Source organism: Oncorhynchus tshawytscha, linkage group LG17 (assembly GCF_018296145.1).
Source record: "Oncorhynchus tshawytscha isolate Ot180627B linkage group LG17, Otsh_v2.0, whole genome shotgun sequence".
NCBI lineage: Eukaryota > Metazoa > Chordata > Actinopteri > Salmoniformes > Salmonidae > Oncorhynchus > Oncorhynchus tshawytscha.
In genome coordinates this window covers 18,246,979-18,391,157 of record NC_056445.1, presented here as the reverse complement: position 1 = coordinate 18,391,157, position 144,179 = coordinate 18,246,979, and the positions used below count along the sequence as shown (strand labels likewise).

At 42.7% G+C, this 144,179-nt stretch overlaps 4 protein-coding genes across 8 annotated transcripts; 2 read left to right on the top strand and 2 right to left on the bottom strand.

Moving 5' to 3' along the window:
• Positions 1-24,761: 24,761 nt before the first annotated feature.
• On the bottom strand, positions 24,762-29,788 carry LOC112216982 (ubl carboxyl-terminal hydrolase 18). Its single transcript, XM_024377167.2, has 12 exons — positions 29,713-29,788; positions 28,097-29,452; positions 27,791-27,930; positions 27,239-27,335; positions 26,977-27,107; positions 26,795-26,874; positions 26,536-26,670; positions 26,272-26,367; positions 26,013-26,177; positions 25,705-25,833; positions 25,554-25,597; positions 24,762-25,433 (listed from the first exon to the last, which is right to left on the bottom strand). The coding sequence occupies exons 3-12, from the start codon at positions 27,855-27,857 to the stop codon at positions 25,361-25,363; spliced, it is 1,017 nt and encodes a 338-aa protein (XP_024232935.1). The 5' UTR covers positions 27,858-27,930; positions 28,097-29,452; positions 29,713-29,788; the 3' UTR covers positions 24,762-25,360.
• A 1,088-nt stretch (positions 29,789-30,876) lies between these two features.
• On the bottom strand, positions 30,877-46,583 carry LOC112216981 (protein mono-ADP-ribosyltransferase PARP12). Of its 3 annotated transcripts, none has more exons than XM_042300331.1 (13): positions 46,092-46,583; positions 38,207-38,342; positions 37,704-37,953; positions 36,604-36,759; positions 36,276-36,326; positions 36,053-36,179; positions 35,701-35,866; positions 35,461-35,581; positions 35,146-35,242; positions 33,145-33,229; positions 32,843-32,973; positions 32,228-32,379; positions 30,877-32,085 (listed from the first exon to the last, which is right to left on the bottom strand). In XM_042300331.1, the coding sequence occupies exons 1-13, from the start codon at positions 46,364-46,366 to the stop codon at positions 31,610-31,612; spliced, it is 2,223 nt and encodes a 740-aa protein (XP_042156265.1). In that variant the 5' UTR covers positions 46,367-46,583; the 3' UTR covers positions 30,877-31,609. The 3 variants fall into 3 exon arrangements, with proteins under 3 accessions (XP_042156265.1, XP_024232932.1, XP_024232933.1); XM_024377164.2 differs by having other exon boundaries at positions 37,620-37,953; positions 46,092-46,580; XM_024377165.2 differs by lacking the exon at positions 36,604-36,759 and having other exon boundaries at positions 37,620-37,953; positions 46,092-46,581.
• Positions 46,584-47,864: 1,281 nt separating this feature from the next.
• LOC112216980 (transcription factor ETV6) lies at positions 47,865-65,382 on the top strand. Of its 3 annotated transcripts, none has more exons than XM_042300333.1 (8): positions 47,865-48,214; positions 49,784-49,916; positions 60,707-60,871; positions 61,938-62,072; positions 63,596-64,183; positions 64,332-64,474; positions 64,585-64,685; positions 64,841-65,382. In XM_042300333.1, exons 1-8 carry the CDS (start codon positions 48,182-48,184, stop codon positions 64,941-64,943), a joined length of 1,401 nt encoding a protein of 466 aa, XP_042156267.1. In that variant the 5' UTR covers positions 47,865-48,181; the 3' UTR covers positions 64,944-65,382. The 3 variants fall into 3 exon arrangements, with proteins under 3 accessions (XP_042156267.1, XP_042156268.1, XP_042156269.1); XM_042300334.1 differs by lacking the exon at positions 47,865-48,214 and adding an exon at positions 48,221-48,373; XM_042300335.1 differs by lacking the exon at positions 47,865-48,214 and adding an exon at positions 48,390-48,733.
• Positions 65,383-66,325: 943 nt separating this feature from the next.
• Positions 66,326-122,651, top strand: LOC112216979 (chemokine-like protein TAFA-2). The gene is made up of 6 exons (XM_024377159.2): positions 66,326-66,868; positions 107,390-107,493; positions 111,847-111,999; positions 116,571-116,695; positions 118,845-118,901; positions 121,416-122,651. Exons 2-5 carry the CDS (start codon positions 107,391-107,393, stop codon positions 118,872-118,874), a joined length of 411 nt encoding a protein of 136 aa, XP_024232927.1. The 5' UTR covers positions 66,326-66,868; position 107,390; the 3' UTR covers positions 118,875-118,901; positions 121,416-122,651.
• Positions 122,652-144,179: the final 21,528 nt, after the last annotated feature.

The window sequence follows — 144,179 nt, the reverse complement described above, 5'->3', positions numbered from 1 at the left end:
AAATAAATTCCACCATGAAGTGTCACTTAACTGCCAAACCTGATTATAGAGTGCCCACATAGCCAGGGCCCAGAGTTTTTCCCGACAGTCTGACCCTCAGGGAAAACTCAGGGCACCACGATGGGACATGAAGAGGCACAAAGTCTATTTTGGTTTATTTGCAGCAGAGAGGAGCATTCCAGGCTGGCATGCCTGTGTGTGAACAGTCAGTGGTGAGAACCTCTCTCAGAGCTGTAGACTGGTTCTGGAAGCCAATGAGGGTAAGAACCTCTCCCAGAGCTGTAGAGTGGTTCTGGAAGCCAATGAGGGTAAGAACCTCTCTCAGAGCTGTAGAGTGGCACTTGGAGCCAATGAGGGTAAGAACCTCTCTCAGAGCTGTAGAGTGGCACTTGGAGCCAATGAGGGTAAGAACCTCTCTCAGAGCTGTAGAGTGGAACTTGGAGCCAATGAGAGTAAGAACCTCTCTCAGAGCTGTAGAGTGGAACTTGGAGCCAATGAGGGTAAGAACCTCTCTCAGAGCTGTAGAGTGGAACTTGGAGCCAATGAGGGTAAGAACCTCTCTCAGAGCTGTAGAGTGGCACTTGGAGCCAATGAGGGTAAGAACCTCTCTCAGAGCTGTAGAGTGGAACTTGGAGCCAATGAGGGTAAGAACCTCTCTCAGAGCTGTAGAGTGGAACTTGGAGCCAGCCAATCTCTCTCAAAGCTGTAGAGTGGTTCTGGAAGTAAAGAACCTCTCTCAGAGCTGTAGAGTGGTTCTGGAAGCCAATGAGGGTAAGAACCTCTCTCAAAGCTGTAGAGTGGTTCTGGAAGCCAATGAGGGTAAGAACCTCTCTCAGAGCTGTAGAGTGGTTCTGGAAGCCAATGAGGGTAAGAACCTCTCTCAGAGCTGTAGAGTGGAACTTGGAGCCAATGCGGGTAAGAATCTCTCTCAAAGCTGTAGAGTGGTTCTGGAAGCCAATGAGGGTAAGAACCTCTCTCAGAGCTGTAGAGTGGTTCTGGAAGCCAATGAGGGTAAGAACCTCTCCCAGAGCTGTAGAGTGGTTCTGGAAGCCAATGAGGGTAAGAACCTCTCTCAGAGCTGTAGAGTGGAACTTGGAGCCAATGCGGGTAAGAATCTCTCTCAGAGCTGTAGAGTGGTTCTGGAAGCCAATGAGGGTAAGAACCTCTCTCAGAGCTGTAGAGTGGTTCTGGAAGCCAATGAGGGTAAGAACCTCTCCCAGAGCTGTAGAGTGGTTCTGGAAGCCAATGAGGGTAAGAACCTCTCTCAGAGCTGTAGAGTGGTTCTGGAAGCCAATGAGGGTAAGAACCTCTCTCAGTGCTGTAGAGTGGTTCTGGAAGCCAATGAGGGTAAGAACCTCTCTCAGTGCTGTAGAGTGGTACTGGAAGCCAATGAGGGTAAGAACCTCTCTCAGAGCTGTAGAGTAGTACTGGGAGCCAATGTGGTGAGATAATTACATTACAGATATTGGGTAATGGACATGACGAGCACAGCTTCAAGGTTTGTGTGTGGTAATGGGGTTAACACACTCAATAGAGTTATGTATGTGTAGGGTGACTCCCATCACTCCTAAGGTTCTTCTCCAGAGCAAAGTAGACCTAGGAAGAAGCCAGTGAATGCGGAAAAGCTGACCTGGCACAGAATAAAAACCATAGAGAGCAAAAGGCATGTGGGTTGGCCTGACTGCAGCCTAAGTCATTCCTTTCAATTTGAGTCCTGTTGAAGACTGAGGGAAGATAATAAAATATTTACATAGAAAACATAGACAGACACACAGACGTAGTCTATGCAGACATGCATAAACAGTTCAATTTAGTCTCAGACGAGCTAGAGAGAAATGAATGGAAAGAACTATACATTCAGAACAGGAAAAGGAGGGGTGTTTCCCACATTGTGCATTGAGAGATTCTCAGTGAAACTGAAAGCTCTTATACAAAACCCAATGGCAACATTTAAGAAGACAACGTTGAGACAGTAAGCACTTCCGTGTTTGTCTTTGGTCTTGAACACAGACCTGAGTCAGTGGCTCTATCCAACCTTCTCTCAGCCCCTCCTATATACAACTATCCCTCTATTTCTCTCTCCCTCTAGCTCTCTCTCTGACGTCCATCAGCTTGTGTCTCTATCTTGTAAACAGCATCGCTTCGAGAACATTAGCCTACTCTGTCCCTTCCATACACTCAGGAGTGAGTTGGGGGGCAGGTAGCCTAGTGGTTAGAGCATTGGGCCAGTAACCGAAAGGGTGCTAGATCAAATCCCCGAGCTGACAAGGTACAAATCTGTTATTCTGCCCCTGAACAAGGCAGTTAACCCACTGTTCCTAGGCAGTCATTGTAAATAAGAATGTGTTCTTAACTGACTTGCCTAGTAAAATATAAAAAAGAGAGAGGGTGCAAAATGAGGAAGAGGGGAGCTTGAATTAAGTCACGAGCAGCTAGTAAAATAGGTTGGATTTTTACTGGGTGAGATCACATCCTCTCTTCTGAACGGAGAACAAAACTCATCCTCTGACGCCTGGAGGAGCGCACTCTGCCCAGCCTGAGACGGGGTCTTTGTATGTCAACCTGTTCATACAGTGTGTAGGCTATGAGCGAGTGAAGTAACTTCTGTGAATGCCCTACTTGGTAGAGGGATTCTGCATTATGTAACTAACCAGCCTGAGGCTGAGCCCCCCTCCCATGCTGCTCAGTCTGTCAGCTCTACAGTCAGTTCACATGAGGTTGGTGGCACCCAAATTGGGGAGGACGGGCTTGTGATAATGGCTGGAGCGGAATTAGTGTAACGGTGTCAACTAAATCAAACACAGTTTCCATGTGTTTGATGCCATTCCATTCGCTCCATTCTAGCCATTATTATGAGCTGTTCTCCCCTCATCAGCCTCCACTGAGTCAGTTCCCTTCCTCGCCCTCCGGTTGCCTCTCCTCTCCTCACATCACAGACATCTCAAGGCAGTAAAGAAGGGAAGCGGTCTGAGTGGGAGCCAATAGGCAGTGGGCTGCCTGTCACAAGTGGACCGGGTCTCTGCGGTCAAAGATCAGGGGAAGGGAGAACACAAACAAAAAAGATTCCGGTGAGGGAGCTCCTGTTAGCAGCAGCGTCGGCTGGTGCTTTCTGAATGGGGAGGATGCTGTATTTGGTTGTGCTGGGCTGAGGGGGTGTGTCCTTGCGACCACCAGCATCCTCTTTAAAGGCTGATTCATCAGGGACAGGATGTCCAACAGGAAGACAGGCCCAGGGGGCAGATAGACCAACAGAGTAGCTGGTGCGATACAGTATCCTCATCCCAAACAAAAGTTCTGTACAAACTGATGATTGCTGTTGTTCTGTAGCCTGTTGAAAACATGGTGTGTTAATCAGTGGCGAGCAGTTTCCAGTAAAACATTTTCAGAGAAGTTTATTTTAAAGTGCTGGCCCCACTTGTCTACAAATAACATTGCTTTCTTTGTCTCTGTGACTTCCCTCCATCTTTGCAACATTTCCTCCCCAGCACACTTACATTTCCCTCCAGAGAGAAAGGAGGAAATGGGGCCATAGCTCGCATGGCTGAAGAAAGTGCTTTGAAAACTGCTATAGCAAGGTGATTCGACTCCCTATAAATCACTAGCATGGGAGGGTAGACTCCTGGGTCTGCTCTGGGGGCCCTGTTCCTTTCCTGTGTGTGATGCATGCTAACCATGGGCCTTATATTCCTATACCAGGCACAAAGAGACCTCTGTGAGAGAATAGCCATCTCAGCTCACATCTTAATTCACCTTATTGGTCTCATTGCTTGATTAGATTGAGGGAGGAAGCAGGATGAGAGAGCTCCCCTGTCGCCAGACTCAGCCATTCAACAGGGCGATGGAAGTCACCGTGCAGCCCAAAGTGGGACTTGGATTCCATCCAGCCACACCAGGTTTGAAATAATTACAATATTTCAAATAGTTTATCTGTGCTTGATTGAGCTTGCCTGGCTTACTGGACCAATAGAAAAATCCCCAAAAGTGCAAACCCCGCTCACCTGGCACTCCAGCAAAGCTAGAGCAAACGCCCAACAAATTTGAAAAACGTCATATAGTATTTGAACCCAGGTCTGGAGCAAGCACAGAGTGTTATCCTCAAACACAGCAGTATCCTGGGGACACTGCTGGGCTTCAAGCAATTCAAGGGGAAAAAGCCATCCATGCCTGTGAGGTACAGTAAGTCTTTCTGACTGATTTCCCAACATATTTCTCTCAAAGTGAAAAGCCATTCTAGGAACCTTGGCTGGGTCAAGTACAATCTTGCAGCACAGGCTTGGTTAGCGCACTCAGGGACCATAGGGTGGGGGCGGTATGGCCTATCGCCCAGAGATGGCTGTGGCCACTACGGTCCCAAACCGCTCACCACAAACCAGTCCAGCAGCAGAGACCGGCAATTAACAAAGCAAACAAACAAACACTCTCACGTTACGATGGTAATTTAAAAAAAATCCCAACAAGATTGCATAATCTTACATTCCAAATAGCCTAGAGAAGATCTGAGATAAGCACCAGGCATACCAGCCTTATCACCTTATCTGCAGGAAATGCCATAATATGAATTAGAGTGGTGAGGTCGGTGTGACCGGCAGTGACCATTCCCCCTGCTACCCCCCATCCCCTGGGACACGGCCTGGATTTGATCCTGTGATTTCTCTCCTGGCGTGGAGGACCAGGGAGGCAGAGGAGGCTGACCTGACCAGGGTGGTCTGCCTGGGATTAGAGCGTGGTGCCATCAGGCTGGTATGTCAGTGCTCTGTACCCACCAGGGCATTCCTTTGGACCAAGCCAAAGAATTTCACTTACTGCACACTGCACACTGAAATCATCTCAAAACTCAATTGGAGAAATATGAGACTTAAACATGAATGGATTGGAGCAAGTGTTGATTGCTCAATAACGTGGTGTTGTGATAAGTCATGTATTTTTTCTTCTTCTCTGTTCCTCCTCCTCCAAATTACACTGCAAATATGTTTAATTGTTCTCCCATAATTCCCTGCCCGTCCGTTCAGAAGTATGGTCACTGTTTTCCCATGTCTTTTTTCCCATGACACATTACTTTGGGCACAGCCCTTTTTTTAGCTGGGAGCCTAAATTCAGTTCGACAGGCTGGATCTTTATTTAGCAAGAGGGCAATAAGCACTTTCTTTCTCCACAGTGAAAACCAGTTGAAATACAAACCTGGATAAGAAACTAATAGGACCTGATACTGGTGTTGTCACATACAAAGTTAGAGACAACCAAGAAATGGGAGGTGTATCAGAGCAGGCTGATGATGATGGCATTATGAAGGGACCAATAAGAGAGCAGGGTTATGATGTCATAATAAAGGGATCAATCAGATAGGTTATGAAAACAGCCCAATAAAGGTACCAATCATAAAGCAGGGTTATGATGATGTCATTATGAGCAAACAATCAGAGAGCAGGGTTCTGTAAGGGATAATCAACGAGAGGCTATGAATTTTATAGAACATAATTAACTCCATGGATAGTGTGTTCCACGTCGTGCTAGCGGAGTGGAACTGACCCTCCACGGAGTTGCATTGTTTCGAGTTGATTATCTCTTTTATACCATCGCTATAATTTAACACATTTGCCTCTAGAAATGTGTCCATTTGCAGGTAGAAATGTGTTAAACATCCACTGAAGTAGAAAGCAAGTTTATTAAATAGCTACAGTAGTTTTCTTGGTAACCAAACAAACAGACTTGCTAGTCTCGCTAACCAAACCATCAGTGCTAGCTTGCTATTATGAAAATCGAATTCAACAATGTCAATAATATTTTCAATTTGACTTTTACTTTCAAAAGCAGAACAAACATAAAACATAAGAATTAACTATAGGCATTGAATTCTACCGTGCTAATACCCGAGTTCTAAGGAAATAATGCAAGCTCTCGAATACCCTTCCAGTGTAACGGCTTTCTTCTATGGACGAAGGAGAGGACCAAAGCGCAGCGTGGTTAGTGTTCATCATGTTTAATATAGACGATAAACGTGAACACTACAAAGTACAAAACAACAAATGTGTGGGGAGAAAAAAAACCCCGAAACAGTTCTTTCTGGTGCAGACACACAAAGACAGAAGACAACCACCCACAAAACCCAACACAAAACAGGCTACCTAAATATGGTTCCCAATCAGAGTCAATGACTAACACCTGCCTCTGATTGAGAACTATATCAGGCCAAACATAGAAACGGGAAAACTAGACACACAACATAGAATGCCCACTCAGCTCACATCCTGACCAACACTAAAACAAAGAAAACACAAAATAACTATGGTTAGAACGTGACATCCAGCCCATCAGAAAAGTGTATTCAACAACGCCACAGTATAAGACAATGTGTATAATGTAAAATTGACCCCTTATTATTACATCATCATAACTCTGCTTTCTGATTAGTGCATCATAATGACATTGTCATAACCCTGCTCTCTAATTTGTCCTTACATAATATCATGTTCTTGTGATGGACTAATCAGAGAGCAGAGTTATGATGATGTCATAATGAGGAACCAATCAGAGAGCAGGGGTATGACATCATTATGAAGGGGCCAATCAGAAAGAAATGTTATGACGATATCATAATGTCCTAATAAAGGCTGGGGCCAATCAGAGAGCAGGGTTTTGACTATGCCATTATGATGGGACCACTCAAGAGAGTAGCAGGTATATTATACACACAACATGTCACACACACAAGCCTTATTTCAACATTTTGAGAAACAAGTGATATACAATCAAACTACAAAATTCCCTCAAGGACGGTTCAGATCGCTCTATTGGGCATTTTAATACCAGATACCCCTCTGAAGAGACATATCCCTCCCTCGTCCCTGAGGTCAAACGAGAGGAAGTCATCGATTCTTCCCACCAAAACTCTGGGAAGAAGAATAGAGGCCCAGAGTCTTTTTCCCCTTAAACGTTATTTTTCCAATGTCAAGCCCCACACCAGCCGGTCCACTTGTGTGACGGGAGAAAGCGAGGTTCACAGTGCTGCCGAGGCTTTGCTGCGATGCTCCAGGCTCACCCTGGGCCACCATTTCCCAGGACCAAGGCCACATCCCTGGGGATCACTCGTCCAGTTTTGGCCCCCATCGCTTCGGATCCTCCGTGGTCTTCCGGACTGGGAAAACGGCCCATCAGGCCATCACACTGACCTACATAGCGCACTGTTGGATGGTGCCCATCTATCAAATCCATCAGACATACAGTACATTCAGATCGTTGTAGCCTTTTAATTTCTAGGAATGACGATTGTGACATATCCAATGTTTAAAAAACAAACTTTCTTCTGCTGGAAGCTGAATTTTTCCATTATTCTATGTCAGACTAAAGCCATGTAAACAAATCAGAATCAAAAATCTTGCTTTATCCACCAGCCGTCATCAATTTACACAAAGTGATGCACATACTGTAATTCTATCATCTGGGGAATATCTTGATAAGAAAAAAGCAAGGTTGGGTTACAGAATAATACCCTATTGGAACTTTCATTGATGCCAAATACAGAGAAGGTGTCCTGGCTGTTTTTGGAATTGGACGACCTTGGATGTCTGTGTTTCCGAGCCTTATGTAAGCATCCATAACAGGAAGTAGTGAGGCATGTGTTATGGTTGGAGCGATGGCTGTGCTGGAGCTCAGGCCCTTGGTCAGGATTCCCACTGTCAATGAGGAAATTAAGGCAAAGGGAGGCTCTCTTTATGGTTAGCCCTGGTATACATAAATACTCCCAAGGAGGAGGAGGACTTTCAATGAGGAAAAATAACGGAGGACTTATTCTATCTTGCACAACGCACAAAACTGAGCAACTGGATAAAACATTGAGCAATGAAACTGACCACAATGCAACAGGACATTTTCATTTCAAACTAATCAAATTGAAGTCTTGGTAAAGAGACCAAAGATTTTCAGGAATCTCTCCAATGCACAGTGTGGGAGGAGTGATTATCCAAACTGAGATGTTTGTAGACATGACAGAGCATTGAAGGTGTGGCTCTTTTCTCCATGTCCTTTGCTGTAATGGTAGTCATTCATTATGAGACCACTACTCCTGGGTGTGTAAACTGAGTGTGTGTTTGTAGGCCCAGGGTATACCCACTGGGATAAAAACTGGTTGAATTAACGTTGTTTCCACATCATAAAAAAACAACAACTGAAATGTGATGACATTGAATCAACATGGAAAACTGATTGGTCTTGAAAAACTAACATTTTTGTTGATTTCACGTTAAATTCACATTAGTTGACAACTCAATCAAAACTAGACGTTGAAATGATGTCTGTGCCCAGTGAGTACACACTAATGTGAATATGGGATCCTGTGGAGATTCCCAGTTCCTCAAAACAAACAGGCTATTAGTCTACACTGTGACCTGCTTGCAATCTGTTAAAAAGGAAAGAACAACAGAGGTATCACTACCTAGCTGTGTCTGCTTCCTCAAGACAGTGGTACATACAAGGGGAACATGATACAGCCACTTTCCACTGTGTGCCAGCTAACAACAAGAACCAACATGACATTTGGCAAATGCATTTCAATATACAGTACCAGTCAAAAGTTTGGACACACCTACTCATTCAAGGGTTTTTCTTTATTTTTACTATTTTCTACATTGTAGAACCATAGAGAAGACATCACAACCATGAAATAACACATATGGAATCATGTAGTAACACAAAAAGTGTTAAACAAATCAAAATATATTTGAGATGTGAGATTCTTTGCACACACAGCTTTGCATACTCTTGGCATTTTCTCAACCAGCTTCACTTGGAATGCCTTTCCAACAGTCTTGAAGGAGTTCCCACATATGCTGAGCACTTGTTGGCTGATTTTCCTTCATCCCAAACCATTTCAATTGGGTTGAGGACGGATGATTTTGTAGGCCAGGTTATCTAATGCAGCACTCCATCACACTCTGTCTCGGTCTAATAGCCCTTACACAGCCTGGAGGTGTGTTGGGTCATTGTCTTGTTGAAAAACAAATAATAGTCCCACTAAGCGCAAACCAGATGGGAGGGAGTATCTCTGTAGAATGCTGTGGTAGCCATGCTGGTTAAGTGTGCCTTGAATTCTAAATAAATCCCAGAGTGTCACCAGCAAACCAACTCCACACCATCACACCTTCTCCACACTACCCACACATGCAGATATCATCCGTTCACCTACTCTGTGTCTCACAAAGACACAGCAGTTGGAACCAAAAATCTCAAATTTGGACTCATCAGACCAAAGGACAGATATCCATGGTCTAATGTCCATTGCTCGTGTTTCTTGGTCAAAGCAAGTCTCTTCTTATTATTGGTGTCCTTTAGTAGGGGTTTCTTTGCAGCAATTAGACCACGAAGGCCTGATTCACACACTCCTCTGATCAGTTGATGTTGAGATGTGTCTGTTACTTGAAATCTGTGAAGCATTTATTTGGGCTCCAATTTCTGAGGCTGGTAACACTAACGAACTGATCCTCTGCAGCAGAGGTAACTCTGGGTCTTCCTTTCCTCTGGCGGTCCTCATAAGAGCCAGTTTCATCATAGCGCTTGATGGTTTTTGTGACTGCACTTGAAAAAACTTTCTTGAAATGTTCCGCATTGACTGACCTTCATGTCTTAAAGTAATGATGGACTGTCGTTTCTCTATGCTTATTTGAGCTGTTCTTGCCATAATATGGACTTGGTCTTTTACCAAATAGGGCTATCTTCTGTATACCACTCATACCTTGTCACAACACAGCTGATTGGCTGAAACGGATTAAGAAGGAAAGAAATTCCACAAATTAACTTTTAACAAGGCACACTTGTTAATTGAAATGTATTCCAGGTGACTACCTCACAAAGCTGGTTGAGAGAATGTCAACAGTGTGTAAAGCTGTCACAAAGTCAAAGGGTGGCTACTTTGAAGAATCTCAAATATAAAATATATGTTGATTTGTTTAGCACTTTTTTGGTTACTACATGATTCCATATGTGTTATTTCATAGTTTAAATGTCTTCACTGTTATTCTACAATGTAGAAAATATTTTTTTTTAAAGAAAGAAAATAAGTAGACATTGGCTGACACTACACATCAGGAACAATTCAAATCAAGAGGTCGGACAGAAAGAAAACATGCCATTCGGTCAGAGCCGCAACATGTGTTTCTTCACATCTAACTGATAAGGTTCTACCAAGTGTGGCGTACAGTATGAAGCATGAGGGATCTACTGGGGCAAAGAGGAGTGATAACGCATTCCCATATGCTACAATAATTTCCTACCTCAGGCACTGTTGCTGCCTCGACAGCTAGCTCACCAGTTGGGAGAGGGTGTGCTGGAAAATATGCCAATGACATGGTGACATTCTTTGTTGATTTCACATTGAATTCCTATTCGTTGACAACCCAACCAAATGTAAATCAAAAGTAGATGTTGAAATGACATCTCTGCCCAGTAGGTACACACTAAGGTGCCTATGAAGGTCCTATGGATTTTCCCAGTTCCCACAAACACAGAGTTGGGGGGCTGCTGCAGCTTTAGGTAGGAAGTTGCATTGAACAACATGACCCATTCTTCCATGCAGCACTACAGTGCATTTAAGAGGTCAAGTCAACATGACACAAGCAAAGGAAGTCAGGTGACAATGCACCTACCGGTAAGCAGACAGACATACAGGCAGCCATATAAGTGGACAAACAGGCTATGACAGTGTACACTGTGTCCTGCTTTCAATCTGACTGTTAAAATGGGAAGAAGAACAACAGAGCTATCACTACCCAGCTGTGTCTGCTTCCTCAAGAGAGTGATACATACAAGGGGAACATGATACAGCCACTTTCCACTGTGTGCTAGCTAACACCAAGAACCAACATGACATTTGGCAAATGCATTTCAATATACATGACCTTAGAATAGACATTGGCTGACATTACATGTCAGGAACAATTCACATCAAATGGGGGGACAGATAGAAAACATGTCATTCGGTCAGAGCTGCAACGTGTTTCTTCACATCTAACTGATAAGGTTCTACCAAGTGTGGCGTACAGTATGAAGCATGAGGGATCTACTGGGGGAATGAGGAGTGATAACGCATTCCCATATGCTACAATAATTTCCTCCCTCAGGCACTGTTGCTGCCTCGACAGCTAGCTCACCAGTTGGGAGAGGGTGTGCTGGAAAATATGCCTCGGCAGTGAGTTACTGTAGAAGAAAAGGAAAGGTGCTTCAGCCGTATTGGAAACATCTTTTCTCACAGTCAAGCCAATAGGCAGTGTCATGAGATAGGCTTTGACTGGAGCTAGCTGGGTCACCCTTCACAAGCTGCACTTCCTGTCCTAAGATGACTTGTCACAGGAAGTCAGGAGGCTAGGTCATCACTGTAACGGTGTACACCAGCCAAACTAAAACTAGCAAGCATTTCCCAACACAGTCCACAGAGAATAAATTATAACGAGGAATAGCTTATATTCTCGCTACATATTCGTCGCCAGACCCACTGGCTTCAGATCATCTACAAGTCCATGCTAGGTAAAGCTCCGCCTTATCTCAGTTCACTGGTCACGATGGCAACACCCACCCGTAGCACGCGCTCCAGCAGGTGTATCTCACTGATCATCCCTAAAGCCAACACCTCATTTGGCTGCCTTTCGTTCCAGTTCTCTGCTGCCTGTGACTGGAACGAATTGCAAAAATCGCTGAAGTTGGAGACTTTTATCTCCCTCACCAACTTCAAACATCTGCTATCTGAGCAGCTAACCGATCGCTGCAGCTGTACATAGTCTATCGGTAAATAGCCCACCCAATTTACCTACCTCATCCCCATACTGTTCATATTTATTTACTTTTCTGCTCTTTTGCACACCAGTATCTCTACCTGTACATGACCATCTGATAATTTATCACTCCAGTGTTAATCTGCAAAATTGTAATTATTCGCCTACCTCCTCATGCCTTTTGCACACATTGTATTTAGACTCTCTTTTTTTTTCTTTTTTTCTACTGTGTTATTGACTTGTTAATTGTTTACTCCATGTGTAACTCTGTGTTGTCTGTTCACACTGCTATGCTTTATCTTGGCCAGGTGGCAGTTGTAAATGAGAACTTGTTCTCAACTAGCCTACCTGGTTAAATAAAGGTGAAATAAAAATAATACAAAAATAAAAAATTTAAAAATACATTTGTATCTTACATTAAGTGTGATTCAAAGATTTCTTCACTTTAATGGAAATTAATTAAATAGGTGGGGACTGCAAAGACAAAGAAATTACACCACTATCTTGCCTAAGATACCCACTTATATGATGCATTAACAAATTCAAGGCCTGGCTATTGCAACAACCACTCTACAGTACACATCTCATTTTATTGTCAGTGAGTCATCTGCCCAAAGCTGGTAAGTCTGCATGGGCACTTCCTCTGACAGTTCTGCATGCTCTGCTCTTTACCCACAGACACACAGAGTTGCACTTTGTTCTTCACAGGAACTGTGATGATCTCTTCTCACCACCTGCGAGGCAAGCTGAGCCTCTCGCCCTGCCCTCCATTCACCACCCAGACTGTCTCGCATAAGTATATGGGGCACCAGCGCTCTCAAACGTGGCTGAGAAGGTGGGAGACGGGCACGTGCCAACACGCTCATCTCTGCCCTCACTTGTTTGTCATAGTCTAGGGGTTTTCCCAGATGTGCCAACTGCAGCGAACATGTTCTCACAACATCTACAGATAACAACAAAGATGAGGAGGAAGCTTATGCAACATTTCTACAAACAACAATATCACAGAATCAACATGCCTCGCCTCTGGTGTTTCCTTCAACAACCACATAGCAGGAAACATGGTGAAAGCTCTCTGTACAAACAAATAGGATCCTTTGCAAGACAGAGGTGGATGGCTGGCCAAAGAGAGGGCAAAAGCATCCTTTTTTCACATATTCACTGTAGCCAATTCGCCTCAGCTCACATTGCCACAAAAAATGGCTGCATGTTATTGTCCCACTGATGTAATTTGCGTCCCCAGGACACACATCTAAACCGTGAACAAATGCCTAATCTTATTTCCAGATGTGTAATCGTCCTACCATCACCAAACATGCACTAAGGGTTTCAGAATAAGAGGTAAATGCCTCGTGGACCTTTGTATTATAAAGACCAAAGATACAAAAACATGCTCCCTGCACGACGTTAAGATGTTTGCAGCCGCTTTGAAACGGCGATACAGAGGGTTGATTTTACCATTCTAGGCCTATTGACCAGAGAGATCTACAGAGGTACAGAGCTCCAATGCAACTTTAATGGAAAGCTGTGTGGGTAACTGTGCACTCATTGATGTACGCCTAGCTCTGATTCCACAAAAGCATCCAAGAACACATGAAAATCCTTTCTGCCATGTCATAACATCCAGAATAGGCACAGCTCTATCCCCGTCGACGTCGACGACAGCGCCACATTGTGAATCAGATCAAACGTCTGGGCTAGCCTGGAGCGCATTATATCAGATTCAATTTAGGGTTGAGGCCCCTTCATTCATTTCTGACATTTACAGTTGGAGCAGCCCCCTCTCGGAGGCCTCTTGTATCTGGCTCTCTCTGTGGCCCCAGTCAAGTCAGCCACTCTGGAAAAACCCAGCAGTGCATCTGACTTGCATTGCCTGGCTCCGCCGTGTGTGTTCCGTTTGGCCCGCATCGCTGGTGGAGTAGAGCGCGCCAATTACCAGCAACTGCTCTCTCCGAGACGAACATGATGTCATCCCCCGGTCCGCCATAACAGACTGCAGATGAGCGGGGGTTTGGACTAGAGAGGGTTGGGTCTCAAGCCGAATGAATGTGCCTCACACAGGCACAGAAAAGGAGCTGAAGGCTTAAAACAAGGAGGATTTGACTGTACAAACTGCATAAATACAGACTTCTAATACATAATTAATATTTCCTCAATATTAAAAGGTGCTTACATCACTTTGCGGTGCAAAATCAAAGGTTGTGTAAGAATTGAATTACAAACACGCCGAAAGTAGATATTAGTGCACCAGCTGTCTCAGATAACAACCCAGGCTACAGATGGGTGTGCATGACTGATGTCATAGCTGTGAGAAAGCACAAAATGCCTCCAAGGCAGGACCTCTATAGAGGGCTTCAGCTATAATGAACCACACCCCTGAAGACACAACACTGTGTAAAGGAGAGAAAACAACTGCCTGATGGGGTGTGCTCCCCTGGCCTCTTCTAGGGCTCTGGAGGACATACTTTTTTGTGTGTGGGAAGCCACAGATAGCCAACTGTATCCTCAGATATCAAAGGAAGGATGAACAATACAGCATAGTGAGGCACACACACACGCGCACACCACTTCATTGATGACTGGTTTTGGTATCATCCCAGGGGGCTTTGCGCTTTTTAGGAAATGTTATAAAGCCACATCAGAGGCTGTCTCCTCTCCCAGAATGGACCTGTGGGTTACAGCAGGCCTCCTTTCATTTCCCCATGTAATTCATCCAGAACTCTCCAACCACACACTCCACACACACTCCCCACCAGGAGTATAAGCTCTTTCTATAACCCGTTTCTAAGAAAGAAATATTTGTTTTGCACTATTTAGGAGTGTAATGGAAATAGTAAAAACAATACTGCTGGTGCAGTGACTTCCAATGACTGTTGTGTAGTCTTATATGACAGGGAAACTCCGGTACTTGTTTCATTAGTCCATTCTTGACATAGTCCCAACATGTTGTGTTTGTCAGCAATCACATTTTCAAGATATGTAACTTTCAAAATACAAAGATCACCGCGTATGATGGATTTTGCATCATATGATGCAAAACACAGCTTCGTATGATGCAAAACACAGCTTCATATGATGCAAAACACAGCTTCATATGATGCATAATGCATCCTACGCCGAGGATTTCTGTATTTTGAAAGTTACATATCTTGAAAATGTGATTGCTGGCAAACACAACATGTTGTGACTATGTCAAGAATGGACTAATGAAACTAATATCAAAATATAGTTTTTGGGTGGAGTTTTCATTTAAATATAGCAGTGGCCTGAAGCTCTCAGAAACTGCAAGACAAGAATGCACATCATGATATCTGTGTCTAAGAAGAACCAACCAACACATACATAAAACAAGATGAACAGATGGCAGGTTAAGACAAGAGAAAGTTCTAAACAAGATTACATTTGAAAATGACTGGGGTGTTTATCAACAGATGACATTCAGGATGTTTATCAATGTTGTTTGATGTTTCTCAGCCTCAGAAGTAGGAGGCTTTTCATGGTAGATACAGAACTTTCACAGAGGGAATGTTTTTTGGGGGGCCGAAGCATTCAAAGGTACGTGACAGCGGCCATTTGACAACATTTGGCCACTGTCCAGCTCATTTCACATCCCCTTAAGTTAAAAATTAATTTTCGAGACCATCTGGGCTCCTCTTCTGCTAAGAGCAGAGCGGAGCACTTAATCTTCACAGACCACCGCTCAGATACAACTCAGAGGAGGGTCATAGTAGTTGGAGTAAGGTGAGGTCAGAACCTTAACAAACCTTACTCAACCTTGAACTCTCCTTGTCTCACTCCTCAAAAAGTGTGATCGTGTTGTAGAACTAGCCTGGCTACCATAGAACGATGTAAGGATTCAGACAATGTAACTTAACTTTTTCAACAGAAGACTGATCATTCGTATGCTACGCTATGTTCAAATGCCTCCTGATCTTTAGGAGGAGGACACCATTGAGAAGACCCATAGGACAGTCTGGTCTGGGGTTAAGAGGAATCAGAAGTCCCCTCGGCCAATCTCTGTCAATCATGTCTCATGATAGATTGATGGTTTGTTGAATGTCTCCAAACACGTCTACAAAGGAAGATCTAAAACAACAGTCTAGGCCTAAATGTTAAAAAAAGAACTCTGCTCTGTCCTCTTGACTAAGATCACACCCTATTATATAGCTGCCTTTCTCTCTCTCTCTCTCTCTCTCTCTCTCTATGGACCTCCAGCCTATCAGTCTGCAAGGCTGTGTGTGTCACTGTCATAGTAACTGGTGAGCTATGCCAAGGTTCACATTCCACTGCCATACACCTCCTGTCCTGCCCACACTTTCCCACAGAACTTTAAACCCTGTGAATGAGAGTCTGCCTTTGTTTTCATGCATTTTTCCTCCAGATCCCAGCAACTTCTCCAAGGTAGGAATCCAGCCGGAATGCCAACATCAGCTACCTGCATTAGAGGGCCTTTGTCCGGAAATAGGAGCGGCTGAAGAAGAGAACAGGTCAAAAAGGTTTGACAGTTGATACCTCGGCTCGAAGGAGCCAAGTCCACAATCCTTAGCAAATGAACAGTACATACAGTCTGGATGAATGTTTAAACATGGTGAAGGGGCACAAGCAGAGAGGCAAAAAAGTATGTTTGCACAGGACAGTTTCAGTTTGTGTCACGGGTCACAAGAGCCTCCCCCCACACACCCCCCTGCACAAATCATTAACTTTTCTGCTGATGAGAGAACTGATTGCACGCATAGCACACTCAACACGATCGCTATCTAAGGTTAGCGTCCCAAATGGCACCCTATTCTCAATATAATGCACTACTTTTGACCAGATCCCTTTGGGAATAGAGAATAGGGTGTTTCGGGACACACCCCAAATGTGTCAGGAGCAGATACAACACTGTGCTTTGGACTTATCACTTCAGCCCAGAGCTTGGAATGATGAGGCAGCCGTTTAGCCTGAGGTTCTAAGTCTATATGTTCCTGCATGCTTGCAGTACAGTACAGTGAGAGAGACCTGAAGATGCTAGATGAAATAACCATAGTCTGAGCTTCCAGCACTGCTAAGAGAAGGGTTACAATCGCTGCATAAATTCATTAAAAGTCGTTATGTCATAGCCTAAAGTGGACTGCTCTCTGCAGAAGAGTCATTTGTGATGTAATTCTTAAACCGATGCACCTATTTCCTGACATGATATGGCAGCATACTGCTCTTCTGATATGAATGTTGTTAAATTGGATAGGCTTCATAAGCCATGAGTAACTGCTTGGACAAGAAACTTGAGAGGAATCTAAACATTTGCAATCATTTGCAATACCAGCCAAAATAAAAAATCACTGTAAGCGTGGGAACCATTGGATGCCGCTGTACATGTTGGAGCAAGAGAATACAGAGGTTTTTGCGATGGCATGCACAGGCAGGGCCAGCTATAAGGGCCCTGTGTGAAGACAACAGAGAGGACCGTTTCTCCCCTGCAACCTGAGAAGGCCTATCTCACGGAGTGAGACAGATCACTGATCTGGCCTGGAATCCCGGTCTGACAACTAACGAAGATAAGGTGCTAACAGAGGGGTAGTAATAGAGGTAGAATGAATAGAGACTGGGACATCATATCATGTTAGCTGTTAGCCAACGCTCTGAAGAAGATAAGATTGTCTGAGTTCATTTCCTGGGTGACAACAACAAAAAGCGAACCAAATCCGAACCACACCTCTCCCTCAGTCTTTGAATCTTTAGTTATGGTGGTCAGACATATGATACAACATCCTCTTAGAAAACACAGCAGATGTACAGCTTTAGTTTTACCACCCTCATGCCAACTAGACTCATTGGGAGCAAAGCTGACCGAGGGGAGAGGTAAACTTCATGAGGTCCAGACTCCCTCTGGAGAGGATATATTTTATGAACTCAGAAGGGGAAAGCTGAAGCACGGCAGCCTATATATGACCAGAGAAAAGATTCTATTGTTTCCAGACAGTTTAATTTATGAGTGAATCTTAGACAAGGGTTACTGGTAGGAACCTAGGACTATTAGGAATACCATTTAGACAGAGTATCGTAGGAACACATGCCTGCATTCACAGTCAGTCAGTGCTGACATCAATATGAGTCAAGGGTCATGACCCTAGAAGCAACGGTGAAGTGTCACAGGCCACCAATCAAAGTACATCACAGGGATACCTCCACAATGAACTGACAGATGGATGTCTCACTGCTCAACAGATGGAAGACCATCTCACAAGAATTAGGCGTTGGTCTACATTTACCACTAGACGGTACAGCTATCATTTTTGATAAACCTATTGTGGCAGGTCAGAATCATGCACCTTTCATTTTCAAGAGACAACAAGTGGATAGTGTTTCAGTGCTACATTCCATTATATTTTTCTACATTGATACGAATGGAAATATCAAAGTGATCCAAAAGACATTCGCATTCAGCTCTTGTTTGTTATTATTTACATCCTCCCTTCACCATGGACACCAGGGTCTGCACACTCAACACGGAGAGTGAAGCAGATTCATTTCCTCTTTGAAAACCCATTACATAACCACGACAGCCGGTAGATAAGCTAGAGGTTTCATGATGACAGGTTGACTAAGATTAAAATAGAAGAGTAGGCTTAGTCATGACAGGGTGGAAATCAGAGATTAAAGTAGTTGTCATTGGACATATGGAGGAACGTAGGCTTTTCTTCATGGTGAAGTAGGTGAAAATTCAGCACTAAATCAAACTATTCTAACTAACGCCATTGGCAATGTCCTGGAACTAGATACGAGATGGTGACTGCAAAGGCAACACAAAGGGGGGTTTGTCTCTCAATCCTATGAAAGTCATTGTCCTCTGAATAATTAGAAAATATTGCTTTAGACTACTAAGCCCTGAGAGTCAACGGGCATTTCTGTGAATGGAATCCTCTGAGCAGCAGCATATACTGTGCAGTAAACACTGCTAAAGAGGAAGGAAGGAAGACTGGACGGATGACACCAGTGATGTAACACCCCTCTTTCACAGCTACTAAGTGGATGAAAGCAGTGAGAAATGCCCAAAGGAAGCCATGTTGAATTCTGAAACTGCCATCTTTGGCAAGACAGACGGAATACTGGGTTGGGTAGGGATATGTCACAAAGATTCACTCACATTCTCAAGCAAACCACTGACCTGAGCTCCTGAAATGCACCATAAACCATCCACACTCTCCTAGTAACTGGTACACACACATAAATAAAGAACCCAAAGCATTAGGAAACCTTGCCCAAAGACAACACTAGCACTTGAGAGTTTCCAGACAGCAAAGCCTGTAGAATATCATCACCTACATCAGTTTTTTGGGGAACTCAGTCCGACTTTCAACTTACTCTTGAAAGTTGTAAGAGTAGAAAGAATGCACAAGGTACAATTTCTAAATTGGGTAGTACATCATCAGTTTTCCTCTTGTCATGTCAGTCATTTCATACCTTAGAGAGCTATTTATAACTTGTCAGAAATGTCCAGATCAAGTAGCCCATGTCAGCTAAAGTTTTTTTAGCTAGGTTTTTTAGCCCATAGACTTTGTAGTAATGTTCGAGTCACTCAAATATCACACCAATTTGTATTTTATTTGATTTATTTCACCTTTATTTAACCAGGTAGAACAAGTTCTCATTTACAACTGCCACCTGGCCAAGATAAAGCATAGCAGTGTGAACAGACAACACAGAGTTACACATGGAGTAAACAATTAACAAGTCAATAACACAGTAGAAAAAAAAGAAGAAAAAAAGAGTCTATATACAATGTGTGCAAAAGGCATGAGGAGGTAGGTGAATAATTACAATTTAGCAGATTAACACTGGAGAGATAAATGATCAGATGGTCATGTACAGGTAGAGATACTGGTGTGCAAAAGAGCAGAAAAGTAAATAAATATAAACAGTATGGGGATGAGGTAGGTAAATTGGGTGGGCTATTTACCGATAGACTATGTACAGCTGCAGCGATCGGTTAGCTGCTCAGATAGCAGATGTTTGAAGTTGGTGAGGGAGATAAAAGTCTCCAACTTCAGCGATTTTTGCAATTCGTTCCAGTCACAGGCAGCAGAGAACTGGAACGAAAGGCGGCCAAATGAGGTGTTGGCTTTAGGGATGATCAGTGAGATACACCTGCTGGAGCGCGTGCTACGGGTGGGTGTTGCCATCGTGACCAGTGAACTGAGATAAGGTGGAGCTTTACCTAGCATGGACTTGTAGATGACCTGGAGCCAGTGGGTCTGGCAATGAATATGTAGCGAGGGCCAGCCGACTAGAGCATACAGGTTGCAGTGGTGGGTGGTATAAGGTGCTTTAGTAACAAAACGGATGGCACTGTGATAAACTGCATCCAGTTTGCTGAGTAGAGTATTGGGAGCTATTTTGTAGATGACATCGCCGAAGTCGAGGATCGGTAGGATAGTCAGTTTTACTAGGGTAAGTTTGGCGGCATGAGTGAAGGAGGCTTTGTTGCGGAATAGAAAGCCGACTCTAGATTTGATTTTAGATTGGAGATGTTTGATATGAGTCTGGAAGGAGAGTTTACAGTCTAGCCAGACACCTAGGTATTTATAGTTGTCCACATATTCTAGGTCGGAACCATCCAGGGTGGTGATTCTAGTCGGGCGTGCGGGTGCAGGCAGCGAATGGTTGAAAAGCATGCATTTGGTTTTACTAGCGTTTAAGAGCAGTTGGAGGCCACGGAAGGAGTGTTGTATGGCGTTGAAGCTCGTTTGGAGGTTAGATAGCACAGTGTCCAAGGAAGGGCCGGAAGTATACAGAATCGTGTCGTCTACGTAGAGGTGGATCAGGGAATCTCCCGCAGCAAGAGCAACATCAATGATATATACAGAGAAAAGAGTCGGCCTGAGAATTGAACCCTGTGGCACCCCCATAGAGACTGCCAGAGGACCGGACAACATGCCCTCCGATTTGACACACTGAACTCTGTCTGCAAAGTAGTTGGTGAACCAGGCAAGGCAGTCATTAGAAAAACCGAGGCTACTGAGTCTGCCGATAAGAATATGGTGATTGACGGAGTCGAAAGCCTTGTCCAGGTCAATGAAGACGGCTGCACAGTACTGTCTTTTATCGATGGCGGTTATGATATCGTTTAGTACCTTGAGCGTGGCTGAGGTGCACCCGTGACTGGCTCGGAAACCAGATTGCACAGCGGAGAAGGTACGGTGGGATTCGAGATGGTCAGTGACCTGTTTGTTGACTTGGCTTTCGAAGACTTTAGATAGGCAGGGCAGGATGTATATAGGTCTGTAACAGTTTGGGTCCAGGGTGTCTCCCCCTTTGAAGAGGGGGATGACTGCGGCAGCTTTCCAATCCTTGGGGATCTCAGACGATATGAAAGAGAGATTGAACAGGCTGGTAATAGGGGTTGTGACAATGGCAGCGGATAGTTTCAGAAATAGAGGGTCCAGATTGTCAAGCCCAGCTGATTTGTACGAGTCCAGGTTTTGCAGCTCTTTCATAACATCTGCTATCTGGATTTGGGTAAAGGAGAACCTGGAGAGGCTTGAGCGAGTAGCTGCGGGGGGGGGGGGTGGAGCTGTTGGTCGAGGTTGGAGTAGCCAGGAGGAAGGCATGGCCAGCCGTTGAGAAATGCTTGTTGAAGTTTTCGATAATCATGGATTTATCGGTGGTGACCGTGTTACCTAGCCTCAGTGCAGTGGGCAGCTGGGAGGAGGTGCTCAATACACATTAGACATGGCAAAATATGTAGAATTGCAAGAAAATGTGCTTTTATAACTGCTAAATGTTCTCTGAACCCCATGACAAAATGTGTAGAATTGCAGGAAATAAGCATTAAACCTGCAAAATGTTCTCTCTGCCAACAAGAGGGCTATGAACAGTTGTGTCATGAACAGTGCTTGTGCCCATAGAAAGAGGGATCTGAGTGAAAAAGTTTGGGAACCTCTGACCTAGATGACACTGTGGTCAGGCAATGAGTTCAGCTGGGCCACATGCTAGATTAGTCTCTTCCCTCACTCTTGGCGTGTCAAGAACGGTCACTGTTATGGGCAGAGATAAGTCACCTTGCCAAGATCTAGAAGAGTAGATCCTGTAAACACAATACAGTAACCAATACCCCCCCAGACCGACTGAAAACCTTCCAAATACAAGAACGGTTCATAAGGTGCCTCCCATGTGTCCACTGTCCAGGTGGGGAATGACAGTACAAAGGACAGACTAGGAGGCTCAACAATGGTGGTGCAGACATGTAGCGTGTGCCATACGTATGAATAGGAGCTAATGTGTCGCCTATGTTAAGGTAAGTTAAGCGTACACTGGAGCCACATGATGTGGTATGGAGGGGTGTGTCACGGCAGGTGTTCTCCCTGAGTGAAAATTGTGGCACACGCCAGCCATCCTGTGACTATTAGGGGACGTTCACGCAATAACACCTGGTTAGTGTTGGCCTCATTGTAACTGGGCATCAATAATTAAATTACCACTATAATAGAAGAGAAAGAGAGATAAAAAGAGAGTAAGAGGTCTATCATCTAACTCCAAGTTCAGAATTATTTTGGGCACATTGTTCTATGTCATTGTCTTACTGCTGTAAGTACTGAAATTCAAAACTGTTATTTCAACTATCAAAGTCAAATCTATTATTTTTCTGTTGGTATTGTTGGAAAGTAAGTAAGAATTTCAGCTGTTGTTTACGAAGCATGTGACAAATTACTTTTTATTGGATTTTATTCAAAAACAGAGTAGCATTTATAGGGGGCAGCCCAAAAATATACACTGCTCAAAAAAATAAAGGGAACACTAAAATAACACATCCTAGATCTGAATGAATGAAATATTCTTATTAAATACTTTTTTCTTTACATAGTTGAATGTGCTGACAACAAAATCACACAAACATTATCAATGGAAATCAAATTGATCAACCCATGGAGGTCTGGATTTGGAGTCACACTCAAAATAAAGTGGAAAACCACACTACAGGCTGATCCAACTTTGATGAAATGTCCTTAAAACAAGTCAAAATGAGGCTCAGTAGTGTGTGTGGCCTCCACGTGCCTGTATGACCTCCCTACAATGCCTAGGCATGCTCCTGATGAGGTGGCGGATGGTCTCCTGAGGGATCTCCTCCCAGACCTGGACTAAAGCATCTGCCAACTCCTGGACAGCCTGTGGTGCAACGTGGCGTTAGTGGATGGAGCGAGACATGATGTCCCAGATGTGCTCAATTGGATTCAGGTCTGGGGAAAGGGCGGGCTAGTCCATAGCATCAATGCCTTCCTCTTGCAGGAACTGCGGACACACTCCAGCCACATGAGGTCTAGCATTGTCTTGCATTAGGAGGAACCCAGGGCCAACCGCACCAGCATATGGTCTCACAAGGGGTCTGAGGATCTCATCTCGGTACCTAATGGCAGTCAGGCTACCTCTGGCGAGCACATGGAGGGCTGTGCGGCCCCACAAAGAAATGCCACCCCACACCATGACTGACCCACCGCCAAACCGGTCATGCTGGAGGATGTTGCAGGCAGCAGAACGTTCTCCACGGCGTCTCCAGACTCTGTCACGTCTGTCACGTGCTCTGTGTGAACCTGATTTCATCTGTGAAGAGCACAGGGCGCCAGTGGCGAATTTGCCAATCTTGGTATTCTCTGGCAAATATCAAACGTCCTGCACGGTGTTGGGCTGTAAGCACAACCCCCACCTGTGGACGTCGGGCCCTCATACCACCCTCATGGAGTCTGTTTCTGACCGTTTGAGCAGACACATGCACATTTGTGGCCTGCTGGAGGTCATTTTGCAGGGCTCTGGCAGTGCTCCTCCTTGCACAAAGGCAGAGGTAGCGGTCCTGCTGCTGGGTTGTTGCCCTCCTACGGCCTCCTCCACGTCTCCTGATGTACTGGCCTGTCTCCTGGTAGCGCCTCCATGCTCTGGACACTACGCTGACAGACACAGCAAACCTTCTTGCCACAGCTCGCATTGATGTGCCATCCTGGATGAGCTGCACTACCTGAGCCACTTGTGTGGGTTGTAGACTCCGTCTCATGCTACCACTAGAGTGAAAGCACCGCCAGCATTCAAAAGTGACCAAAACATCAGCCAGGAAGCATAGGAACTGAGAAGTGGTCTGTGGTCACCACCTGCAGAACCACTCCTTTATTGGGGGTGTCTTGCTAATTGCCTATAATTTCCACCTGTTGTCTATTCCGTTTGCACAACAGCATGTGAAATGTATTGTCAATCAGTGTTGCTTCCTAAGTGGACAGTTTTATTTCACAGAAGTGTGATTGACTTGGAGTTACATTGTGTTGTTTAAGTGTTCCCTTTATTTTTTTGAGCAGTGTATATCTACCAATCAAGAGTGAGGTTTAAGACTTAGTTACAAAACTGTCACATTTCTGTAGTGTTGAGTAGACTCAAGCGTCAACTCTAGAAATGCAACATCTAAAAGGAACAGGGACACGCCAGCAAAATAACTGCACATCACCACTGTACACACTGAACGCATTACTCTGCTACTGTCCGTTGACTGTGGGTGGGAGATGCCCACGTAGGCTACTTAACCTGCACTGTGCAGATGTCTTCCATTCTGTCAGCGCGAGGCAGGCAGCGAGCACACGGGCACCATTTCAACTGGTCCTCAGTCTTGGCTAGGGTAGTGGGAACAGTTTTTATTAACTATGTGTGAGATTCCCCAGACAGACAGCCTATACCAGTTGTACATGCACTGTAAAGTATATACTGTAAAGTATGTTGAGAAGGAATAGGTGGATTGGAGATATTTTATCTGTGCCTCTCTCCTTTTCTGAGAGAAAGATGATATGCAAATGAGAATAAATAGAAGAAAATAGAAGATAAGAAAATAACAATAGAGAAGATTATACAAGAACATAACATTTCAATGCATGTCATTCCAAACCACATTTAAGTACGAGTATTGAGAGAGCCTGTGGCACATAAGGTGAGTGTTTTAGGTCTTGCAGGGCTCATATCAGTAACTGGAAAAAGACGCAATGCATTTTCAGGTGCTAGCTGGGAAAATGACCGTTTATTTCTCTGTTGACAGCATTATATCGGTAGTGAAATCAAAACAGAACAGAGTACCGGTAACTACTGTATAAACCAATTGTTCTGAAACAAGGTGAGTCACATGTTTCCATGTCAGGCAAATATTATCACCAATGAGTCAATGGCCTTTTTCAGGTTTCCCCCCAGAATACCTCAACTCAGCACTCTCTTCAAACCACCCGTCTTATAGTGGTTTCAGAACGGTTTCAGAAGGTGTAGTCTCTGGAGTTTACAAGATGACTGTACTAATGACAGGGTGAAGGGTCTTTGCCGCCACCTATTGGCTAAGCTCAGTAATGCCCTATGAATGTCCAACATATCCAATATAAACAAGACCTCTAAACATATACACACCACACCAAATATACTTAAACAAATCCATGTAATTGCACATAAACAATGACCCATTACCCATCATTTTAAAGTGAAAATCATCCAGATAAATGACATCCCCAATGCTAAATGAAGACAACAACCCCTCCAATAGGTAGTTGTGCACCTTGTGTTTGGTCCTTGATTCCTACGGTCTCCAGTCTCCACTCTTTATCCCTTTAGCTCCGTCAGCCTGAGGACCACTCCTGTTGCTTTCCCTCTGGGGTCCGTCTGTAGAGCAGCATATATGCTGTGCCTTCTCTGTTAACAAAGGATAAGACACCTGTCAACTGATGCCATTTCCCCCCCCAGAATTGATCATGTATATTACTGAGAGATGTTGTCATTCTAAAGAGAAGTCATGTTGTGTTAAAACCTTACCTTTGACTTCCTCCATAGGTGTTCTGTACTTCCTTCCAGCTAACCTGTGTTTGTGTAAATGTTAAGTTACTTTTAATGATACCAAAAAACCTATAGGTGTAATACAAACTTGCTGAGTGGTGTAAACATTCTTCCGCTCATTTTCTCTTACCTGCCGTACAGAACTATCATTAGCGTGGTACCAGCTCTGGTCCTTGTGACGAAGGTATGCTGTGTAGTGTCCAAACATGGCATCGCCGGAGTGCACTATGACTGCACACAAACTGTACTGGCTGTCACTCTGAAAGAACGAACAAATACAATTTGATGTCCGTCAGTACAGCTGTACTATTTCCCTCCAATGATGTTGTGATAAAATGTAATTGTGTTTATATAGAGGCCCATGTGTAATTGTTTTATGTGCATAATGTTGTATATTAGCATACCTCAAACAAAAATTGTAAACATCTGCCTATCTACCTGTGCATAACGTTCTGACAGTGCCTCTACTGTCAAGATCTCAGAAATGTTCAGGGTTTCTGGGAAGGTGACTTTGCAGTGTAGTTTCCTGGTGTAACCATGGGAATTACGGAATCTCTTCAGGTGAAGACACAAGACAGGGGGCAGGGAGATGAGTTTGAAGCCCTACATAAGAAAGAACAAAATGGAGTAATTAAGTTAACAGGCAAATCACAAGAGTCTCTACAATGGAACATCCCTTCAGTTAGAAAGAACTGACCTGTTTGGATGGCTTCTTCTCTCCACACCTTTCACAGTAGCACTTATCTCCATCCCTTAGCTCCTGAAGCTCGAAGAAGAACCGTATGCAGTCCTCCTGGAAGACCACAGAATAGGAAAGACACAGAGACTAAATTTTCATTTTAAACAAACCACATCCTCCCTTTGACAGCTATCAAATAGAGCAATGTAACATTCCGTGCTAAGTACTGAATAGAATCCCAATATAAGAGAAAAGTCGAGCCAAGTTTGAGGGAACCCTCACCAGGGAGACATGGCTCTCCCTTATGTGCATGGGGAGGCTGAGTAGAAAGCTGGTCCCAGTTTCGATGTATGTACATTCTAGACACTGAAGGTATGTCTCCACGGTAACCTTGTACAGAGACTGAATCTCCTGAGCCTGGGGATGGAGAACACAGACAGAGAAGCTTCCTATCGTATCATCTCCAACATGCTTTTTGTTGGGTGTCCCTGTTGTTATTTTTTAGTTGATCTAATATTATGTCAATTTAAGTAGTACATACCAAGGCCTTGTCACTCATCTGTTGTTGGATAAGGTTTAAAATGGAAAGGAATACCTCATCTGCATCCTGCTGAACATTGTCTGAGAAACACATTCTTGTCAATGTTAAAGTTAGACAGTAAAATGATATTCTTTGTAATTCATAATTTTTAAATTTTTTATGTAATGACAGACTACTCATACTGCGGATGTAATTTCTGTCCAGGCAGTGCAGGAAGTCTTTATGAGGAGCAGGCTGGGATTGGTCACTCTGCATGGCTAGCAGCACCTTCCTCAGATACAAAGGGACACTCTCCTTGTCAACTGGGTTCCACCTAAGAACATAACATTCCAAGCACTCAATGCTTTCCCACAAGCAGCCTGATAACTACCAGTAAGCTAACTAATGTCTTTGTTACGTGTTGATTCTTAATAGCAAAGTATTGTAACCTGCCACCTGGCTTACCCTTCTAGCAGATCTACCAGTTCCCAGGTGGCAGAGAAGGACTGCAGCAGAGCATTCACACAGCATGACAGGCCATAGTTCAGCAGACCTCTTAGGCCTATGGGCATCAATATGATCAGAACATAGCTGCATGCCTCAATTCTATCCAGACAGTTAAGTAATAATAATGTATTATGTCTCACAGGAGGTTGGTAATCGATGGTAATTGATGGAGCAGAGTCAGTGGAATGGTATCAAATACATAAAATATATGGTAAATATATGGTTTCCATGTGTTTGATGCCATTCTATTCACTCAGCAGCCTCCTGTGCTTATGTCCATATTGATCAATGCAAAGTGTGTGGTGTAAATTGCAGTGATGCTACGGCTGATTATGGTCAGATTTTTTTCCTGATCAGGAAGAGGGAAAACTCAAGGCCCTATGGCGGCTCAGTAGCGTTCAGTTATAGGGAAAAGTGTAAAGCAGGTCCCGTGATCAGGGAAAAATAACCAGCCCATTGGCTTGTTTCAGTATCTACTTTCCACCATATGCATTCAGTCAAAGCCCGTACCTTGTGACCTACTCTCGATAGGTAGACTCCAACTACGGTAGAACATTGAGCAACTTCTTCGTGACATCAGGGCTATCGTTTTATCGTATCTATTGCTGGACTACTGTTGTTGAGTTAAGAAGTCCAAGGGGTCCACCTCCCTGTGAGTGAAATACAAATGAATAACTGGATAGTCATCATACATTTTTACATAGCTGAGTTTACTTAACTTTGAGAAACTAGGCTAACATTAAGGGTGCAATTTTTGTGAATCCAAAACACTGCATATAACATAATGTATTTATTTTAAGCAAAGATGTCACTTACTTTATCGATCTCATTGACTATCCACAGCCTTGGGAAAAAATCATATGGAAAAGACGCGACTTGAGGCGACTACCGCAGCATCACTTTCACTTTCTATTTCTGGCAAACTTTAGGTAAAAACGAAACTAACGAAACCGAGTCCATTATATCGCCATCTGCCGGACTTTGGGCTAAGTGCCATTAATTTATACCGATTTCTATTTTATCATATTGTTGGGCTTTGTGGAGGTCGCCACATACAGTATTTTAAAACAGCATTGACTGTCATTTGCCTGTAAAATTCCATGTCAGGACTATAAAGTAGTTGGCAGCAACAGTTAACAAAAATTGGACTTCTGTTATGTAAAAGGTTGTCCACGTAGTTCTAGACAGCTGTGTAGGCAACTATTTTAAATCAGCATGGAGGCAACATTTTGCAGCAAGAGAAGATATGGGACTTATTATGGGACAAGATATATAACTTTTGGGCCCTCCTTCAGAGCAGTACAGTATGAAACCCACATAGTTGGTTGGATGGCACCCCCTAGTGACAAACCTGATCAAGCTGTAAGCTTGAAGCTCCCAGGGGTTGAGGTCTTCATGGCAGGGGTGTCATTTAATCTAAACCTAGGGTATTAAGCTCATTTACTGCATTTCTACACAATTCAAAAACTCTCAAATGCATTTAGGAGAACAGCAAAAACAACCTAAATGCACTCCAGCCATTATCACATTGGCTGCTGTAGCTTCATTCACCTCAGTCGATAGGGGACTTAACATTCTACAAACATGTCATACTGCAATTAGCTACTACGCACTAGCTCAGCACAGGGGTCAAAAGTTTAGTTACACGTCAAGTCAAACAGTTACCTAGCCATCTTATAGAACTGCGTCAATGTTCTCTCTGTCCATAGTCCTAAAGCCAGCTAGCTGGGCAAACAGCCTTCTCGCCCTGCTCTGAGCCCTCTGCATGTTCCTAAAGCCAGCCCTCTAATCCTGCTAAACTGCATTTTCCTTTTAATTGGGATTGAAATGATTTTAGTTGCCAATTTTAAATTGTTGGTGTTGCGCTAGGTAGGGAATGGTGACTGCCATATTGCCCAATTGACGCCCTACTTCACAGGTCCAAAACATTGGTCCCAGATCAGAACGAGGACAATTAGACCCGGATTCGAATGGACACGGTCAGATTTTTGGACCCGGTCACTTGTTTTTTAAATTATTATTATTTTTTACCAATGATGTATATAAACCCTAGATTGCTATTTATTCATATTGCCCAATGAGAGGTTTTGAAGCCACCGTCCGCCATATTGGTACTCCTCAGATGGAGCAGTCCTCATAGATGGGTTGGTTGTTTAGCAACAAAACTGACAACTATGGGGCAAAACAGAGGGGGTTATCTTAGATTGTTGTCAACATGTTAACTCTATTATGTCTCCAAATGTTTATTGAAAACTTAAATACATTTGCACAATAAGCTTGTTGTCTCTCAAATACATCATGACAGTTGTTGATAAGCTAGCTAGTGACTTTTTTTTTTGCCATATTAGCATTGACATGAAATCAGTCAAAACACCTCAAAACAAGACATGGTATCAAGAACAAGATAAAACTAGCTGAAACGAGCCACTTACAATTCCCCATAAAGCAGCTTCTTGTCATTGTTACCAGCTATCTGACCGCTCAGAATCCTAACAAAGTACGGCTTCCGGCCACATCAATGTGCACGCATTATTTATGTGACGTTGTCAACCCACCCATCATTACAATTACAATCACTTGGTTTAATTTCATTCTTGGTGCATAACTTTACACTTACATTCCGGTGTGTTCATAAGAATGAATAAAGTGCTACTTCAATCAGCAAAATTATACTTCTCAAAATATTTACAAAATTGTGATTAATGCAAAGAAAACGGATGGATTATATTCATAAAATGAAGGAAACCCCTAATCGTACAAACATTGAACTGATGCACATCAGCAGATACTGTAAAAGTACTGTACTGTACTATAAATGTTTAAAGCTTATAATGTACACAACTACTTCATGTTGTGAGGTTCACAATTTGCCATTATATAAAGTGTGCAAAGCTATCTTCAAGGCAAATGGTGGCTACTTTGAAGAATCTCAAATAGAAAATATATTTTGATTTGTTTAACACTTTTTGGGTTACTACATGATTCAATGTGTGTTATTTCATAGTTTTGATCTCTTCTATTATTCTACAATCTAGAAAATAGTAAAAATAAAGAAAATCCCAAATTGACAAAACTATAGTTTGATAGAAATGTGTGGAGTGGTTGAAAAACGAGTTTTAATGACTCCAACCTAAGTGTATGTAAACTTCCGACTTCAACTGTACATACACTCTAATGCCTTACTGCCACTGCGGCTGGGACTTTCATATCTCTTACAGATCTCACAGGGGAATACCCCCACTAGGGACCTATCCTACATGTCACTCATGGATCTCACAGAGAGAACTAGCTCCACTCGGGACCTATCCTTATGGAACCTACCCTACACCATATATTTACGACCGGTTGTTAGACAATGGGCCTACTGAATAAACTCAGGTTTTCTGGGTCCGTATCCTATAATTGTTCAGCCTACGATTCTCATCTCCCCAAGATGTAAGAATTGGTGGTAACAGGTGTAGGAATTGTGCCTACCTTGTTTCTGGTGCCAGCTCGTTTCACTGATTCGGACTCACTAGTTCGACTGTAAATCGTGGTGAACCCTGCTCGCAGCGCCAACTGTTGGATTCTAAATAAACGGAGTAGAAACTCATAGATGACTAGTAAAGCTCAAATCAAGTTTATTCACCCAAAGGGTCAAACAACTGAATGACAAAGACATATTTACACAAGCACTGGTATTTAAACCTTCCTGCTATACCTTCCCGTCCTTACACATCTGGACAGCCAATAGATCTCTGTTGCTAGACAGGACTTTAGTGATTTCTGTTCTTTCTCACTTCATCTGACCTGACCTCAGCCCAAATTCCTCACTCCTCCCCAACTCATGGCTGTCTTGTTGACTGTGGCCTTTCTCCTTTCCATAGGATATCTGATGTCTAACCATAACATGTTCTGACAGAATGTAAACATTCTGCATTTCCCTCCCTCCCTCCCTCCCTCCCTCAGTAACATGAATAATGCAAAGAAAACAGATGGATTATATTAATAAAATGAATGAAACCTATAATTGCACAACCATTGAACTGATGCACATCAGCAGATACTGTAAAACCACTGTACTGTAAAGGTATAAAGCTTATAATGTACACAACGACATTTGTTGTGAGGTTCGCAATTTGCCATTATATAATGTCAGTAGCACTACAAAAATGCTTGCATTGTAGAAAACAGAACATCTAGTAATCATAGTAAGGTGCATCCCAATATTATCTGTACTTTGTCAAACATTTAACAGAGTGCTAAATCCATTTCTCTAATTCACAAAAGCATATGTTTTTGCCTCGGTTTAATATCAAAAGGTTCACAATTCACCCCTCGCAGTCAGCCTCAACTAATGACACAGGAGCTGTCAGGTTTAGGTGCAGGGGTTGGTGATGGTGTGTATGTTGGTGCAGGTCTAGGCGCTGGTCTGGGCACTGGGGCAGCCGCTGGTCTGTATGCTGGTGCTGGTCTAGGCGCTGTGGCAGCCGCTGGTCTGTATGCTGGTGCTGGTGCAGGTACAGGAGCTGGACGGTAGTATTGCTGGTATACTTGTGACCATGCATCGTCCTCACCATAATGGATGAGGTACTCTGGGTACACCTGGTGCTTCTCAAACACCACAAAGATGGAGGGGTTGCTGACGTCATCCACACAGCTGTCATAGAAGATGGTGTCCCCTCCGTCCTTCGAGGGGGGCCGGAGGAAGCTCGAGTGCCCTTTGATGTAATCTCCCACCAACACACGACAGACAAACATGGACCTCGTATTTAATTGGCCAGTGTAGCTGTTGGAGTATTTGGCATCCCTGGCAAAGTAACTCCCTGAAATTGGATGTTAGGGGGATGAAGGGTTAAGCAGTAATCATTCATCACAGGAAAATATATTATATCAACGATATATCATGTTGATTTATGTCAATAATTAGAATGACATGTAATAGCACAAGCACATGAGACAGCTCACCTTTCCCATAGGTTGTTCCATTTAGTCCACAGATCCGCCAGTCAAAGTTGTTAAGGCAGATGGCATCGAGGTATTTGGAGTCTGTGCCATGGAAAAGCTGTTTCTCCGTCACATTCCTCCCTCTGTTGTTCTTCTTCATGAGATCCCTTTGCCTTGCAATCAGAATAATAGAAATAAATCCCTTTGCCTTGCAATCAGAATAATAGAAATACATCTCTTTACCTTGCAATCAGTGTATGTCCTCTAGAAGCACTGTAGACAGTGTGCAGAATGTATTGAAAATAAATGATTTGTATTTCCTTTTGAGATTATATTTGTGACAGAAAGTTAGTCGAGAGAGAGAAATATTGTATAATGTGCAATTATTGTGGGTGCAGTCAGGAAGTGAGCATCAGGCTGTATCACATCCGGCTGTGATTGGGAGTCCCATAGGGCGACACACAATTGGCCCAGCGTCATCCGGGTTTGGCTAGGGTAGGCCGTCATTGTAAATAATAATTTGTTCTTAACTGGCTTACCTAGTTAAATAAAGGTTTAAAAAAAATCAAACATCTATTCTAGACCAATCAATAGGTGATTGTCAATTGAAAGTGTATGTAGTCTTAGGGAACGTACCACTGAAAGACTTCCCAAAGGGCTTTGTTCTGAATCCTCTCGATTTGGTGGATGCTGAAGCCTCTCATGGTGTTCTGAAAAAGTCCTTGAATCTCCTTAAACTCCACTGACGAGCACGGAAGGTCAATTCTCTGATAGGGACATGATGGGAGACAGAGAAACTGTCATAATACACCATTAGCCTACCATGTAGGGACATATTGGAGCAGTTATTTTGCCCAGGAACAAAACAAACAGTCATCTCCATTGGTCTAAAACAGCAGGTTCCTTGCATCTGGCATGTACTGTATATAATATAATACCTTGTGTCCTGTTTCAGGGGTTTGTGCCTTGTCCCAGTGTCCTGGTAAAGCTCTGAAATTTGAGTGATTGATCGGAGCCCTTTTTCTGAAATGTAGAAGAACAAAAAAATATTCCTGAAGGTAAAAATGCAAAGAGATATTTGGTTGTCCAGTTCAACCACAAAATGTAAAACAAAAGTAAAAAAGGCAAATGGTTGCAGATAAATAGTAACCTGGCTAAATAAAAGACTGCTCTTAGAATTTTTAGACTGCCATTGTTTTGGGGGAAGTTTGTCTATTTCACCAAATATCAATATATTTATGTATTCTGTTGTTTTGAAGTTCTATAGCATTTTAATCAAGATAATCTATTCTTTCTGATGATGTACATACGTTTGGGTAGAGTATTATGCTGTGATCAATTGCTGGAAGTTAAAACTTCAGAGCTCGTCCCATTGTTTCCTATAGGGGAAATAGGGGTATGTCTGTCTATTTCGCCAGATATCTACAAAATGTATATATTTAGATTATTTTCAAGTCTGACAACATAAAACACTACAATATCCTCTTTGTAATAATGTAAGTCTGGGCAGCGAGCTCTGCTGTCATCAAACGCTAGTCTTTCAAATGTCAGGAATTACACATTACTGTTGAGGCTACTGCTCCATTGTTTCGCTATGGGGAAATTCTACAAGGACATGTCTGTCTATTTCGACCAAATATCTCACAATGTGTATATTTTGATTTTTTTTCATGTTGGACACCATTTTTAATCAGGGGAATCTCCTCTTTTTAATGATGCAAGTCTGGGCAGCGAGCTCTGTTGTCATCGATCGCTAGACCAGAAAAAGTCAGAAGTAGCAATTTTTCTATACTTGCTCATTGCGCAGATGTAAGCACACTTGACACCACTGAGTTGTTATTTATAAAATAATATTTATAAAATAAAAAGGGATACTTCTTTTGGTGCCATTTAGGGGAAATTGAATTCTAAGTATCACTTCTATCAAGGATCATGGTAAGACCCAGATGCAGACTGTGTTGAAGTAACAATGTTTATTACAGCAGCAGGGGCAAAGGTACAGAATGGTAGGCAGGGTCAGGTCAGGCAGAGGTTGGTAATCCAGAAATGGGGCAAAGGTTGATCAAAAACCAGGAGGATGGGAAAAGAGAGACTGGGGAAAAGCAGGAGCTGACACAAAAACGCTGGTTGGCTTGACAAACAAGATGAACTGGCAACGAACACAGACAAACACAGAACACAGGTATAAATACACAGGGGATGATGGGGAAGATGAGCGACACCTGGAGGGGCATGGAGACAATCACAAGGACATGTGAAACAGATCACAACTTCAGTCAGAAGAGGCTCAGCGAAGGTTTGTTTCAATTCATTTGCTATGTCCTCGCGCTGGTGTCCCAGCTCAGCCAATGTTCCTTTGGCTGTTCTTCAGCCTTGGGTGAATATTTACTTATTCTATTGTCCAGCCTACCAGCGGAGCTAGCTGGTAAATCAAGCTCTTGCCGAATCCAGTCCGATAAAACATCTTCTACCCCAAGAAAAGCCTTCAATGCAGTTTTTTGCTGTTCTTTCAATTAAGCTATTGCCTCCAGTTCTTTAATAACTGCTGTGCTATAGCAGCATCAACACCAACCTCCAGGCACTTCTCGTTGTCATCATCAACTAAACCACCCCCACAGATTATCAGAGGACGCTGATTGGTCCGGCTGTACGGTGGAGGGAGAGGGATGTGCTCAAATGGTTTGAATCTGGTCGTTGCCAGACTGTATCCGTGTTGCGAAACAGAATGTAAGTTTGCGTCATCAGGATGGTTCGTACAAGGCTATAGTGCTACGGCAAAATCAAAACGTGCACCCGGTCAGCTACTCCTCTTCTATAGACATCTTTCAAGGCAAGAGAACACATGAGGAGCCTAGTGGTGAAGTGAGTGAACAATCCCCAGGAGAGTCATTTCAAGAGCAAATTGATCCATGCAAAAAACATTCACAGCTTTATCTTACCTGGTTTTGATAGTTTGTGCATCAGCTGAAGAGACAAACACAGGCCGTCTTCTCACAACCTTTTTGGTGGTGTACTGCTTGTTTGTTTGAATCATGTCTGAAAAGGAGCAGAGCTGTTGTAACAACAGACAGTTCACTTCACATGCAGATGTCATTGTTTTACCATAGTGACTCCATCGAGAAATCTCTCAATTTGTCACATACAGCAGTAGCTGTAAGAATCACTGCATATCTGTTCGTAATATACTATGTTTGGTGTATATAGTTTTAAGGCTGCAGTTGGTTTATCTTCGATATCACGTCATCTGTGCTCACCAGGGAAACTGAATTCATAGGTCTGTGACCCCGCAGTGAACTCTATCACAGCCTTGTTGTCTTCCTGGAACCTCTTCTCCAGGTCTTCACTGGTGATGGTGGCTGCACTGTGTCCACTGATCTGTAGGGCAAGACAGAAAACATGGAGGTTATGCATTATTTGCATCATTTTTATTTAAAGAGGGACTGAACTCTGTCCTATTCAACAATCACTATTCAACAGTGCTCGTCGTCACTCACTGTTGATGCGTACTGGATCCAGTTTCCAAACTCGTCCTCCCAGAACCAGGCCCACTCCGTGGTGAGGATGAAGGTAGGCTGTAGCACAGAGGAGACGGTGGAGAGACGCCGGGCTTTGTTCAGGCCGCAGGTCATCGTATCGAAACACACGGGCTGGACTCCCCGACTAGACAAGAAAGAATAAAAGACAGCGAACAATCAGCAGTCACAATAGGAGAAGCTGTATATCACACTAACTAGAAGTGTATACGGCATTAACATCTCATCGTATTAGGAACGAGCAACATTTGCCCACCATTGACCTACGTGTTACTGCCCATTCAAGTGAATTCTTCTTAAAGGTAGAGCCCACCTGTATGTCTTTGCTGGGTCGCAATAGTCCTTCTCAATCACCTCGTTGTTTTGTAGAGCTGTCCAGTTTAGTCCCTCCCTCACCTCCCATTGGTAGGGCATGGTAGAGTGGGCTTTAAAGCACTTATCTGAAATATGAGTAAAGTTAGGTGTTGAAGTCTTATGTTTATTAAGCTCTAAGCATTGATTATTCATAAAATGATGCTTTGAAAATGCTGTCTTACCACCGTGTATGCAACTGCCCTTGATGAAGTACATGCATATTTCAGCTTTATCTGAAAAAGAGAACTGGACATTTAATTTACCATGCCAATAGAATCAACATCTATACATTTTGATAGCTTGTGACTGGGAACTTGTTCTTAATGTTCATCACTCATCGGATCTTAATACCGAGTTAATAATCATACAAATACACTGTAACTGAGCACATAAAATAGTTTCTGCCAAATGTTATTTTAAACAAGAAAGCCACAATTAACCTATATGTTGATTCTTGACATCAATGATGTGACTGCATGACCACCATGCTACGTGCAGTATTGCCGTTACCTTGACTATGTCTGTTGGACCTCTGGCTTGTGTTAAGGGCAGTGGCAGCAGCAGCAGGAGTAGCAGTATCATGCTCAACCTCTTGGAGGTGGAGCGCCCTGAGTCTGGCGAGCATAGGAGCGGGAAATAGGGGTGCTGGAGTTTCTGCAGCAACCTCTGATAAATGTAAATATATTTTCCAAAAATATATAATTAGCCTACTCCTGTCTGTACAGACATTAATAAAAGCATTTTGGGAGCCGCAATTTGGGCAGCAAGCGCACCAAATATCCAACTGCTTGTTGCGTTGTGGCCATAGACCTATAATCCATGGAAGGGTCTTGGAACCTCTAACCCTGGCAATTTGACTGGTAAACTCATGAGTACACTCAAGATGCCTGCCAGTCCTGACTTCAATGGACACAACCATTCTGTGTATTCTAATTATATTGTTGCGGTTGTCAGTGAAGAGCAAGCTATAGGCCTTTCGTTAATGTCTAAATACAATCGCGGGAAAAACTTAGTTTGAAATGCAAATGCCTCTTGCTGAACAGAGAAGACTAATCTGTCTGCAGAAGCTACCAAATGTTTTCTCAACACCTGCCAATATTAAGCAAAGAACCAGTTATTTTGATTAGCTCAAGCAAATCGGCCATCACCGGTGAGTAGCCTACGTATATTCATGCATTATCATGAATGGATCTTTATCATTGGGTAAGCCAGTGTCACTGGATATTTTATTTAGTAGCCTATACTGTAGCCCAGGTTCTCTTAAACCATGAGTCGGGACCCAAGTAGGCCCCTGGTCATGTGAGAGGTGGGTTGCAGTTATGAGAATGCATCTATAATCACACACTATTTCTTCTAACTCCTGAAGATATTAGGAAGTAGCATTAGGTTCCACTAAATGCTATGTTCTCATTAATTAAACAAACTCACTTTACCATCTTTACACTTTAGTAAAACTATATTAAGGTATAACACAATATTGTTTAATAACTTATGAGTTAACATGCTAATAACAGTGTCGGCCTTACCGTGAGTGCTCAGTGGGCCTCTGTTAGACTTGTTACTTGTGTTAGCGGTTGCATTAGCTTTAGCTCTTTGATGTTGCCCCTTGCCTTGCATGACACGGTCTTGCTTTTGCAACCACTCGATGTTCATGTACACCGACTTCAGGGAGGCAATGAGCTCGTTGGGCACCCCTTTGTCCTGCAGGATTTTTAATGGGTGGGGTTCGTAGAAATCATGGCACCTGGGACAGTTGCAGCTACCCCTGAGATACATCTCACAGATGTGGAGCCTCTTGCATGTCTCGCCATCCAGGCATTTGCCATACTCTCCAACGCCGTTGTTGTAGTTGTGGCACACCTAGCAGAAGGAACTGTTTGTACGAGAAAACAATACACACAAACACACATGCATGCACACACACCCATACATATGCATGTATGAGTACACACACACACACACACAATATTCTGGGATATTCCATGTATATTTCTGCACACCACAGCACAAGATTGGCAGAACATGAACTTAATTTAGATCATGATCACTAAACACAACGCCTTAACCAGACAGAGCATACTTTCGCAAAGGAGCCTACTGCAGTGTTACATACTGGTGGTAAGAGGAAGCCATCATTCTGAAGCAGCAGGGTGCACAGCTCAGATCTGTTCAGTTCCTCCAGTCCGTGTTCTTTCAGGATTCTGCTGTTCTCCCCCGAGGTCATGTCATGGTTGAAGTGACATCCTCCTCTGTAGTCAAAAGTAAACATTTTCTTGATACAACCTTCCATCTCACTAGGCACAAACTGGTTGAATCAACATGATTTGTCAATGTATTGTATTGTGAAATCTATGTGGAAAATACACTCAGTGTACAAAATATTAGGAACACCTTCCAAATATTGAGTTGCACCCCCTTTTGCCCTCAGTACAGCCTCAATTCGTCAGGGCATGGACTCAACAAGGTGTCGACAGCATTCCACAGGGATGCTGGCCCATGTTGACTCCAATGCCTCCCACAGTTATGTCAAGTTGGCTGGATGTCCATTGGGGGATGGACCATTCTTCTTTTTTTCTCATGATATCCAATTGTGATCCAATTACGATTTTGTCTCATCGCTGCAACTCCCCAACGGGCTCGGGAGAGGCGAAAGTCGAGTCATGCGTCCTAAGTTAAGGCTATCTTACAAACTAATGTAACAGTATTTATTTAAGTGATAATGCCCGAGACGCCAGTGTTTGGAGGATATATTGGCATGGGATATGTTGGCAAACCGTGCCAACATATCCTCCAAACACTGACTTCAATGACATTATCACTTTGATACAACGGGTTACCAACATATTCAAATAATGATTGACATATTTTCACGTTATTTAGATACATTTATTCATACAATTTCATCCTTCCACAAGATATAGTTCTGACACAAATCTTGCTACACAAGCTGGTTGCCAGAGACATGACCCAGTTGTTCGGGCTTTTTGTCCTGTATCAATGGACGCAACCCAGTCGTTCATTCTAAACGTTACATTGCCATACTGGCTGGTAACGTTCTTATCCCTTGCTAGCTAGCCAACTACGGCTAACTTACAGTCACGTCAAACAGTGCAGCCAGAATAACAACAAAGTAGCTGCATTTGCATTAGCTTTTTTCTAAATTACATTTATTTGGATACATCCATAACAATGAGCGATTTCCCCTGGTGTAGAAAAGGTGTTCACTCGTCAGGACACTGTTGTTCAGAGGAGCTAGCCAACAACACAGCTAACACAATCACTTAAAACTGAAGCTGAAAAGTCTGCAAACTAGCTGCACTCCGTTTAGTTGTATGTTTTTTCAATTGACATGTATGTGTATATATCCATAAAAATGATGCCAGCTGATTCATGATTTCGACTGGCTGAGAAACGCTGCCTGCCTGTCTGTATCGTCACCACATATTAATTACTATTGGACAGTTGGAGATTTTTTTAAATATTGAAACAATGTTGCAAATGTCGGGGAGACAGACAGCAAGGTTTATACAAATCTCTGCTGTTGAAAACTAAATGTCAGTCTCAAAGAAATGTGAGAAAATGTCTAGATGCTTTTCATAAATTACCTGGCTGGGCTGATGAGACAGCAGATTGCGCAGTCAAATGGAACAGAGTAAATAGGCATTTTAACTTAATAGATTTATCCGGTGGTAACTTGTGGAATAGACACCGGCTGGATTGCGGTTTTAACCAATTAGCATTCAGGATTAGACCCACCCGTTGTATAATCAACTATAAATGTCTTATGTATAAATGTTTATGTAATTACTGAAAGTGTGCGTGCTCAAAATAGCATGCAAAGGTTGCAGGTCTGTCAAGGTGATAACATAGATGATTAATTAGATGCATAAATGCAACATATCTGATATTGTATTCCCAACTGAAATTTGATGTGGTTTTAAATGGTTGAGAGCGCAGTGATAACACATTTAGATGATGTCCCGCTGGTATGAAGAGATTCGGGAGACAGGCGCAGGAATGCGTAATAGTTTTTTTTATCACACCCAAAATTTCGGCATGCCGTGTAAAGGCACGGGGACAAAGACCAAACAAACACATACACAAAACACAGGGTTGAAACCCAAACAAAAGAGCGAGGAGTACCTTGAATAAATACACATGCGCACAATGATTAACACACAGGACGAGACCCGTAATCATCTGCGCAATCCACAATGGCATGAAAGCCCAAAACACACAGCACAGGTACTCACACGCACCAACGGACATTGGAACAATAATCGACAGCTCCATGATAAACAAAGGGCACATATATACAAATACAATCTGTGGGAATAGGAGCCAGGTGTGCGCAATGAAAGTTCCAGAGGGATCCGTGACAGATGACAACTAAGAGCTTGATTCAACCTGTATCACCGAAGTTCAGCGCGATAGTGCGATTGAAATTTAAGAGCCCTAAACCAAAATCAGACATTGCTTTTCCATTGGAATTTGGTTGTGCTTTTAGATGGTTGAGAGCATAGTGATCTAGAGGTGAAAGAAACGCACACCTATTTAGGCGAGGTGCTGGCTAGCAGAATGGAACACTTGAAAATAAAGGGGAGTTGCACACTCTAGGAGCTCAGATGCAAAAATGTAATGTCCAACGTTTCGACAGACAAGCTGTCTTCATCAGGGTATAATGACAAACACTGCGGGGTGACTCGTTTATATAGTGTCAAAAGACACACACAGGTGTCTGTAATCATGGCCGGGTGAGGCCTGATATCATTGGTTAATTTCCATATTAAAATAGCATACAAAAAACATAAATGGATAGTGTACGATCATAGATACAATTTGGCTACATAAGCCTACAAACATTTACAACAGCAAAATCACAATAATCACAAGAATGGCTTCAGATCAAAGTCTACGTTGAGATGGAAGGGAGCAAGTGTCTTTAAATTAAAGATCCATGCAGCCTCTCGTTTTAACAAATTATTGAGGTCACCCCTCTCCTAGGGAGGATGACATGTTTGATGCCAATATAACGCAGAAACAAAATCGAGTGGTTTGCTTCCAAAAAGTGGGCCGCAACTGGGTAAGTCGAGTTTTTGTACCTAATGGTGCTACGATGCCCCGCGAGAATACGACCAAGGGAAGGTCCGAAACACATTACCAATACTATCATTGGATCTTAGAATGTGCCAATGTTTGTGAACGATTCCCTTAATTTGTTCAGAGCACTTTGAATAGCGAGTAGTTAGAACGCAAGAATGCTTCTTTTGTGAGACTGACCTTGAAAAAGGTCATGTCTCATTTTGTTTCAAATTTTCTCAATGGCAGTATTAATCTGACCATTTCTATCAAAATCTTATTGTATTTTGCAAATTATTTTGATGAGACAGAATTGGCTATAGGGCAAACCATTTTTTAAAGTGAAGTTGGTGACAACTATCAGCCCTCAACAAATTGTTACGATCAGTAGGTTTCCTGTCAAGACCCGTGTATAGAACATGATCTTCACACAAGATCAGAAGATCAAGATTTGACATGTATCAGATTGCATAGTAAATCTCAAATGCTCAGAACAGGAGTTGGAACGCCTGGGGCTGTTTTGCATCACCCCTCCACAGAACAAAAATATCATCAATATACCGTTTCCAAATAATGATGTTAGGCAAGAAAACATTTTTGAGAGGATTGAAAATAGACTATTACTCCATGTAACCCACATACAAATTAGCATAGTTAGGAGCCATCGGGGATCCCATAGCAGTACCCTTCGTCTGAATAAAGAAATAATTTAGAAATATGAAGTAGTTGTGTGTGAGTACTATTTCAGCCTATGCTATAATGCATGCACTGGAAGGTAGTTCATTAGGCTCAAGTTGCAGAAGATAATGTTCCATAGCTTCAATACTGCCCTCGTGTGGAATGTCTGTGTATAACGACTCAACATCAAAAGCAACTAACAAAGTATTCTCAGGGAGAGGATCAAGATGATAGAGATCATACTGCTGGTGTCCTTTACAAAGGAGGGGAGCTGTTCTGCGAGTGGTCTAATAAAAAAACGTAAACAAAAGTAGATAGAGGGGCTTTTACTGCATCAATGCCCGCTACAATAGGACGCCCTGGAGGTTTTGTAACATTCTTGTGTAATTTCAGCAAAGTATAGAAAGTGGCAATTTTAGGGTGTTGAATAGCCAAAAAGTAGTGTACTTTTTTGGTTATCTGACCAGAACTTAAATACCCATCTAGGACAGTAAAGATCGTGTTCTGAAATTGGGCGGTGGGAGTTTCTTGTAAAAGGTGTTGTCTATGACACTCATTTACACAAGCTGTCCTATCCATAAGTACAACCGACCCACCCTTATCAGCAGGGTGGGTAAAGACTGACGTATCGGATTGTAAATCAAGCAAAGCTTGTTTTTCATCCTTAGGTAAATTATGGAAAGATATGTACTCATGTTTGTTCTTAAGGAAATGAACAACAAGTCTGCAATATGTCTCAATGGAGTGATTGCGATTGGCTGGAGGTATAAAATAACTCTTACTTCTAAAAGGTGTCGGAGTATGTACAGGTGAGCAACCTACTATTTCAGTAGAAATACCACGATTAGGGGAGCTTAAGTATTCCCTGAAACGGATGCTTCTAAAAAACTTCAACATGTCTACCTTAACATCAAAATCGTTGCACTGAGTTGTAGGCACAAAAGGCTTGATAAATTAAAGACACTCAGTCCCGTAGGTTCTGGGACCGTGTGAGCGGTCCCCTCTGCAATCTGGTAGTCGTTTCTTCTTACCACGTCGGGTGCGGCATCTCATCGGTGCGCGGGCCTACGGCCACCTCCGCCCTTCTGTCGGCCCAGGCTCTCGTTGGATAAAAAAGTGCCACTGGAAGCAGATGAGACGGTGGTTGAAGAGCGTTGGGCAGACGGGGGTGGACAAAAGGAAGCGGCATCTCTCCTGCGTCTGTCATGGAGAGGCGGAGGAGGACCTCCCTTGTCAGAGTTTCTCCAGAAGTAGCCTTTGTCCTTGGCCTTGTCTTTTTTGTCTTGGTTGAATTTCTTGATTTTAAGTTCCTTAATTTCTGTAGACAACTTGTCCTGGAGCGCTTGGTCAGTTTATCAGTTCAATGAATATGCCATCATCATTGACAGCTCCTTGCAGAGCTGTGCATTTCTCTTCAATCATGTTATCCATTTCCGATAAAATAAAATTTCAACAGGTCACCAACAATTTCGGCTCTACATTATATTGGCATTGAACATGTCACCCTCCTTAGGAGAGGGGGTGACCTCGATCATTTATTGTTGAAACGAGAGGCTGCCTGGATCTTTAATTTAAAGACGTTGGACATTACATTTTTTTGCATCTGAGCTCCTAGAGTGTGCGGCTCTCATTGAGAGCATTGTGATAACACATTGGGAATTCAACAAACTTTTGGCTGTCTTTCTGAGTGGGTGAATAAATATTGAAATCTCACTGATCAACATCTCAAACAAATATTACAAAAATATCCACGTTGAAATTACGTGGTGTGCCCAGTGGGATGCGGCTATAAGCCTATACTTAATCCATTAGAAACAGCAAAAATAGGGATCCTGGGTAAAAAATGGTTGAATCAACGTTGTTGACATGTCATTAAAAAACATATGTGTAATGTCATGATGCTGAATCAACATGGAAACTGATTGGATTTGCAAAATGTCATCAACGTAAGGGAATTTCGTATTTTTCTCACCCAACTTATAACCTAAATCGAATATGATGGATTTGTATTTGATTTCACGTTGAATTCATGTTAGTTGACAACTCAACCAAATGTAAATCAAAACTAGACTTTGAACAGACGTTTGTTCTCATTGGGTATTTGATCAGTGCATGATAGTATGCCCAGGCCTGTTTCTTACTATTTATTGCAACTACGTTTAGCTTAGCGCACAATGGAAAAACTTTTGAATGCAATGCGTAATTTCATGCGTAATTTCATGCGTAATTATGGAATATTTTGGATAGGGCCTACTGGAAAAGTTAAAAGTAGTCCCCCTCAGATTTGTCCCTCCTATGATTTGCCCTGTTTAAAAAATAGTTTTATTATTTTTTGGTTTCATTTTTTGTTGGTGTTTCTCTGTAATACTCCTTGCCACCTAGCCAACTTCAGAAAATTGCTTTCTCCCAACCTTTATAGCTGGTCACCAAGAAGCCATTTTAGCTAGCTTGTCTAACTATCTTAGCTGGCATGCCTGCTGGCAATGTTGGTAGACTTTAGAAAAGCAAGCAATTACTAAATGTACTGAATAAGACTCACATTCACAATTTTAGCAGATACAGAAAAACATATTTATATTCTTTAAAAAAAGAACCAGGCACAGATCTGGGGAAGTGTATCAAAACATTTCTGCAGCATTGAAGATCTCCAAGAACACAGTAGCCTCCATTGTTCGTAAATGGAAGAAGTTTGGAACCACCAAGACTCTTCCTAGAGCTGGCCGTCCAGCCAAACTGAACAACCGTGGGAGAATTTAAGCACTGTATGCTTAAAAATACAGAAAAATAAAAATTTCTGACATAGAATTAAGCATAGTGATTATGGTTCAAGATTGCAGGAAAAGGCAGTTTGGGGGCCTAGTCCCCCTCAGACCACCCCAGAGATATCCTCACATACTTGTACTTGGATTTTTTTGGGGCACGGATTGTACTTGAAAACCTTAAACCTTAATAAAGTCAATATTTTATTTTGTGAATAAAGTGGCAATATTTTGAGAATAAAGTTGCAGTTGTATTTCAAGATTAAAGTAGGGGATTTGGTTAATAAATGCATACCTCCCTGGCTCCCTGTTGCTGTGTGCTCCGCCTTTGAAATGCCTGAGTTAGATGACTGGTGAAACTATACTTTAGAATTGGCTTTAGTAACAAGGACATCCTTGCTCTTTTGGCACATAATAACCAAACTATTATAAGTATTAGGACCTGGAAGAGGTTGTGACTGCCACAGATTGGGTCTTTTCAGAACGAGGAACCACACGGACTTGGATGAGGTATTTAAGTCAGTGTGGTTACATAAATAGGTAGAGACGAGCAGGTTAAAACAAACAAATGGCCATAATAATCAAATACATTGTTCAAACAGGCGTCACTGCGCACTCACGCTTATCAATCTAATGTTCTGTGTCCTAAGAACAGCCCTTAGCCGTGGTATATTGGCCATATACCACACCACTTTGGGCCTTATTGCTTAGTTATAGCAGTCAAAATAAGTGAAATCGACATCCATTGATGGAAAATGTTTAACAAGGGTGAATGATCTTTTCTCTTGCGACATATTCTTAAACTCAGAAAGATCATTATTTTGATGGAAAACCTAATTTTACCTCAGCCTATGTCGTTACAAATTATGGCAATATTCCTTCCTAACTGCTAGATAACGGTTTATTGGATAAATGCGGCAACTCCTCTCTTGCTGTGGAACAAATGGAGGAATAGTTCTCAGGCTTTGTGCGTAGGTTTTGAGAGGTCATTGTTTAAAAAAATATTATCTTCACCTGGCAACCCTGGTGGTTCTCAATATACACCAATAACGCCATAAACCAGGGTTCCACAACTGGCAACAACGGTTGTTTTATATTTGCTCCCCAAGTTTTCTGAGCCAAAAAAACAAACAAATATTTGTTTTATTTTTTATTTGGACATAAAATACTAAAAACACCAGGAGATCAGCTGCAAGTGATTTTAATTTGGGAAATATGTTCCACGTATTCAAAAGCATAGTATAGAGAGACTTGATCGTAAACAAATGTAAGCAAGATTTGAAATTATTACGTTTCAGTGAAATATTATATCTGTTTGGGATTCTTGCGGTCAATTTGCAGTCAAATTATTTGTAATTATGATCCCTGCCATGAAGCAAAGGGAAAGGCTATGTGCCAAAAGTTCCCCAGAGCAGGCCTTGTAATTAAAATAGCGTCACGGTAACAACAGTATCAAAATTGGGAAGCGTTGAAGTTCCATACCTTCTCCGTCTGAATGGACAATCCCCAAGCATGAATCGTTTACAAAAATGTAAATTTCGGCATCCCTGGCAATCTTTGGATTTGCACAATCGAACTCCAGTCTTGGCTACCACCCTTTGCTCTCCGTTAAAAACAACAAAACAAAATTTCGCTCTATTCGTAATTACATCCCGCACCGAGACTTGCAAGTCACTGTAAAAATTTGCATGTAATTCATCGACGTTCATTGATCCACGATTAGCACAAATAAGTTTAGTTATTGTCGATTCCGTCATGTCTTCAACTCGTTAAACACCGTTATATTCTTTCCATATGGTTCGGGACTCTGACGAGGAAATGATGTGTTGAGAAGGAAGCTGGTGAGTGAATCGAAAACGAAACTTAGTATAACCTTACTGATCATTCCTTCTTCTGCAATGCAATAAAGCGTTCATATTGCACAAAATAATTAGCAAGATCTTGACACTAGCCAATGTGTTATAGTATTTATATAAATAGGCCTGGAATCTTTATCATTGGATTGTAACTATGGAGGTCTACTATCGCCTGTCTACTGTAAAAATACCAACTATGCCCAGTAGATGTCAGATGCATCCCATCCAAACTCTAGGCCTAGGGAAAATTCATGTCAGTCAAATCACTTTAAGTGATCAGAATTTAACATGTAACTATCAATATATTTCCATGAATTTGTTGCAATTTCCATCCTTACATTTGTGCATAATTGTTTATAGTGAGTGCCAGTTGAGGTTGCTGAGGGAAGGATGACTCATAATAATATCTGGAATGGAGTCAATGGAATGGTACCAAACACGTGGTTTCCATGGTCAACATTCCAGACATTATTATGAGCCGTCCTCCCCTCAGCAGCCTCCACTGGTGATTGTGCTGCCGTTACCATATGCCAGGGAGTTACACTCACGGCTGTACAGCAAGATTGAAACTCTCTCATATTACATTGGTGGCAGAGGTGGGATAGCCTCTGCTGTCTCTGGCCTATGTTGTAAGTGTACCATTGGGCTTCATGCAAAAGTACACATCGGGAGAGTAGGGCTAATTTGCTGATAATAGGCTTATATCCTACATCAGGAGTACTCAGCTCTTACCCTACGAGGTCCGGATACGATGTCCGGAGCCTGCTGGTTTTCTGTTCTACATATTAATTAAGTCCCAGGTCTAAAGCGCCCCCTCAAACAAATGCCATGGAACTGGCTTCGAGGTCCTGAGTTGAGTTTGAGGGGCCTACATGCATAGTATAATTGACAAATGCTATAGAGGGAAAATAATGTTATGAGAGTTTTATTAAAATATGCACCTTTTGGAGGACCCACGGGGACCTCTTGAAACCCCAGGGGCCCTAGACAACCAGCTGAGGGGAGTTCCTTACTAATTAGTGGCCTTAGTGCATCGCTCAAGTACAAGGGTGGAGCGAAAACACGCAGACACTCAGCCCTCCGTGTGTAAACATCATAGGCAATATCCCGATATGGGGTACCCCTTTAAGAAAGAAGTGGCTGCAGAAGAGAGTCTGGCTGCAGGCTAGACTAAAGTGTGTTTCTTGAATACAATTATTTAATTGGCTCCCTGGATCTCGTAGGCGTCTCTTTCTAGCAATGAACCATTTGGAGATCTTTCTCCCCAATAAGAAACGCCTACGAAACTCAGGAAACCAATAAGGTAATTCTACGCAAGGAACGCCTTTTTTACTAGGCTGCAGTCAAATCCTCTGTAGCAAGTGGGCTGGGCTCAATACTGAGAATTCACGTCATTTCGCCGTTTACACATCCAAGTCAATGAGCAGCACCACGGAGATGTCTGCCTTTTACACCCGTCTTCCAGGAAGAGAATTAACCAACGCGTCGCCGAAATGTAGAGCACAGCACCTACAGAAAACAAAGAACTTTCACGCGTTTATGATAAACATGGTTATATAATGGATCGATAACAAACCCTAAACGTATTTATTACGTGGCCCTGTAACCCTCCCCAAGTCAGGGAGTCGGGTGTGGGTGTTTTTTTCTGGTTTATTTCAAAGAGGAGAACGAGAAAAGGAAAGTGGGAAGAGGAGAACTTCCTGAATTTAGCGAGACATGTCAGAATCCCCATCGCAGATCATAACCAAGGTATTTGTTGATTTTATAAAGCAGAATCAAGTTCTAGGACCCCGGGGTGAGATGCGCTTGACGCAGTCGTGTTGTTGACAACTGCATCGTGTGTGTTGGTAATCATCTGTTGCTGTGGGGAACGTTTCGCCGCTCTGTTGTAGACTACAGCAGCGCCTGGTAAGTCCATCCATGCTGCGCTACAAGTTTACCGACTTCGCAGCACACCTGAGATAAACGTTTTTCGTCAGGACGTTCGTTTTCATATGCTATTGGTGCTTTTAAGGCAACTGAGAACTCGGGGAAAAACGAGGTCAAATCATGACGTCAGTGATCTTGAGGTCGGAAAGTCGGAGCTATAGAAAGATGCGATAACGATTTATCCCAGTCGGAGCTCGTTTTTTTCTGTGTTGCTAGTTGTCATGAACGCACTGAAGTCAGAAGTCGGAGATTTCAGAGTTCCCAGTTGTTTTGAACGCGCCATATGGCTTGTTTGAAAACCACCAGAAATGTGACTATCCTTATATATCGTATACACAGGTAATTAATTTTCTATACAATACATTTTGTATATGTAAACCTGACATGTGTAGGCCTAGAATATGTAAAACAGTTGCAGTGCATAAATGAATGATGGTTATCATGTTATTACATTACAGTAACAGTCTAAAGATGGCTCTTCAAATTTCAGGTGACAAGGAAACTATTTGGGATTGTTGGGATGCAACCCTAGGAGAGTAGGCCTAAAGATATTTTGGAATTATATTGTTTTGCGGAGAAAAGTAGCAGAGTTATTGAAGGCTATATGTATGCCCCTAAACACACACTCGCACACAATCTCACTCTCTTGCCCCCTCTCGGCCCTATCTGTACCTGAACCCCTTTTTGACTGTACATAACCGTGTCAAATCTGGGCTGTACACATGCAACATCTTCTAAAGGTAAGACTTGATATAGTGTATTATTGTTGGCTATAGGCTACCAAAATACATGAAGTATTCTTGAAGAGTAGGGCGGTCTGCATAATAAAATGAGATTAAAAGCTCATTGCTACATATGCCACAGTGAGTTCCTAATACACTAGGCTAATAGGAACTAGCCATTTTAGATTGACTGGTTAAATTAATCACCAATCCATGTTATAAGATGCTGCTGTTGGCAAACGGAGAGCCTATAAACATCACATTCCGCAGCACTGTTGATGTTCCATAGAAGGTGCAGAGTAGAAAGAGGCATATGAATGATGTTAGAAGACCATTGTACACAACAGCACATGCATACATTGTCAGGTTGACAGGTTACATTTTGTATAAGTAAATGTGCACAAATACCAGTAAGTTCAACCTCCTGTTTAGTGACTGGCTGCATTGACCATGCAAACACACCAGCATCTTTCACCAAGAAGTCAAATACGATTTTATGAATAAAAATATTTGCTATGTGTGGGTACCTTATCACTTAGATAAAGAATGTGTAAATGGTGTTATAGTTTCTCGGTGTGGTGATTCTCAGGCTGTTTGGGTTTAAGGATGGTTTTCGGGGAGGTTTGTAACTAAGGCATGCTTTGTGTGTCTGTGTATCTATTCATAGAAGGAGAGGCGCTCATTCAGTCCTTCCTCCGTCAGCCCCCTGCCAAACTCCACTTCCTCCCCCGTCCATGCTCCCACGGCCAGGCCAGCCAGCCGAATGGAGGACGAGCCTGCCAGGCTGCCAGTGCACCTGCGTGAGTCACTCACACAAACATGCAGACACGCACACGCACACACAACCCATGACACCCACAGGCGCACACAGAGAATACATGGCAGTCATAATCAACAAACAAATCTCTTTGTCTTTTCAGCCTGCATTTTTCTTATCCCATAAACATTTGTTTTGAGAGCATTTGACCTCAGAAAATGGCAGATTGAAAGCCATGATTTACTATAGCATGTCACGTCATCACTCCAACTGGCATCACTCTCCCCATGAGGACAGACAGACCTACTCATGTATCCCTCCTCTGAGGTGCTGAAGCAGACCCAGGGTCAAGGACCAACACAATACGTCTTTCCTGGACCATAGCAGAGTCACTGTACTGGAACACTACACAGTGGAATTCAACACAGCAGGACAGTGACAGCCAACACAACTCAGTACACGGCAGCACCGCAGTGTTCAGTACAATAACACCTCAGGGTACTGAAGGACAGCACACAACACAAGGTAGCTCAGTACAAGAGAATAGAGAACAGCACAGAATAATAGCCCAGTGTAATGGGGGAGTATAACATGTAAAGAGTTTAGGAGAAGAAAGGAAGTAGGAGATGGGTTGGGCTGGGGAGAGACTAGAAATAGGAGAGAGAGTGAGGTATTACAGGACAGGACGGACAAGAAGGAAAGCAGGGAGAAGGCTGTAAATATGAGGCATGGTAAAGAGAAGATTTGTATCGAGAGGGCAGATGCGTATATTGATTTACTGTGCTACTTTACATTATTCTGCACTGTTGAGGAAGAGCAGCAAGTAAGAATTTCACTGTATCATTTATACCCACTGTATCCTGTGCACGTGACAAATAAACTTTGATTTGAGATGTTTATTGACCTGAAATGGTTGGAAAAGTGAGAGCAATGGTGGAAACCATGTTTTTTTGTACCTATTCTTAAGACCAGTAAAATCCCCAAGGGCCTCAAAAAAGAGGGGAAGGAAGAGGGACAAGGAGAGGAGGGAACATGACAACCGTGTACTGTCTGGTGGAGCTGACGGCAGGTCTCAACCGGCCACTGCCTGAGCCAATAAAACAACAGGCGGGGTTGGATCACAGCCAGGATATAGACTGGGTGTTTATAGAGTTGTAGAGTCACTGGGCCTGCTCTGTGTGAAAAACTATTAATGTTTAACCAGGCACCTTTTAACATGTATGACTTTTAGGGTTTTGAAGACTAGTGAGATTCGTCTTTGTATTTCTTCAGTGAGTTTGGATATAAATCTTCCCACTGGGCACAGACATCAATTAAACGTCTATTCCATGTTGGTTCAACGCAATTTCATTGAAATGACGTGGAAACAGCGTTAATTCTACCAGTTTGTGCACAATGATTTGTCGTGGGAACTTTTGAGGGTAATTGACCTAAATATTGGCGGTTTGTTGGTGTGTTTGGCAAAGATATCAAATCAAATCAAATTTTATTTGTCACATACACATGGTTAGCAGATGTTAATGCGAGTGTAGCGAAATGCTTGTGCTTCTAGTTCCGACAATGCAGTAATAACCAACAAGTAATCTAACTAACAATTCCAAAAAACTACTGTCTTACACACAGTGTAAGGGGATAAAGAATATGTACATAAGGATATATGAATGAGTGATGGTACAGAGCAGCATAGGCAAGATGTGGTACAGTACTCCTAAATTATACCAGTATATTAACACACTTTGTGGTAAGCTCAATATCTAAAAGAAATGACCTGTAGTGTCTATGCACGTGGACCATACAGAGGAAATTCCCCATTTCCACTTCCCCTTCTGTATTGCCATAGAAAAAGGAAGAATGTTTAACATGTCTGTTTTGGTCTGAGGTTGTCTGTTATGGCCGTTTATCTGGGCGTGGTGAATGTGGTCTGCTGGACCATGGGCTTCAATTCAACTTTTTGTTTGAATCTTTAGATTAGGCAACATTTCCCTCGTTTATACATGTTGACTCTGTCTTTAACTCTGTGAAATATATGAACTACCCTTCACCTGTAGGCCTACAGTTCCCAAACCTCTTATTGGAACCTTGTTTGGCTCAAAGCCATCACTCTTCCTGAAAGAAAGAATGAAAGCGGGGGGGAAAAAGAGGGAGAGGAAATTGCAGTGTGGGCAGAAATCCGCCTTCTCCATTTCCTGAGGAGGAAGTGGATTAGATCAGGGGGAGAGTTGTAGCCGTCTCCTCACTCTCAAAGAAGTCTTCTCTTCTTTTTACCCCATTTAGCCAGGAGTGTTAGAAACCACCCCACTCTGAATGGGAGAGGTTTGCCTGGGTGAATGTTATTGAAGTGGTGAAGTTAAGAGTTACATTTCTCCATCACATTGGCGGATTTTCACGTTAATCCTCCAATTTCCTGTCTGTTAGCTGTCTCATTGTTGAACTATAGAACATGCACATGAAAAGAAAAATAAGCACAGCTGTAAAACACTTGATTATACTGTTTGGTTGCACTAGATGTCAGCGTTTGAGTGAAGTGGATGACTTTTCAACCCTCAATTCCATTCCATTAATCGTGTTTACTTAATTGTCTTGAAATGTGTCAGCCTCAAGGTCACCCGCCTAGCAGACACTTAAGAAGCGTAGCAGTGTCATTCAGGCTCACTGCAATAAGGGATTCACTCTATTTACTGACGTCACGACAAGTCGGGCGGGCACTGATGGGGAGGTAACATTGAGACACCTGTGACAAGTTCAAAGAATATGGAGTGAGTGTCTATGGGAATTTGTATGGAGAGTACAGTTTACATTAAACATGGAAGCTTATTGAACATGAGAAATCTCTTGTTGGGTGACAGAGAAAGAAGCCTCGTCTTGGATACTTGGCTTGCTGCTGTTTTTCTTTGTAAACCTTTCTCAATAGATTGAGTTTGCTTTGCTCACAGCTGGGTTTCTACTGTGTGTGTGTGTGTGTGTGGGGGTGGGTGGCGGGGTGGGTGTGTGAGACTGTCTTTTGTGTACAGGCATGTTGGAGTTGGTGTGTGCTTGTGTATTAATCGATCTCCTTGTGTGTGCATGTCTACATGTCACTCTGTGAGTAATTGTACTGTGTGTGTGTGCCTGCATACTAGTTTGTGGAGTCTTTCTGTATGTGTACAGATGTTTGTGTGCATATCAACGGTACAGTACACACAGAAGGGTATTTGAGTGTCTTGTGTGTGTGCAGTCATTGTATATGTGTGACTGTGTGTACCCCAGTGCCTTTCAGAGGGGAAAGCCGTTCTCATCCTCAGGAATTTCCTGAGTGGGCAGACGGCGCTTCCTGAATAAATGTTGTTGTTTTTCCCCCTTCGTTCCCTTTTCTCCCTCTGAAAGGGGAAACTGTTCTCACATGCCAACAGCCAAGTGGAGAGAAGCCCCTTCTCTTCCTGTTTGAAACACTCCACATGCCATCAGGGAAGGAAGGAGGTTTAGGAGGAAAGTGGGGGTCATAGTTCCCCACCCTAAACCAGGCAGGGAGAAAACTGAGCCCACCAGACAGATTGATGCTTAAAAGACATCGCTATGTTGCTAATGCTACCCATTCTGCCTTTAAAGGGCAACTGCACTTCCTTTGGCTTTGTTTTGACGATTGCTCAATAAGAAATGCTAGAGACCACAACTGAAGCCAAACCAGAGTTATTACTTCTAAACAAAATAACTTTTTGGGGTTCTCATACACTTACAATTGTGTTTTGATTATAGCTTGAACAGTCAATAAGACTATTTGGTTGTGATCTTTGCAAAATAACTGTTTTGGATGCCGCAGTTGTTAGCTAGAATGCTAATGCACATTGACATAGTCTGTAGCAAAAGCTAGCCAAAGAGTAATTTTACTGGTTGAAGTTGAAATGTTTTTAAAGTCAAATGCAGTTGATTTGCGATGATGACACAAACATTCATACGAGCCTTAAAGGCCCATTTAAAATCCAAAAGTAGTGTGAAATGCTATCAAAAGCTGGCGTTCTATAAGAACTTCCCCGTGTTATGCCACCAACTTGTGCGTATCGCTCTCATGAGGCAATGTTTGCAAACACAGAAATGGGTTTATTGTACCTTGGCAGGTGTTTGTCCCTCCTGAGTCACTGTTGCAACAACAACCACTTCCTCAAAATATTAATTCATTTAGACGGTTTTGCAGAGGAGGTCTTAGTCACGCAATTTTGCATCTAGCTAAGGTGTTTGGTGCAGTAATTCTTAAGTAAAAACATTTGCATGAAAAACTAGTCTGCACTGCATACAGTCTATCGAGCCAGGAAAGTCTGGCTCCGCGCTCTGGACTGATTTCTGAGAACAATAATATCTTTACAGTATCATCTGTAAGCTGTCAAACTATTGTAAATAAAACACAGGCAACACACTGTTTATCAGTGTACAAATCACTTGCTAGCTAGCAAAGTTCCAACTCTGTGTTTGTCAATTAAGCTAGCAAGTAGGGACAAGCAGGCACACTGAGCAGCCAGGCCACAATCATATTATCAAGTCAGTGGTGAGTTGTCTGCTTCGGTGCTGTTATTTATTTTAATAGATTTTTTTTACTTTCTCTCCATCTATTACCAGAATGTGAGTCTGTCTGGCAGTGTTTAATAGGGAATCATGTTACAAAACAGGTCGCGGGAAGTACAAGATGCTTGCGAATGGGTTTTGGAATATTGAGCAGTGCTCTCTGATCGTCTCATTTTGCCCCAAAAAAGTGTCCGACTCGAGTGATTGACACTATCAAACATAATCAAGTGGCCACTCCATAAAGGGCTTAGGGTCAAGGGTTATTTCAACATAACGTTGGCGAGATCAGTTGTCTTATGTAAACACGTCTGAGATGCTGTGTAATGGGCAGATCTGTTTCACTGTCTGGAGGTTCTGGCTGCTATGATTGGATAGAGCGCGTGCAGCTGATGGAGCGCAATCAGTACAGCTGCTCCTCTCGTGTGAGTGGGCATGACCGTAATCCATACCCAACCCCCCCCAGTAAGTCACGACAAACTCATTTACAGAACTTCGTTTTGGATGAGACTGTCTTCATGACCAAAATTATCCTATTTACACGTTGTAGATCATTTTGACCCTACAATTGATGTTTCTAACTCATATCGATATAACCAACTTCTCTGGTTTTAAACGGCCTAAGGGGCAGTTGACATTTTTAAGTGAAGCGCCTACTGCAAATGTCATTAGCATAGATGACATGCTAATTTCCATGACATTGTGGTTTAGTACAGAATAATTCTGGATTGAACAATGAGGTCAAACTGAGAACAGCTATTCACTTGAACATCTCTGAAACCTCTAGCTGGGCTGTTGCATGTTCCTAATACATTTGCATAATTTCGTATGCAACATGTCATATATATGAAACCTTCAATCCTGTAAGGGTCTGTTAACGTGAAACATTGCATTTATTCTAAGTTCTTGGTTGGTATTCTATGGCTCTAAGCTCTCAAGGGCATAGCTGGCTCTGTTTAGTCTGTTTGAACAATAACCTCAATCTAGCATGTACATGTTCTGTGGTCTGTTTGCCCAAAGAGAAGGAGCATGGTAGCTTTTAGGTATGCATTTAAGATTCATAAGTGTAGCTTTTTAGGTACAGCATTAGTACAGGACTACTCGTTCCTACATTTTCTAAAAGAGGGTTGGCCTTCTCTTATAAAAACGCATAAATAGAATCAGTGAAGGCAGGAACTACAGTACATGAGCCAGCTTGCCCCCAATGCACAACATACTATCAAACAGGTTGCGCTACTTCCTGCCCATAAACCAAGCGTTTGATTGGTCATCTGTTTTATGCTTGTTTTGACTGGATGGAGTCCAATCCGGCTGGATTTGGAACACACCGTTTCCGATGAGGTGAAGTATGTAGTTTGCATATTGACCTGGAGCGAGAGAAAGGAGGGGGGATAAAGTGAAGGACAGAAACGGGGAGGGTGAGAGAAGAGGGTGTGAGTAAGGGAAATGTGTCAGGTGTTACACTCTCATGCCTGACTCACAAGGTCAAAAGGCCTCTTCTCCCTCCTACCCTGCATGAAGAAAAGCTATTTTCAATCAAGAATGTAAAACAATATCCGCCTCTTCATTCAAGAAGGAAAGCAAACATTTGCAGCAAAGGTAAATGACTATAGAGAGCATTGATTCAGGAAACATACTTTTGACCAAAGTCCTTAGCTGTCAAAAGCATTTGCCAACTTCTATAGCATTTACAGGTAAAACTGTATACACACACACACACACACACACACACACACACACACACACACACACACACACACTACTGTTCAGACCTTTAGAGGTCTACAGAATGGACACATATTTCCCCTGTATGTTCTGTTTTGCTGAGAGAGGAGTTAAAGAGGTTGTGGAGGGTAACGACGAAACAAGATACCAGTGATCTCATCCCTTCTCTCCTTCATTCATCCCATGCAATTCCGAGTTTCCCCGGCAACAGCGTGCATCACTGTGAGTGCGGGGGCCTGCAAATCCACAGAGTGAAAATGATGTGTCATCAGAGAGGATTAGTAGCCCACGGTTTAGTCAAGGGCCTTTCGGGTGGATCCGCCGGTCGTGTTCGAGAGTGTTTCATCCCATACACAAACAGACTGCACACCAGAAACCCGAGATGGTGTCCAACAAAGACACGGATGGTGAAACGAGAGGGGGGCTGAAATTGATTTGGTCATGAACACTGAAACAGTAAATCTTCAGTGAAATGTGAAAAGGATTGGGCGAAAGGGGAAACTGCTCTGAGCCTGTGAGGGACATTAAGATGTGGGGCTAATCAAAGAGGCACTGTCATTCTCTTTCCTCCTGATCTTATTCTGGCTGCCTCAGCTTCTCTCTTTCCTCTCTCTCTCACCATGTGTTTGTCTGCTGCGTCTTAATATCCGTTTCTCTTCCTGTTGGTCTTCTTTTTTCTACCACTTCTCCGTTATTGTTTCTGGTTCACATCACTCTCTCTATCCCCCCCTCCCCCCCTCCCTCCCTGCTCTATCCTTTTCTCTCTCTCCGCTCTCTCTGTTGCTGCTGACTGTTGATAAACCTCACAGCGTCGCTCCCTAAGCTTACCGTAGGAAGTTTCCTGTGCTGAAATGGAGCCCATGCTGGATCGCTTCCTGCCCAAGTGTGTTTGCCCCCCCTGCTGGGCCCTGTGCAGATGGCTGGGTCCAGCAGGCCGGATCTCAGTGGAGTTTTGGCAGCGTTGTGCCTTCCCTCTCTTTCTCTCTCTCTCTCCAGCCGTGGAGAGAACATACCACGGCAGTGACCTCACAGCCAGGGCCTCCCTGCACGCCGTACGCATCACTAAGGTTATGTGATTAAGGGGTCACCCGTAGGCGGCACAGCTGGTGGATGCTGAGCATATGGTAATTAGATCTGTTCTCTTGTTAGGTGCTACCTTACTGATAGTGTTTGTTCATGGGAGGCAATGGCATTGTTCGGTTGTTCAATCTAAAATCTAGAGCTGGCATTAGAATGAAAGGATATGAAAACATATTTCATTGGGACATTCTAAAATCCCTACAAACAATGGGCTGTAAGTCCTCATGTTATTCTTGAACGCCGGTATCCAACTGTTGTATGATTTACACCTTTACTCATAAAAGGGCTCTTTACTTGTCATATGTGACCCTTTGGGGGCCAATTGGCCCCTGATTGAAAATCCAGCTCAGCTAGATAACCAGATGCATGGCCCCTGTGACAATCTGTAGTATTTTTCACAGACTCTGGTTCTGACTTGACTGTTTGTGGAGACTATCTAAGTAGACCCTGTGTAGTGATGGAATAGGCTGCATAAAACATTCCATTACACATCAAGTTGTTCACTGGCTATATAAACTCAGCAAAAAAATGTCCTCTCACTGTCAACTGCTTTTATTTTCAGAAAACTTAACATGTGTAAATATTTGTATGAACAAAACAAGACTCAACAACTGAGACATAAACTGAACAAGTTCCACTGACATGTGACCAACATAAATGGAATAATGTGTCCCTGAACAAAGGGGGGGTCAAATCAAAAGTAACAGTCAGTATCTGGTGTGGCCACCAGCTGCATTTAGTACTGCAGTGCATCTCCTCCTCATGGACTGCACCCGATTTGCCAGTTGGGCCAATGGGATTGAGATCCGGGCTCTTCACTGGCCATGGCAGAACACTAACATTCCTGTCTTGCAGGAAATCACGCACAGAACGAGCAGGCTGGTTGCATTGTCATGCTGGAGGATCATGTCAGGATGAGCCTGCAGGAAGGGTACCACATGAGGGAGGAGGATGTCTTCCCTGTAATGCACAGCGTTGAGATTGCCTGCAATGACAACAAGCTCAGTCCTATGATGCTGTGACACACCGCCCCAGACCATGATGGACCCTCCACCTCCAAATCGATCCAGCTCCAGAGTACAGGCCTCAGTGTAATGCTCATTCCTTCGACGATAAACGCAAATCCAACCATCACCCCTGGTGAGACAAAACCGCAACCCGTCAGTGAAGAGCACTCTTTGCCAGTCTTGTCTGGTCCAGCGACGGTGGGTTTGTGCCCATAGGCGACGTTGTTACCAGTGATGTCTGGTGAGGCCCACAAACCCTCAGTCCAGCCTCTCTCAGCCTATTGCAGACTGTCTGAGCACTGATGGTGCGTTCCTGATGTAACTTGGGCAGTTGTTGTTGCCATCCTGTACCTGTCCTGCAGGTGTGATGTTCCGATGTACCGATCCTGTGCAGGTGTTGTTACACGTGGTCTGCCACTGCGAGGACGATCAGCTGTCCGTCCTGTCTCCCTGTAGCACTGTCTTAGGCGTCTCATAGTAGGGACATTGCAATTTATTGCCCTGGCCACATCTGCAGTCCTCATGCCTCCTTGCAGAATGCCTAAGGCATGTTCACGCAGATGAGCAGGGACCCTGGGCATCATTCTTTTGGTGTTTTTCAGAGTCAGTAGAAAGGCCTCTTTAGTGTCCTAAGTTTTCATAACTGTGACCTTAATTGCCTACCATCTGTAAGCTGTTAGTGTCTTAACGACCGTTTCACAGGTGCATGTTCATTAATTGTTTATGGTTCATTGAACAAGCATGGGAAACAGTGTTTAAATCCTTTACAATGAAGATCTGTGAAGTTATTTGGATTTTTACAACAAAAAAAATTGAAAGACAGGGTCCTGAAAAAGAGACGTTTATTTTTTTGCTGAGGTTAGTTATGTCCATATGCTATATTCTAGATAAACTTTCCCTTCACAAGCCCTGCCAATCTCTCCTCTCTATCTCAATATGGAAGGGAAGAGAGAAATGGGAAACTGACAGTCTAAGAGACGTTTCTTTTTATATTGATTGTTCCCAGTATAAAACGTTCTTTGTTTGACGGGTGGGGGGGAAGCGATCGCTCTGAAACAGCGCACGGGTTCCGATTATTCCTGTGACAGTGACATTGCGCGCACCGCCGGCCAAAGATAACAGTCGTCCCATTCCAAGAGGAAGTGTTTGAGGCCTGGCGATAAGTGAGACGTAGAAACTGCTGCTCTTTGTCTGGTGTAGGCGTGATGGATGCTACTCTGGTGGTTTGCTGTGTGTGTGTGTGTGTGTGTGTGTGTGTGTGGTGAAGCACAACGATACTGTAAATCTGTTCACAGGTTAGAGCCTAGTACACATGTATGAATGTAAATATAGGCCACCCAGTACCCAATGACGTCATCTAGATCATGGCTCTCCAACGCTGTTCCTGGGGAGAGACTCTCCTGCTACAGATGCCAGAGAAAACAGTTCCTGACAAACAACAATTACTTTTCTGTCAGTGATTTATGTGCTAAACATCTCGTACTCTCAATTGCAAAATGATGAGCAAGACTGGGAAAACAATACGACTTGACTCAATATGCCGTATAAACCCATGGTAAGGCTTTCTAGCTGATATGAATTACATGCTGTTTACTTTCTAGACATCCACTGCTCTCTGATTCCTGCGGTCACCTGCCATTGTTTTCCCTTTGAATACTATTGTATTGTTCATGTGTGGGTTTAACGAAAAATGTCATGTGATTTTTCTGACATCAATTTCCTAAAAGAATGTATAGAATGCACCTGAAGGTTTGATTTAACCACGTTGTTATTGCTTAGGTTACAAGGAACAAGGTTACATTTTCTAAGTCATGGTCCTGGTCACGCATTTATAGTGAGCGTTGATTTCTGGGCTATTGCTCAGTCACTAATGTGTTTGGGCGATCCCATCAGTGCAGATGTTTTGCTCTCGTAAGTTCCCACGGCAGTGAAAAATATTTCAGAGCCTGAAGGGTGAACAATGTCAGAGCTGTTTCCTCTGGTATTCCTTAGTGTGGCCTTGCCTTTTATGCACTATGCATTAGATTACTCTAATACACATGTAGTTAGTTATACACTATGTTTTAGACAGACTGAGAGAAAGCCACAGGCTTTCCTTAGCGAAATAAATCTACCAAGGTTAACTCACAAATATTGACATTAAGCAAACATTAAACATTAAGCAAATATGAAATGAACGCGCACTGTATGTGAGCACGCATGACTGAAGTTTCATCTTTCTTGTTCGACACCTCCATTCCTGTACTCTGCTTATCTCACCTCATACCCTCCCCCTTCTCTTCCCCCCCTCTCCACTATAATCTTCGAATCAATCCCTCTTACTTTGATCTCCTTCCCTCATTTCCCTTTTTCCTGCCACCTGTCTCCTTCCTCCCTCTCTCCCTTTGCTCCTTCCTTTACTTCCCCCCGGTCTCCCTCCTCCCCAACACTTTACTCTCTCTTCTACCACTCCTCTCTCCCTCCTATCCCCCCTCACTCCCTCCACCCCCAGGCCTGCAGCCGGTGTTCTGGAGCAGGGAGGACGTGGGCCAGTGGTTGCGCTGGGCCGAGAGGGAGTTTGCCCTGCGGCCCAACACCAGTGGCAGCTTCCAGATGAACGGCAAGGCCCTGCTCCTCCTCACCAAGGAGGACTTCCGCTACCGTTCGCCCCACTCCGGTACGCCCACCTCCCACGGCCCTTATTCATTCAAACGGTTGCTATGTTATTAGACCGCATTTCTAACAACATGCTCATGTTTAACAATAATTAATACTGAAGGGGGAATGACTTTGGAGAAATGGCACACTGACCTAAGATAATGGCCATGTGTTTAGGGCATTCACTGAATGTCTTTGATAGACCTTTAGCCTAGCAATATCAGGTGATTTAGCAGCTGCCTTAGTGGAGTTGCTGTTTGTCTTTATTGTTGGGGGGAGGAAGTAGGAGACTGGTTGGGTAAACGGCCGATCAGGAAGTGCAAACCGACCTCAACCGTCACCTGCTAACACCAGGAATTTCCCCTGCAGTGCCGTGTTAAACAGCAGGGCCAGAAAGGGAGAACTGAAAGGGGTTTATGTGTGCAAGTGTGTGTGCCTGTGGCGTCTTCACTTCCTTTATGAGAACCATTTCCTTGATGTTCTGACGGGAAGCCTCTCAAATTGAAGTGAAAAAACTCCCTCCATTCTATTGATTCTCTTTGAGGGAAATACTCTCTCAGAGCCCTTCATATACAGGTAGCGAGTTAAATGTTTCAGGGTGGCCTAATAATGCAATTTTTACACCATTTTTAAACGGTGTTATGCTAATGCCATCTCTGTTGTAGAAGATACTACAGGCTTTTTTTCTTATCGTCTGACACAATCAACCTAGCCTTAACACAGGAATCTAGGAGTGAGTCACATGGTTGGTTTATGACTAGACTTGCCATTAGGATTCTGTCACGTCCATGACCACCTCAAGTAGGCTGCTTTGTAGGAGAACGGACGAGGTACAGAAGTTGCTAGACAATAATATCAAGTCTTGAAACGGTCTCTTGGCAGGCTGACTCATTAGCAACACTATGACTCTTGTCTTGATCTGTTGGCATCATTTACCATCTGTTTGGTCCGAACATGTTTTAAAACTTTTTTGAATCCTTTTGATGACATTGATTGACAGCTGCTGCCCTGTCTATGGGGTGCACCATTGGAGGGGCTCATACGGTAACGTCTGACCTCTAACCACTGACCTGTGTATCCTGCAGGGGACGTCCTGTACGAGCTGCTGCAGCACATCCTGAAGCAAAGGAAGCCGCACGTCTCCTACCCCTCCGCCTACTTCCCCGGCAACTCCTTCCACCCTCTGCCAGAGGGAGCTCTCCAGCACCACAAACTGGAAGGTCAGTGATGTTCATTAGTGCACACTGTAGCACAGGGCTTTGTAACGGCAAATTCAAATCTGTGTTCAGACAAGTTCATGTTGTACATTGCGTTTCACTCTCCCTACTGAACACCAGCCTGATGGTGTTCTTGAGATCACACCTACTGAAGGAAGAATGGAGAGCGATGATTACAGGAAAGCGTTGAATTGAATGGGGGGAATGCAGTGGCGTTGAGTTCAATAACCTTAGGATGGCTGTTGATTATTGTAACGTGATCTTTGAGAGCCAGTTCACTTGGAAAGCATTTCTCAGACCAATATGAAATCAACTTATTAGCCTATGGGGGGGAAAGACAACAACATTTGAGGCCCACCGTGGAGTGGAATATTGAACGCATCACCATTGCGTCACTTTCCTGACAATATTATTTTGTTATTCATCAAACTTGTCTGCCAGAAGAATTTCACAATTCTGTTCTTGCCTAGGGGAATTTGCCATGTGTAATTCCCCCTGAAGAACCCAACTGATCTGACTTCTGTTTCACAGGAGTTACTCAACAATCTTAGACGGTGGCTTCAATTCAAGTATTTAATTACACATGATTAGCAAAAATCAGTTGGTCATGTAGCAATACAATTGCGAGAGCATCTCAAGTATGCTTTAAGTGAATCTGACAAAAGTAGCAAGTGGTTCAATGGTCCACTCTAGAGAGAGGTGTTTAAGTCTCTGTTTACTATCCACCTGAAAAGAGGAGGGACTTCACCTTCTTCGTGCTACACTTTGGACTCGTTTCCCTGGCATGGATAGATGGAAATAGGAGGAGCAAGGGGAGGAGAGGTGTGGGGTTGGAGTGTTGACAGTGAAACCTGCTCCACAAGGAAATGCTTCTATATTTAAACAACCTTTGGTCTAGGAGTTGAATATCTACAGTTCCTCATCTCTACATGTTTTATAGGGGAAGTGATTGGGTTAGACGATTAAGATGCTCAGGACTTCCTTGTTGTTTGGTATGCTAGTTTTGGTATGCAGAAGCAAAGAGATTTATTTCTTGCTTAGAGGCAAAGAATACTAGCTATTCACATGTAAACACTAAGTAAATGCATACTGTACATGTTATAATGTCCTACCCAGTAGAGGGCAGTCCATATTAATCACTAATAATCTACCACCCACATACATTGAGACATGATGAAGTTTGTAAATGTGTGTAGTGACATCTACTGGACATAATATAAATAGGTTTTGAAACATATATCCAAGGGGCTGCAGGTAGCCAAGTGGTTAGAGCATTGGGCCAGTAACCAATAGGTTGCTGGATCGAATCCCCGAGCAGACAAAGTAAAAATCTGTCATTCTGCCCCTGAGCAAGGCAGTTAACCCACTGTTCCCCGTGCGCCAAAGACGTGGATGTCGATTTAAGGCAGTCCCCTGCACCGGTCTGATTCAGAGGGGTTGGGTTAAATGCGGAAGACACATTTCAGTTGAAGGCAGGCATTCAGCTGTACAACTGACAAGGTATCCCCTTTTCCCCTTCATTGCAGAAACGGTACGGCGGACACCACGCAGTACAGAGCTCCAACCCCAGCACCCACCCACCATTGAGCTCCGACACCGCTCCCGCTCGCCACACCACCCCGCTCCACGCCTCTCCCCTCTGGACCCCAACTACCCACGCCCTGGTGCCGAGGACCACCTCCAGACGTCCTCCCAGCTGCCCGACAGCAACCACCACCTGCCAGAGGACTTGTACACTCTGTCAGTGTCCCCGGCCGCCCCTAACGGCCGCTGCGCCACACCCCGCGAGGCCCCCTGCCCAGGCAGCCCCGGGTGCCAGGAGGCTGCCCCCCCTCGTGTCATCCAGCTCATGCCCAGCGCCATCATGCACCCCCTGCTGCTTAGCCCAGGGCGAGGAGGTGGCGCTGGAGACTTCAGGCATGGCCGTGGGGGTCCACCACTTCAGGCCCACCATGAAAACGGGCGTGAGGGGAAGAGCCACATCCAGCTGGCACTGGCCCACCACCAGCAGCTCACTCTGCATCAGCAGGAGGAGGCGCTCTACAGGAACCACCACGTCATCGTGCCCGTCTCGCCACCAGAGGAGCAGGCAATGCCCATTGGACGGATAGCAGGTAACTAACACTCCTAACTACTCAGGGTTCATCTTAGAGGGGGGTGGTCACGGCTTCAACCAACTCTGGAGGAAGTGTGGCTAGAAAACAGTTGAAGTTAACAGGTACTGTCTGAAATGTGTCACCTCTAACGTGTTTGTGTTCCCAGACTGCAGGCTGCTATGGGACTACGTCTACCAGCTCCTCTCAGACAGCCGGTACGAGAACTATATCCGCTGGGAGGACACAGAGACCAAAGTCTTCCGCATCATGGACCCCAACGGCCTGGCTCGCCTGTGGGGGAACCACAAGGTAACGAACTCCACCCCCCCAGTGTTTGATTGGAAAAGGCATTTTCCCGCAGTGCCGGTTTTCTTAAAGTTCTGTGTTGACATTATATCTTGTTCCATTGGTTGTAACAGAACAGGACCAATATGACGTACGAGAAGATGTCGCGAGCACTGAGACACTACTACAAACTGAACATTATCAGGAAAGAGCCAGGACAGAGACTCTTATTCAGGTATGGTAGGGTTTAGTTAACACCCAATAATTATTTGAAGTAATATATATATATATATATATATATATATATATATATATATATATATATACACACACACACACCCTTGTCCAGTTTGAGTTAATGATTAACCACTATGTGTATGTGCGGTTCAGGTTCATGAAAACGCCAGATGAGATTATGAGTGGACAAACTGACAGGCTGGAGCACATAGAGTCGGACACAGATGATCAAATCTATATCAAAGAGGAGTGCTGAGGCCTCTGGGAAATGGAGTCCGCTAAAGCGATTAACTACTACAGCCGCTGATGCCTTTCAGAAAGCAGCTCGAACAATCGTTTCAAACCAAGAGCGCCCGGACATTCACTCTATCCAAAACTCAGAGGAACTTGATGGTGACGTCTCTCTGCCTTTTAAAACTTTATAAGATTTTCTTTCCAGACAAATCTTATCAGTTTTCTGTCTTAATTCAAGGAGTTCAAAGGACCTGGTGAAAAGTATATCTCATAAGACATTCCTTTTCCCTGAACTGCCACAGCAAATCAATCATTTCATGCTTGTCATGTCATGTCATATTGTTGATTTTTCTTCCCCACGTCTGCATTAAGTATAAGAAAATGTTTCAATTTGTGCAAATAATGGGAGGGGGTGTGTAGCTGGAACGTTTTCACCACCGAATAAATATTTTTGAATAATTTGTATGGCTGACTGACCTCTTTAAACTGCATCTGACCTTATTGCCTGAAGCATACGTCTAGCAATCATTCCTGAAAAGATTGAATGAAGATATCACTTCATTCAATCTTTTCAGGAATGATTGCTAAATATATGGTGACTTTAAAAAAATTTTTTTTTTTACATAACTGCCAACATCAAGTTTGGAACTTATTCTGAAACAATCCACATGGTGGCAATGCTGCACCACTTTTGACTGTAAACCAACATAGTTCACTGCACTGTAGCCCAAGTCCAGCTCTGTTGAAGTTCACAAGGAATCAAAGGTCCAATGCCGCCTTTATTATCTCAATGTCAAATCCTTTCCGGGTAACAATTAAGTACCTCACTGTGGTTTTTGTTTTCAATTAAAATGGTCAAAAAGAAACAAAAATAGCAACTTAGCAAAGAGCAATTTCTCATTATCATCATGTTCATAATTTCACAGTATTATTCCACGCTCATAGTGTGGAAATGTATATATACAACACAAGAAATTCACTTTTTGACTGCACTGCGCCTTTAAGAGGTTTTAATTAGTCTGTGTGATCCAACCACACCTGTTCTCACATAAGACAATTTAAAGGTATACAATATATCTACTTATGCAAAACTGGGTCCCCTAAGGCTCACATCTGCCAAAGTTAAATTCAATCTTACACATTACTAGACCAATGCAAATACTACCCCTAAGCTATAATGTCATGTCTCTTACAACTTTCAAAAATCATATTTAACGATATGATGCAATTCAATGTCATGAATCGAAAATCCCATTGATCGTAATTGCGCAAAACTGAGCAAAGACATTTTTGTGTAGTCTTGATATGATTAACCAATGTAGGCTTATTAGTGTGTTTACGCCAGTGGCGATGGATTGTGTTAGTGGCCTTGTGCCACTATGATGGGTTATTCCCGAGTCTGTGATGAGCTCAGCGGTCGGTAGGTGTTTGTATGATGATAAGTTAGTGCGTACAGTCAGTCTCTGATGGAACTCCGTGGAATACAGACTGGTGCCGCAACTGAGGCAGAAGTAGGGACCATTTAACTTCAATTTAGAGTTTTACTATTTATTTTATTAGGTTATTTTATTTTCTCTCACTTCAAGTGTGATCACACTCCGTTAAGACTGGGAAAAAATTATCACAGTGTATTCACATATTGGACAATAAATACCCTGACTATCAGAAAGCATAATAGGACGAGAAAGCTCCTGAATCATTTTCTGTGCTCCATCAATCTACAGTCAAGTATTTGTTCCAAGAAAACGAGCAGTGTTTCATTTGTGTGCGCGTGGATTTAATTTTCGGATATCTATCACTGTCAAGCTATATTGGACCCGTCCTACACAAATCTAGGCTGTGCTGATGTCGCCCGCGGACAGACGCACCGCTGGATTGTAGCAGTGCCGATGGATTAAAGGGCAACCTTAAAACCTTTTGGAGGGCGCGAAGGGAGCGGGGCAGCAGGTATGAAAGCGTGATTTAGCATACTTGGTCAATTTTGTGCGCCCTATAATGATCGCTACTGACACTTAAAAAGTGTGCGCAGTCAAGCACCATTTTTTTTATTGCGTGCTACAAGAGAATTGGTCTACAAGGAGCTCACCTAGTAGGCACATGCCATTTCAACGTCTAGTTTTGATTTACATTTGATTGAGTTGTCAACTAACGTGAATTCAACGTGAAATAATCAATGTAACAATGTTATTGGATTTAGGTTCAAAGTTGGGTGAAAAAAAGAGGACCTTTCCTTAGTTAATTACTTTTTGCAATTCCAATCAGTTTTCCACGTTTATTCAACGTCATCACATTAGTTATTGTTGAAATTATGTGGAAACAACGTTTTTGCCCAGTGGGCGTTCTCAAGAAGTGCTTAACTTGAATCTCATCCAAATCAAGTCAAGTCTGAAATAATTAGCGCGATAATGACTGGGTTCGTTTTAATCTTGATGTTGATCATACTAGCTACCAGCACGAGTTTAATTACCAGTCAATCGCCCTCATCTCGAGAAAGTGCACCTCGAGTGATGTGTGGACCTGCATTTATTAGGCTATGCTAACTGCATCCGCTCATTATTTATTTTCTCTCGATCAAAAGTTTAACCACTGAAATTTCTGGCATCATTGTAACTATTTAGATTGTCTTTATAATTAGAAATCACACATCCTTTAATCATCCTGTCCCCTAAATATGGTTTAACTGTCAAGTTAGTTGTCTATTTGGTCTTGGGGCAGTTAATAAGGGAACCATATATGGTGATTCTCCATCCACTCATTTTATGCACAGACATCCATTGGTCTGCCGACAGTGCAACCATTGTTTATTCAGTGGGCTGCCATACACGACAGAGCTGCCTCTTCAACATTGGTCCACTGTCAAGGTCCAATACTAAATAGGCTTGTAAATTAACAGGCTAAATGCATCAGAAGGGCAAGTGTGTCCTCTGGATAGTCATGCAACCTAATGACTAGCTGTTCAACCCAAGACAGTATACCAGAACAAAAGCATAGGGGATTTATGTAGGCCAACTGAAATCTATGATCACATTTAAAAATACAGGGATGCAAAACTACAAACATGCTCTCTCACTGTGGAGAAGCCAAATGTGTTTTTGTCTGATCAAAACCTGGGTTTTCAATCAAATAGGTTGTCTCTCTCTTTCTATTGTGCCTGCACCTTACACCCTCTATACCAATTCAGAGGCACACGAGGTGTTCTTGCATCACCACCAGCAGAGTAAAGATTTGAGAGGCTTGATATGAAATAGACTGCAAAATGTGGTCTCATCCTACTGGCAGTCAGAGCAAGTTAATGACAGCCTTGATACATACCATGATACACTATAAATGATACAAAGTAAATGTGGAGTCTGAAGAGCATTGTGGTGTTCAGGTATGACGGTATCATAAATCTCAGTCAGTAGAATATTGAAGCTGTTTGTCAGGCTGCTACTTCTTAAAATATCTCATATTTGTATCTCTCCTGCTCATCTTGTGTCACACTGACATTGTTAATCAGATGACATGAGCATTTGTCCATTTGTCACCAGTGACAATTATATTACACCTCATGGAGAGGGGATATGGATTTTGAAGACGGGAAGAATTTGCACTCACAGGAGAGCGAACACGCACGTTAGTGAGCACACACACACAGGTGCATGCATAGTAGTTAGTCAACATCAATAACACCTACTGACAACTGCCCCAACTCCCTCAGACAGACAATTGATGAGCACCTCCTTGGCTCTTATCAGACTGGCTACACTGTGAGGGGACATATCACAGAGGAATGCCCTCTCCAGCTGGGTGACCTGGTGCCAACTGTCGGCAGCTGTCTGGCCAGAGCCGGATGATGATTCTCCAATGTCACATCCCTGGTGTGTACTGTGCCCTTTCCCATTCAGGGCATTACCATTGATCCACCCATCCATCTATGAATCTGAGTGGTTACATTTCTCTCAGCTCATTCCTTTAAATTATCAAACAAAGTGGCAGGTGTTCGGCTGTTGAAATGACAAATTAGGCTTTTAAATGAGCAACATTTCTTATTGGTGGGCTATGAACCCTACATTGACCTGCTGCTATATTAACACATAAACCCTTGTGGTTCAAGTCCACTCTGGAGCTTTTCTGTGATGTCTGGCTTGACCTTTCAGTAAGAGTCAATGAGGCATCCTTGTTCAGGGGTTCCCAAAGTGGAGTCTGAGGAGATACTGCAGGGGGTCCATGGCAAGACCTCAATATGTCTATATATATATTTTTAATACCTTTTTATGAATATTGCTAGCAAGAACAGTTTAATACATTTTGCATGAGATGCGTGGAAAAAGTTGAGTGTACAATCAAATGTAATATTATTCATCCACAATTTCTGTTCTTAACCTTTTAGATACTCAAGGCTTCTTATATTGCCCCAAAATGTTTTGAACATAATGCAGAAGTGTACTTTATGCTTTAAACGGCAGCCCTTTCACTCTGCCCTAAAAGGCAAAATGTGTATAATTGCAATAAATGAGCTTTAAAACGTCAAAAAGGTTCTCTTTCTCAGGGTCCGAGACTTGATTAGTCCGGCCATTGCACTGCAGAAGTCATAGTAAAACTGCTTGTATGCTATTTTAATCACTCTCTATATAAGAGTTGTGTTCTGATATTCTGAGAGGGTCCCCAATATGTTTGCTATCACAAATGGTATCAAAAACTAACATTCCTGAGTTGTAAACTAATTCTACGGTCACAGATTGATAAGGGTCACGGAGGTACATGACCTATAGTCCTAATGGTGATTCGATAAAATCAATACATTGTGGATTTAATCTAGTAGACCATTTCTCTTATCAGGCCTAGGTTACATGGGTAGAATATCCTTCAAAATAAATAGATGTAGCCTATGACCTCAAGTACTTTTGTAACAACTTTTAATATCAATGTGACATATCCTTGGTGTCACTTGAAAGGCGTTGGAATGTGATACATTCTATATTACTCCGCAAAGAGAGAACCTATACTGTAGCTCTCGACTGTTCTGGGCTCCATTTTCTTTGTGATCAAAACAAAAGACTTCAGAGGCCAAGCTCTCGCTCCTTCCTCCAGAAACTATAGAAATGTGTGAAAAAAATTGGTAGTTGATTGTCACCCGCTGTGCCTGCGTTTGATGTAAGTTGGCAGCAACGGCTTTTTCCCCCTCTCTCTCTGCCTGTCCCATTCTTTTTGATCAGCCTTTTCCAATTGGAGTTTAAACAAATTCACCAGCCGCAGTATAAATAAGAGAGCAGAAATGCCAAAATAACAGCAAGTCCCGCCCATCACCACCACCTATCTAACACCCCCCCACACACACACACACACACTGTTAACATACACCTCATAGATGTTATTTCCCTCTCTCCTACTCTCGCTCCCTTGCTCTCTATCCAATCAAATGGGCTTTGGCACTCTAGTGCCAGGGTTTTGCTAGGTCCTCCCAGGATCCATTTGCCAATGCCGTGCGGACACGTTCGTTAGCATCATGTCCGCCTTCATTAGTCTTTGTTTAGAGGCTGAAGGCTTTGTTCCTTTTCCAATTTAACACATTGTCCATGGTATTTTCGACAATGTTCGCATCTCTCTGCCTTCCCCTCCCTCTCCATCTCTTTTGTGCTCTCTCACTCTTTTATTCTCTCTCTCTCATTCTCTCTTTCCCCTCTTGTCTCTGGAGAGGTACATTGTATATTTCACCATCAAATGATACAGAGTGAAGCACAGCTGTTTGGCACTGTGTTGTGCATCACATGCTTCTATAAGTGGTGGTTTCAATTTAGTAGGAGGAAAGAGGTTTATTGTAGGATTAGCTATTGTGAAATATAGAGCATTTCACCATGCATTGAGTCACTTCCTGTTTGTATGTTCTACTGACTAAAGGGTACTACATTGGCCTATCAAACTGGCCCTGTGAATCGTCTGTTTTACTGTGGAATGTGATGGTTTTAAGTGTGTGGCCGAGTAGGTACTTGCCGTTGCCGACAGCCACTACCTTTTTAGACCCACAGACAACATTACTTACACAATTATGAAAGAGTAGGTTATTGAACGTGATGCTCTTCTAAGTTCCATGTTGTTGACCAAGCCCGCTGGGCAAAAACTGGTTGAATCAATGTTGTTTCCACGTACTTTTAACCAAAAATGAAATGACATTGCAACAACGTGGAAAACTGATTTGATTTGCAAAAAGTCATCAGTGTCTTTTTTTCATTTTTTTTCACCCAACTTTGAACCTAAATCTAATGGCAGGGTGACATGTTTGGTTGATTTCAGGTTGAATTCACGTTAGTTGACAACTCAACCAATTGTAAATCAAAACTAGACGTTGAATTGACGTCTGTGCCCAGTGGGATGCTTTGTTACGGTTTCCATGCTCATTACATGCGGACTCCATGTGTGCACACCAATCGAACATAACTATGACCTCTCTCTTTCTCTATACTTGTGATTGTCTCCGAAGATGGCTGGCAGCCATTGCTATCCCAGGATCCTCTTCTGGTGCGATGGCTCTCACATTCTCTGTCCAAAATTGCTACCCCCTCTTCCACCCCCTCCTTCTTCATGGGCCGTCCTCCAGTCGTCTGTGATCCTGTTTCACACCGCTGGTCTGCGTCCGCCTTTTCCCCACCAAGGCCGTTTTATCTCTCCTGCAGGGTCTTAGCAGGGCTCTGCGTGTGGCCCAGTGGCTTAAAAACATGCGGCCGTCACGCAGCTTGCCAGCAAGGCCCAGAGAAGTCACCACAAATACCAATACTCTTTGGACAGTAGGAAGACAACTTTTCATTGCTTTTTGTTTGTTTGTGGGGCAAATCTGTAGCTACATCAAACTGTTGTTTACCAGTAGGTCTCTGGCTCTTCAAAATTGACAGTGTGCTAACCCTTTGAGCTAAAGCCAAGGTTGTAGCTCCAGGAGGCAATTGCTGTCTTTAGGTCAAAGACAAGGTGACATCACAACCTCCAGGCTGGCAATGCCTGACTAGAGATTTAGACTAGCGCCCTTTACAAATGTCTGGCATCACACATACCTTCAACATAACTAGGCAGTGCAAATAGTTTAGCAGATAGCTTAATTCCTGTTCAAGTAAAATACATTTGTATTTGTAACATGCTTTGTAGACAACAGGTGTAGACTAACAGGGAAATGCTTACCTACGGGTCCTTTTCCAACAATGCAAAGTAAAAAATAAGATAAAAAAAGGAATAATACGCAGTGAATAAGGAGTAAAAATAACAAGTAAAAATATGAACAATAACATGGCTATATACAGGGAGTAGAACAATAACATGGCTATATACAGGGATTAGAACAATAACATGGCTATATACAGGGATTAGAACAATAACATGGCTATATACAGGGAGTAGAACAATAACATGGCTATATACAGGGAGTAGAACAATAACATGGCTATATACAGGGAGTAGAACAATAACATGACTATATACAGGGAGTAGAACAATAACATGGCTATATACAGGGATTAGAACAATAACATGGCTATATACAGGGAGTAGAACAATAACATGACTATATACAGGGATTAGAACAATAACATGGCTATATACAGGGAGTAGAACAATAACGTGGCTATATACAGGGAGTAGAACAATAACGTGGCTATATACAGAGAGTAGAACAATAACGTGGCTATATACAGGGAGTAGAACAATAACGTGGTTATATACAGGGACTAGAACAATAACAAGTCTATATACAGGGAGTAGAACAATAACATGGCTATATACAGGGAGTAGAACAATAACATGACTATATACAGGGAGTAGAACAATAACATGACTATATACAGGGAGTAGAACAATAACATGGCTATATACAGGGAGTAGAACAATAACATGACTATATACAGGGAGTAGAACAATAACATGACTATATACATTGAGTAGAACAATAACATGGCTATATACATTGAGTAGAACAATAACATGGCTATATACAGGGAGTAGAACAATAACATGACTATATACATTGAGTAGAACAATAACATGGCTATATACAGGGAGTAGAACAATAACATGGTTATATACAGGGAGTAGAACAATAACATGACTATATACATTGAGTAGAACAATAACATGGTTATATACAGGGAGTAGAACAATAACATGGCTATATACAGGGAGTAGAACAATGGCTATATAGATGGATTAGAACAATAACATGGCTATATACAGGGAGTAGAACAATAACATGACTATATACAGGGAGTAGAACAATAACATGGCTATATACAGGGAGTAGAACAATAACATGGCTATATACAGGGAGTAGAACAATAACATGGCTATATACAGGGAGTAGAACAATAACATGGTTATATACAGGGAGTAGAACAATAACATGACTATATACATTGAGTAGAACAATAACATGGCTATATACAGGGATTAGAACAATAACATGGCTATATACAGGGAGTAGAACAATAACGTGGTTATATACAGGGAGTAGAACAATAACATGACTATATACAGTAACATGGCTAAATACAGGGAGTAGAACAATAACATGACTATATACAGGGAGTAGAACAATAACATGACTATATACAGGGAGTAGAACAATAACATGACTATATACATTGAGTAGAACAATAACATGGTTATATACAGGGAGTAGAACAATAACATGGCTATATACAGGGAGTAGAACAATAACATGGCTATATACCGGGAGTAGAACATTAACATGGCTATTTACAGGGAGTAGAACAATAACATGGCTATATACAGGGAGAAGAACAATAACATGGCTATATACAGGGAGTAGAACAATAACATGGCTATATACAGGGAGTAGAACAATAACATGACTATATACAGGGAGAAGAACAATAACATGGCTATATACAGGGAGTAGAACAATAACATGACTATATACAGGGAGAAGAACAATAACATGGCTATATACAGGGAGTAGAACAATAACATGGCTATATACAGGGAGTAGAACAATAACATGACTATATACAGGGAGAAGAACAATAACATGGCTATATACAGGGAGTAGAACAACAACATGACTATATACAGGGAGAAGAACAATAACATGGCTATATACATTGAGTAGAACAATAACATGGCTATATACAGGGAGTAGAACAATAACATGACTATATACAGGGAGAAGAACAATAACATGGCTATATACAGGGAGTAGAACAATAACATGGCTATATACAGGGAGTAGAACAATAACATGACTATATACAGGGAGAAGAACAATAACATGGCTATATACAGGGAGTAGAACAATAACATGGCTATATACAGGGATTAGAACAATAACATGGCTATATACAGGGAGTAGAACAATAGCATGACTATATACATTGAGTAGAACAATAACATGGCTATATACAGGGAGTAGAACAATAACATGGATATATACAGCGATTAGAAGTACTAAATCAATGTAATTGAGGTAGCTATGTACTCTACATACAGTATAGGTATGAGTAAAGTGACTAGGCAACATAATAGACAGTAGCAGCAGCGAGTGTGTGTGTGTTTTGGGGTGTCAGTGTAAGTATTGTATGTATGAATGTGTGGGTAGTGGCCAGTGTGTGTCCATAGAGTTAGTGCAAGAGAGTTGGTGCAAAAAGTGGTCAATGCGTTTAGTCCGGATAGCCATCTGATTAGCTATTTAGCTGCCTTGTTTAGAAGTCTTAGGGGGTAGCAGCCGTTCAGGGTCCTGTTGGTTCCAGACTTGGTGCAATGGTACCACTTTCCATGCGGTAGCAGAGAGAACAGTCTGTGGCTTGGGTGGTTGAGGTCTTTGGATAAAAATGTGGGCCGTCCTCTGACACTGCCTGGTATAGGAGGTCCTGGATGGCAGGGAGCCAACTAGGCAACATAATAGACAGTAGCAGCAGCGAGTGTGTGTGTGTGTTTTGGGGTGTCAGTGTAAGTATTGTATGTATGAATGTGTGGGTAGTGGCCAGTGTGTGTCCATAGAGTTAGTGCAAGAGAGTTGGTGCAAAAAGTGGTCAATGCGTTTAGTCCGGATAGCCATCTGATTAGCTATTTAGCTGCCTTGTTTAGAAGTCTTAGGGGGTAGCAGCCGTTCAGGGTCCTGTTGGTTCCAGACTTGGTGCAATGGTACCACTTTCCATGCGGTAGCAGAGAGAACAGTCTGTGGCTTGGGTGGTTGAGGTCTTTGGATAAAAATGTGGGCCGTCCTCTGACACTGCCTGGTATAGGAGGTCCTGGATGGCAGGGAGCTCCGCCCCATCGATGTACTGGGCCGTACACACTACCCTCTGTAGTGCCTTGTGGTCGGATGCCAAGGAGTTTCTATACCAAGTGGTGATGCAGCCAGTCAAGATCTCTAGATGGTGCAGCTGTAAAACTCCTAAGGATCTGAGGGCCCACGCAAAATCTTAACAGCCTCTTGAGGGGGAATAGGTATGGTCGTGCCCTCTTAACAAGGGGGAAGAGGCGTTGTAGTGCACTCTTTAAGGCTGTGTTTGTGTGTTTGGACCATGATAGATCCTTAGTGATGTGGACACCGAGGAACTTGAAGCTCTTGACCCGCTCCACTACAGCCCTGTTCGATGTGAATGAGGGCATTCTCGGCCTTCCATTTCCTGTAGTCCACAATCAACTCCTTTATCTTGCTGACATTGATGGAGACGTCAGCAATAGGCTGTCTGATCGTCGTCTGTGATCAGGCCTACCACCGTCGTGTCGTCGACAAACTTAATAATGGTGTTGGAGTCGTGTGTGGCCACGCGGTCGTGGGTGAACAGGGAGTACAGGAGGGAACTAAGCACGCAACCCTGAGGGGCCCCCATGTAGATGGTCAGTTTGGCAGATGTATTGTTGCCGACCCTCACCACCTGGGGCCAAGCCCATCAGGAACCAATTGCAGAGGGAGGTGTTCAGTCCCAGGGTCCTTAGCTTAGTGATAACCTTCGAGGGTATATGGTTTTGAACGCTGAGCTGTAGTTTGATGAACACCAGTCTCACGTAGGTGTTGAGACACTGGACCTGTACTGAACGCCATCCTTTAGACATCTGCAACGTCAATATATCAACTCATTCCAGCTGACATTCTAGAATCTAAACAACTGACATTCTAGAATCTAAACAGTCTAGAGAGGGTCACTCCTTGTGATTTGCATGGATATGTCAAATGGAATGCTCCATGACAGAACTGTTCATTTAGTCTGTGTTTACAGTATGTGCGCAGGGCATCTGTGTGTTTAGGCCAAAAAACTGTTCATGGATATTTGTGTATACATACATACTATTTGGATGCCTATGCATTTCTACTACGATCATTTCCGAAATGATTGGCACCCTTGATAAAGAAGATATAAAAAGACTGTATAAAATACAGTGAGGGAAAAAAGTATTTGATCCCTTGCTGATTTTGTATGTTTGTATGTTTGCTCTATAATTTTAATGGTAGGTTTATTTGAACAGTGAGAGACAGAATAACAACAACAAAATCTAGAAAAACGCATGTCAAAAATGTTATAAATTGATTTGCATTTTAATGAGGGAAATAAGTATTTGACTTGCATTTTAATGAGGGAAATAAGTATTTGACCCCCTCTCAATCAGAAAGATTTCTGGCTCCCAGGTGTCTTTTATACAGGTAACGAGCTGAGATTAGGAGCACACTCTTAAAGGGAGTCCTCCTAATCTCAGTTTGTTACCTGTATAAAAGACACCCTCCACAGAAGCAATTAATCAATCAGATTCCAAACTCTCCACCATGACCAAGACCAAAGAGCTCTCCAAGGATGTCAGGGACAAGATTGTAGACCTACACAAGGCTGTAATGGGCTACAAGACCATCGCCAAGCAGCTTGGTGAGAAGGTGACAACAGTTGGTGCGATTATTCGCAAATGGAAGAAACACAAAAGAACTGTCAATCTCCCTCGGCCTGGGGCTCCATGCAAGATCTCACCTCGTGGAGTTGCAATGATCATGAGAACGGTGAGGAATCAGCCCAGAACTACACGGGAGGATCTTGTCAATGATCTCAAGGCAGCTGGGACCATAGTCACCAAGAAAACAATTGGTAACACACTACGCCATGAAGGACTAAAATCCTGAATGATTCAGAGGACAGCTGGGTGAAAGTGTTGTGGTCAGATGAGACCAAAACTCGCCGTGTTTGGAGGAGGAGGAATGTTGCCTATGACCCCAAGAATACCATCCCTACCATCAAACATGGAGGTGGAAACATTATGCTTTGGGGGTGTTTTTCTGCTAAGGGGACAGGACAACTTCACCGCATCAAAGGGACGATGGATGGGGCCATGTACCATCAAATCTTGGGTGAGAACCTCCTTCCCTCAGCCAGGGCATTGAAAATGGGTCTTGGATGGGTATTCCAGCATGACAATGACCCAAAACACATGGCCAAGGCAACAAAGGAGTGGCTCAACAAGAAGCACATTAAGGTCCTGGAGTGGCCTAGCCAGTCTCCAGACCTTAATCCCATAGAAAATCTGTGGAGGGAGCTGAGCGTTCAGAATGCTCTGCCTGAGCGTTCTGGACCAGGTTTTTTATCAATGATCTCTCTGTACTTTCCTCCCTTCATCTTTCAATACTGACTAGTCTCCCAGTCTCTCCCACTGAAAAACATCCCCACAGCATGATGTTGCCACCACCATGCTTCACCTAGGGAAAGCAAAGTACAGAGAGGTCCTTTATAAAACCTGGTCCAGAGCACTCAGGCAATAGGACTGGGGTAAAGGCTCACCTTCCAACAGGACAGAAACCCTAAACACACAGCCAAGACAACACAGGAGTGGCTTCAGGACATGTCTTTGAATGCCCGGACTTGAACCCGATCAAACATCTCTGGAATGACCTGAAAATAGCTGTGCAGCGACACTCCCCATCCAACCTGATAGAGCTTGAGATGATCTGCAGAGAAGACTGGGAGAAACTCCCCAAATATGGGTGTGCCAAGCTTGTAGCGCCATATCTAGGAAGACTTGAGGCTGTAATCGCTGCCAAAGGTTCTTCAACAAAGTACTGAGTAAAAGGTCTGAATACTTATTTCTGTTTTTTAAATGTATACATTTTCAAAAATGTCTAAACCTGCTTTTGCTTCATCATTATGGGGTAGTGTGTAGATTGATGAGGGATTTTTAAAATCCATTTTAGAATAAGGCTGTAACGTAACAAAATGTGGAAAAAGTCAACGGGTCTCAATACTAGCCTATTGGCATGGAGGTGGCGTCTAATTGTAGATTTGGAGACTTGGTGACCCTAAGATGCGACACTCACACACACACAAGCAGAGCCTGGCTTGATCTGGCACTCTGCCTCCCTCAGGCTATTTAACACGGGGGCTGTAACCTAAAGACTACCCTCAGAGACTGTGGCTTTCAATCTGACCACTTTCCTGCTCTTATCTGGTGAAGAGGCCATTTTAATAGCTTACAGCCAGTGCCCTATCAGGCAACTGAGTGTAGTGAGGATTCAGATAAGGCTGACATGGAGTCAGGCGTGAGTAACAGGATAAGAAGACCACAGATAAACGGGGGTTGAGTATTCTCCAAGGGAAAACACTGGCCTCAGGAATGCGGCGAAATATTAATAAGGAGACTCCATTCAATTAATTAAAACTAACATTGTTCCTTGGGTTCCGGGAGCCAGCATGAATAGCATGAACTATCTGGTAGTCAAATCCTGTGATATAGCAGTCAATGGAATTGGCAGTTAAGTGTTTGTATGTTTTGTCTGTGTGCAGGCGTGCTGTGCATGCATGTGTTTGTGTGTGTATTATTATAAAAAATAAAAAATTCGACCACTTTATTTGTTTTGTCATTTTTTGTTGAGGTTTGCAGGTACAATATCAATTTAAATTAATATATTTTGGCTGCCATTGAAAAGAAAAACAACAGTAAGAAATACATATATAGAAATGTCCATATTGAGGATATTGTACTAGTAAAATTGGTAGTTAAAGAAAAATAAATAGAAGAGGTGGGCCTACACCACCAATGGCTCTAACAAGAATAGAAAGCGGAGTGGGAGGCCCCGGTGCACGACTGAGCAAGAGTACAAGTACATTAGTGTCTAGTTTGAGAAACAGAATCCTCAAATGGCAGCTTTATTAAATAGTACCCTCAAAACACCAATCTCAACGTCAACAGTGAAGAGGCGACTCCGGGATACAGAGAAAAAGCCATATCTCAGACTGGCCAATAAAAAGAAAAGATTAAGATGGGAAAAAGAACAGACACTAGACAGGAAGATTGGGGAAAAAAAGAGTTATGGACAGACAAATCTAAGTTTGAGGTGTTCAGATCACAAAGAAGAACATTTGTGAGATGCAGAAAAAATGAAAAGATGCTGGAGGAGTTCTTGAAGCCATCTGTCAAGGAATGTGGAGGCAATGTGATGATTTGGTGGTGGTAAAGTGGGAGATTTGTACAGGGTAAAAGGGATCTTGAAGAAGTAGGGCTATCACTCCATTTTGCAACGCCATGCCATACCCTGTGGACGGTGCTTAATTGAAGCCAATTTCCTTCAACAACAGGACAATGACCCAAAGCACAGCTCCAAACTATGCAATGACTATTTAGGGAAATGCAGTCAGCTGGTGTTCTGTCTGTGCTGGCCACTCCATTATAGTCACTGGATCTCAACCCTATTGAGCTGTTGTGGGAGCAGCTTGACCATATGGTAGGTAAGAAGTGCCCATCAAGCCAATCCAACTTGTAGGGAAAAAAAAGTTTGAAGGACACATTTATGATTTAAATTAAAAATCATTATTTATAACCTTGACAATGTCTTGCCTATATTTCCAATTCATTTTTCAACTAATTTCATGTATGGAAAACAAGGACATTTCTAAGTGACCCCAATCTTTTGAACGATGGTGTATATACAGTACCTTCGAAAAGTATTCAGACCCCTTGGCTTTATCCACATTTTGTTAAATTACAGCCTTATTCTAAAATTGATTAAATTGTTTTTTTCCCCCGTCAATCTACACACAATACCCCATAATGACTAAGCAAAAAAAAGTTTAGGCTGTAGCTAATTTATATTTAAAAAAAATGGAAATATCACATTTATACAGACCCTTAACTCAGTACTTTGTTGAAGCATCTTTGGCAGTGATTACAGCCTTGAGTTTTCATGGGTATGACGCTACAAGCTTGGCACACCTGTATTTGGGGAGTTCTACCCATTCTTCTCTGCAGATCCTCTCAAGCTCTGTCAGGTTGGATGGGGAGTGTTGCTGCACAGATATTTTCAGGTCTCTCCAGAGATGTTCGATCGGGTTCAAGTCCGGGCTCTAGCTGGGCCACTCGAGCATTCAGAGTCTTGTCCCGACGCCACTCCTGCGTTGTCTTGGCTGTGTGCTTAGAGTCGTTGACCTGTTGGAAGGTGAACTTCGCCCCAGTCTGAGGTCCTGAGCTCTCTGGAGCAGGTTTTCATCAAGGATCTCTCTGTACTGTGCTCCCTTCTTTACCTTGATCCTGACTAGTCTCCCAGTCCCTGCCGAATTAAAAACATCCCCACAGCATGATGCTGCCACCACCATGCTTCACCATAGGGATGGAGCCAGGGTTCCCTTAGAAATGGTGCTTGGCATTCAGGCCAAAGAGTTTAATCTTGGTTTCATCAAACCAGAGAATCTTGCTTCTCATGGTCTAAGAGTCTTTAGGTGCCTTTTGGCAAACTCCAAGCTGGCAGTCATGTGCCTTTTTACTGAGGAGTGGCTTCCCTCTGGCCACTCTACCATAAAGGCCTGATTGGTGGAGTGCTGCAGAGATGGTTGTCCTTCTGGAAGGTTCTCCAATCTCCAAAGAGGAACTCTAGAGCTCTGTCAGTGTCTGTCAGGTTCTTGGTCACCTCCCTGACCAAGGCCCTTCTCCCCGGATTGCTCAGTTTGGCTGGGCGGCCAGCTCTAGGAAGAGTCATGGTGGCTCCAAACTTCTTCCATTTGAAGAATGATGGAGGTCACTGTGTTCTTGGGGATCTTCAATGCGGCAAAAATGTTTTGGTACCCTTCCCCAGATATTTCACTCGACACAGTCCTATCTCGTAGCTCTATAGACAATTCCTTTGACCTCATGGCTTGGTTTTTGCTCTGACATGCACTGTCAACTCTGGGACCTTATATAGACAGGTGTGTGCCTTTCCAAATCATGTCCAATCAATTGAATTTACCACAGGTGGATTCCAATCAAGTTGTAGAAACATCTCAAGGACGATCAATGGAAACAGGATGCACCTGAGTCATAGCAAAGGGTCTGAATACTTATGTAAATATGGTATTTCTGTTTGTTATTTGTAATATATTTACAAAATGTATAAAAAACTGTTTTGTGTTGTCATTTGGGGTATTGTGTGTAGATTGTTGAGGATTTTGTTTTATTTAATCCAGTTCAGATTAAGGCTCTAACGTAACAAAATGTGGAAAAAGTCAAGTGGTCTGAATACTTTCCGAAGGCACTGTATATACTACATGACCAAAAGTATGTGGACACGTGCTCGTTGAACATCTCATTCCAGAATTATGGGCATTAATATGGAGTTGGTCCCCCTTTGCTGCTAAAACAGCCTCCACTCTTCTGAGTCAGGCACTGATGTTGGACGATTAGGCCTGGCTCGCAGTTGACGTTCCAATTCATCCCAAAGGTGTTCGATGGGGTTGAGGTCAGGGCTCTTTACAGGCCAGTCAAGTTCTTCCACACCAATCTTGACAAACCATTTCTGTATAGACCATGCTTTGACGGGGCCATTGTCATGCTGAAACAGGAAAGGGCCTTCCCCAAACTGTTGCCACAAAGTTGAAAGCACAGAATTGTTTAGAATGCCATTTTATGCTGTATGGTTAAGATATGCCTTCACTGTAACTAAGGGTCCTAGCCCGAACCATGAAAACAGCCCCAGACCATTATTCATCCTCCACCAAACTTTACAGTTGGCACTATGCGTTCTCCCGGCATCCGCCAAACCCAGATTAGTCCGTGGTGAAGTGTGATTCCTCACTCGAGAATGCGTTTTCACTGCTCCAGAGTCCAATGGCAGCGAGCTTTACACCACTCCAGCTAACGCTTTGCATTGCTCATGGTGATCTTAGGCTTGTGTGAGGCTGCTTGGCCATGGAAACCCATTTCATGAAGCTCCTGACAAACAGTTATTGTGCTAACATTGCTTTCACAGGCAGTTTGGAACTTGGTAGGGAGTGTTGCAACCGTGGACAGACAAATATTTTACGCGCTGTGCGGTTCAGCACTCTGCGGTCACATTCTGTTAGCTTGTGTGCTCCTAGACGTTTCCACTTCACAATAACAGAACTTACCGTTGACCGAGGCAGGGCAGAAATTTGACTAACTTGTTGGAAAGGTTGCATCTTATGACGGTGCCATGTTGAAAGTCACTGAGCCTTCAGTAAGGCCATTTTACTGCCAATGTTTGTCTATGGAGATTACATGTCTGTGTGCTCGATTTTATACACCTGCAGCAACAGGTGTGGCTGAAATAGCTGAATCCACTAATTTAAATAGGTGTCCACATACTTTTGTATATACAGCTCTGGAAAAAATTAAGAGAAACATTCAGTTTCTCTGGTTTTACTATTTATAGGTATGTGTTTGGGTAAATTTAAAATTTTTGTTTTATTCTATAAACTAGTGAATTCCAAATTAAAATATTGTCATTTAGAGCGTTTATTTGCAGAAAATAACAACTGGTCAAAATAACAAAAGTGTTGTCCGACCTTGAATAATGCAAAGAAAATAAGTTCATATTCATTTTTATACGATTACAATACTAATGTTTTAACTTTAACTCAGAAATCAATATTTGATGGAATAACCCTGATTTTCAATCACAGCTTTCATGCATCTTGGCATTCTCTCCGCCAGTCTTTCACATTGATTTTGGCTGACTTTATGCCACTCCTGGCGCAACAATTCAAGCAGCTCGGCTTTGTTTAATGGCTTGTGACCATCCATCTTCCTCTTGATCACATTCCAGAGGTTTTCAATGGGGTTCAGGTCTGGAGATTGGACTGGCCATGACAGGGTCTTTATCTGGTGGTCCTCCATCCACACCTTGATTGACCTGGCTGTGTGGCATGGAGCATTTTCCCGCTGGAAAACCAATCCTCAGAGTTGGGGAACATTGTCAGAGCAGAACCAGGACAACCTTGTACGTGGCTTGATTCATGCGTCCTTCACAAAGACATCTGCCCGATTTCCAGCCTTAATGAAGCACCTCCAGATCATCACCGATCCTCCAAGTCAGTGTCTCGAACCCACTGTGAAATTTGGTGGAGGATCAGTGATGATCTGGGGGTGCTTCAGTGGTCTCTTCATTTTTTTACAGAGCTGTATAGTGTTTGCATGTATGTGTTGGACTTTATGGATTGTTTAGTTGTATGTGCTAGGCTTTAGCTGAGATGATTCTTTATGGTGTCAAGTATATTTGTCCAGGCCTCAATTGTTCCTTTACTAGCTCCATTAATTCTCGCTGTTGATAATTCTAATGTTCTAACTTGTAATTGTAACTGGCGAATTGGGAGAGAGTGAGGTGATTTCCATCTAAGAGGCAACTGCCAACAGTAATCTTCTCTGATTGATTGAGAGATTCAAGGAGCTATCATCGTGAAGTCACATAGTAGATGCAACGCATTGAATATTTACATTCATGCACTTCAAAATATGTATATTTTTACTATGGCCCAGAAGCATTTAACTGCAGGGAACTCCCACATCATATGAAGGAAAGTGCCTACCTGATTTAGGGGACACAGTGAGCAGTTGGGAGTTGGGACCAATGTTTCCTTTGTGTTAAATACAGTCTGTGAACAAACTTGTATAAGTTGATGGTTGGGACTGCGTGATGCCATGGTAATATCTTTCCATCTTTTTTTACAATTTAAAGAGTTGTTCCGATTCACTTAGATCTGTAGACCATACTTGTTTAATGGCTAGCTCAGAATATGAGCTTTCCAAAAGTTGTTTATATATTATAGAGATCAGTCCTTTAGGGGGCCCAGATAATATTTATTTTTAAATCGCATTATTGGATGATTCGGTACTTGGGTTTCCCAAGGGACTCCATAGCCAGCATAGCTGACCTAAATTGGTAATATAGAAAAAATGAGTTGCCTGGTAATGTTTATGAGAATTTCAAATCTTGGAATGTTCTCAAACCATTACTATTCATGATATCGGCAAGGGTACAGATGTCACGCTCGTCGTAATGAATAGTCCAAGGCGCAGCGTGAGTAGAGTTCCACATATTTTGAATAAACCGAAACTCAGCAAATCAAAAAAGCACAAACAAAACGTGAAGCTACTGGTGCACACAGGCAACTGTCCATAGACAAGATCCCACCAATAACCATGGGGAAATGTCTACCTAAATATGATCCCCAATCAGAGACAACGATTAACAGCTGCCTCCATAGAAATACAAAACACCTAGATGACCCACCTAAGTCACTATCCCGCCCCAACCAACACAGAGAATAAACAGCATACTATGGTCAGGGCGTGAGAGTAACCCCCCCAAAGGTGCGGACTCCAACCGCAAAACCTGTCTCAATAGGGGAGGGTCCGGGTGGGCATCTATGATAGATGACACAGGGCATCGGGGGCGGCTCCGGTGCGGGACGCATCGCCGGAGGCTTCAGACCGCGGATCATCGCCGGAGGAACCGGACCGTAGATTGTCGCAGGAGGCTCTGGACTGAGAACCCCTGCTGAAGGCTCCGGACCGCCGACCGTCGCTGGGGGCTCCAGATCGCCGACCGTCGCTGGAGGTTCCGGAACGTGGACTGTCGTTGGAGGTTCCGGACCACAGACTGTCGTTGGAGGTTCTGGACCGGGAACTGTCGCCGGAAGCTCCGGACCGGAAACTGTCGCCTGAAGCTCTGGACTGTGGTGGCGCACTGGAGGCCTGATGCGTGGTGCCGGTACAGGTGGCACCGGGCTGATGACACTCACCTCAGGGTGAGTGCGGGGAGGAGGCACAGGACGTACTGGACTGTGGAGGCGCACTGGAGGTCTAGAGCGCAGAGCTGGCACAACCATTCCTGACTGGATGCTCACTCCAGCCCGGTAAGTGCGGGAAGCTGGCACAGTACGCACTGGGCTGTGAATGCGCACTGGCGACACAGTGCATAGAACGGCGCAGGATATCCTGGACCGAGGAGACGCACCGGAGGCCAGGAGCGCTGAGCCGGCACAATCCGTCCTGCCTGAATGCCCACTCTAGAACGGCAACTGCGGGGAGCTTGCACAGAGCGCACCGGGCTGTGAATGCGCACTGAAGGCATGGTGCGCAGAACCGGATAGCACAGTGCTTGACCGGTCACTTGCTCCCCACGGTAAGCACGGGGAGTTGGCTCAGGTCTGAACCCTGACTCCGCCAATCTCCCTGTGTGCCCCCCCCAAAAAAATATTTTGGGGCTGCCTCTCGTGCTTGCTTCGTTGAGCTAACTCCACGTATCGTCGCCGTTCCGCTTTCTCCTCCTTTGGACGGCGATACTCCCCGGCCCAGGATTTCCTCCCCAGGATTTCCTTCCAGGTCCAGTCCTCCTGACCACGCTGCTTGGTCCGTTTGTGGTGGGATCTTCTGTCACGCTCGTCGTAATGAATAGACCAAGGCGCAGCGTGAGTAGAGTTCCACATATTTTTAATAAACAGAAACTCAGCAAAACAAACAAGCACAAACGAAACGTGAAGCTACTTGTGCTCACAGGCAACTATCCGTAGACAAGATCCCACCAATAACCATGGGGAAGTGGCTACATAAATATGATCCCCAATCAGATACAACGATAAACAGCTGCCTCTGATTGGGAACCATATCAGGCCACCATAGAAATACAAAACACCTAGATGACCCACCCAAGTCACTATCACGCCCCAACCAACACAGAGAATAAACAGCTTACTATGGTCAGGGAATGACAACGGATTCCACATTTGGACCATGGTGTGGGATTTAAAATTGACACCCTCCAGATCGCAAGGCATTATTGTGAAATATGGGAGTATGGGCATGCCATTTTGATTCCCAGTTACATTGTTTTTTACATTTTGCACTAAATAGGAATTGTGTGAGCAATAATAGGACCAAATCGTAATTTCCATTGTTTAAGAGATATATCAGTGAAAACCACCTCTTACAGGTCAGTAGAAGACACCATATTTCTCTCTATACTCAGCCAGGGGGGGAAGAATCATGTCAAAACCAATTTAGGATGGGACGAAATGCTAGTCCATGGAAATACAATTTAAAGTTTGGTACGGATAGTCCTCCCTCTTTCTAAGTTTGTTAATTTTATCCAGGATCTCTTACCTTGCAATATATATTTTTAATCCACACTATGGATTTCATCCCAATAGCCAGAAGGGAACGACAAGGGGTAGCAAACTACAGAAATTCAGTCATGGCAATATTTTCATTTTGACATTCTGTGATATTAGTTCATCTACTGAGGTTGAATTGAATTGAGCTTTCTGTTAAAGGTTCTGGCAATGATTGTATTTAAGGAAGGAAATATATCTATTCCCAAATATTTAGAATGGAAAACATTTGGGATTCCATAAGTGGAGACGGGGTACTCCATCATGGTCTTGAGGCAGCAGGGCAGATTTGGTTAGATTTATTTCATAACTTGAGATGGCGATGAATTTGTCGATGATCTTCAAAGTCTTTGGGAAGGTTTGAGAGGCATTGTCTAAGTAAGATATTGTCTGCGTATAATGAGATGACGGGATCCGTAGAATTGAGAAATTAGTGTAATTTCTTTTGGTTATCGAATTGCTTGGTCCAAGGGCTCCATAAACAATAAAAATAGAAGGGGTGAGATCAGATCACTTTGCCTGCTATGTCTAGTTATTCTGAATGGAATAGAGCAGGTATTGCCTGTTATTACTATGGCTGAGGGATTGGCATATATTTTAATCATATTAATGAAATTGAAGCCAAGTGCAACCAAAGATATGACCATTCTAGTCTATCAAAAGCTTTTTCTGTGGTCACATTTTTGTGCAACACATGGCAAATCAACACACTCCCTGGGTAAATGTCAACCCGGGTCCTAACGAGATCTGCGGCCACGGCGGAGCCCACACTAGCACGGACGCTTCACTCACGCTCTCATTTGCATTCTACCGGGGTGACTGTACCAGAGATGATTCCACAGGAGAGAGAGAGGAGGAGGTAGGGAACGAGAGAGAGAAAGTGAGAGAGGTGGAGGACGAAGAAGAGGAGGTGGAGGAAGAAACTCTGAGGAGTTCAAAGCCACGTCTTTGGCCCTGTAGCACCCTGTCAACCCGGGCACACTTCCTGAATGTCAGAACACGCCAGACATGAGGGGAAGAGAAAGAAATCCAATCACACCAGTATGCACGTACAGTAACATGCCATGAATGCATAAAATCAAGGATTCTTGTTGCTGAGCCAATGGCACAAGCCAGTAGGCTCCAAGCTTTGGTTGTTATGGTTGCAGGCAGGGACTCTAGTCTAGGTCATACAAATCATTTAGCAATGAAGAAGTTTGTCACTCGTTAATCAAGAGAAGCCAGTTCATGCAAGAAACCAGAGTGATAGCATCAGCTAATATTGCACCAATTACATTCACTACCGGCCATGCGCTGGAGTTTATTGGTTTACTCGCTATGCATATCTGTTTTCTGTTATCCCACCAGCACCCCAGCCTCCACCTGTTTGCCTCTTCTTTTTCTTCAGTCAGGGGGTTTTGTATAGTATACCTTATTCACTGTCTGTAATTATTATTATCTTAATAACATGATGCATGCTTTATCTGTACATTGTCAGCCCCTAAAGGGTCACACGTTGGCAACATGCAGGATGTTGGATAAAGCCACGTACTGAACACACCAGGGATCATCAACTAGATTCAGCCACTGGATTTATTTATTTTTCTTGAGCGGATAGTTGGGGGGCCGGAACAGACTTTCTAATAATTTGTAGGCTGCAAATTGACCGCAAGAAGCCCAAACAGATAATGTTTGACTAAAACATAATAATTTCAAACCTTGCTTACATTTGTATTCGATCGTGTATCTTTCTATTATGCGTGGGAATACTTGGGAATAGATTTTCTAAATAAAAATCACTTGGAGCTGATTTCCTGTTGTTTCTCAGTCTTTAAAAAAAAAAATTAACCCCAAAATTTTGGGAGGCAAATAAAACCACCCACAGGCCGCCGATTGTGGAACCCTGCTGTACACTCTTACAAAAATGGGTTTCAAAAGGGTTCTTCGGCTGTCCCCATAGGATAAACCTTTTTGGTTCCAGGTAGAACCCTTTTTGATATCAGGTAGAACCCTTTGGGGTTCCATGTAGAACCCTCTGTCGGAATTGTTCTATATACATGGAACCCAAAAGACTTCTATCTGGAACCAAAAAATATTATTCAAAGGGTTCTCATAATGGAACAGCCGAACAAACCTTTTAGGTTCTAGACAGCACCTTTTTTTTTCTAAGACTGTAGTTGAAATTTGAGTGTTAGCCTAATTTGAGTGTTAGCCTAATTTGAGTGTTAGCCTAAACTGTAGAGTGAGCGAAGTGTGTCCCATCACGTGTCAAGTGTTGTTGCAAGCTACTTATATGCAGTTAATGACAAACTCAATGTGTGCCTATAGCAGATACATCTGTATTGGATGGTCGTTGAATCTCAGTAGTTGTCAATGACAGGGCTCCACCTTCTGTCCATGCATCAGGCTTTTCCCCTCACTATCAGTCTGCTTTTTAAACAGCAAATCCATAATCCTATCAATAAGCTGCAAACCTGTGGCAAAAGAAAGGTGGGTTGCTGTTATTAAAGGTTGTGAAAAATGTAGGTCTATTATGGCGTCTTTGCAGTGTACAGTGTGTGAAGGACATCATTGCTGTGTAGCTGGATTGTATTTTACTCTTCGTAGGCTGATTCAGTCATTATATTATGTTCATCAGTATTATATTATGTCCGTATGCCAGTCCTCTATGCTCATATGCATTTCTTAGGCCGTGCTGATATGGAGCTACCCAGACAGTGCCACCCGCCACCAATTTGCAGCAGCTTTCTGGAGGTGTCACTTTTCCTCACCAGACTTTATTTAAAGGCACAAGATCAGACACGTATTCAGCAGCATCTGCTCAGCGCAGCATTTTTCTGTTCTGTGTGTGTGCTAAGATGACACAAGGGGAAATAGTGTGTTCTAGCATGAGCACATTCTTATTCAGAAAAGGCAAACAATTCATCAGAATTTTTTCTTCTCAAAAGAAATAAGCCTATCTTTTGAACCTATTGTTTGATATTATTGCAGAAAGATTTTTAAAAAATTAGAATCTTAATATTGTTGGTTATAGGTTATACATTCACAAGCTCCCAGGATAAATGTACCCTGCACCACTATCCAGAATGCATTTGGTAAAAAGGGGCCATTTGGTTTGGATCATACAGTACATCAGTGTTTACCCAGGCTCAATTGTTCATCATGAAAATGTGGGTTGAACAGTTGATATACTTTGATTTTTCTCTTGTACTTCTTCAGCCTGTCCCTCACAGCCCTCTGACTATGTAGGCTACCACAGCGTGCTCTCAGACAACAGTTCCTACTCAGGCTTGAGTTTTGTAGCTTAATGATGCCCCCCAGCCATGGCTTTGTGTCCACTGGTGGCTTTGGAGAGCGACTGCAAGTTCCAACAATGCATCAACTTCTGTATGCCTTACAAACCAGACAATCATTTTGGGGTCTCTAAACATTCCCTGAATGTAGGCATTCAGTGGTAGGCAAAAGGCGCAACATTTTTTAAATCAGAAGTTTCCAACTTTGTGTTGTCAAGTCAAGATCACTTTCTCTGTCAAAACGCAAGCCGAGATCTACCGCTCAGGTAAAACAAAAAAAACATGACTTAAAAAATGTAAACCTATGCAACATTAACGTAATGCAAACAGTTCTGTAGGAATGAGGTTTACCACTGGGCACAGACATCAATTCAACATCTGTTCCACATTGGTTCGTAACGTAATTTCATTGAAATTGATTCAACCAGTGTGTGCCCAGTGGGTTGTGCCATAGGTTTAATACATTATCATAGTATATTGGCTATGCTTGGCCTGCCAATGTTGTTCATCTCAGACCATATTATACTTCAAAGCTCAAGCTTTGATAACAAAATAGGCCTAGATCAGTTGTTGTATCACATGCAAGGTACAGCTGAGCATAAATTGAAGTAATTTACTGATCATTTTGTATTTTATTTTATTGGACTGATGGTACCTGCAAATTATCAGAGGAAGGAGGGAGAGAGCAGTAGATGGTCCACCTCTCACAGTCCCTGCTCTCTCCTTTCCTCCGGTGAGACTGACCAGAGAGAGGGGACATCATCTTCCACCTGACGGCGAAACTCGAGTCGCACTGCATTATTTCTGCCTCATACACAAATTCATGTTGTTCCTATGACCAGAGAAAGTTAAATATTCCTTGCTATTAAAATAGACCCTACGAGCTGCTGATAATAAGACCTTGAACTGGTGATTCCTCTTTCTCTGCAAGGGTTGCGGCTTTTGTGGAGCGATGGGTAACGATGCTTCGAGGGGTGACTGTTGGCGTGTGCACGTGGTTCGCGCCCGGGGCGAGGGGACGGACGTAAAGTCTATGCTGTTTACATACTCATACATTGCAGCTGCAGCGCGAGTGGAAGTAGGCAAAAGAGCCTTTTATGTTTCGTTAATGTGTTGAATGAAAACAGTGTTGACAGTGTTGAATGAAAACAGTGTTGACAGTGTTGAATAAAAACAGTGTTGACAGTGTTGAATGAAAACAGTGTTGACAGTGTTGAATGAAAACAGTGTTGACAGTGTTGAATAAAAACAGTGTTGACAGTGTTGAATAAAAACAGTGTTGGCAGTGTTGAATGAAAACAGTGTTGACAGTGTTGAATGAAAACAGTGTTGACAGTGTTGAATAAAAACAGTGTTGACAGTGTTGAATGAAAACAGTGTTGACAGTGTTGAATGAAAACAGTGTTGACAGTGTTGAATGAAAACAGTGTTGACAGTGTTGAATGAAAACAGTGTTGACAGTGTTGAATAAAAACAGTGTTGACAGTGTTGAATAAAACAGTGTTGACAGTGTTGAATGAAAACAGTGTTGACAGTGTTGAATGAAAACAGTGTTGAATGAAAACAGTGTTGACAGTGTTGAATGAAAACAGTGTTGACAGTGTTGAATGAAAACAGTGTTGACAGTGTTGAATAAAAACAGTGTTGAATGAAAACAGTGTTGACAGTGTTGAATAAAAACAGTGTTGACAGTGTTGAATGAAAACAGTGTTGACAGTGTTGAATGAAAACAGTGTTGAATGAAAACAGTGTTGACAGTGTTGAATAAAACAGTGTTGACAGTGTTGAATGAAAACAGTGTTGACAGTGTTGAATGAAAACAGTGTTGAATGAAAACAGTGTTGACAGTGTTGAATGAAAACAGTGTTGACAGTGTTGAATGAAAACAGTGTTGACAGTGTTTAATAAAAACAGTGTTGAATGAAAACTTGAACTCCCTGATAAAAACATCAGCTCTTTGCTGTAATCTTTGACAGTCTCTCTCTGGTCATGGGTTTTCAAAGTTCTGAAATCTCACGTAGGCTTGTATCAAACTTTGCTGTGGGGTTGTGGAAATTGTAGGGAGGCATGTTGATTTGAGCTATCCGATTGGCCAGCACAGTAAGTGCACTTGATTTAGCCACAGCTCTCCTGGTCTGCCAGGTAGGTGGAGTTTGTCCTTTCAGACCAATGAAATGGTTCAAAATGGGAACACTTTGCCTACTTGGTGCACAGCAGGGCTTCTGAATCAAGTGCACCTACCGTCAACAGTGCAAGACAAACCTTTTTTTAAATAGGAGCGCAGGGCTTTATCGTTGGCTTTTCAACAGAAATGTTTGGTGATCGACTTGAAGATGGACCGGTTGGTGACCACTGGTCTAGAATGGTTCAGAGAACAATGGCACTATAGGGTGGTGGAACCTGTAGGACATATATGCTCCAAACTGCATGTCTAAATCACTTTCAGGTTCATATACTGTAAATCATGTTTTAAATCAGTCCTATTAGAACATTCTAGAAACAGGCCACAAACAGATTAACAGCCTGGTCATTGATCACCCATCAAAGATGGCTGCCGCTGCTCTGTATTTGATGCTCTCCTTAAACAGTGGCACCTCATATTAATTAATAAGTGATGTCCCACACAGAAATCAGTTTAGTCATTTGGAGGTTTGCTCCAGTTTGGGGGGGGGTTAGACGTGTTCTGAGTGATAGTAATGAGCTCCTGGAGACAGGCTCGGCGTGCTTCCCGTCGACACGGCAACCAATTATCGGCCCGCACCTGTCCAACTTGGTCGCAGCTGTACGGAACAGTGAAATAGTCAGGCTGTATGCTCCAGTCCCTCCCGACAGAGCATTGAGCATCGAGCACTGCTTCCAGTTTCCTATTCCTGGTTGTAAATGAAGGTGGAGCCTGTTCTGATCCACAGCGATCAGCTCTCCATTTGAGTGTCAGAGCCCATCACATTCCCCATCTTGTCTTTCTAAACACCCAACCACCCATCTACTGAGGCTGCTAGTGTTTGTCTCTGATGTCGACTCAGACTAGAGTACGCTGCTTTTGCTTTCAACAAGCTGTGTGTGTGAGTCTTAAATACTGTGCACACAATAGAAGCTACAGCTGGCTGAGTAAAAAAAATAAAAATAAAAACTACAACCTGTTAACATCTAAGTATCATGTCGATAAATGTATTTAACGTTGCAAGGAATTGTTTGCAGACGCTCGCTGTTACATGCCACGCAAATGGCCATTATCACCCCTCCCCCCCTTATAAATAATACATTTAAATGACATGCATTTCCAGAATGGATTGTGTCTCTGGGTCACATGGCCTGTATTTTGAATAAGAGAAAATAAAATGTATACCTTAAATGGCGGATTTCATATTTTAGCATTCATTGTTACATATGACTTTTCTCTGCACAAAGAGAGCCCCGGCCACCATGTTCCTAATCATTTAAATCCACATGCAATCTCGCTCAGCCATCTTATCCAGGCCTGGCCATCCATTAGCTACTTCTCATTTCAGGGAGAAGCTGCAGCCCCATTAGTTCTGCCATGCTCAGCTACATTTCCATATCGTTCCATTTCAGTGTTTTCAGCCTAGAAAATGGGAAGAGTTGGGGATTAATTCCAACTAATCCTCATTTTTCTATTGCCTTTAATTACTTGTTCTGGCCTCTGACATTCTGAATGGTCTCCTGCAATAACTTGACTTAGACACGTTCCCCATTGTGACTTTAAGAAATGTTTGCTTATTTTTTTGCTTCTCTCTGTCTCTCTGTGTGTGCCTGTCTCTCTCTCTCTGTCTCTCTCTCTGTCTCTGTCTCTCTGTGTGTGCCTGTCTCTCTCTCTCTGTCTCTCTCTCTGTCTCTGTCTCTCTGTGTGTGCCTGTCTCTCTCTCTCTGTCTCTCTCTCTGTCTCTGTCTCTCTGTGTGTGCCTGTCTCTCTCTCTCTCTCTGTCTCTGTCTCTCTGTGTGTGCCTGTCTCTCTCTCTCTGTCTCTCTCTCTGTCTCTGTCTCTCTGTGTGTGCCTGTCTCTCTCTCTCTGTCTCTCTCTCTGTCTCTGTCTCTGTCTGTGTGTGCCTGTCTCTCTCTCTCTGTCTCTCTCTCTGTCTCTGTCTCTCTGTGTGTGCCTGTCTCTCTGTCTCTGTCTCTCTCTCTGTCTCTGTCTCTCTGTGTGTGCCTGTCTCTCTCTCTCTGTCTCTCTCTCTGTCTCTGTCTCTCTGTGTGTGCCTGTCTCTCTCTCTCTGTCTCTCTCTCTGTCTCTGTCTCTCTGTGTGTGCCTGTCTCTCTCTCTCTGTCTCTCTCTCTGTCTCTCTCTCTGTCTCTGTCTCTCTGTGTGTGCCTGTCTCTCTCTCTCTGTCTCTCTCTCTGTCTCTGTCTCTCTGTGTGTGCCTGTCTCTCTCTCTCTGTCTCTCTGTGTGTGCCTGTCTCTCTCTGTCTCTCTCTCTGTCTCTCTCTCTGTCTCTCTCTCTGTCTCTGTCTCTGTCTCTGTCTCTCTGTGTGTGCCTGTCTCTCTCTCTGTCTCTCTCTCTGTCTCTCTCTGTCTCTGTCTCTCTGTGTGTGCCTGTCTCTCTCTCTCTGTCTCTCTCTCTGTCTCTGTCTCTCTGTCTCTGTCTCTCTCTCTCTCTCTCTCTGTCTCTGTCTCTCTGTCTCTGTCTCTCGCTCTCTCTCTTTCTGTTTGTGTGTGTGTGTGTGGTCTCCTATAGTTTGGTAATGAGTGACACCTTGTTCTGGTGGATCCTCATTTGAGATGACTAGCTAGGCAGGTCATTTTTAATTTCTGGACCATTTTCATAAAGATTTTAGACAGCTGATGTAGACTGAACGGATGCTTGTCCAAGTGGTCTACTTAATGATCCCTAAATGTTACACTCAAGCTCTGTAAGAGTCTTCTGTCAATGTCTAACATAGCTGATGGGAGCCACTTGCATAGTACTGCAATGCAATGTCAGACACCTGCTAAAAGGACAACATTTTAATGTGCCACATCATCTGTGTAGAATCCATGTATACATTTTTTCATAGTGAGTCATCAAGGCATTGGAACAAGGCGATGAGCAGGTGTGTGTGACTCCTCGGTGTTGTGATAGCCCCCTTGACAGCCCCGATGAACAGCACACTAGTCACCGTGGCCATCCATGCAGAGCAGCCGTTTATGCCCCTTTGCGTTCAAAGGAGGCCCCAACGAAACGCGCCAATGAAAGTAATCTAATACCACAAATTAGCCTGTCACTTAGGCCGGATTATAACCCCCGCGAGAGCACGAGCTCAAATAACTTCTGCTTCGTTGTTCCTGGATGTAAATGGAAGAAAGAGGGAGGGAGGGGGTAGAGGGAGAGGAGAGGGAGAGATGTGATATGGAGGGGGAGAGAGGAGATGGAGGGAGGGGGAGATGAGAAGGAGGGATGGGGGAGATGGAGGGAGGGGAGAGAGGAGACTGAGGGAGGGGAGAGATGAGACGGACGGAGGGAGGGAGGGGGATAGGAGAGAGAGGAGTTGGAGGGAGGGGAGAGAGTAGACGGAGGGAGGGGAGAGGGAGACGGAGAGAGGAGACGGAGGGAGGTGAGAGAGGAGACGGAGGGAGGGGAGAGAGGAGACGGAGGGAGGGGGAGAGAGGAGACGGAGGGAGGGGAGAGAGGAGACGGAGGGAGGTGAGAGAGGAGACGGAGGGAGGGGAGAGAGGAGACGGAGGGAGGGGGAGAGAGGAGACGGAGGGAGGGGGAGAGAGGAGACGGAGGGAGGGGGAGAGAGGAGACGGAGGGAGGTGAGAGAGGAGACGGAGGGAGGGGAGAGAGGAGACGGAGGGAGGGGGAGAGAGGAGACGGAGGGAGGGGAGAGAGGAGATGGAGGGAGGTGAGAGAGGAGACGGAGGGAGGGGAGAGAGGGAGACGGAGGGAGGGGGAGAGAGGAGACGGAGGGGGGGAGAGAGGAGACGGAGGGAGGGGGAGAGAGGAGACGGAGGGAGGGAGGGGGAGAGGAGACGGAGGGAGGGAGAGAGGAGACGGAGGGAGGGGAGAGGAGAGAGGGGAGACGGAGGGAGGGGAGAGAGGGAGACGGAGGGAGGGAGGGGAGGAGGGAGGGGGAGAGAGGAGACGGAGGGAGGGGGAGAGAGGAGACGGAGGGAGGGGGAGAGAGGAGACGGAGGGAGGGGGAGAGAGGAGACGGAGGGAGGGGGAGAGAGGAGACGGAGGGAGGGAGGGGAGGGAGACGGAGGGAGGGAGAGAGAGAGACGGAGAGGGGGGAGAGAGAGGGGGAGATGGAGGGAGGGAGGGGGGAGAGGGAGGGGAGAGGAGAAGGAAGAAAAAGTGTACCATTTCATTTTAAAGCTGCTCAATCGCTCTCTGTGTAATTAAATAGACCCACCCCCATTAAAATAAGGCCTGCTTGTTCCATTTGAACACACCCTGATTCCCTTCTGGACTTCAAGGAGTCTGCCTCGCTAATCTAAATCAATGCCTGGTTTGCCCCAGCCACCCACTCCAGCCCTATGCCTATGTAGCTGTGCTGACATGTGAGGGAGGTTGACACAAGTAAGAGAAAGAGAATGAGAGGTGTTGTTGATTCATGGCCTGCTCTGGCAAAGCTTGTCATAGGCTATGCATTCGGAATGGTCAATGGCACTGACCTACAAATTATCACCGAAGAAAGGTTTTGAAGCCTGGGTTTGATAAGCTGTCAGGGTCACACACACTCACATGCACATGTGTACACACACACACACTGAGGGAATGAACAGAAAAGCATTGAGGGTGACATTGGCTGAATTTGTCAGCCATTCTTATGGTAGATGGGCTTGAGTTTACACACACACACACACAGAGAAAACACAGACACACACACAGTTAAGTTCTATTCTGGGGAAGGGCTGCTCACCTTGTCTCTCCCCCCTATCAGTCTTAACTTGAACCTCTGAACAAAGGGTGCTCCAGCTTCAATGGGCGAAAGAAGGAGCCGTTGAAACATTGCTCCACAAGGTCTCTCCACTTGCAGGCAGGCAAGGACAGCAGAACAGAAATCTCCAGTCACTCTTTTGAATAGCATCTCCAATAGCTACAGTTACAATTACGCTACTGTATATAACCTCAGATGAAGACAGCAACTCTTCTACAGAATCATGTCAGGCTAATCACCGGCTTGATTATGCACATGATCTTGATGAATGATAATGATATGATGACATTTTCTGCAAGGTGTTTCTATTGCAACTGAGGTACTGTAAAATCACACCTAACGGTTCTTGGACAGCTTGACAATGTGGCAGGCAGGGTGCTTTACAACACCTTTTTATACAGTTAATCCGTCACCAAGGTAGTTGGTACAGATAGCATAATAAAGCCCTACCATTGTCTTAGAAATTCTTACATCTTGAATACTTCAAAATGAAAACTTCAGTACCAAACAACATACAGTACTACCCATTATATGCTGTGCATCATTTCCCCATCCCTGGCTACGGTTTACTGCGCAATAAAGCAACATATTCAGTTCCATGTTTTCCAGGAAGTGATATATTACAGCTTCAGTTACAAAGTTATTAAGAGTCGGGTGCAGAGTGCTCAGAAGATAATTGGCTAACAGGTAGAACAGTCAGTCTCTGTGGCTAATTAAAGGCATTAAATAATCACCTGTCACTTCTCGCCTATCCTTGGTACGGAAATGAAGTTTCATCAGGCTCCTAAAAATAGAGGGCTCCCTCGCTCTGACTCCTCACTTTTCACCTTCTCTTTCCCATCAAAGAGGAGCTCAGCGCGCCCGAGCACAGCTTAGACACTCTATTCATGTTTCCTCTTGCTTATTGGCTTCCGTTAATCCGAGGTGGGAATTTTTGGTTTCCGATCACACCAAGTTAGGCTAAGAAAATTGAGCCTGTGACTTTGAATGCCGGATGCGGCCCCCGGGGGGATACATTGTGTAGTTATTTACCGGTACAATATCTTAACTTTAAAGGCCCAGTGCAGTCAAAAATGTGATTATCCTGTGTTTTATATACATTTCCACACAATGAGGTTGAAATAATGCTGTGAGATTGTGAAAATTATGATTAAGGACCTTTTTAGTGTAATAGCTGTTTGGAAAGAGTGACTGAAATTTCTGTCTGCCTGCCTGCTGTCATCAAATGAGTTAATAGACCAATAAGAGAGTGTTCCAACCCAATCTGTCAATAAGAGCTAAACTCAGCAAAAAAAGAAACGTCCCTTTTTCAGCACCCTGTCTTTCAGGACCCTGTCCAAATAACTTCACAGATCTTTATTGTAAAGGGTTTAAACACTGTTTCCCATGCTTGTTCAATGAACCATAAACAATTAATCAACATGCACCTGTGGAACGGTCGTTAAGACACTAACAGCTTACAGGACAGTAGGCAATTAAGGTCACAGTTATGAAAACTTAGGACACTAAAGAGGCCTTTCTACTGACTCTGAAAAACACCAAAAGAAAGATGCCCAGGGACCCTGCTCATCTGCATCAACATGCCTTAGGCATGCTGCAAGGAGGCATGAGGACTGCAGATGTGGCCAGGGCAATAAATTGCAATGTCCTTACTGTGAGATACCCGAGACAGGACAGACAGCTGATCATCCTCGCAGTGGCAGACCACGTGTAACAACACCTGCACAGGATCGGTACATCCGAACATCACACCTGCAGGACAGGTCCAGGATGGCAACAACAATTGCCCGAGTTACACCAGGAACGCACAATCCCTCCATTAGTGCTCAGACTGTCTGCAATAGGCTGAGAGAGGCTGGACTGAGGGCTTGTTGGCCTGTTGTAAGGCAGGTCCTCACCAGACATCACAGGCAACAATGTTGCCTATGGGCACAAACCCACAGTTGTGGGATTGCAGGCAATCTCAACGCTGTGCATTACAGGGAAGACATCCTCCTCCCCCATGTGGTACCCTTCCTGCAGGCTCATCCTGACATGACCCTCCAGCATGACAATGCCACCAGCCATACTGCTAATTCTGTGCGTAATTTCCTGCAAGACAGGAATGTCAGTGTTCTGCCATGGCCAGTGAAGAGCCCGGATCTTAATCTCGTTGAGCACATCTGGTACCTGTTGGATCAGAGGGTGAGTGCTAGGGCCATTCCCCCCAGAAATGTCTGGGAACTTGCAGGTGCCTTGGTGGAGGAGTGGGGTAGCATCTCACAGCAAGAACTGGCAACTCTGGTGCAGTCCATGAGGAGGAAATGCACTGCAGTACTTAATGCAGCTGGTGGCCACACCAGATACTGACAGTTACTTTTGATTTTGAAAGTAACCCCCCCTTTGTTCAGGGACACATTATTCCATTCCTGTTAGTCACATGTCTGTGGAACTTGATCAGCTTGTATCAGTTGTTTAATCATGTTATGTTCATACAAATATTTACACATGTTAAGGTTTCTGAAAATAAACAGTTTCTTTTTTTTGCTGAGTTTAGTTTTCAGTTTTTCCCCTCCCCACTCAGACTACTCCCAGACAGTCCGAGCACAATTCTTGCTTGAGAAACTGCTCTTTGCTAAGCAATTTGTATTTATTTTTAACTATTTTAATTGAAAACAATCACAGTAAGGTTCTTAATTGTTAACCAGAAATGATGTGATATTGAGAGACAAAACGGCTGTAGTGGACCTTTCAAAGGGAATGTCGTTTCAGTCACACCAGATGGAGTCTGAGGTAACAACTGTTTGGAGGGATGTTAAACAGCCAAGCCCATGAACACAACTCTACTATGACATATAAACCAAGTCAGTGCATTAACATGTCATCCTGAGGTGCCTGGAACTAAATTAGTTCTCAGCTCTCCTGTCCGACCGCATCAACAGCTCCTTAAATGACGTGTAATATTAGGCTTGTTTAAACCATATTACTGCTACAGGTGTGAATGTGCCTCAGCATCTGTGTACACACCAGCTCTCCCAGGTGTCTTGATTGAAGGTCACTTTCCCTAGTGGGCAAAGTTGGATGTGACGCCCTCATGACAGTTCCTGGTTGCAATGATGTCATAATGACATTTTTTAGTTGTAAGGATGTCATGATTGAAAACAGTCTTTGCCGGCTGGGCCCTTGACCAAGAGGGGTGTTCAGGTCTCTAATTTGTGCCAAATTACCGTCCTAGTTGCATCACCGACTTGGATTCTACACAACAATGGTGGTGGATCAGGAACGGTTTTCTTTACTGTGTCCTTAATGAGCCCCATCTTGTAATTGCAGATAATAGGTCATTTCATTGTCTTTTGTTCTAAGGATAATCGATGTAACCCCTGTCTTGTGGTGATTCTGTTGGGCTGCGTTGATTCCCATACGGTGGTTAAGTGTTTGTGAAAAGCGGCCTACCTTTAAAAGGTCAGACCACTTGGCACCCTGTTTTATATGTTGCTACTGCACCTCAAGCAAATACTGGGGGAAAACACTCTGAAGCCTAGGTGGTTCTATACAAGGATAAATGACAGTGTCTAATGCTAGCACACAGCATGTGTACACACAGCCTACATACACGCATTCACACACATATACACACCCACGGCCTCACACACTACAGGCATGCCCACATGTACACTCCTGCACACACACCTTCCGTAACAATCTGCATCATTCACCATGATTGGATAATTCAAGTGGCTCTCCGTTTTCGACATGTTGTCAAGTGCCAGATCTTTGAAGTCATTTGCTCCCCGCTGAACAGCTAGGACCTATTCACCCTGCAGCACTAAGGCATAATGTGGTGCCATTTCTCTATGGGTGCGTGCCATTTCTCTATGGTTACCTCCCAAATGGCACCCTAGTCCCCACATAGTGCACTACGTTTGACAAGAGCCCTATGTAATATAGGCCTATAGGGGATAGGGTGCCTTTTGGGACGTAACATATGTTCCCTACCCAATACACTGCTTTCTTTCTGTAGCATCGTCTTCTGGAGTTAGGTTGTAAGGGGATGGAAACATTGCTTTAACAAAATATTGCACATGAATATTTCAACTGGCCACCAAAGCATGTCAATAGTCATAAAGAGTGTTGCACTTCTGAAGAGAGAATGGTAAAGGGAGATGAAATATGCTGCATACAGTTAGGGAAGACATCCCACATCATACCCTCATCTATTCACATTCATGATACATGTTATTGTAATAGTGTAATTGATACAGCGGTGCAGCCTGAAGGCCTTGCCATAAATAAATGACAAAGCATAATAAAGCAACATGATTAAACATACAGGATAATATAAAGATGAGAAAAATGCCACATCAAACCAATAGATTTTATGACAGACACTGAAGACAATGGTGATATGTGGCTAGATAAAAGGGACACAAATATTTCAAGGATCTAACTCTTTGAGACTGGTGGAGACCAGTGTCTGAATTGCACAGGAAGTGACTATCTGGCGTGATAATCTATCTCCACAATTTGATTGTATTCTAACGTGTCTGTTTGCGCAGACAGCGCCAGCCTGGGGTGGCGGTGCGGATGCTGCCTGTAAATAACACAAAACTTGACAGGTCATTACTAGTACAGGCAGATGATGCACACTTCCTCTGAGGATGCGACAAAGGTCACCCACAACAATAATCACCACTTCATCATCAATATCAGCTGTGCACATGAGAAATGCCCCGAGGAGGTAGGCCTAAGCTGAAACTCGCGAGGACAATAAGTGTCACCTCCAACTACACACGCAGCTACACATACAAATGTTTCTAAAAACACGTTTTCCCTTTGTCATTACGTGGTGTTGTGTGTAGATGGGTGAGAAAAAAAGGAAGTAATATTACCATTGTTATCAAGTTAGACAAGAACAATATGCTTTAAAGAAAAATAGCTCTTGCTGGGTTTTTTACAGTTATTTCAGTCGCATCAATCAAGAAGACAAACTTAATAGAACGTACAAAAGAGCATAACTAGTGAATGTAAACGGCAGAACTCAAAGACGCTATTTCATAGTCCCCCCCGCTGTATTCATCTCTCTCTGTTCAATCTTTTCATGTGGAAGTCATTATTGGGTAGCAGTGAAGGAGCCCATCCTTTATGACTACTTCCTGTACTACCCTTCATTAAAGTAAACACTCAAAAGATATGCAATGCTTTACTACTAAAATGTTTAGACCACATTCATTCATAATTCATGAAGCCTCGGCTAAGAGAGCAATTTACCGTCCATTCCAAAATAGACCATTGTACTATGACCTCATAACTCATAGGAGGAGGAAGTGGGAAAAGGAGAGCAAGAGAGGCAGCCGTCCAATCCATTGGTGTGAATGCACTGGTTTCTCCTGATTTGGTAATAGTGCCAGAGTGAACTTGATGGGAAATGGATTGAAATATCACACTGGCCCCCGTACGCCTGTCTGAGACGGGGTTGAATGTTGCAGCCTGCTACGTTTATGAGCTTGCCCTCTCAAATGGCTTCACATCGCCGAGTGTCATTACGGAAGGTCATTAGGACGGTTACCACTCGGAAAGGGCACTCAGCGTTGGTGTCGGGTAACGGGTGAACACTTTGAAAGTGAAAACTTTTTGAAAGGGTTCAAACTGAAGTCAGGTCATGCATTTAGGGGTCCATGCATTTATGTCAGTTACTTACAGTATATTGGGAGGCTTCTACATGTTGTTTGTCTTTTTCATCTCTGCTGGACATGCATCGCAATTGCCATTAGCCAGTGTGACCCGTTTAGTTCGAGATAGACATTGAACCAGATAATATTTTGTGACAGGGTTTGGTCATTTTGTTGATCGTTTCGACCTAAAAATCACAGGCTGTTATGACTGGTGTCACGTCTCGTTTACATTCACATTAAAGCAGGATCTGTGACAGAAGGTTCATGAAAAGTGTTTGGTGTGGCGGTCGGGAAAAAAGCTTTACTTTCGCTTCATACCGTCAGTGGAGAACATCTGTGTAGCAGAGACGCTTGTTCTGTGACCGTGCAATCGGCCCACTGCAGCTGTCCGAGGTGACAGTCGCTGTCACGGTCGAAGAAAAGAGAGGATGGGAGGGGGAGAGAGAGAGAGAGAGACTAGAGAGAGAGAGACGAGAGAGACGAGAGAGACGAGAGAGACGAGAGAGAGAGAGAGAGAGAGACTAGAGACAGAGAGAGAGCGAGACTAGAGAGAGAGAGAGAGAGACTAGAGAGAGAGAGACTATAGAGAGATAATCCCTGTATCAAATCCAGCTCCAGAGAGTGGAAAGTCCAGGTTTTTGCAGTTTAACGATTTCACTCGCTTGCCTGCCAATCTCTCCATCCACAGCTTTGTCTGTCTCCCACGCCACCCTCTACCGCACTTTATTACGCTGAGGCTTTTATCATATGTTGGGCCATGTCTATAGGAATAAAAGCCTATGTTTGTTCGCCGAATGTGTCAGGGCTCTTTGTTGTTATGGCCTCACAAATCCCTCTGTGGGTTACTGTGTGTCGTCTCAAAGAGGTTTGCACAGTACAGTGGCGTAGGAACAGCTCTCATCATGCGTGGCTTAACTGTGTGATAGCTTTGCAACTTCAGCAGATCTTTCCACTATGTAAATACAGATGTAGGATCTTCATTTGATCTCTAAGTTGCATGGGAACTGTCCTGCAATACAGGAAATGTAAAATTTGTAATGTATTTGAGGTATACAAAGACTTCTGAAGTTTGTAATTTCCACTTTGAAATGTTTCAAGCCCCACAAGAATGTCCTTGAATTATAATTCCCATTTCCTGTTGTTGCAGGATTATTTTCCTGCTGTAGAAAACTGGCTCAAATTAAGATCCTACGTCTGTAAGTCTTGATGAATAAATGTCTTCCCTTTCCTGAGTTCTTTCCTCTTTACAGTATGTATGTAGGCCAAGGTCGACGGAGTCTTTTGTCCACATTATGAAAACTATTATAGTTTGGTCCTTCTAGCCGGCTATATGAGTGATGTGTTACGTGGCAAAATATTTTTAGGTTTAACAAATAGGACAGAATGATTTGACATGTATCCCGTTGATACAGTCTGTCTTCACAAGGGAATACAGCTTTTCCACTATCTGTTCCCCTTGGCAAACGTGGTCTTAGATTTCAGCCCCGCTCTTAAATGATTGAATCTCGAGTTTCTTAAAAAGTAACCTAGTTATGCTATCCATCCCTGACAAAAGTTCTAGAACTTGCAGCAGCTTGACCCGTTGGCTGTGAGAACACTCCATCGCTCGTCTTTGTTCTTGTATCAGCCTGAATAGACTTACTGATGCAAACACTCACTCTGGGTTGAAAGAGATCTTGGTGTGTTGCCCTGTCTGTAGAGTGCCAGCTTTTACCTCGGGTCAGAATCCATCAGTCTGTCCATGGGGAAGGCTGACCTACGACCTTCTCCTCACCACAACGGCACAGGGGGAACTTATCAAAGTCTGTGAACACGACCTTGCTCTCCACAGATCAGCCAAGGAGCTCGGCAGAATCTAGTAATGATTTTGGGGAATAGGTTAACTTTCAGTGGAAGGCTGACCATAACCACATGCTGACCTAATGACCTGTTGGAACCACAGTGAGGACCAGCCTCGTAAGCAGTCCAGCATAGCTTGTGGATGGGAATGAATCATATGGTCTTCATCCAATCACAGTTGGCCTATTTAGTAATACTATTCAGTCTAGCCAATAATTGTACTCCAGAGTATTTGGTGTTCAAGAACAGTTATGAGGCAAATACTCAGTTCACTGCTACCAGTGGCAATGCTCTCATATCTAAACCATGCATTATGACACAGTTTCATATATGTATGTAGAATATAGTAATTAACATGAATATGTGCAAAAACAGCATAATTACATCATTATGTCATATTTGCATTGGTAATTGTTGGTGCTCAATGAAGACACATGTTATTGCTGGTCATTAAACAGTAACAGCATTTAACATTCAACTCCTGACTTTATGACAACCTGCTAAATATAGATTTTATCACATTAAAAAGGTAATAATGGATATTTACATCTTATTAATGCAACATAATATAGCTTTTTTTTTACCTTTATGTCATTATTTAATTAAATCAAAATACTACAGTCAATTCCCTTATTTTTCATTGTATTCACTTCAGCTAATTTTACATATAGATCAGCTGTACATGCACATTTTTTCTGAGCGGGAAAACTTTTTGTGAAGTGGTCCTTCCATAGCAAATGCAACCGCTCCACTCAGCAAGGTCAAGTTGAGTCTTTTGAAAGCCTGCTCATTGGTCTGTAACTATTCCATTTGTTTCAGAGAGAGAAGAAGTCAATAGAACAGGAAGGAGCCTACGAACAGAGTTCACAGGAAAGGAAAAATATTTCTTGCTTCATTCAGTTTTAAACTAATGCACTTTGTACTCTTGAAAGAAAATCAAATCTATACTCCATAGGCCATACATCAAACAACAGACCTTACTGCAACAGAGATATAAAAAGGGAGAAAAGTCCCATTCCAGATGAATTTGAACACAGATTTCAATTAAGGGAAACCACTGAGGTGGCACAAGTGAACAATACTATGTTCTTCAACTGAACCATTTTAATAGAGGTATTGCATCGTTAATATCAGCACACATCCATAGAGTAGAGGCAAAAGAAAAAGAAACTCATCCTCACAAACCATATTTTAATTATACAGTACATTTCTATGTGGTTTATTACTGTTTGGTTTGTTTTTGCTCTCCTCTAAACTTTTGTGTGATATTCGTGTTTTGTGCCTGCAGCAATCAGTGGCATACATTATGCATATTTCCTCTGGGTCTATTCTGTGACAAAAAGACATGCATTAAACATGAAGTTGTATTTGAATAAAACCCACAAATTAGAACTTGACGCTTGCACTTTGACACTATCTTAACTCGAAAATAAGTGCGAGTCTCCTCCTTTCTGTCTAAAACTACAGTACAATTAAAAATAGTAATTTCACACAGTGGCGATGTGGAATATTTAGGTAACTCAAATCCCGCTGCTTGAAGCCCAGCACACATTTTTTTTAAATGTTTTATCTGCACCCTTACTTTCATAGTTTCCCATGAAATGAGAAGGCTTTGCAAGAATACTAAACAATGCACAAAATGGTGCTTTACTTCACAGACCTGTGTTTTGTCAGAGAAACCCCTCATGTGAGGTAGTGGTCTATGTGAGTGTTCAAGGAGGAGTGAAAACCTAGGAAGGGGATGAATAGTTTGCTAAATCAACACTTTCACTGATCCCACAATCATTTTTTAACATTCAGTGAAGAAGGTGAAAATTGGGTTGTTGACTAGAAAGAGGCTAATCATGTGATTGTTTGTACTGTGCATGGCTGACTGTGTGGTACACTGGCACAGCTATGCAGCGTCATAGTAACATCCACTTATTATGGGAGACGTGGAATGAACAGTCCATTTTTACAAATCGTGTATTGAAAAATGGAATCCTGTGCAAGGCCACCATGGCAGCTCAGTGCTATATTAGAGTGGTCCGTCTTGTATCTGTTTTATCGACCGGCCATCTTTTAATCACTATTTCCACACTCAAAGGCCGGCTCCCATTTCATGATTGCAAAAATCAAATGAACTACATGAATAATCTGATAATCCCTGTGAGAGATACGCAATCTATACGTCAATGATCGAGGCGGAGAAAGACAGGGGGTAAACGAAGCATGTCACTGTCTCTGCCTCGTGGCATCTGATACCTCGCCTCTTCCAGTAATTACTGCACCACTTGTGTCTTGTGTTTTGAAATTTGATCATTTCCCTGTCCAAGGATAGCAAGCAATGCCAAATGGTTTATGTATTCCGTCCCCATCTCAACCACACTTCATTAGGGAGAAAAGGAGTGCAAGGGTAAGGCTGAAGGAAGGGATTCATTCTGAGTTGAAGAACCCAGGCTCCTCTCTCGTCTCCTCCCTTTGTGGAGCCACAGCCCACGGGCCTGTCAAGGCCTCTGCCCTGCTGAAATGGTGAGGGCCCGTGTGGGGGTGGCAAAGGGCCTCACCTGCTCTGAGTGGCCCTTTGGCTCCTGTCATGGAGAGAGAGGTAATTAGGAAATGTGGTAGAGATGGAGGTAAAGCAAGTGAATGAAACTGGAGATTTAAAATACATATATATATATTTCACCTTTATTTAACCAGGTAGGCTAGTTGAGAACAAGTTCTCATTTACAACTGCGACCTGGCCAAGATAAAGGAAAGCAATGCGAAAACACAACAACGAGTTACACAAACAAACGTACAGTCAACACAATAGAAAAATCTATGTACAGTGTGTGCAAATGTAGAGGAGTAGGGAGGTAAGGCAATAAATAGGCCATGGAGGCGAAATAATTCCAATTTAGCATTAACACTGGAATGACAGATGTGCAGATGATGATGTGCAAGTAGAGAATAGAGATACTGGTGATGAGGGGATGGGCAGAAAAAGATAGAGAGGGAGATAATGAAGGAGAAGATAGAGTTGAGTAGTTGGCTAGTTTGTAGGCTTCCGGTGTGCAGAGATTGGCCTGATGCCTGATGCAATTGAAAGCACATCTCCTACAACACTGGAGAAGACGCTACTAGAGGGACGCTTGGTGTGCCTTTCTTGGAAGTGGATTTGAAAAGGCAGGAGCAGAATGAATGTGAACCACGGGACCTCAATAGTCAAATGTTTCCTCTTTTCGCACTGATCCAAATTAACACGATTGGTGAAAGTAATATGGCAGAAACCAACGGGATGATTTTCTTTCACCTGTCCAGTTGTTACAGATCAACGTTGATGAATAATAGCTATGTGGAGAGAGGAAGTCTCTTAAGACCACTGAGATGCAACGGCCATGTTTTGGATGACCTAAATGCCTGACGTGCGAGATGCTGAAGTAGACAATGAGATGCTTGTGTACAAGTGTATAGCCATTGTGTACTAAGTGTAGCCGTACATCTCTCTTCACCCTCTCTGTTTTTCTCTCGCAGGATGAGTGAGAGACACACACAGCAAGGAAGTAAAGGGGTTCTACTTCTAATGGTCTGCATGGTGACTCTGCTGGAGATGGCTAGACCAACAGAAGGTCACAGAGGTAAGGACAGTACGGTACACCTGTAAGAAGGGGCGTGTTATGATGAGCGTCTGTTGGCTGTCATGGACAAATTGGAGCATGCTCATTGCTTTTTTTAAGTTCATTTTGGCAGATGCCTACGTGCACTGACTGTACAAAACATTATGAACAGACTGACCAGGTGAATCCATATGAAAGCTATGATCCCTTATTGATGTCATTTGTTTAATCCACTTCAATCAGTGTAGATGAAGGGGAGTAGACAGGTTAAAGAAGTTAAAGATTTTTATGCCTTGAGACAATTGAGACATGGATTGAGTATGTGTGCCATTTAGAAGGTGAATGGGCAAGACAGAATATTTACGTGCCTTTGAACGGGGTATGGTAGTCTTTTTATTTTATTTAACATTTGTTTAACTAGGCAAGTCCGTTAAGAACACATTCTTATTTAAAATGATGACCTAGGAACAGTGGGTTAACTGCCTTGTTCAGGGGCAGAACTACAGATTTTTACCTTGTCAGCTCGAGGATTCGATCTAGCAACCTTTCAATGCTCTAACCACTAGGCTACCTGCCACCCCGGTGCCAAGCGGACTGATGGAATACTCTCGACACCTTGTCGAGTCCATGCCCCAACGAATTTAGGCTGTTCTAGGGGCAAAGGGGATGCATCTCAATATTAGCAAGGTGTTCCGTGCTAATGTTTTGTACATTCATCCTGCTAGTTTAGGTGATGTCTGATCTGAGCCTTCACATTATAATAACTTGTTATAGCCTATAGTATGCCTAGATGTTTTATCTTAGGTCATAGATGATTAAATGCACCTGGTGTTCCATCGGTAAAGGATTGTGTGATAGGGTTTAAATGTGTGAAAGAGATGTCATTCTAAATACTTCCCTTGTCTTGTTAAGACGAGCTGGGACACCACTAGAACCCAGTGAGATCAATTATGGCATCTCAGTAACATTACAAGTGTGGGGCAACTCAAATGTTTCAACATCATTGGTTTCAACACTGGGAGCCTCACTGACAATCCACTGTTGCAGATAATTGGCAAGGTGATTCCGTAGACATGCAGGATGGCCATTTGTGGACATGACAGAAAATATTTAGCTTTCTTCTGTCTGTCGACCAATTAAAGTAGGGCATGGGCCTCCAGCATGTGGCTTTTGATTGGCAGCGATCCTTACTCAAGGCGCTCATCATTTCTGCCGGAATTGGATCAGAATAATCTCGCACACGTTCAATTTCTATCTGATAGCTTCAGCAGCCCTCTAATTTCCCTCGGGTGTTATTTCTGTTGCTGTAAACCTGTTATCATTCCAGGGATGAAATCAATCCAGAACACATTCAAAGTCAAAAAAATACATTCTTCCCAGAGAACACAAGAAAAAATTTAATTATACCATTGAAAAAAAAACCCACCCTAAGTAAATATTGTTGGTTTCGGCAAGCAAAGAAATAGATTTTCTAATGCACTTTGTGTCCTATTTGAGTGCTCGCAATACTTTTTTTTATTAGTGGCTTCTGTCAGCAAAAAGGTGCATAAATTTGTATATCTTCAAAACACTCTTCCCTCTTTTCGCTTTGACGTGTCTGCTTTAATTTGCTGAGATGTGCAGGAAGAGTGATCTGCCTCGCCTTCCGAGTTGCTCTCTCTGGTTCACCTTGTATTTGCCACTATATTGAGTTGTTTACATGGCCAAGGTGCAATACTGGAGAGGCACAACAAGAGCACTTGACCCTATTGGCACTCCTACCGGATACACATCCTTGGTATAAGAGATCCAAGGACCTTTACAATCCTTATCACTACAATGGTCCACTGTCCTTGTAAAGTCAGTGGAGGAATGTTTCTGATCATCTGTCTTTTTCCTTGTATTGCAAGTATTGATTCAATGGGAAAACACTGGACACATACAATTAGCACTGAGACTAAACATATAGCTTTAGTTTGTCCAATGGTTTGTCCAATTACTGTCATAGACCATTAGCGCATTGCAATAAAATGTCCAATGAAGCATGGTCTCACTCCAGAGGTTTACGACCTATCCAGCCTACTTAAAAACATTATGAGAATGTCCTTATCCCCCCATTATACGGGAGCAATTCTATTTGAATTATAGGCAACCCAGAGCGAGTATCCTATTATGTCTGTAAGTGCATTTGATCTTCTTTGTAGATTTCCAGTGTTTGTTGGGAAATCAGTTGGCTGGTAACAGTGCAAATGGATTCCCAAAAAAGAAACATTGTTCTTTTCCTCAAGAGCACAGTTCCCGACGAGTTGGGAGTCCTATCTTTCTTTCTTTTTTTCTGAAACAGCACAATCTATACTTCTTGGTCAAGAATAGATCAGCAATTGCATTAACCTCGGGAAAATACATTTTATTTCACTTCTTAATCTGATTTGTAGTGTGCCTTGAGGATTTCACTTCATAGACTGTCCGCTTCAGTGGAGCCCTGCAATAAAAGGTATCTTATGAGAGAGAGAGGATGTGTTCACGACCAATTTACATGATCAAAATGATGACAAAACAGTCTTCTATCTATGGCCCAAGATTTACGGACGTCAGATGCAGAACACCATAAGGATCAATGATTTGAAAAGCTATTTGCACCACTGGCTGTCTTCACTTGCACTATTTCTATAATTACATATTCAGAATGGATTGAAGGTAAAGAAAAATCTAGACATTCTGTACTGTGCATCTGAGACCGACTCGGCCAAAAGCCTCTCAAACAGAGAGAAATAATGACTATATACATTTTTTTAAGTGAATATAGTCATGAACTGTAGTGTTGGTACCACTTTCCAAACACTGAGAGAATCAATTTATAGTCAGTCAGTGCAGAGCAATTACATGGGTCACCAGTTCTTTATCACCTTGGAATATGCTTTTCACCAGTGTATATACTCACTCACTCCTTTCCCATGCACCGGCCCAGCAGGGATTCTGGGAAAAGACTCATTCCCAAGTACATAAAAAACCTCTGTTTCATAGCAGGACAGCACAGTGGTCATACATACGGCTAGAGCTCCAAATATACTCCAAAAAACTCTTCCTCTCTGTGAAGCGTGGCGCTACTTTTACATAGATCTAAGCAACGCCGTCAGAAACGTATTTGTCTTTCATATCTTTTTTTATACGAGTAGAGTGTGAGTCAGACTCCCGCTACGTTCAAGCGATTGCGCCTCAGTTATTTTGATGAATGAGCAGGGACAGGGGGGGACGGCGATAGCAGAAGCGCTATCAAAACTTGTGTATTATCAAAAAAGAGCTCCACCTCCCTCCTTTTCACTTCCTGCTTGCCTTTTGATCTATAGGCCTATACCTAACACCTCTCGATAACATGGCACGACTACTCATCTGCTTGAACTCCTAACAGTTAGTTTGAGGAATCTCACCGTAGCAATAATACTATTATCAAATGATAGATTGAAGCCATTGGAAACATTCAAATGTTATTGATTGAGGTGTGAGTTTTCCACATTGTGTCCCAGTGATGGTGGTGTTGAGGGTGTTGCTTTAGGTGTTGATGCAGCTGCAATACAGTCAACTCAATACCCTACCTCCTCCTATGACATTTCTGCCTAATAGAAAAAAGAAAATAATATAACAAGGCATGCAAAAGCAATTTAATTAAATAAACTTGGCTGGCTTCCCTGGTATAAAGTACAGCAATCAGTGGGAAGGTTCCACAGCACTTTTCATTTGTTGTTTACCAAATGAGCAATAACTGCCTCTGCAGAAGGACGGACTCCTCATGAAAATGTCACATGTAATTAAAAGAGCAGGGAGCAGTACAGTCCCTAAATAATTCAGACAATGTAGCGTGAGCTGGAATTGGCTCAACATACTGCAGCAACTGCACCTTATTTTCTGGAGAACTTGTAAGAAACTACTTACTGAGAAAGTGATTTTTCAATTGTTTTTTGAATTGCAAAATAGCCTACTAATTCATTGGCTGATGCTTTCAGTTGCAAACTATTTGAAAGCTTAATCATAGTTATTCTGTACCTTCAGGGTTGTGGGTACCGCATAAGTATTAGGTAGCCTCCCTTAACAGGTATATGCCTCCAGTGTTCTGAATATGTGAACAGGCTGTTAGTCAACCTAATACAAAGTTAACTCTACAATGGACATATAGTAGGCCTACTTCATTGCCTGTTAAAAATGAACCCTTGATTCTAACTTTTTTTGCAGTCACACAGCATAAGTAATACAAAGGTATTTGCGTTATGGCTCTTTTTTTGTGCTGCACTATGACATTAAGCTGAGTTTTAGGCTATGTGGAAGTACTGCTGCGTTATTTTAGTTACGGAGTTATCAAGTGGCTAATTCTGATTTCCATCTGTTCTATGTTTTCTACAGTGCATCAAGTCAGAACCGGCACTTGCGAGGTTGTGGCTTTGCATCGATGCTGCAACAAGAACAAAATAGAAGAACGCTCCCAAACGGTTAAATGCTCCTGCTTCCCTGGACAAGTGGCCGGGACGACCAGAGCTGCCCCGTCCTGTGTAGATGGTACGTTCCAGCTGAATATTTAATGTTCTATCGATGTGTCATTTTTTGCTGATGGTCTGTTCCACTCGGACTAATCTGAGGAGGTTAAACTGAGATCATCATTAAATCTTTATATGGTGAGCTCGCACCGTCTTCCTTAGTGAAACTGCTCTTAAGAATTGTTGTTAATTTTGTAACGCTTCAGACCACAAGGTGCTTAGTCATAGCCATCCACAGAGGCCTCATTTATACTTTGTTTTATTCTTAAACTTTACAATACACTTTACAAGTCTTAAACTGTAATTAAATGTGTTAAAAAAAAGTGTTTACCAGAAGTGCTCCTGTGCCATATAGTCGTATCCTCAGGGGAAATTAGTTTGGTCTCCTGCAATTCCTTACATTTAGTGGAGTCTGGTGCTTTACGACAACTCGGTACTGTCTCTGCCTTTTACAGTAATGGTCTTGCTGAGTTGTACTCCTCCTCTAACTCCCTATAGTGCTGTAGAACCATGTGGTCCTATTAGAATGAGCTGAACATGCCAAATACACACTGCCTTCAGAAAGTATTCATACCCCTTGACTTTTGTTGTGTTACAGCCCAAATTGAAAATTAATTAAATTGAGATCTTTTTTTTGTGTTACTGACCTACACACAATACCCCATAATGTCAAAGCGGATTTATGTTTTTCTACATTTTGACAAATTAATAAAACATGAAAAGCTAAAATGTCTTCAGTCAATAAGTATTCAACCCCTTTGTTATGGCAAATCTAAATAAGTTCAGGATTAAAAGATGTGCTTAACAAGTAACATAATAAGTTGCAAGGACTGTGTGCAATAATAGTGTTTAACATGATCTTTGAATGACTACCTCGTCTCTGTAAGGTCCCTCAGTCGAGCAGGGAATTTCAAACACAGAGTCAACCACAAAGACCAGGGAGGTTTTCCAATGCCTCTCAAAAAAGGGCACCTATTGGAAAAAACGGATACAGAATAATAAATATTACAAAACATGCATCCTGTTTGCAACAAGGCACGAAAGTAATACTGCTAATAACGTGTCCTGAATAAAAAAGCATTATGTTTGGGGCAAATCCAACGCAATACATTACTGAGTACCATTCTTCAAGCATGGTGGTGGCTGCATCATGTTACGGGTGCGCTTGTCACCGGCAAGGACTAGGACGTTTTTTTATGATAAAAAGAAACGGTTTAGAGCTAAGCACAAGCAAAATCCTAGAGGAAAACCTGGTTCAGTCTGCTTTCCAACAGACACTGGGAGACAAATTCAACTTTCAGCAGGATAATAACCTATAACACAAGGCCAAATATACACTGGAGTTACTTACCAAGACAACATTGAATGTTCCTGAGTGGCCAAGTTACAGTTCTGACTTAAATTGGCTTGAAAATCTATGGCAAGACTTGAAAATGGCTGTCTAGCAATGATCAACAGCCAACTTGACAGAGCATGAATCATTTTTTAAAGAATGTGTAAATACTGTATAATCCAGGTGTGCAAAGCTCTTAGAGACTTACCCAGAAACACTCACTGCTGTAATCACAGCCAAAGGGGATTCTAATGTGTATTGACTCAAGGGGTGTGCAGCACAAGAGGCACCCTAATTGGGGAGGACGGGCTCGTGGTAATGACTGGAGTGGAATACATCAAACACATGGTTTCCAGGTGTTTGATACCATTCCATTTGCTCCGTTCCAGCCATTATTAGGAGCCGTCCTGCCCTCAGCAGCCTCTACTGGTGTGAATACTTTCTGAAGGCACTGTACCTATAGGACGTGAAAGTAGATGTTGTGAATCTCAGCGCCGTTTCAATGAGTGTTATCTTCAGGCACCCAGAAATGTGTTGTCTTTTCCCATCAGAACCCAATTTTGCGCCTTCAATGCAATGTCTGGCCCAAGCCGGATTCACCTCACGTTGATACCGTACGACTTAATCCTTAAATTACTGACAGATCAGGGGTATAAGTGACTGCTCCTTGTTTTGGAGTAAATCTCATTGTGTGGCAAGCAGGGAATGTGTTACCGTGAAATAAGTGTGAAATTAGATATATATTTGTTTCAGGGCGGCAGCTAGCCTAGTGGTTAGAGTGTTGGGCCTGTAACCGAAAGGTTGCTAGTTTGAATCCCCGTGCTGACAATGTAAAAATCTGTTGTTCTGCCCCTGAACAAGGCAGTTAACCCACTGTTCCTAGGATATCATTGTAAATAAGAGTTTGTTATTAACTGACTTGCCTATTTAAATAAAATATGTGGTGAGCAAAGTACGCCAGCATTCCTGTTAACTGTTTTCTGGATTCATAAGAGGTTTTCAATGTACAGGATAAGAATTTCAATACTGTCCATCGTTAGAGGCCTAATGCTGTATTAATGATGAAATCAATGTACGTTTGCATGTGAACTGTAGATTTGAGTGCTTCAAAGTTGCCAGTAGAAAGAAATGTACTTGATTTGCATATATCTTGATTTTTTAATTTTTTTTTTTTTAAACTAGGCAAGTCAGTTAAGAACAAATTCTTATTTACAATGATGGCCTACACCGGCCAAACCAAACCCAATTGTGCACCGCCTTATGGGACTCCCAATCACTTCCGGTTGTGGTACAGACTGAAACCGAACCAGGCGTCTGTAGTGACGCCTCTAGCACTGAGATGCAGGGCCTTAGACCGCTGCGTCACTCAGGAGCCCTAATAGTAAATGTGCTTCTTCTGAGGCATAAAGCTGACTGCTGCATCCTGTTTCCTGTCATTGCATTAAACCATACAGCCTCTCTGAACCACATTCAAGGTTTAGTTACACTTCAACAGGCCTCACTGCAAAGTCAACTCAGCATTACATATCCACTGTCACGTTGGTATGAATGATTCGGGAGACCGACGCAGGAATGCGTAATAGGGTTTTTAATTTCACTGAAATTACGGTGTGCCGTGTAAAGGCATGGGGACAAAGACCAAACAAACACGTAACAAACACAGGGTAGAAACCCAAAACAAAAGAGCGAGGAGTACCTCGAATAAATAACAAGCACACAATGATTTACACACAGGACGAGACCCGTAATCATCTGCGCAATCCACAATGGCACGAAAGCCCAAAACACACAGCACAGGTACTCACACGCACCAACGGACATTGTAACAATAATCGACAGCACAATGGAAACCAAAGGGCACACTTATACAAGTACTAATCAGTGGGAATAGGGGACAGGTGTGCGTAATGAAAGTTCCGGAGGGATCTGTGACATCCACAAAACCGCTATATAACTCCACAAGGCTGAAGTTTTGACCACAGAACAGTGAATTCACAGCCCTCCCAGTTTTGCTTAGCTCACATTATATTTGCTGCATTCCTTGTGCACCTGATATCATATTCAAAGCTCACAGATTAATTTGCAAGGCTCCAAACCTGTTCCCTTGTATTGCACAGTGAACGTAGGTGATTAACAGAGCTGTGTATCAGAATGTTAAGACTGATGTATCATTGTTCCCATAAAGCTTTCTATCCAGGTACAGTATCATGATACTGGGTCTACGCGAAGTGAGAAGGGAACACACGTTTCTGCTTTGAAATCAATAGAAAGTACACAGCAATCACTATGCTTCCTAAGGGAAGGGGGCGATTTGAAACCTCACATTTTCGAAAAAGGCACTTGAAGTTAACTTACATCTATGCCATGTCAGTCCCAGAACATCACTTACCCACACAAATGTGGCAGTCAGACCACCAACCAGGCAGAAAGAGCTGCCTCAGTTTGGGATTGAAAAGCAGTTCACACCTAAAGTCTGGCACGAGATGCGTTTAACCTATTCGATGACATTTGAGTATTGACATTCTCAGCAAATTAAAGCGCTGTGCCAATGGCGCCCAGTTTAAAGTGCTCCACGGGTGATCTCTGAAAAATGATCAGCACTTAACCTTTTAATTATGGTTTTTATACGTCTAGGGATTACCTGAGCTCTCATCTCAGTTTGAGCCTGATCACCTCCTCAAAGCATTGTTAAGTGTTTGAAATGTATCCTGTTCCAACAGTTTGGTGGACATCAAACCGTATGATACAGCCAACGCTGTACAATTACTGTCACTTCTAAAGGTGCTTTACACAATATTGCTGTTGTAATCATGCCTGTGGGATACAAAAAAGTTTATCTTAATGTATCCACCCTCTGTGCATGATTGTTTGGCTATCATTAAATTCAATACAACTACCTCATGGTGTTTTGTAGTGATGGGGGGAATCGATTGTCACATTTCACAATATTCTTTTTTGCCAATATTATATAAATATTTGACTCCAAAAATAGGTAGGTAACGTAAGTGGTAGTTCTCGTCTCTGCAGCAGACATATAGTGAGAAATATGTTTGGAACATCAAATCGCAATACATATACTATCATGAGAATCGCAATGCATATCGTATTGGCACCTAAGTGTCATGACAATATTGTATCGTGAGGCCTCTGGCAATTCCCAGCCCTATTGTTTTGTAAAACAAGGAACATGTATGTTCCTGTATGTCTCCCTAGTTTCTCTCAAAGCTGCTCATTGTAATGATGTCTCTGTTCTCCCCTAGCCTCTATAGTGGAGCAGAAGTGGTGGTGTCAGATGCATCCATGTCTGGATGGGGAGGAGTGTAAAGTCCTCCCAGATCTGAAGGGATGGAGCTGCGCCACGGGGAACAAGATAAAGACTACCAAGGTAAGGGTCATCGTAATCAACACATTGCACTTTAGACAGTGGCAACAAGCCATCGAATTTCATTTCAGCTGTACAGTCGTGGCCAAAAGTTTTGAGAATGACGCATATTCATTTTCACAAAGTCTGCCGCCTCAGTTTGTATGATGGCAATTTGCATATACTCCAGAATGTTATGTAGAGTGATCAGATGAATTGTAATTAATTGCAAAGTCCCTATTTGCCATGCAAATGAACTGAATCCCCCAAAAAACATTTCCACTGCATTTCAGCCCTGCCACAAAAGGACCAGCTGATATCATGTCAGTGATTCTCTCGTGAACACGGGTGTGAGTGTTGACTAGGACAAGGCTGGAGACCACTCTGTCATGCTGATTGAGTTTGAATAACAGGCTGGAAGCTTCAAAAGGAGGGTGGTGCTTGGAATCATTGTTCTTCCTCTGTCAGCCATGGTTACCTGCAAGGAAACATGTGCCATCATCATTGCTTTGCACAAAAAGGGCTTCACAGGCAAGGATATTACTGATTAAAAATCCAAATCAACCATTTATCGGATCATCAAGAACTTCTCGGAGAGCAGTTCAATTCTTGTGAAGAAGGCTTCAGGGTGCCCAAGAAAGTCCAGCAAGCGCCAGGACCGTCTCCTAAAGTTGATTCAGCTGCGGGATCGGGGCAACACCAGTACAGCGCTTGCTCAGGAATGGCAGCAGGCAGGTGTGAGTGCATCTGCACGCACAGTGAGGCAAAGACTTTTGGAGGATGGCCTCCTGTCAAGAAGGGCAGCAAAGAAGCCACTTCTCTCCAGGAAAAACATCAGGGACAGACTGATATTCTGCAAAAGGTACAGGGATTGGACTGCTGAGGACTGGGGTAAAGTCATTTTCTCTGATGAATCCCCTTTCCGATTGTTTGGGGCATCAGGAAAAAAGCTTGTCCTGAGAAGACAAGGTGAGCGCTACCATCAGTCCTGTGTCATGCCAACAGTAAAGCGTCCTGAGACCATTCATGTGTGGGGTTGCTTCTCAGCAAAAGGACGAACAATGCCTTTTTCCAGCATGATGGAGCACCTTGCCATAAGGCAAAAGTGATAACTAAGTGGCTCGGGGAACAAAACATCGATATTTTGGGTCCATGGCCAGGAATCTCCCCAGACATTAATCCCATTGAGAACTTGTGGTCAATCCTCAAGAGGCGGGTGGACAAATAAAAACCCACAAATTCTGACAACTCCAAGCATTGATTATGCACGAATGGGCTGTCATCAGTGGCCCAGAAGTTAATTGACAGCATGCCAGGGCGGATTGCAGAGGTCTTGGAAAAGAAGGGTCAACACTGCAAATATTGACTCTTTACATCAACTTCATGTAATTGTCAATAAAAGCCTTTGACACTTATGAAATGCTTGTAATTATACTATAGTATTCCATAGTAACAGCTGAGAAATGTTTGAAAGACACTGAAGCAGCAAACTTTGTGGAAATTAACATTTGTGTCATTCTCAAAACTTTTGGCCATGACTGTACAGAGTACCAACATAGTAGGGGTCATAGTAGTCCTCATAGTACCCAAGTACAGTCAACATCAGTTTAAAAATACACCTATATGTTTCTCAACCTATTGACCTTGCCTATTTGTATCATTGGTCAAGGTCAAACGGTTTAGTCTGAAATTACAGCACTCTGCCGTGCCATTGCTAAAACTGTCTCATGTTTGCAGTCACTACTGGGACCCTGGGGGCCTATATCTGAGGGGCCGACATGTCTCCTTAGCACTATCAGAGCCATTTTGAGGACCGAAACGTGCAAATTACTCACTCCAATTACTTGCTTTTAACGCTGTAACCCAATGCCCATATCCTTCCCTGGGTTATGACGACCCCTAGACTTGAGTTCTGCCTCCTTCCATGTACTTAATTATTTAAACTGGCCACACCACACCTGTCTGGAGCCTGTAATTATCGATCCGGGAATTAGTCGGGACCTCAAAATGGAATGGGGTTTATTTGGTGGACAGTGTTGCTGCAGCAGTATTGATGGATTGATCAACCATAATAACCTCACCCACATGTTAATTTCGCTTGGGATGAAATTTAAAACTCATCTCTTCACTTCCTCTTTTTCCCCTGTCTTTGTTCACACGGAACGCTGGAAAGATCTCATCGGACAGGGATCAGCTCTGGTAACCCTTGATGCCACGGAACCGAATCAAGGTGATGCAATCTTGTTAAAATCTTGTTAAACCAAAATCAACGTTAATCTTCATTGTTTTCTGAATTCAGACTATAGCCTTTAATGCAAGTATTGAATATTACAGTTTAAACATTATCTGTATCCTACTGTGTCAAGTGCTGGTGAGAAACAGCAAACAAACCATTTTTATTAGTTTGAACATTTGCTTAATGAGGAAATAAGATTTACACCATGCTCCTTAATTGTACTTATTAGGATGCAAGTAATGACTATTCATGGATCATTTATGGTTTAAATAGATAAATTCAACAAAACAGCTGGAGAGAGTGTTCTAATTGCTTTACCTGCCATCCTAGATCCTAGATACATCTTTTAGAAGATGGAAAATACATTGCTTCCCCATAATGTGATTATTTCGTCTCAATAAAATTGCCTTACATTATAACGGAAGCGTATTTCCATCTACTCGCTAATGTGCTTCCCTGCCACGGGCAAAACCTATTGAGAATGCAGGAGAATGAACAGGAGAATGATTATCTAGCATAACATGTCCAAATAACCCATTTAGCCATTATAGATTGGAAAATGATAATTGTACAATGAATAATGAGCCGAGCCAGGTTGGGTATCTTTCTGTTACAGATTTCATGAGTCACCCGTTGACCCATGCAGCTATAGGCCTGTTTCGCTCATTGTTTTCACTCAGCCTTAGGTTTAACACAATGTATGTGATTGAATATGATTCAGAAAGAGATTGAGTTAAATGTTTTGAAGGCAGCCTGAAAAACCTTCAGAAGGTGCCACATTCCTATTTAATTCCTCCTGTCTTCTGTTGATGACGATGATCTCAGTCGATGCATTCATTTTCCCCTTCTGCGACTACTGAGATGCCGTTAGATCTGTCTCGTGTAGGCTCCTTTCTCTGCTGACAAAAACCGGTGCCTGCTCTTTGTCTTTGTAGTATGGAATTATTCTCAAATTAGTACCACATTAATCACAGTGACAGCTCGGAAATGTAAATGGCTCATTGAGGGGGAGAATTTATTGCAATATGAACAACAAGAAGGCGCTCACTCCTTACACATATGAAAGTGGCGAAATGCTAACCTAAATATCTGTGGAATTTACTGAGTGTGTTTGATATGATTATGAGAGATTTTTTAATATGAAGTTAGGCAATGCCTGGGGGTTGTCACAATTTTTTCCCCACTATATTTTAAGCTAATATATTCATAGACAGAGAATAAAGTGTATTCGGACAAATTAAAACGGGCCTGTCCACAGTCAAATAGCTGATTGGAGAATTAGCTAAATTAGTCTGTCAAAGGTGCCTGTTTTCTTTGCAAAGTTCAGCAGTAAAAATGTAGCTTGACAACTCCCGTGGCAGCTTCCCTCAGCTGTCAGACTGGCCTAGTCGGTAGACAGTCTGCAGGAATCGATAGTGGAACGTCGTTATGAAGGTGTTATGGGTGTTCCTCGCAAGGCACGTTTCTTAAGCCCTTTCCGGAATGTACTTTTGCCTGAGCCGAGGAGCTGTCAGTCAGGGCCGGAGCTTAATGACGGGCAATGTAATCTTGTGAAGGGTCCGAAGTGCTGAGAGTATCTGACAGCATTAAACTAGGGGAGGCAGAAAACCTCAGTCTGTACGATAAGGCAAATTCTATCCACACAAGTCCTCAAGATAAAAACACCATCCCTGTCAGGATAGGCCAGAATCTGATATGGAATGTGGAGCAGGAAAATTTTGAATGACAACTTAGCCTAAACTGCAAAACATATTCTCTGTTTCAATTTTCTTCAAGGAATTTCCTCCCCCTGAGTGTAGCCTACCACTACAAATCATTTCCCAGCACAGATGGGGAAAGGCATTTAGTTGGAAAAGCACATTTTTATCCAGGGGAAAGCACTTCTGCCTTTCAAATCTTGATTTAGTATTATGCTTATCATTATTGTTTTACCCCTATCTGGAAAAAGAAGTGGACAAAATCATGTGTGACTTGTGCAGCCAGTGTGACAGAGGTAATTTCAGTGGCTGAGAACCCTAATGAGTTTGCTTTGTTTGTTGACCACTGTGAGTGAAGACGCTAATATCTCCTGATAGCTTTTCTTTGCTCACTTTACTGCCTTTTCTCATTAAAACTAGCAAAGAAAACCAACCACCTAATTCATACAAGATTAGGTCATGAGATTAAGAATTGTAAACTTCTCAAAAAAATTGTCATTTCATAATGAACCGTAAGCTTTCGATGCAAAAGGCCTTGTGATTACTTTGCACCACATCACCTCAAGCTGACTCTGTAGTCACTAAGGACTGAATGTGAGAACACCGTTTTTTTCCTGAAGAAACAATGCATTTTGAATGAATCTGTTCATTAACCTTTATGTCTACACTTCAAAGACACTCTTTAGAATCCTTTTCTAACTCAACAACTGGGTGGTGAAAACACTGACGTTGGCTGTATTGCACATAGTGTATTAATTGTGAGATGGAATCTGGATGGCCTGATGTTCATGGAAATGCGTTTGTGTTACAGATGGATCAATAAATGTTACTGGGTCTTTACCTGTGGAATACCATCATGGACTCAAGAACATTGCAGCGACCCTTTTTGTAAATAGAGACTCCCTCTATTGGAGACTATACTATGAATCTTCTGGAAGAATTACAAGCACAGGGTAACAAAGGACATCTGGATGAGAAGAGTGGACACTACTAGATGATTGCTCAGTAGAGGGGACCTTTATTTTGAAAAGCCCAGACATGACTATCACTACATTGGGCATCAGGATGTCTTTTTATTCTCTAACATTGTTCTGCTTATAGTGGATTACAATGGTGAATTTTGCCTAAACATTATTTGTAAAGTGATTGTTTTTTTCCCCTTAGAATGCATTGTGCATCATTACTGTAACAGAGTATCATCAATATCAAGAATTTCCCCAATGAATATTAGGGACGAGTCGAATTCGATCCAGTTTTTAACAATCAAATGGTGGTCAGAAAATGGGAAGAAGAAGAAATATAAAATTGGTGAACCTTATTGTATTGAGCCAATCATTGAACATTGCAGGGTGATTTTCAAGGATACAAAAAAGGCACAGGTACTGGAATTGGCGTATGTACACCTCCATATTTCTTAAATGGGTGGCCATTATTATGGGTGGCCATTCTCGATGGTGCTGCGTGCAGGGAACATGGATTATTCAAAAGAGAGTTGCAACCAATGACCAACCAATGGCAAGTGAGAGAATGTGATGTATCCAAGGAGAAATACATGTAGACTACTGATGTATAGGGCAGACTACAATGTAGCACCAAAACTGAAAACTGAAGTTCATGTTTGATTTGCATGTTTTATTCCAAGGGTATTATCTTTCATTTGGGGCACTAGGTACATACTTTTGAAAATGTACACATTTAATGAATGTGGTGCGCAAATGAGTTACCCCTCGTGTGCTTAGCGTTTGCTTAGGTTCTTTTGAAAATCATCCTGTCAACTGCCAGTGGATCCAGTTAGTTTGTTTATGTTGCACAATGCTGAGGCTCAGATTCGAATGTCCATGTAAAGTTTATGTTAATGTATGCAAGCTAAAATGCATTCATTCTACAATACTGGCTTTAGCCCATGGGGTTGGTAGGTGCCAGTTAAGTACTTTTTAAAATTAATTTCTGATTCGCTGATAACTTTTCAGCAGGTCTCTGACGCTTCCTTCGTCTGTGCAAGTGCTAACATCTTCGAATAATAAACTGTGGTTGTGTCTTAACTTAACGCTTGTCATGTGACCCTTAACCTCCTCAGGTGTAGGAAGAAGAAACCAGAGATTGACTCTGTTTAGCTAAGCTTCACACAGTGTAGGCTACAATATGAAGCTGATAAGGCTTCATAATGATTATGTATCAGTCCTTAGATTATCTCTATTGTGGAATGGAACATTGATTCCTTTCAGATTCCTCTTTATGTGCTATTCCACAACACATAGTGTACAAAAAACAAATGTGTACACACACACACACAGTCTTGTACAGCTAACCAATTTAGTCACATTCAAAATCCTACTTTCCCTAACCCCTAAACCTAACTCTAACCTGTACCCTTAACTCTAGCCTTAACCCAAAAAGCTAACCTTAACCCTAAAACTAACCCTAGCTCCTAACCCTAAACCTAATTCTAACCTGAACCCTAAACCCCCAAGAAATAGCATTTCACCTTGTGGGGATGAACAAAATGTCCCCAGTTGGTCAAAATGTTTGTTTGTTTAGTATTTTTGTGGGGTCTTCAGGTCCCAACTAGAATAGTTAAACACATACGCACACACACACACACACACACACACACACTTTGAAAATGTACATTTAAAGATTTCATTAGCCATGACATGATAAAAACATAGCAAACGACAAATCCTAAATTGGTACTGTATGGGACATTTTCAACCATTATGAATGCAAAGCCCACAAACTCAAAGTCAATGTCACCCCCACTCAACTAGAACCTACCTTTTCAAATCCCCCCCCCCCGCCCTAATGAATACCATTGTTTGCCTTTCATGGGCAGACAAACAATGATGTCATCAGAGTAAATACATCACACCGAGAGAGGAGCTAATGAAATCTAGGGGTTATTGAGTTCCAAGAACATGACAGCCAGGAGAGAAAAAACCTTCATAAAATCACAACTGAAAAGGCATGAAACTGCGAGAATAATACCAGTAAATGAGTGGCGTACTGGCATAATGTCAACATAATAATAATGCTTTTTTTGAAGCTCTTTAAATGTGTATTTCCAGTGCAGTAATTCTATGGGTGTATAGTTGCTTTGGGGCAATATAATATAGAAAAACAGCATGTTCACTTAGATTGTCAGTTGTATGGAAAGGACTAGGCTCAAAACAGTAAGCTACTTATTTTGTTTTCTTAGGACATGGCAATATGGATTCATTACTGTACTCTAGTCTACTTCATGAAGGTACGATGTACGGTAAGGTTCAAGGAGGTGCCTCATGTTTATATAGTTCATTTGGCTCCTCTTCAGATTTTCATGGACACATGTTTTATTCTTGTACAATCCTTGTACGATTGACTCATATCATCTCCCAGCATCCTCAATGACCTCTCTTACTGAACCACTGACGATTCTTTGCAACGCACCGCTTCCGACGATGTCACACACCACCGTCTTGAATGACATGGCTTCCCAAGCCTGCTAACACGCTCCCACTCTGCTGCACCGAGCGTCTCAGTTTGTCATGTTTTGCGTAGTCCTCTTAGACGAGCAAGTGCTTCCTTTAAACACAGAGCTTCACCTTCGATTACAAAGGGCGCCCCATTCAGAACAACACATGTTCTCCACCATCAGAAGGCCATGACACCCCGCAAGCCTCAGAGCGTTAAAACAGGTTGACATTTTAACAACCCTCACAGATTCTCCGCCGTTTTCTGACACGCCTCAATGCTGTGATGGGAAAGGTGAGGGAGGTGGTGGAGTTAGCAATGAAAGAGAGAACAGTGAGCAGAACTTAGACGCTCTCTCACTCTCTCTCTCTCTTATGCTTCTTGATTCAAATGAGGTAAAGGCATTTGTCTCGTTCTTTTTCCCACTGCTGCCATTATAAGTGTACATCAAAGGAAACCCGTTCCTCTCACCATATGCTGTATAGTTTCATAATCTTCTGTGGGTTTTGTAATTAAATGCTCCGCCAGGGGAATGGAGCTTGTCGATTCTCTGGGAAAGGAACATTTCATTAAAGAAGCTCAGTGTAAAACATTGGTGATGCTATCGCCAGCTTTGTACTTTTATTTCATTTTATAGTTTTGCATAACCAAAGGACTTGTCAGGATTACAAGTTGGAAAAAGTATAGATATGGAATGAATCGTTCTAATCATTTTAAGACAGGGAATGTTGATAGCCTATAGATGTTTTTCCTAAACTTTCCTCAGGCTTGGAGATATGTGTTTCAGCGTGGACTAGGAGAAGAGACAACATATGGGTAGATTATTTGGTCGATTATGAACTTTTTGTATAACGCATTTAGCCAGACGATTTCTTATTTCCAGGACTAGACAATTCATAGTATTTCATTTGACAGTAGGTGTAGTGACTAGTCAACAGCATGTGTGGAGAACCAGCAAAAGGACACCATTTCCTGTTTCTAATAATTACTGGCTGAGCACAGTTTCTCTGGACCCCCGCAAAGTATTGTAGTCTTCGCTGAGAAATAGGCAAGTTAGATGCATGACAACTGTCTCACCTACTACCCCATGTAGATTGGACAACACAAACAATTTTCTTGCTACATGTGGAAATAAAAAAAATCTGGGTTATTGTCAAATAATTCTTGTATCTTTTTAAATAAAATGTAGACATAGGTTTGAGATGGGTGCATGGGCCCCCAGAGTTAGTTCCTTGCGGGCTGCAGGGGTTTCTGCTACACCAGGGCTAATAATAAGAGCTCCCAGGTAAGCACAGCTCTAGGATCAGCAGTGCACCTGCACTTTAAGCACAAAAACCAGCTTTTATATTGATGCATTCTGTAGACCCAGGTCCTAATACACTAATTGCTAATGGTCCCTACAACCTGCATGTTGGACAACATTCTGCCACTAGAACATTTTGTCCTACTCATCAATTTCACTGTTGCAGCCTGGGCCCACCAAGATGCACAAAGACATTTTACAAAGTCAAATTTCAAATTGCCCTCCTCTGACCTGATATATTGAAGCAGCTCCCTGACGACTGAACGAGTCACAGCCTGTGATTCATTCTGCTTCTCAGCTGCTAATGATGATCACCTGTTTGGTCCCCTTTCTTTCTCAAATACTTTAAAATGAGCTTGTGCACAGCCAGCAGCCAGAGCCCTCATTAAATCTTAATCATGCATAGGCACACACACATACATTTGATCTTAATTTGACCAGTATTGTTGCAGCTAAATAATCCTGCAGCAAAAGGATTTTAACGTTTAGTCCATAATGTTGCTTGATCGGTGGTTAGGCAATTAGCTTGCCAAAATGTGGCTACATGAAAAGTGCAATAATGTTAATTTAACTGTTTTTTTAGTGCGGGTTTTCAGTGAAATTATACATCGTGAAGCTTATCTGCATTTCCTGCAGCACAGGAAAATTCTCAGCAACAAAAGAGTGATCAAATTAAGATCTTGTACACACACATAAACAAACGATATATACACAACCTTTATCAGAGGACCCATGATTTTTCTGTCTAAGCTCCTTTTCTATGATGGTGAGATCAAAGATCAACATGAGGCATTCGTCATCATCAAACGGCACTCCCAAATGCATCTGTGGTTTCACTAGAAGGGTGAGATACCACACGTTTGTGTGTACATGTATTTGTATGACAGAGAGAAATTGACTAGTATTTGAGGTTGTAAGTATTTGAAGTTGGTTTGGGGGTAAAAAACACATTATTGCTCAAGGCAGCAGACCACAGTGCTCGCAAAATAACCAATAAGGAATGTGATTTACTGTCTATTATAAACTGGGTGGTTCAAGCCCTGAATAATGATTGGCTGACAACCATGGTATATGGTTATTATTTTTACTGCACTAATTACGTCGGTAAATGTCACAAGTGTAGAGAAGAGTTTGCAGGAGGCAGTCGCAGGTTTAGAACTACCGAGTTTATTAAAGCACCATATATTTAAACAAAATACTTTGGGAACAAAACCCAAAGTGCAAAATAATAAAGTTCTCTGGAAATAGTGGGATCGAGTCCTCAGGAAAACAAGCAACATTTACAATGACTGACAAAGACAAATGACAGAGGGAGAAAATATACAGTGATAGAGTTGGGGATTGGAACCAGGTGTGTGTAATGATGACGGGACAAGTCCGGAGTTGATGAGTGAAGGGTGTTTGCCAGCTGCAGGGTCGGCAGCAGCTGAGCTGTACAGGAGGGGAAGACAAATACACCACGGCTAAGGGCTGTATCCAGGCACTCCGCGTTGCGTCGTGCTAAGAACAGCCCTTAGCCATGCTATTTTGGGGATATACCACACCTCCTCGGGCCACTTTGGAATTGGGGAGTGGGGGAGGATCAGGAAATGACTGAGCAGAAATTTTGGATAATGTTACAACATAGTCAAATGTGTCCTGTCTATCTCAGCCCAATTTCAACAGTGAGAGCGAGAGACACTAATTAAGACCATGACGGATCATGCTGGGCCGGCTCATTCCCCCGAGCTCACCGGAACATTGTTCATATAACACAGTGAGGGAACACACTGGTAAAACACAGGAAGCTGAGGAGATTCATTCCAGTGATAGATTAAATACTACTCCCCCCCCCTTTCTCATATGCCTTGCCTCTGTGTCAAAGTACAGGCTTGGCTGTGCTCTCCATTTCATCAGTGCACTCTCTAATCAAACGCCTAGGGAGGTCTGCAAAGTTATCATCCGCTCGGCTGATACCACTGTACTTCCATAACCGTAAGTGGATAGGGTTAGTGAACATGATAACGTGTTATGGTTAAATTGGAGGCTCTCTCTCCAGTTGTCATGGCAAGATAGGCCTACAAATATAGCAAGGGCATCCTATGTTGGAATTTTGATCCCACTGGGCACAGACGTCAGTTCAACGTCTAGTTTTGGTTTACATTTGAGTTGTCAACTAATGTAAATTCAACGTGAAATCAACAAAACATGTTATTTAGGTTGAAAGTTGGTTGAAAAATAGATATGGCTTTAAGTTGATGACTTTTTGCAAATCCAATCAGTTTTCCAGATTTATTCCAAATCATCAAATATGCACTGCTCAAAAAAATAAAGGGAACACTAAAATAACACATCCTAGATCTGAATGAATGAAATATTCTTATGAAATACTTTTTTCTTTACATAGTTGAATGTGCTGACAACAAAATCACACAAAAATTATCAATGGAAATCAAATTTATCAACCCATGGAGGTCTGGATTTGGAGTCACACTCAAAATTAAAGTGGAAAACCACACTACAGGCTGATCCAACTTTGATGTAATGTCCGTAAAACATGTCAAAATGAGGCTCAGTAGAGTGTGTGGCCTCCACGTGCCTGTATGACCTCCCTACAACGCCTGGGCATGCTCCTGATGAGGTGGCGGATGGTCTCCTGAGGGATCTCCTCTCAGACCTGGACTAAAGCATCCGCCAACTCCTGGACAGTCTGTGGTGCAACGTGGCGTTGGTGGATGGAGCGAGACATGATGTCCCAGATGTGCTCAATTGGATTCAGGTCTGGGGAACGGGCGGGCCAGTCCATAGCATCAATGCCTTCCTCTTGCAGGAACTGCTGACACACTCCAGCCACATGAGTTCTAGCATTGTCTTGCATTAGGAGGAACCCAGGGCCAACGCACCAGCATATGGTCTCACAAGGGGTCTGAGGATCTCATCTCGGTAGCTAATGGCAGTCAGGCTACCTCTGGCGAGCACATGGAGGTCCCCCAAAGAAATGCCACCCCACACCATGACTGACCCACCGCCAAACCGGTCATGCTGGAGGATGTTGCAGGCAGCAGAACGTTCTCCACGGTGTCTCCAGACTGTCACGTCTGTCACGTGCTCAGTGTGAACCTGCTTTCATCTATGAAGAGCACAGGGCGCCAGTGGCGAATTTGCCAATCTTGGTGTTCTCTGGCAAATGCCAATCGTCCTGCACGGTGTTGGGCTGTAAGCACAGCCCCAACCTGTGGACGTCAGGCCCTCATACCACCCTCATGGAGTCTGTTTCTGATCGTCTGAGCAGACACATGCACATTTGTGGCCTGCTGGAGGTCATTTTGCAGGGCTCTGGCAGTGCTACTCCTGCTCCTCCTTGCACAAAGGCGGAGGTAGCTGTCCTGCTGCTGGGTTGTTGCCCTCCTACAGGAAGCATAGGAACTGAGAAGTGGTCTGTGGTCACCACCTGCAGAACGACTCCTTTATTGGGGGTGTCTTGCTAATTGCCTATAATTTCCACCTGTTGTCTATTCCATTTGCACAACAGCATGTGAAATTTATTGTCAATCAGTGTTGCTTCCTCAGTGGACAGTTTGATTTCACAGAAGTGTGATTGACTTGGAGATACATTGTATTGTTTAAGTGTTCCCTTAATTTTTTTGAGCAGTATATTTTTGGGGTTGGAATTACTTGGACACAACATTGATTCAACCAGTTTTTTCCCAGTGGGATGTTGGGAGTCCAACTGACATTCCATCAAAATTATAGATTTTTATTTAGTCTAGTTTAGTTTCTATTCAAATCAGGTCAATGGAATCACTATGTGAAGGGCAGCAATCAAGAATGATCGCTTTTAGAGTTGCATTACATCCACCCTAATTCTTATTTATAGCAGTTAATTTTATGATAATTTTTCTGGACACAGAACCTTGTAGTTAGAGGAGCAGTCAGTCAATTATTTTGGGGTAAAACACAAATGTATTATCAATAGAAACCTTCGTAGGTACTAACTTACTAAGCCAAGATAAATGGATTAAAAGCATCACATTATTCTGGTGTGAGCATGAGAAATCAACCAAAAAATAAATGTATATAATAGAAATCTGGCCATCTGGCATAAGATAATGTTTTGGGGAGAAAAGACATTTAACAAAGCCATCTCTGCATTGTCTGTCATGCGCCGGACATTCCCCGTTTTATTAATGTGTTGAAAATGGATTCATTCCCTGTGAAAGGGGTGGTAAATTAGGTGTTGGCTCGCAGTTCAACCAATTGTAAATATATAAAGCAAACGAATGATGTTTTGGATGAGCCGGTGACCCTCCCTATCACTGTCATCAAGCATAATATATACCTGTCTAACAACGCATCCAATGGAGGAGAAGCAGAAACGACAACGGCTGCCACACTGATTTGCACTGCTATTGTATCGCCCATTGTTGTGTTATGAATGTATCATTTGCGAGAACCCTGCGTTGAATACCCGGCTTGCAACAACAATGGTGAAAAGAGATTGACAATAACCAATTTAAAATGAGTAGAATAGCAGGGTTTTCAATGAAAGCAGGCCATTTCAATAACTGTCACATTTCTGGTGGAACATCAGAAAAGCGGGTAGTGTCTTTGTTGGGTTTGTCAGGTTCTTTGTTTTCTGGCCTGTTTCTTTATCTGCATGATGAAAGCATGGTATGAAGGCATGCCGTTCAATTTACGATCAAGGCCTGGTGGCCAAGTTGTTTTGTGGTATTGGTAGATGAATCTGTCGCTAATGAACTATGGTGAATCAGAATCAAATATTTGTTATACGGCTGCCCTTTTCTTTTACCCGTTCAGTTCTTTTTTATAACCTCTAATACTATAATTCAAACTTTTATGGGTGGGTGTTTGAGGGAATTTGCATTTATGATACTGTATAATTAGTAAACTACCACACTGACCTCTTTTTCCTCTCAAGAATGTTTGAACACACGTATTAATTATTTGACAATACTGAACTACCTGCCCTCATCTGTGTGCATCAGTCTCTTGACAACATCCCAGGTCATGACCTGGACATTACACTAAGGAATCTGAAAGCAGAAAAGCATGATCCTTTAGAATGCGATGGAAGCCTGGCCTCTGATAGCCCTAAAAATGAGGTTGTCTCATTTTTATTGCGATAAACCCTCCACTGACAGTGACCTGAGATGAAAGCAGGAGACACAAAGCCGACACAAGTTCAGATAAAGTTCTCTGCGGGTCCGCATCAGAATCGCCCCACCCACTCACCCCCGCCTAAACCTCTCTTCACCTCCACACCGATGCAGTGAGATTGAATAGGGAGGGAAGGAGGTTGTGGGGCTGAAGGGAGAGAAAAGTTCCTGTGCTTTCATTACAACTTTCTGGTTGATCCCACAAGGGGGCCTTGGTTGGTGCAAAAGACACTGGGATTGACGTCTCTAATCTCTCCGGCTCCCTTGAACTCTACCTCTCCTTTTGTTCTTTAAGCCTGGCCTTCGCTCATTTCTACAACTCTATTTGCGCTCAGGTCTTGGTTCGAGGAAGGGCGATGGGAGGGTGGGGCTGGGGGAGAACAGGGAGGAACCATGGAAGCGGAACAACAATCGGCGTCATGGCTGGAGGACTCGGTTCAGCGTCCTCTGGAGAGATGAGCTGGTAAAATGTATTCTGTCTGATTTAGGTTAAAAAAATTAACTTGGCTGGCTGAGGTGACCCTATCACAGAGGCTTTAGAGAATTCAGAGGAGAAGACTTTTGTCATGGTGAGAAGACCAAGGCGCAGCGTGATATGAATACATCTATTATTTAATGAAGAAATATATAAACAAACTACAAAACGAACGTGAAGCTATAAATATAACAAGTGCTGACACAGGCAACTACACATAGACATAGACAATAACCCACAAAATACCCAAAGATGGCTGCCTAAATATGGTTCCCAATCAGAGACAACGATAAACACCTGCCTCTAATTGAGAACCAATCTAGGCAACCATAGACCTATATAAACACCTAGATGATAAACAACCCCATAAACCTACAAAACCCCTAGACAGTGCAAAAACACATACATCACCCATGTCACACCCTGACCTAACCAAAACAATAAAGAAAACAAAGAATACTCAGGTCAGGGCGTGACAACTTTGATCAGCTGTTTCGTATTGATCTACAGCGGACTGCGACCAGGCAGATCGTTTTTATGTCCCAATAAGTTTGTTTCCTTGTCTCCTTTGCTACACTCCAAATCTGTAAAGTGTGGATAGGCAAAAGCAACATGGTAGCAATATGTCGTAGTCTTATCTATGTTTAACTATCTAGAACAGATCAGTGGTGGTTCCAAAGGAAAGAAGGACTCTTTATTGGGAACCTCTTTATTGGGAACCCACAAAATGAAAAACCCACAAACAACAAAACCCACAAAATTATGGTAGAGAGTAGATGTAGATGTATAGGACTACCTCTTAGAAGGAATCCCCTTCTTTCTCCTTCCACTATTGTGTATATTAACATTATTTGGGAAGTCGCACACTCTGTTACTTGTCCGACATTCATCACCAAATGGGGGATCCACACACACACACAATGAATCTCGCCCTCCTCTTCCTAATTTCTCTACTTTCCATGATGAGTGGATGCAGCCTACTGATTCATTGTGAACTCTGCTACTCAATAACAGATGACCTCATTACAGTATAGGCCCCTGTTTGTTTTGCAGACAGGAGCCTTAGTGAGAGGCTGAGCTGAAGTGGGTACTGGGACACCTGTATGAATACATTAGACCCTCTCATTTCCATGGCTCCCACCTGGTGCCCTCATGCCGTACTGGGTGCCACACCGGCCCTTTCTCCAAGAGCCCGGCGCTGTGAGTGCCGAAAAGTAATCAGCCAAACGGCAGGCTAGCTAGCTTCCCCCTCCCTTATGTACCCTGTGACACACAAAGAGGCTATAAACCAAACGCTATGTGTTCAAGGCACAACTGTTTCCCTCATCTGCTATTTAACCATGTTGATGTGAAGACACGCTTATGGGGAATCCAACATCTTCATTTGTAACACTGTAATTAGTTGTTCAGTGTTTTACTAATCTTCTTTTGATTCAACTTTAAGGCATAGGCTATGAATAGACATCGCATGCATTGCAAATCAGTCCTTGTACACAAATTACAGTAAGTCTACATGGTCAAAGAAAAACTTCTTATTTCCATATAGGATGAAGGACTAAAATACTGTAGGTCAAAGGGAACTATACAAACCGGCTTCGCTCAGAACAAATCCTTTACATCGTTAAGCCTAAATATAATATATATGGCTGTTTTAGTTTAAACAGTCCACAACAATCTAAGGTGAGTTCACAAATATATTTTCATTCCTACTGTAAACTAGGGGGGTATTGTTTTTTCCCTCCAGAACGTACTCCCTGCCAATCATTCAGCCTTGCAACTACACAACAAGTCTTGTTCAGATGTGCAGACGTGGTAAGAGGAAACCACTATTTCACATCCACTTACTTGAAAACATGACACTACAACAATCCCCTGAAGTCTATTCATAGTTTTCTGGGAATCTCCAAGACAAGAGGATGAAAAGACTGGAACACTGTGTACTGGTTTGCAGGCATGCAGCAGTTGAATGATCCCATCTTGAGGATCAGGTGCCATAGCAAATTTGACAGCCTCTCTCATCTCCGCATCCTCCTCTGCAAAAACTGCATGCCTGGTCTTCCCCTCCCCAACGCTTGAGAGGGAGCTGGAGAGAGGAAGTGCTGCAGTCAGATCTTGTCTCCGGGCAAAGAGAAGCCCTTCTCGCCGATGAGAGCGTCGTCAGATCTCAACAGGAAGTGTTGATGCAGCGGAGCTTGCGTGTGATCTTGGCTGATCGCGCTAAGCAAGGGAACTGTCTGGCCGTGGTCACAGATGGTGTTCGGTGCCTTTGGCAGTTTATAGTCTCAGAGCTTCCATTAGCTTTCAGTGCTAACGGTGCTTGTGTTGTAATTAAAACTGGGAGTAGACACCGGCAGCTTGACATGACAATATTGAGCCATTTCGGTTCGTGCACTTCCAGGAAGCCTTCGAGGAATATTCTCCTGGAAGAGTTTACCTCTAGTGTGGAGTAAAGTAGATAGATGTTGAGTGTTTAACAAATGATGTCATTCCAGACAATATTACACACATGACGTAGGCCTATCATATAGCCTAGTAACTTTTAACGAAATAATGATGAAGGAACTGCCTGGTAAAACAGTTGCTGCATGGCCTGGAGGCACAGGTTCCATTGTATTTCATTTTTTTTCTCTATAAAAAAGATAAGGATGACTATGATGGCATGAAATATGCTATGATGGATAGGAATGCTATATCATGATTATTCTATTCTCTATGGTCCTGAAGAGTTGCACACCTCCAGGGTTCCCACAGTTCCCTTAAATCACACCTTCAGATCCAGGGGCAGGGTTCTAGAAAATGGTTGCCTCTCATTCAAAAGCCTTCACTGCTAAAGAAGACTGCTTAAATGGTCCAGATGAATTAGCAACACCCAAGTCATTTTCATTGCAAAATCTACTGGGAAATGGAATTCAGGGAGAGGGAGGAATTCTCTGCACAAACTCCCCCGGGGCTCTGTCAGTGTGGAGGGGGACTGGGGAATTGGTGGGATAGGGGAGGGAGTCGGTTTTTCCAGTGTGCATATCTCTGCTCCTCCACCCACACACTCTTTTCTTTTACAGAAGAACGAAATCCCAGCAGAGGAGTTCCTTCCTCTTCCCAGAATATGTATGTCCTTTTGTGGCAAAGCAGCTCCTCTTAATTAAACAATGGCAAGTATCTGCTGTGTAGCCTGACAGAAGAAGAATATCAGAAAGTGTATGCATATCAGACGAGACCCCAGTTCATTAGGAACGTAAAGCTAGAGCAAAAAATAGATATTTTAGGAAGAAGAGAGATGTAGAATTATATCTCTGGCAGATATGGTACATGATCCTGGTCTGGAACATACTGAATCCTTGTCACAGAGATTTCAGTGGTAGCTATCACCAAATGTATACAGTATGTGAGAATGGGAGAGAATTTCATTGAGAGTTTGTGGGATGAATCCTCCTCCACCAAACATTATTTATTGGAGACATTGCATTGCCGCTGCTGCCTTAGGCTTCCCCATTATGGAGTAGATGATACATTTAATTCTTAAAGTTATTTGTGAAATGGCCTTGAACAAAGCAACTTAGACATAAATGGACGATGACGACTTACCAGGTTACCATCTTCAACAACTGCCAAATCCTACATACCATAATGAGTGTGGCTGCTGTACATTTGCATCTCTTAGAAACTGTCATTTTCCAGAGGGATTTGAAGCCCGCATTTTTTGTACACATCGCATTCAGTATTACTGCCCACTAAATGAATCAACACAAAGGCTACAAGCTTGTCAGTGATAGAATATTGCTGTTCAAATTGTTGAATTTAATATGCTAATCTAATGAAATGAACACTGTGCTATGTACTTCCGTTGTTCCTGATCTATAGATAATTCTACTATGCTGCTAAACAATTAAGTCAAATAGAGAAACACACACAGGTTGGTGGTGGCCGGTAAGGTAAAGTGCATCAGAGATTCCCGCCGACACCTTTGCAAATGTGATTTATGCTCACCTCCACAGCATGGGCCCCCAATCTTTAATTACCGTGCAAATTACTCGCCGCTGTAATTCATCAGTACGCAACCACCCTTACCTCGTTTCCACACTTGTTTAATGAATAATTGCTTTCCTGGAAAACCGGCTTCTCCCCTTGTAATGGCAGAGGCCTCTGAGGGTATTGGCCGCTAATGTCGAGCACGGGCTTGCAAATTTGACTCGAGCCCAGATTGCTACCTGCACTAATGAAATGTACGGCAATAAGGATGAATTGTCTTTAATTGCACAGACCTTTAAATCTTCATGTCGCAGGGAATCACGTATCGTAATAGGGCCGTCTGCATCCTCTAATCGTCTACACAGGGAAGCAATCAATGCAGGTTAGCGTTTTATTTTTCAATGCAAACAGTGGAGGATTAAAGGGGACTCGTTGACTGGCTGGGTTGGATCCCAGCTAAACATGAGCCATTGACCATAGCCTCTTCAGTGTTTGTGCGATAAAGCCCACTAAATTAATTATGAGAGGCCTCGTAAAACACAAAGACATTTTACTGGGTGAAGGGCCTTATGATACCCTTGAGTCTGCTGGGTAATACAAATATTTTATCCCCACATACCTTAGAAACAACCTATTTGGGTCTTTGTTTGAACTGTTATACAATGAAACCAATGTTATTATTGAATAACTTTCAAGTTAAATGAATGAATGAATGAATGACCAAAAATAGATCTATTGCAGTTTCAAACTTTTATATCTCCCTGAATAATCTGGTACTCATGATATTGCACAAGACCAAAAATATTTTACAAAAGACAAATGCCACCAGCACTGTTTATTACACAAACAGTAGCCTGCCGTTTTGTTCTCACTGGCCCCTGCCATTGCACCCCGGGAGCCACAGGGTCTGCTGGTTGTGGAAATGGCCTTTTGTCCAATCAATTACCAATCAATTACCCAACCGCTAAATTGATTCTCAGCAGTAATCATTTGGGCAGAAATCCCAAATCAGTAGGGTATTTTATGTGTTAATAAGTGGATGTTCTATCACTAGGACCTTGGTCACAGTCTACAGCTCTTAAATTCAAATCTCGAATTCGAAGCCAGCCACTGGTTTAAAAAATAAATCTTCCTCTCTAAACAAGGACTGAATTAGACCTGGAACTTCAGGTGGCGCAATTAAATACCAGAAAACCAGCAGTAGTCAGGACCTCATACGGTAATATCAGAATACCTATATATACGGTGAAAAGAAAATATAGATGACTATGCTTGGATTGGTTGGATCATTTTTGCCTTGGAACTACAAGAAGAAAGTGTGTGTACACTGTAGAAGGAAGTCAAAGCATTCACTCTACTCTAAACCCTGAGAGATCATTTGCAGAACACACTGATTCTTCAATGCAAGGCTAGTAGCTACACTGTCAATAATTCATCACTTGAAAGTGAAGTGAGAATCGACACACCAACACACTGGAAAATAGAGGTACCGTATACAGTCATAAAATAGTGAATCATGAGTGGGTCTTTAATAGCTCTTCCATGGCCACTATTTATTCACTATGGCACTATGTTGAACTTGTAAAACCAATCAACAAATAGCTATCAGCTACAAATCAAAGATCTCTTTTACCACCATTGATGAGGTAGCCTATTATTTGAGATGCACACAGTAACTCAGCAACACTTGCAAAAAGTATAAGAGCCAAAACTCTGATGAGAACTCCAACTCATTCCCTTTAGAAGCCAAGCTTCTTACCAGCAGAATAACCCCAACAAAGTATCCCAGACAAGCCGGTGGGTAACCTAGCCTACAGTACCTCTGGGAGAGGGTTTTGAAGTGTAACATTTTCCAGGGTTAACCGGTCGAAAGGCTGTCCGCCAGCTATTTTTAATTGCCTCCAGGGGCCGTTAGCTTGGGTCATTCGTCACGGTGGCTTAGTGCTGTGTCTGCACACCTTGTTCCAAGTCCACACTAGGCCTGGGGACCATGCAGACTACGCTGGCCCCACTCAACTCATCCAATCTGGATTGGCGGCTAAGGGAGGGAGGCAGCATCCACAGTAAGATCTGATTATACCTGCCCTCGCGTCAGCAACATTTGTGGGTGCTTGAACTAAAGCGAATCATCTAGGCTGGGAAAGGGAGGTGGTGGCCTATAAAGTGTTGGGTTGTTTGCATTCTTCTAGAACACTACTTGAGGCCCTCGGTTACATACTGCAATGCCAAGCAGTAGTGTGTTCTTAGCCAAGACTGTGGTGGAGAGATTGAGAACAGAGTCAATTGGAAGTGGTTAGATTTTAATTACTGCTTTGTCCTGGGCAAATACGGAGAGAGTAAATGTGGACTGTGGAGGTCTGTGTTTTTGAACAGGACGTGATTGTGCCCATTGTGATTGTGACCTTAGTCTTCTTCCATTTTTTTTGCATATTCTTGGACGGCTCATCTGTTTTGCATTTCCTTAAAGAAAATCATACTTTATTAAATTACTTTGTCCAATAAAAAGTAATTTCTTTAAATGTACTAAACATTATAGTTCAAAAGTGCTATAAACTAGCAAATGCATGTAGGACTACAATAACCAAATTGTGTTTTGTTTGTGCAGACAATCATGAGAGTTGATTTGAGGGAAGACTAAACAATGAATCATTTGTAAAAAATAAAAAAAATGTACAAAGCATAGCAATTTGGCTATAAGGAATAAGAATACAACATTATCAAGTGTGGGTAATGCTAAAACATCTATCCTGTATGTGCAGCAGGCACAAACACTCTTATATGCCAAAGGCATATTATCATGACTAATTTGAAATCATAGATCAGTTTGAATCTTTCAACATATATCTTCTGAAACAGGAAAACAAGATGGGGAACACAACAAACAGAATATACTGGAGGGATACCTAACCATACCTGACTGAAGGTAAAGAGTCATTTTTAAACGAGAATGTGATGTATTGTCCCATCGCTCCCTGTTCAGCTGAGCCCTGGGCTGAGCATGGCCCTCAGAGAGACCCAATCCCTGATTATTTTTCACCTTGTTTACGATTGCACACCTCCGCGGCGCTCCTTCCCTCCATCCCTCGCTCAATCTCCCTCTCTGCATGGGCCCGTCTCATTACGTCCATCTCAAGGAGTCAGTCAGCGGAAAGAGGGAGCGAGGGAAGAGATTGAACGAGGGGGAGGCAGGGAGGGGACAGGTAATACAGGGACCGGTAGGGAAAGCACCGGTGAAGAGATAGGAAGAGTAAAAGTCGATAGTTGAGAGTTTAAGAGTAGAGGTTGTTGGATGAGAAAGTGAGAATGTTTACTGTTTTCAAACTGCTTTCAGTGTTATATTGAAATAACCCCTCTAACCCACAGGCAGATTGGATGGGATATGACAAAAGACCATTTGTAACACTAAGACCCCAATATAAGTCATGATTTGCATGATGACAAGTGTTTAGAAGCTAATGGGTTGTCTTATATAAGACTGCCATGACAACCAGGACAGGGATTGACTAGCCTACATTTCCTCAAAGAACAAGGTGCATTTGGAAGTCAGCATACTCTGACTTCCAAATCAATATTTGAAGGAAAAATAGGTGAGTTGAATCAATAGGCCTATCCACCTTATGCAGCCTGGCAACAAGGGGGCAGGCAATTTGTTGCGGTTGTTTTCCAAATTCTGGCGTGTTGACACACAGGTGATTGGTGATTAAATATAAATGACATGTAAACCTATTAAATAACGTGCACAGAATTTGAAAGTTATGGTAATTCTCTGGTGAGGAAAATTATCATTTTCAACTAGCATAAGCACTCGGAAGCCGGCGTTAGCGTAATAAGCATTCTCACAGAGATAACATGGTGGGTTAGCTAGTTAGCTTTGTCACACATTAGATTGAAAATATGCAAATATCCAAATGTTATCGACATGAAACGTTTTGGAACAGTTTCTGTCTTTTGTCATTGACATTCTGTGTCTAACAACATTGCCTTTCAAGCATTGATCTTTAATTGAAAAGGATTATAGCCTGTATGGTTAGATACGATCAAATAAGATACCATTAGATACAGTCAAATAAGATAACTAGCTAACCTGCCATGTTATCTATGGAAATGCTAATTATGCTAACGTTGGCTTCCGAGTGCTTATACTACGTGAAAAAAAAAGTTTTTAAAAATGTCCTCAACAGAGAATTGAAATATCTTTCTAATTCTGTGCACATTATTTAATAGTTTGACAAATGTACTTCATATTTAACTATGGTTTCGCTTGTTTGTCAATGAGCCAGCCGGGAGTAGAACAACATTTGTGTTCGATCAGGAACTCAGTCAAGCGGGCAGGACTACATAAGGTGAATAGTTTGGAGTGATTCAATCATAACTTCAGTGAAAAGAAGACCATTGTGACTGCGCTATGATCTGTTACTGGAGGGACTAAGGTTGTAGCTCAACACAAGGGATTGGCACAGTTGGGCAGAGGTACAAAGCTCAGTGACAGTTGCACTGGGTGTTTTGCCATGTCCTCTGGGTATACTATAGGATGCTCTCCTGGTGGCACACAATGCAGTGCCAATGCATTCTGGGTTAAACAGGTTTTGAGAAGCTGTGTGGTGATGTGACATGAATGGGTTTATAAACTGTTCTGTGTGGGCTGGAAAACAAAAAATAGCAGTGCGGCTGTATGTAGCCCATTAAAACATTCTTCGGAAGTGAAAAATATACACAGTATGGAGTGATAAGCAATTATTTCCATAATGATAATAAAGAATACGGAATGCTACAAACCCAATTGATTGGTCATTTTTCTTCCTGTTAAACTATCGTTCAACACATCGTACAGCACTAGCCTATTACTGTACACAGGGTGTGTGTGACTGTGCGTGAAACAATGTGCTGGGAGGGAGATAGAATACAGGGAAATAATAGCAATCTGTCCCCTGTGCTGTCTGCCTAACACCTGTGTGTCAAAATGAGAGGGATCCATTTTTCCACATTACTAGCTGAAACATTACCATGGCACGTGTGCAGAATAGATCAACCTCAAACCTAGGAAAAATGCCTGATTTTAGGGGAACAAAACTGATCTGAGACAATGATGACATGTCCAAGTGTGTTGTTAGGTGCATCTCACTAAACTAATGTGGAGATTCTCCCACAAATTTAAATCATACAGTACAATGTCAAGTAATTCATACAGAGGCACTTACATGAAACACCAGGTGTATGGTGTAAATATGGTGTAAATATAACCAATTGTGACTGACAGAGGCAATTTAACTTGGCGGTTCAAAGACACAACACATGGTTTTGATGTGACACACTCAACACAACGCAATTACAGTGGGGTAGCTGTCCTGTAGTCAGTACAGTACATTGATTAAATTGGCCTTACCTTATTCTTTATGTTGTCCCTCTTTCTGTACAACACAGCTAACATAACATAACCCTCTGCCCCACCAGAGAACCAGTGTCCCAGAGAAACTTTTCTCTCGCCACAGTTAGGACAATTAGCTCGCCACTTTCCCTGTTTCTGGAGCAGAACTAATTAAAGCTGAAAAAGAGTTCCTTCACTATCCATGCACAACGTGTCTACCGAATGTATGCGAGGATATAAAAAGGCTTCTGCTGGATGTGACAATTTTCTAAACCTGTCCATTACACTGTCTTGTTTTATTCAGAAACTTCTGGAATTGTGTTTTTTTTTCTGTTTTAGAGTATCTGGGTTACTTCTGCATGTTGTAATTGAGTCATTTACTTGCTTGTCTTAGTGGTTACACTTTATTTTACAGTATTACTTATTAGCTAGTATGTAAGTACTTTTAATATAGCAATTTTATTTATTTTTTTAAGCACCACTAAGCACATTTTGGAAGCAGGAAGTTGCGATAATGCTGAACTGAATTGAATCTTTGTTAATACTTTTTAGTATTTTTTTCTACCGTGACTCTGGGTATCACCATTTAAAGCCAAGGAAAAGAAATAGTAGGCTTTTTATTGAATGGAAAATAAATGACTCCCTGGGTGTGTTTCTACCCCTGGATAAGTCTGTCTGAACACGGAAACAAGAGGTGATCAAGCTGAGGGTAAACATATCTGCAGGTGCAGCAGATGTTTTTAATCATGATTCGTTGAGTCATGCTGGTTTCAGCTGACGCAAGAGGAGACACCTGCGATGCACTGTGCTTCTGAACACTTGAGAATCCCAATATTGTATTATTGGGCAAAACTTCCTCTGCTACATTTTTGGCAGATTGGCATTCATTATCATGAATCTTGACCTGGAGGCAGCTCTGCAGAGTGGTCACTAGCTAGCAAAGCCAAAAAGTCATAAAATCGGATTTTAAACCCTAACCCTAACCCTAAACCCTAACCCTAACCTCAACCTGGTCTTATAGACTGGACATAACAGAGTAAAAGTAGATTTGGGACACTCAAATTGGTATGATATGTTACATTTGGTGTGGTTACATAAGACAGATGGTTACTTAGGGCAAAAACGAAAGTAGGGCGGTTGGTTGGGGTGGATGGGTCAGAGTATAAAGCAAACTTCTAGCAACCTAAAGGTTACGAATTCAAATCTCATCACGGACAATTTTAGCATTTTAGCTAATTAGCAACTTTTCAACTACTTACTTATTTTTAGCTACTTTGCAACTACTTAGCATGTTAGCTAACCCTTCCCCCAACCCTAACCCTTTTAGCCAAAACTTCCCTTAACCCTAACCCTTTTAGATAACCCTAGCCTTAACCTAACTCCTAAACTTAAACCTAACCCTAACCCCTAGTCTAGCTAACATTAGCCAGCTAGATAACGTTAGCCACCTAGCTAGAATTCGTAACATATAGTACGTTTCGAAAATTCTGAACATATTGTACTTTTATAAATGTGTAGCATATAATACAAATTGTAATTCGTAACATATCATATGAAATGTGTGATGGACATCCATAAATTAATACATACCATACGAAACACTATAAATCAAGTTAGAGTAGCTTGTCTAACTATCTTAGCTGGCATGCCTGCTGGCAAGGTTGCTAGACTTTAGAAAAGCAAGCAATTACTTAATGTACTGAAGAAATTCCTTTTAATCTTTTACCCATATTTTGGCTGAGATGCAGAGAAGCATTCTAGTTTATTAAAAAAAAAAAAACTTCCCAGTCAGGAGGATACAGACAGCTCAAGAGGTATGTTTAGATATGCAGACAAATACTTGGTTTAAATGTAATCTGGCACCTTATGAGAATATCATGATATATATGTATTCATGATGATGCCATGATGTGCCTTTATGAATGATGTGTGTTATGATCCTATGTACCCATGTAATGTGCTGTAATTTTGCACTATGATGTAATATCCTTGTAACAATCGTCTGTGGAAGAAAGTGTGGACCAAAGCGCAGCGTGGTAGGTGTTCATACTTTTATTTCAACTGAACACTGAAATAACAAAAATAACAAAGAGAATGAACGAAAACCAAAACAGTCCTGTCAGGTGCAGAAAGACACAAAACAGAAAACAACTACCCACAAAACACAGGTGGGAAAAAGCTACCTAAGTATGGTTCTCAATCAGAGACCACGATAGACAGCTGCCTCTGATTGAGAACCACACCCGGCCAAACACACAGAAATAGAAAACAGAATGCCCACCCCAACTCACGCCCTGACCAAACCAAAATAGAGACATAAAAAGGACTTGGCGTGACAATCCTAGACATGTTATTGCAGTATATTGAGATGTGTGATTTCCAACAGTCAGAATGACACCCTCATTAACAATTGAACAGGTAAAGAGGTATGGGTAGATAACCAATGCAGAAAAATGGACATATATTTTTTACATAGTATTAGGCATAATGATTATAGCTCTAGATTGCAGTAAAAAACAGTTTCAGGTGTTTGAAAAATACTACTTTCCCCTCCATCTTCATGTACTTCGTGCCCCATCTAAAATAATGGGTGCATTACATCCCTGGCTGCATAATTGGGCCAATGAAATATTAACAGTATTTTAATATTTCAGTGCAAATAATGAGGTCTCTTGACCTCTGTATTTAAATGTGAATTTAGGGGCATTTTTCCCCTTGTCTCTTTCTCATTTCCTGAGAAACTTTGGAGAGTGATGAAGAACCTGTCGTTACATAATAAATGAACACAATAGAAAATTCATCAAGAAAATGAGTCATAAAACCAAGTACTTATTGTGAAAATGTTGAATCCATCAAATTAGAAAATGTCTGAATAGCTGGCAAATCAATTTCATTTGAAACCTTTCTAAATATACAAGCACATCTAATACCTCAGGGAAGTAAAAGTATTTCCAGGTGAAAAGGTGAGGAGTGTGTGCATCTGAGTATGTGTGTGATTCGGTGTGTGTGTGTGTGTGTGTGTGTGTGTGTGTGTGTGTGTGTGTGTGTGTGTGTGTGTGTGTGTGTGTGTGTGTGTGCGTACGTATGTTTGTCTGTGGAGAGAGTGAGGTAAAGGGTCGGGCATGAAGCATCTGACAGCTTCATCAAAGAGGGACAAACACCGACGCCCAGACACAGGCTGAAGGTCGGCCACGCTGTAATGGCTGGCCCCAGCTCCCATTTGTCTAAATCAGGACGTGTGCGTTTAGCAATCAGCCGCAGGTAAAAAGGCATTTGGCTGGCTGTCATACCCAGTCACCTTCATCCACGCCTGTATCGCCCAGTAACCCTGTCAGGCAGGAGGCTGGACGCAGCCCGACTCAGGTAGCACAATAACTCTTATCATCAAGAGCAGCGGCGAGCCAGATAGACACGTTATTATTCTGAGACACACATTCCATCCCAGGTACGGAGGGTAGTAGACAGACGGAGAGAAAGAGGGGGAGACAAAGGAAGAGAGGGTTAGAGGTAGAGGAGTGGGAGGGGGGACTTGAAAAGATAGGCGGGTGTTCAGTAGAATCAAGCAGAGAAAGGATGAGAGAAGAATGGAGAGATGGTACAGCTGGGGAGATTGGGGTAACGAAAGACGATGCAAGAAGGAAAGGGGAAGGAGAATGAAAGGAAGTAGAAATAATGGCAGGCAGATTTAAAGAGGGAGATGGAATGAGAAGGAAAATAAAATATGAAAAAAACTGAAGGGAAGAAGATAGTGAGTGCAACAGCTGAGTATACGGGTGAAAGAGAGCTAATTCTCTGAGGTGAGAAAACGGTTAGGCCTATGTGTTCGGACACAAACACAGACACATCCTCATGAGTACAGA

Bases quoted from the DNA above. Each gene is read 5' to 3' on its own strand.
- LOC112216982 (XM_024377167.2), bottom strand. From the start codon at position 27,857: ATGTCACGAAGAAGTTGCTCAATGTTCTACCGTAGTTGGAGTCTACCT. The intron at 27,108-27,238 runs GTAAGCCAGGTG...TTATGTTCTTAG, and splicing joins CTGGTAGATCTGCTAGAAGG to GTGGAACCCAGTTGACAAGG. The intron at 26,368-26,535 runs GTGAGGGTTCCC...GTGGTCTTCCAG, and splicing joins GGGAGAGCCATGTCTCCCTG to GAGGACTGCATACGGTTCTT.
- LOC112216981 (XM_024377164.2), bottom strand. From the start codon at position 46,366: ATGACGGAATCGACAATAACTAAACTTATTTGTGCTAATCGTGGATCA. The intron at 35,582-35,700 runs GTGAGTGACGAC...CTTGCCCTACAG, and splicing joins GGATCCAGTACGCATCAACA to ATCAGTGGACACAGTGCAGC. The intron at 32,974-33,144 runs GTATTATATTAT...TGTCCCTATCAG, and splicing joins CCCCTGAAACAGGACACAAG to AGAATTGACCTTCCGTGCTC.
- LOC112216980 (XM_042300333.1), top strand. From the start codon at position 48,182: ATGTCAGAATCCCCATCGCAGATCATAACCAAG. The intron at 64,475-64,584 runs GTAACGAACTCC...TGGTTGTAACAG, and splicing joins GCCTGTGGGGGAACCACAAG to AACAGGACCAATATGACGTA. The intron at 64,686-64,840 runs GTATGGTAGGGT...TGTGCGGTTCAG, and splicing joins GGACAGAGACTCTTATTCAG to GTTCATGAAAACGCCAGATG.
- LOC112216979 (XM_024377159.2), top strand. From the start codon at position 107,391: ATGAGTGAGAGACACACACAGCAAGGAAGTAAAGGGGTTCTACTTCTA. The intron at 112,000-116,570 runs GTACGTTCCAGC...GTTCTCCCCTAG, and splicing joins TGCCCCGTCCTGTGTAGATG to CCTCTATAGTGGAGCAGAAG. The intron at 116,696-118,844 runs GTAAGGGTCATC...AACGCTGGAAAG, and splicing joins ACAAGATAAAGACTACCAAG to ATCTCATCGGACAGGGATCA.